This window comes from Cornus florida, unplaced genomic scaffold (genome assembly GCF_030987335.1).
Source record: "Cornus florida cultivar Cherokee Brave unplaced genomic scaffold, ASM3098733v1 CherokeeBrave_3.0.0_Hap2_Chr07, whole genome shotgun sequence".
Taxonomy (NCBI): Eukaryota; Viridiplantae; Streptophyta; class Magnoliopsida; order Cornales; family Cornaceae; genus Cornus; species Cornus florida.
The window spans coordinates 18,972,874-19,089,273 of record NW_026775577.1 but is presented as its reverse complement, the minus strand read 5'-3'; the positions used below and the strand labels follow the sequence as shown (position 1 = coordinate 19,089,273).

Below are 116,400 nucleotides of genomic sequence, written 5' to 3'. Positions count from 1 at the left end.
TGGATGAGAGGAATTGGGTAGAAAAGAAAGGATTTTGAGGAATAACTATCTCTCCAAATACATCATATTGTACCCCTTTAAAATTGACAAGATTTAGAGGAATTTGGACGGAAAGGAAGCTAATGACAAAAGTAGTCTTCACCATATTGTTCACCTTCTCTTCTGTTTTTCCTTACTCCACTTCTGTATATTCCATCACACCACAGCATCCACTACTGGGCTATGTTACGGTCTGGATGAGAAAAAGGTCGATCAAATAATCCCGATCCCGTGTCAGAGTTAGAATCATGTTCGTATTCATAATACACACACACACGTAAATTCATACATAAATACATACATACATACATATATATATATATGAAAGAAAATTTTGACCTTCTTCTTTAGTTTTCCATCGCCAGATTTGGCTTGCTTGGAAGACGGGCGAGGAGCTTTAAGATGATGAGCGAAAGGGTGGGTGTTCTACAGAGAGAAACTAACGCCACAAGAGGGGGGAGGTGGGTGTTAGAGAGAGAAACTAACCCAAAAAAAAAAAAAAAAAGGATAAGATGGTAATTTAATTATTATCTTTTATTTTCTTTTCTCTCATTTGTGTTATCCAAATAAGAATACTATCCATTTATTTATTTTCTCTCCAATCTATCAAAATATGAATATAAATTATAGTTATTATTTCCTTTCATTTATTTTCTTTTATAACTAATGCTATTATTCCCTTTCTTTTCTCTCCCGTATATCTAAACGAAGCCTAAAAGTTACCCAAACTTGATTTTTAGAATTATTTCTTTTCTTTTTCTCTCCAAATCACTCAATCAAAGCTTTAGATTTTCAATTGTTTAATTTGAAAAAAATTGGATGAAAGGAGTTATTCCTTTGGATGAAAGACAAAATAATAAGTTACAAATTAGTGTAATTGTTAAAGAGAGAATAAAAAAGAGTTTTAAAATTACCTACCACTATTTAGTAAAAATATTGTAATTTATAAGGTAAAGTACCCAAAAAAAAAAACCCATCGACTTGTAGTCTTTTCCATAAACCTTGTCTATTTTTTTACCAAAGAAACCCCTTGGACTTGTAGCCATTTCGAATACATCCCCCTTGTCTAATTTTTTTACCAAAGACCCCCCTTAATTATCTAAGGGGGTAAAAGAGTTAATATTTGGATCAAAATGTCATTTTATTTAAATCTTAGTCTTTCCAAACTTCAATAATATATGCATAGAAAGCTTATAAAATAAGGATTCCAGAAATATAAGATTTGTTTAACAAAATTCTATAACCAGAGAGAAATAGACAATCTAAAAATTTACTGCAATAATCTTATTTTATTTTTTATAAAATACTCGGGTTATTTGCAAGAAAATTTTTAGAATTATTCATTTTCATATGGAGTATAACATATAAAAAAATTAGCCCCAAAAGAGACCGAATATTCATTTTTATTTATTTATTGAATGGTGAGCCTATAAAAGAATGAAAATAATTTGACGCAAAATATGATATCTCATGAAATCGATCTTTATTGGGGCTAAATTTTTTATATATTCGGCTCCATATGTAAATGAATAATTCTAAATTTTTTTTAGCAAATGTCTCAAGTTTAAAAAAATAAAATAAGATTATTGGAGTAGATATTTAAATTACTTATTTCTCTCTGGTTATGAAGGTTTGTTGTACAAATTTTATATTTCTGAAATCCTTATTTCATAAGCTTTCCATGCATATATTATTTACAATTTTTAAATGTATGATTTGTGAGATATGAAATTTTGAAGTTCGGAAGAATTAAAATTTAAATAAAAGGGCATTTTGGTCCCAATAACAACTCTTTAACCCCTCCAAATAGTTGAGGGTTTTTTTTGGTAAAATATATAGGGGGATTTATTGGAAAAATGTTACAAGTCGAGGGTGTTCTTTAGTAAAAAAATATACAACTTTTTACTGAAAAATGTTACAAGTTGAGGGTTTTTTTTTTTTTTTTTTTTTTTTATAAATACTTTACCCTATTTTATATAAAAAATAGTATTGTAATTTAAATAGAATAGTATTGTAATTTAAAATTTATGTAATACTTAATTTTCTTGGCCTCTCTCGTTAGGATGAAAATTTATAAAAGATAATTCATCTTTTTATTATTCTTTGTTTCCTCTTTATCAAACGTCCTTTCTTGATATATTATTCCATCCACTCCTAACAAATCATAATTGGATAAAATTAAATATATTGATTTAGGATTTAAAATTTAATAATGTAATGTTGTTTGGTTGTTTGGAAACACTGGTGCTTTGGATTTAAAATTAGAACAAATTTAGTTCAAAAATTTAATTAATTTTTCTTTAATTACAAATTTAAGTGCTTCCAAACATGGTATAAATAAATTTGGTGATAGTTTATGTAAATAAATTTTAAATAAGAGATAAAAAATAAAAATAAAACAAACAAAAGAAGAAGAAGAAGCCTTAATTTTAGGAATATTATTTGTTAAAATCAACTTTTGAAGGGGAATGTATTCAAACCCATTCCATTAGGAGGGAGATTAAATTCACCCTCGTGTAAAATTGAAAGATTTATTTCTATTTTTTAATACTGGTTAAAAATTTTAATTCTATAATTCATTACAAATCTTAATAATTTGTTAAATTAACAAATTAAATCTAGTTTATTGTCATTTCAATCCAATTTTATATAATATAACATGCTATCATGTATCATTGGTGTGCATGTGATGAAAAAATTAATCAAAATGTTTGTCTAAATGGTCATTTGAAAGGTATGACATAAAGATACTCGTTGAGAAGGGAAAAAAAGAAAGAAAAAAAAAAGTTTTTGAAAAATCCAAATCCAAAACACACACAGATCGCCTATTTGGGGTTGTTTTTTTTTTTTTTTTTTTTTTTTTTTTTTTTTTTTGAAGAGAACTAAAAATTTGTTTGTTTGTTTCTTAAAATTTGAGTTAAATTTTTTGTTTTGTTTTCACAAAATTAATTATTTTTTATATTTCTCTAATACTAATACTTTTCTATTTTCTAAATTGTTTAGAAATATTTTCAAAAGCCCTGATTTGTCGATGGTCTAGAGCACCCAAAGGACTACAGAGACCCAGCCCGTTGAGTGATGGCATAAAAGTACATTGACTTCCAAACTAGTACACTTCTCTTCCCCATCAACAAAACGTGTACTCAGGTGTCAGAATCCCGATCGACATTGCCGAACAAACACCCAATTCCACCGCCACCACCGGAAAAACCCAACACGACCACCAGTCAGACCATCTATTTCGCATGGGTGAGCAAACTCCAATACAGACCCAAACCCAAACACCCTCTGAGCCCCTTCACTCCCAATCTCTTGAAGAACCCACTTCTCAGTCCCAAGAACCAACAGTTTCACAACCCCCCTCAACTGATTTTTCCCAAACCCCCTCTAGCTCCTCCAAAATCCCAATCCGACCCCAGAAAATCAGAAAGCTCTCCTCCAACGCCTCCGTCTCCGCCGCGGCAGCCGTCGACGACAAATCTCCGGTTGAATCCGCCGATGGAGAGTCCTCCAAATCTCTCTCAGTCTCCCAAGACACCAACGCCGCCGCGGCGAAGTCTAGGAGGAGAAATTCTTCAAGATCAGCTAGGGTTTTGCCGAGCATCATAAAGCCATTGTCATCTGAAGGTGAGATCGATCGTGCGATTCGGCATCTACGTGCCGCCGATCCATTACTCGCGAGCTTGATTGACTCTCACCCGCCTCCCATTTTTGAGTCCCACCACCAACCATTCCTTGCCCTAACCAGGAGCATTCTCTACCAGCAACTCGCGAACAAGGCCGGGACGTCGATCTACACTCGGTTTCTCGAGTTATGCGGCGGCGAGGACGGTGTTCGCCCCGACGTCGTGCTCGGGTTATCGACGCAACAGCTCCGGCAAATTGGAATCTCAGGCCGAAAAGCTATTTACTTGTACGACCTAGCGAATAAATACACCACTGGGATTTTGTCTGACAATTCAATTGTGGCAATGGATGATAAGTCACTGTTTACTATGCTTACAATGGTGAAGGGAATTGGGGCATGGTCAGTGCATATGTTCATGATTTTTTCGCTGCACAGGCCGGATGTGTTGCCGGTGGGTGATGTCGGTGTTCGTAAAGGCGTGCAGCTTCTTTATGGTTTGGATGAGCTGCCAAGGCCTTCACAGATGGAACAGCTCTGTGAGAAGTGGAAGCCCTATCGGTCTGTCGGGGCGTGGTATATGTGGAGGTTTGTTGAAGGGAAGGGGGCTCAACCTGTTGGAGGAGTGCCGGCTTTAGAGGGCATTGTCCCGTTGCAGCAACAAATGGCGGAGCAGCAGCAACAGCATCAGTTACAGCTTTTGGAGCCAATTAGTAGCATTGCAAATTTTGGGTATTTGCCTTTTTGCTCTAAATTCTAAAGTAGTACTTGTTAGTTGTTATTTGTTTGAGAAATTATTGTTTGCGAATTTTTTGCTGGTCACTGTGGTGTTGTGTGTTCCCCCGATTTATGTTTGGATTCTTTGCTTAAACAGAAGTTGGGATTCCTGCCACTCAGTGTTGTTACTTTCACAGTTTAACATTTCATGTAAATTATGTTAGGGTCTGATTCATTTGAAGTTTAGAGTTGCAGTTCAGTGCCATTGATTTTGGAATTGCGATTGAGCTAGAATTATGATTTTATTGTTTGGATGGATTAGAATTCCGCTCGGCTATGAAGTGTAAATGCACGAGGCAAGGAATAAAACGATTAGGATATGGAAGAAGAAATATGAAAAAGCATTGGATTCAGAGTGGCAAAGAATTTATAAATTAAGTCTTTAAATTTTTTGCAGCAAGCTTATGCTGGAAAACTCTTTTGAAAGATAAGAATGAAATCCTTCATCCAAAAACTCAGTAACTCATCAAAAAGCAACCATAGCTTTTCAATGTACTTGTCATTATTAGGATTAGTATGTGCCATAAGTTAATTGAAAAGAGGAATGACACCAAAAACAGGTTTTCTTAGTATGTTAATTCGAAAATCAGAAAAGAGAAGCTAAGCATGAGAAATCCACAAATTTTTTTTATTTTTTTTAAACAAAGAACAAAAATGGAAATTTGAAGAACCTTAGATAGAATTTGATGAATGAACAAAAGCCAAGAGAAGTTGATATCTTAGATACGAAAGATGGAGGGTCTGTTCCCTAGATAATCTAGCTGTTGTTTCTCCAGTCGAGATGGAAGGTGGAAGTAGATAGGAGTGAATTTGATCGACTTGCTGATAGGAGGTTCCTGCAATTTCAAACTCTTGGGCATGAATCGTGTGTTGCAATTTCCTATTCAAAATTTGGTTGTAGTGTGTCAAGTTCATAAGCCATTTGAGAATAGACATTGAAGACAATGTAGACAGCAATTCGCGAAGAACATGGTGCTGGTTCAGAATTCCTTATGCTTAATCACATATCTAGTGCACATGTAAATGACCTTAGAAAGACCTCCAATAACCTAGTTTTGATCTTGGCGAGGCTTAACATATTTGTTTAAATTTGCTTTTGTATAAGTGACTTTTCAAAACCCTAAGGGTTGGCTCAAGTGGATAAGAACTTGACCCTGGTACCTCAGGGAGCATCAGGTCTAAGGTTCGAATCCTCTTGGGTGTAAATAATTCCTTGAAGACAAGAGAAAGGAAGGGGGGGGGGGGGGGGGCGAGTGACTTTTCGAAGTATTGATTATTGTAGAGTTCTAAAATATTGTTTTTTTTATGGAAAACATTGCCCACTGATTAGTAGGTGAATCGATCAAAGGGCTCTCCTGTAGACTTCAATTGATAGGTGGAATCGTGGATGGATCAATTTTTTTATTTGTTATTTTTGTAAAACTTTTTATGGAACTCCAATAAGCCTCAACTGATGTCTTGATTGATCGAGACGTCTGTGTGCTAAGTTCATAAGCTATTTGAGTATAGACGCCGAAGACAATGTCGACAACGATTTGCGAAGAACACGGTGCTGGTTCAAAATCTGCATGCTCAATCACACATCTAGGGCACATGTAAATGACCTTAGAAAGACCTTCAATAACCTAGTTTTGATCTTGGTGAGTCTCAAAATATTTGTTTAAACTTGCTTTTGTAAAAGAGACTTTTCAAAGTATTGTTTATTGTACAGGTCCTAAAATTATGTTATTATTATTATTATTATTTTTTATTTATTTATTTTTATGGAAAACATTACCCTCTGATTAGTAGGTGAATCGATCAAAGGGCTCTCCTGTAAACTTCAATTGATAGGTGGAATCATGGATCGGTCATTTTTTTTAAGGAACTCCAATAAGCCATGACTGATGTCTCGATTGATTGAGATCTTTCCTGTAGGTGTCAATCTCGAACCCTGCAGAAGTTTGTTTTTGGAAAATCTCTGGAAACATACTTCTTCAGTGGTTCAACTTACCAAATCGTATTAGCTACCTATATTGGCTACACATATGGGTTTATAATCAGTCTTGGGTATGGTTACAAGCCTTTAATCATCCAGAGGGAGAAAATCCTTGAAAGATTTTCTCAATATAGGGTTTCCTTCATTATTTGTGATTGAGGGTTGAACAAGTAGAAGAAGTACATCAGATTATCGAGAGAAATCAATTCAAACGATCAAGGAATTGAACAAAGATTTAAACAACCATGAAGAAGCAGATTTTGTGGAGCAAAATCTGTTGAAGCGGATCAAGGATCTGGAGACTTTGAGTGTGAGTTTGGCTACATTTTATGTCAAGAGATAACTAGGAGTTTTGGGTTGTGGGAACTGTCAACCTATTTGCAACCTTTTTCTCATAATGGATTGTTTATGGCTTAATTAGATTCCGTGGTTTTTTCCTATTTAGGTTTTTCCACATAAAAGTCCATGTGCTTTGTTCCCTATTTAATTTCGTGTTTATGTGATTGTGTGATTGAATACAAACTATATGGATTAACTGAAACAGACTAAAATTAAAATTAAAATTAGCAAGAATCTAGCAAACAACTAAAATTTAAAATTAATTTCCATAAGACCTATTCCTCTTGGTCTAATTTACCAATTTCCATACAAACCATTTAGGTTACTATCTTAATACTCTGTCACAAATCTTAAAACTGCAAATTGTGAATTATCCAAAAAGAATTGTGGGCTGCACGCCCCTATGGACACACTTATTTTTTATTTATTTGGAATTGGGTTTAGTTTTCAATTCTATTGCAAAATAGATGACAATCAACTAATTTGAAATTAGTAAGGTCAATTCAAACTCCATGTCGTGTTTCTTGCCCCAACTTAAGATCTAATCATGACCTTTGTTTATTTATGTATTTATTTATTTGTGTGGGATTAAAATATCCATGTTTTATAACTCCATCGTTCTCAACAATGGATTCAAGTATGCTAGATTAATTACATGCGTGCAAATTAGTAAAGACAATTTGAAATTAAAGTCACCTTGCAACAGCATGCTGTATCTACCCATGCTAGTGATACATTCCTATTTGTCATATATTTCCAAAAAGGGGTAAAAAGAAAAGAAAAGAAAAGAAAAGAAACCTTTTATTTAACAAAACAGAAAGTCAAAATTTGAATCATAAGGCATTGTTTGGTAAAACTGAATTAGAAGCCTTGAAGACTAATTTGTAAATAACCAGATTAGTAGGACTCACATTTAATGACAAACATGTCAATTCTAATTTAGTTTTAAAATCACCTCTCATTTATCTTGTTTACACGCATTGGTAATGCACTTCTTTGAGCATTCAATCATAGTTCAGTAGGATATTGGATTTAAAATTGAGACCCCTTTAATGGAATGTATCTTCTTAAGTTGGTCAATCCAATAACACCCACCTCTCACTGGAGGATGACCTGAATCTTGAGTTCATGCTCAAAGAAAAAAGATTGTCATTGGTTATCCCAGCAAAGTTGGTCCTGTTTTCTCATGAACCTTTTAGGTTGCCTTCCTCACTTGGTTGGACAAACAATTCTCTCATGGTTGGCCACTTGTTTTGGATTATTTTGGATCATTTATAATAGATGCTTATACACAACATATTTGATGAGACAATTGATAATCTCTACATTGCTTGGCTCTTTGAGATGTTGGACAATCTTGCCTTCCTCTTTTCGTGGTTTTTAGGTGATGCATAGGACAATGTTGGATACTTTTTGTGGTTGACATATTGCTCTATGAACGGGGGTGGCAAGATTCTGTGCATCTTGGTGGTTAACTGCTTAATTTGGTGTATTTGGATGGAGAGAATGACAGGAAGTCTTGAGGGAAGGAGAGTGTTTTTTTTCAAGTCCTACACTCGTTAAATATCTTTGCTGTTCTGTTATGTTTCACTATGTGCATCCTTGCATCGCTCTTTTTCCCTATCAATAAATTTCTTAAGAAAAGTAACAATAACAATAACTGTGACTAGAAGATGATGGTCCTTTAATATCCGATTTGCTAATTTTGAAGGTGAAATATATGCTGGAAGCACAATTAGTGTTAATTATAAAATTCAGAAATAGTGTACTGGATTGGATGGCAATGAGAATGAAGAGTGGATCTATGACTTAGCAGCATTGGCTATCTCTTGGATTTGGGACATGCCCTTTTCCTTTTACATCTCTCGGGATTGGGCCCAGCCCTGCCCTTCCTTTTTTCATAAAATTCTTATCAATCAGAACAGAATTCAGGAAAGTAACAGCAGAAGTATGTTGTTCCCTTGTGTTAGACTTGCAAATTGTAAGCCTGGCACAAAATCTAAAATTTATAGCTAAGAAACAGTTCTTTTACAATAAAAATTTAAATAGATTGGAGGTTGAAAGAGGCTGATGAATAGTATTCTACTGTATCTAGGCTCTGATGCCCTGGCTATCCAATCCAAGTGGTGCATATTTCCCGCCTTTTTACTTGTGCTTTTGGGGCCTGTGGTGGTAGGCCTTGGTTGTTCTGTAATGATATAGAAACCTTAACATTTCTGCATCTCTGTCTTGGGATTTGCTAAATACAGGTGTTTTGCTCCCAAACTATCTTTCATGAATGGGATAGAGAGATGGCATGCACATCTTTCGCCATTGCCTGGTGCAGTGGTGGAACATATTTTTCCAAGAATACCAAAAAATAGGTTCATAGTCTGATTGTTTTGTTTGCTTCTCTCAGCACCCCAAACTATCTTTTCATGAATGGGCTAGACAGATGGCGTGCACATCTTTCACCATTGCCTGGTGCAGTGGTTGAACATAGTTTTTAAAGAATGCCGAAAATTAGGATCATAGTCTGATTGCTCTGTTTGTTTCTCTGAGCACCCCAATTAACAAGGATCAACACTGGCTAATGGCCTCTAAATGAACTTGAGTTCTTTTCCAACGAGACACTAACATCCAAATAGTAGTGAAAAAGTTTTACCAAGCCGAGTTGGGTTGAGTTGTAAGAAGTGTGGATTTCTTTTTAATAGGTATGAACTACATTTGGTGTGATGGGTAAGACTTGGAAGTTGCCTTGACTATGCTATTCCATATTAGCTACATCTTGCTCAATCATTCCTATTGTTCTTCTTTTGTTTTTTTTCTGGGATTGACCATAGAGACACAAATTTGGAGATAATTTAATCGCTCGATGCATGTGGGTAGCTTTTCAGTGCATTTATGTCATATAATCGCATCAGAAATTTTATAGTAGCTACACGGCTTGTCTGCCTTGGCTGCTGCTTAAATAGGACATTCTTGTTTGTTTGTGCTTTAAGCTTATTAGATGGATTTAGCGTGATATTAATATTTATAAAATATTTCATTAATCAGATCTACCTCCTTTACCTCAATTGTTCTTCACATTCTTTAACGTTATATAACTCGATCTTCTTTTGTTTGTTTTACAAGAGATGCTGATATATTATCGTTTCTTGCTACAATTCATTTTAGGCCTTGCATATGGGGACAATGATTGGGACGAAACTCGGAAGGACTGCCAACTTCTTCATCTTTACAGTGTTCTTACCATGCTCCTGGTTTTCAGTTAATCTGCAGAGGCAGACTATCAAAACTCTAAATATGATATAACTGCAGATTCTTGATTTGGCATAAAAAGCTTAGACATCCAAATCTGTTCTTTAGTATAAAGTTGCTTTCAAAATTTTAATAACGAGCGTTATTTTAGGACACAGAGAGGAAAAAAAAAAAAAAAAGGAAAAGGAAAAACAAGTGGTTGTGAAAGGATTCCATTTAGAGCTCCTTTTAAGTGTTTGTTAGAGCTCTATTTGATGGAATTAATACAGTGCTGATTATTTTAGAATTGCTTTCTTTTTTCTTTTTCTTTCTTTTTCTTTTTTTCTCTTTTTCCTCCTTTAATTTTGTATCCAAAAACTTTTGATTGTAGAGATTTAAAATCAATGGTGTTTTTTTTTTATTTTATTTTATTTTTATTTTATTTATTTTTATTTTTATAATTTTGTATCCAAAAACTTTTGATTGTAGAGATCTAAAATCAATTGTTTAGGTTTATTATTTCAATTTTAACTTCCATCATTGAAATCTAGTCTGATACACTACACAAGCACACAAACACACATTCATGTATCATTGACTCATTCTGTTATTTATGCACGTGTAGAATATCTCTTTGAACTTCTTGAACAACTGAAAGTTTCTGTAATTTAGTCAAGTTTATTTTGTAAATCTGCTTTGTTTACTTGTCGACATTAAATGGTTCATGTGCGAAACTTTTGATATTTGTTCGATTGGTTCCGACAAGTCACATAGAGCAAGTGCGAGAACGGGAACAAAATTTAATGGAGTGAGATTGGGGGTGGAAGTGAAATTTAAGTCAGAGAGTGATGGGGATAAAAGTCGCGGGGAGTGTGAGAGCAGAAGCATCTGTGTAGAAGAACTATGCGACTTCAGTTTTGATGCTTGAATATGATCCAATTCCCGGTTTAGAAGAATTATATGTGACATTGGTTGGTTTTGACACTTGAATATGATTCAATTTCTGGCCGGTTTAGAAGAATTATGTGACATTTGGTTTTGATGCTTGAATATGATTCAATTTTCGGTTTAGAAGAATTATGTGACATTGGTTGGTTTTGATTATGTGACTTCGGTTTTGATGCTTTAATATGATTCAATTATGTGACATTGGTTTAGAAGAATTACGTGACATTGGTTGGTTTTTGACGCTTGAATATGATTCAATTCCCAATTTAGAATAATTATGTGACATTCGGTTTTGACCCATGAATATGATTCCATTCACAGATTTAGAACAAAAGAGCTTAATACCATTAAAAAATATGAAAACAAATGTCAGAACAAGCAAGAATTAAACCCCAAAAATAAGCTGTTGACAGAGACCATGGATATAATTCCATATGACATTTTATAACCACCAGCAAAAAGTGGACTACTTAGTACAGCAAAATCAACTAAAATATGAAACTCTGTAACCTAAAAATTTTGAGACAAAAAGATTAAATCCAAGATGAGACGCATATATATACATATGTATATATACACACATACCCACAATTTCATTTTGAACTGTCCCAAAATGCCATCAGAGTTGCCTAATCATGAGAAGGAAAGGCAAAGATGTATGGCATGGCAGTCCCTTATTAATTACAAGAAAATGTTCTTGAAATATTACAGGTCTCAATTCAACCTATAGTAAACTTATTATAGAACAGCCATATATAGATATAGTGATATATGTATTTATAAATATAATTAGAGCAGCAACCTATCACTCAGTTGTGGTTGTTGTTCATGTCCCTGGCTTTAGTGGTCATGACATCCCTGAAGGAGACATAACCTCCATTGGCCTGGGCTTTGGCTTCTTCGTAGGCTTTCTTGACGTTCTCTTCTCCATAAGGCATTGCTGCTGACAGTGTGTCTTTGTAATCGGTGACCTTATCGTTAGCCATTTTCCGAGCTTGATTGGCCTTGTCACCAGCATTGTTCACGGCCTCACCGGCCTTGCCGGAAACGGTGTCCATGGCCGAATTTGCTTGCTCACTTGCGTAATTCTTTGCTTTATTGGTCATGTCTGCCGCCTCATTGGCCTTTGAAGAAGCGTACTTCATCGCGTCTGCCAAAATATCAAAAATGAAAATGTTGGAGAACGAATTGATTTGCATGGAATAACATCGCACGAGTCTGAAAAAAAAAAAACACACACACACACACACACAAACCTTCTGAAGCTTTTGATGCAGCTTGGCCTGCATTGCTAATCGACTGCTCAGGTGCAGATTTTGAATCTTGTCCTCCGATCCTAAAATGGGACATCAAAACATAAATTAATGATCCATAAAACAGTGGTATTTGAACATTTTCACTAAGCTTGGCCAAACAAATGTCAGTGGGCAAGCTTACAGAGCTTCACATAGTCACATAGTGCAACTATGTACATAACATTATAAGAGACGAAATTTGAAATCAAAAGCTTTTGGAGCTGCAGAAAAGTTGACAGGTGTGTGTAATTAGGGTTGCAACTATGTGTGACGCGTACAATTGTATCATAATACTTTGAGCCAACATTAATTGTATTAATCAAAGAATTTGTAGTCCAATAGTAAAATCTTTCCAGGGTGAAGGATTCGAGTCTGGACGTGAGCAAAAGTATGTGTAAAAACTTACGACATGAAAAAAACAAAAACACACACATTTACAAGGGGTGCAAAAAAAAAAAAGGGTCCAAAGGTTCAATGTGCGGCCCAATTAGGTTCAATATTCTCTCGAGTCGCAAGTAATGACATGCATATAGGTTTAATGCTTCCTATGTTGGGGAAAGCGGCCCAATCGGGTTACTACCTTGAGGTCTCAGGTCCAGATACTGATCTAAACGGTAGTCGGGGTTCTTGTTTTTGCCATTTGTCCAAAGAAACCCTGATTAGAATGGTTCAGGTCATTAACCCAAAAAAAAAAAATGAAAAAAAAAGAAAAAGCTTTATCTAGCTTGAATTTTTTTAATAATGCTCCTACTATTTTGTTTTTTGGGATAAAAACACCTGAACATACTCACTGCCCTCGCCAAAATTCTTTATTTATAATATACCTATTTACTTAAATATTAACTTAATAATAATCAAAATGGAAGCATTTACTCAAAAAAGAAATAAAAGTATAAGCAATTTTTAACTAAATTATCAAAATTTCTGATTCCCTCGCCTTTTGTATAACTATAATCACATTGAATTAATTCTATGCTATTTTTTATATTTCATAGCATATAACTGGTATTGAAATTAGAAAAAAATTACTTCAAACTTAAAACGATAGAAAATGAAATGTATGTATATGTGTATATGAACTTACTCAGTGAACTTTCCCTTAGCCCAATCAGTCCAAGATTCCTCACCCAAACACAAGGTCATCTCCACCGACACCACGGCCAGCCATAGCACCAACAACGCCGTCCTCATTGCCATGTCTATCTCTCTCTACACTTTATCTCTCTAGAAATTACTGTGGTAAATGTTAGATCAAATTTCAAAGAACCAAATAAATTATGAATGAATGAGTTGGGAGAGACAAAAAGTGTAAGATATATAGATACAACGGTTGGTTAATAACTCGCGTTACCGTTGGGTGACGTGGCGGTGCTTGGGGATTTCACTTTGCCACGTGGACATGAATTTAACCCAGTGTTGTGCGGGCTTTGCTCCTCACCAATAAGGAGTTTATTGGGCCATGTTCGAAGTCAGATGGGCCAAGAGATGGTCCACCAAGGCCTGGTTTATTGGGAGGTCAACGAACCTGGTTCTCTAACACCAGTCAGTGACAAACGGTGGAAAAAGTTTTGTAACTTTTGATTTTCCCGACACTTTTGAGTTATATATATATATATATGTTATATAACTTTTGGAATAATTTTTTTAAAACAAATATCTAATTTAAGGTCCTTTGATGTCCATAATTTTTTTTTTGGAACACTTAGATGGTGTAATTTTAGTATTTATAATCTGCATTCTGAGTCTATCTTCTTTTGATCGGGAAAAGAACTACACATAGTTAGAAGAAAAAGAGCCATGTTGTTGAACATTTATTTCAGCATTTATTTTAGCGAGGGTGACGGGTTTGAAAAAAAAAATATTATTAGCCGTGTTTGAAAAAGTAATCTCCCATCATAAACACATTCCGTCAACATCACATTTTAATTTGTTCGCTTAGAACTCGAACACCCCACCTCTTAAAAAGGGGAAGAAGAGGTCATACCAATTAGTTTAATAGCCCAATGGTGACTCAAATTTTCACAATTTTGGGCAGGCTTCGTCATTTGGATTTGAAGATTAATGGCTTGTTTGGTTTGTGGTTTAGAAAATAGCTATTAATTTTCTGAAAATAAAAAAATTGTATAAAAATTCTACTTAGTTCAAATTTATAAAAAATCAAATATAAAAAAATTTGTTTTTAAGTAGAACTGTTTTTTATAATTATCTAAAACAGTTTTCTGTTTTTGAATTTACGAGAACTACTCTTTTTAAAATACTGAACCAAACATATCCCAAGTATATTGAATTTTGTTGTTCCACTGATGAATTGGTTAATTGCTACTTATGTTGGACAAAAGGAAAAAAAAAAAATTGTCACTTATGATCATATATATATATATATATATTCATTTGTTATAGTAATTGTTTATCTGAGAAGATTTAATTCGTGTCCACATGTAGATGAGACAGCCTTGAATGACACAGAATTCAATACGGGGACACCACTGAATTATGAATATTACACTGATTACAATTACATAAAAAGATGAAAAGTTTATTAATTATTACACTGATTACAATTACATGATAAGATGAAAAGTTTTTTCATCAAGATTAGGAAAGCTAAATGAAAACTACAATACATAGCAGAGCTTCATTTTGAAATACTTCTTGTACTGATACTTTCTACTAGCTTTGTCTTGACCACCAGTGGAGCTTTTATTTAGTACTTCTTAATTAAGCCTGTTACAAATGTAGAGATTTGAGAGGAAAAGAAAAATCAGTCCTAAATCATTAAAGTGATAAAATAATATATTCAAAAATGGAAATTAAAAGTTAAAATAGAAATGCTGCCTGAAGTATCAGATAGGATGGAAAAGACAAAAGCCATAAATAAATAAAGGTTACAAATTGCAAAGTAATGGGAAAAGAAAGAAGTTAATTGAGTAGGGCATGCAAGAGTTTGATGTGTGTGTGTGTGTGTATATATGTATATAAATAAAAGAGGGGACCAGTATTTTGTATCTCAAATTTGAATTGTTTGAACTATTATTAAAATTTACATGCCTCTAGAGACGGCAACAGTCTCTCTGCACATTACGTATATCTTATTTTCTTTAGACTTCGCAATGATAAAAATTTCGTGCTGTGAACTAATCTTTGATCACCATTGTCATGTTATCCATGACAAAGAGTAGTATTAAGTCTTGTGTGGGATTTCTTTGTGCTTAGGTACAAGATAAGAAGTTGAATGATATATGCTCACCTTTTGTCCACTAAAAAAAAATGATAAGCAGGTTAGTGAAGGGAGCTTTGGTTTAATACTTGTTTGGATGTAAAATATTTTTTAAAAATTATATTTTTTATTTTTTAGTGTTCAATTGCCGTAAAATATTTATAAAGAAAAAAAATATTAAACTTAACAAAAATAACCATTAATTTTTGATAAATTATTTTAGGAAAATGATAAAGTTACCGAATGATTTCTCCGAATAAATATCGAATCTGATGTATTTTTGTCTACCTCATCTACTTAAACAGTTTCCAAAAAATAATTGTTTAACACGTGATAAGTATAGCTAACCACGTCAAATTCGGGACTTATTCGGGGATTCTTTTTCGATTCTCCTATCATTACTCATTATTTTAAGCTTCCTGATAGACTTAATCTCAACCTCGACTTAGACCTTTACCAAATACCGAAAAAGCAATATATAATAATAATAATAATAATTTACCTAAAAAACGAAAAAAATGAGAAAAATATTTTTTGTAGCAAAATCCTCTCCTATGAACAACACGGTGTTGTGCATAAGAGATGGTGGATTCACGGCGTTTGTAGTGACCACAGTTCGTATAGTGACGACGGTGTTGTGCAAGACACTTTTGTGACGGACCAGAACTGAGTAATGTCCAAGGGTCTCAAGGTAGACTATAGGTAGAGACTTGGTGGAACAATGAGGAAAGTGTTTGCATAAAAACCTAGCTGCAAAATGAGCATTTGGCTAGATACACTAGACAGATAGTACTACTTACTGCAGTGTCATCTGTGGTCAGGATGCTCCATTGCTTCAGCGATTGCCTCCGGTCGACCTGTACTTCGGGTACGGGACATTGCCTGATTCAATGTGCCTGAGGTCCTCTACGAGGACCTCATAGTGCCTCTTCACTTCCTCTGCAGATTTCTCTCCCACTGCTCTGGCAATGTTCTGCCAACGGTCCGGGGTCTCCTTGTCATACAAAGCCAACGCCTTCTCGAAGAGCTTATTCTGCTTTTGTGTCCAAGAGGAGAGGGAGTTTGATGCCATTAGTGGATTGCTAAGTTCTAAGTGCACTTAAAATTAACACAACTAAAGAAGGCAAATAGAGTTCAGTTTTTGTGTGGTGGTCAAAGAATGAAAATGGGAGTGAGTGAGTGAGTGAGTAAAGAAGTGACTAAAAATGAAGCATGTAACAAGCAAAAAGGAAGAGAAAAGAAATAATATTTTAAGTGAAGGAAGATGAGTTGATGGTATGGGAAAGAAGTTAGCAATGGAGCTCCTTATAAACAGGTGGGAAAAGGTGGTGGTGGTGGGGTTAAGCCAATTGGGCAATGGAATATATCCTGAAAAGGGGAAGAAGAATTAATAAATAGTGAGTCCTCCCATTAATAACCATTAGATGGAGCAGGACAAAAAACAAGTGAAAGGAGAATCAGTATCAAGAGACACTCTTGATATGGTTCTGTTAAATCATTCAAAATTTCAAATTCTCTTGGATACTTTTTTCACTAACAAAATTAGAAAAATTTGAAATTTTATATATTGATAATGGAATGAATTATTCTGCTATAAATGTATTTATAAATAAAAATTCTAACAGCATAAGAAACCCTAAAAACATAAGGAAACTAGAAGTTTAAGGAAACCTGCTCAAAATCAAACTTTTAAATTTTTTATGTAAAAATAAGATAAGAAACTTAATTGCTAAAAATTATTAAATACCAAAAAGGAAAGTAATTCGAATCTATTTGGACTTCTAACGAAAATTCCGAAACATTCAAAATTGGGAAAATGTAATTTTCGAACCCTAAACGATTGGATGTAGCCAAAAGACCTACTTCAGCGGTAAAGATGCTAATTTTTGCGAGTTAGGAGTCTTTTCAAATCAGGGTAATTTCAGGTCAAAATGAATTCGTCAAAATTATCCTGAAAAAAATGTGTCAGTCTGTCTGTTTGACCTTTTGACAGTCCAAACAGGTTCCAAAATCATCAGCAATCTGTTCTACATTATTTATTCTTCTCTTTCATATTTTAATTGAGACTTTGTCATCCTTTCCCATCTTTTCTTTTTGGTTAGTAATTTCATTCTTTTCCTATCCTCATTTTTGCCTTTTATTTTTTGTTTCAACTACAAAAATATACTCTCATTTTCTTCAATCATCATGAAGGCTGTGGTTGAGAAAACTTTAGGTTTGCCATATTACTGTGACAAAAGGCCTGTGTGTCTTATGTGCCACAAGTGGATGGAATTAGCTTCCAATATTATGCTGTTTTGAACGGCATAACAAATATTTGATTCCAGTTAGAGAACTTCATGTCAGTTCATTGGTGGTGGCGTCGACGCAGAACCAGTATACTCTGCTGCACTGATAAAAAAAGTACAGGATCCTTCAACTATGCAGCAGAGGATTCGGACTCGTCGACCACAGCATTCAACTAACGCATAGGGGGAAGGTGCTATATGGTTTGTTTCAACTTTTGACAAAAGTACGTGGTCACAAAAACTCCATGTTATAAGATTCATGAATATATATTCTCTTGGACACTTTTAAATTTTGGAAGATCTGCTGATAGTTAATATTAAAAATGGTGGCTATTGATTCTTCCCTTTGCAAAATTCCAACTGATATATGCTGAATTTCTTTCTAGAGAACAGAAAGTTGCTTGGCCTGAGTTATATCTAGCTCCAAGTTGATAAAATATCTACTCAAAACGCTCGCTTTTCTATTAAGTTGATCGCAGGTACCAACCTTTTGCAAGTGGACCAGTACGCTTATCTAATCATTTCGAATAGTCTTGGTAGACCATAAGTTTTTTATTCCTTCCTCTCTTTCGAAAGATCAAGCAAACACGCATTCACGTTATAATGTTGCTCCCATCGGGTCTCGAATACTCAATCTCTCTCTGAAGGAGAGAAGAGCTTATACCATTTAGGCTAAAGTTCATTGGTAAACGACCACGCGTTCTAAAAAAATAGGCTACTATGGCAGAGAAGGGGCTGTGGATGCAACCATCCTTGGCTGCAGCCTGCAATATCAATCCCTTCTATAATGCTGCCGTAGCTTCACACCATCCATACACATTCACATTCTTGTTTTGACCTTCTTAGTTTAAATTAATAGTCCATTCATTCCATATAAAAAAATGTTCTTTTTTGGAACCTAACTTTTTAAAAGTGTAGTTTTTATATATATTTTTGTTACAGTGGTAATGAAATTTCAAATATACCCTTCTGTAGTGAATCCATATAACTTGAATTGCTTTTATTATTTCAAGACAATGAGGGTAAATTAAGAACATTAAAAAAATAGTGCATTGGAAAGAGAAGCGAGACATATGAAAAGATTGACATTTTTTGTGGGTCAGAGTGAGTTATTTTATTTGTTGTTAAAAGCACATTGAGTGCTAGCGACACTCAATAAGGACAACTTGTCCAACTACTAACGTCCCGTTAATTGATTCGAATTTCTTTTAACCAATTACCAGGGCGTCATTAGCGACTTTCGGTAGCACTTCTCAAGTTTATAACATCCCTCCATGTGGAGCATGCCAATCCCCAATAACTTCCATTGATGAGTTGGTAGTTTAGAACCCTAAATGGTTGATATCACAAACTATTTCCTAGTTAATGATGCGTTGGAACGAAGGAAGAAGAGATGGGTAGGATTTTAATCATTAGATGAGAGTGACACATGGAATCCATATTGGGTTGGATTCTGTGTTTCATAATAAGTGGCGTTGTAGAAATTAGTTTCATTTTGATAGTATTTTGGAATCAGAACCAGGATCCTCTCCTGTACTACCTTTTTTTGGACAGTCCAGTTGAACCACCCATCACGGAGGATCCTCGCCCTTGGAATCCTTATCATGTCAAATCCACCTTTTCTAAAGAAATACTAATGCCCACGGATTCCACTACCTCTAAAGCCTGTCTTCTTTGTTTGTTTCTTGCTAACTTTATTGTCATTTAAATGCTGCATTTTTTTTTTCTTTTTTCTTTTTGGTATTTCTTATTTTCTTTTGTTTGTTTAGGAGTAATTTCAGGACCATGTAAAATTTATGTGCTTGCTCGATCCCCTCACCACCACCTCATTCACATTCACCACCTTTGCAGAATTTTTAGGAGCTTGCTTGGTTAATTTGCACCACCACCTCATTCCCATTCACCACATTTGTAGTTTTAGAGTCTTTGGGAATTTGCTTGGATTGTAATTCTAAAAACGGTTGTCAAAAATTCAAAGAATAGAAAGCAAGTTTCAGAGAACAAATATTTTTATAATGAGTTTTCATAAAACAGTTTTTAGAAAACTGAACTAAGTAGAGTTTTTTTGTACAATTTTCGATTTTCGATTTTTTAAGAACCGTTGTTACAAATCAAACAAGATCTAGATATTTTTATAAGATACTAAGGACAATACAACAAATTCTATTGATATACAATTGTTAGAGCTTCAAGCTCGCTGTGATATGAGTAAATACATCAATATGAATTGACAATACATTCAATAAGATAAATAATATATGAACAGTATAACCTCATCCACATTCACCGCATTTGCAATGTTAGAGTCCTCTTTGTGAGGGCATCAGTATAACCTCATCCACATTCACCGCATTTGCAGTTTTAGAGTCCTCTTTGTGAGGGAATTTTTAGATTTTTTTTTATACGATACTAAAAACAATAGTAATACATCAATATGAATTGACAATACATTCAAAAAGATGAATAATAGATCAATATGAATAATATGGCGATAACAATGAGTCATAAAATTTAAACCACACAAATAATCTCAACAATAAAATGAGTAGAAAAAATTGTCCTGGATAATGACAAAAATGTTAGGCATTGTCCTAAACTTACCTTCCTACGTGCAAGTAATAACAATCTAATAAATTTTCAGAATACAACTCATATTTGTCAGTGATCTACAAATTTGATATATAGAATAATATAAAATATATGTCTAAAAAAAAATAATGATATTTAACAATAATTAAGTTATCATAAGATCATATTTATTGATTTTAATTAAATATTCCTATCACTCTTATAATTTTCAGGAGCTAAAGGGATGTTGGATTAAAGAACAATAAGACCAAAAGTAAATTCAAGAGTTGGATCTAAATGTGAGGAGTGTTGAAGGATCTTTCAGTGATTTGGTTCCTGAGGATAGAAGCAGATCGGCTTAAGATGTTCATGTACCAGCCAATTTGTGTCAGTGTCTACATATGAAATAAAACTATTTACATATAAAAGAAATTCTAACTTGATAATAGGTCTGTGGCTTGAGTCCACTTGGATAAGATGTGATACAGTAATTGTGAGAAAAAAGTGAGACACATATGGTTTCAATTGTCAATAAGCATGACAAAGAGAAAAGAAATGAATGACTCTTTTGTTTTTTTCGGTAGCTAGGTTAGATAAACATCAAAGTCACACGCATAAATTTACTGTTTGTTTGAAAAGACCTATAATCTTACAAGTTAAGTTACACAATTTTTTTAAACGAACGTCACTATCAGATTCTTCGGACTTTCACTTCCTTTTCTACTCTACCTGACTTAGGTTTTGTCACTTTCTAATTCTGCTCTTACTTCATGTGATTTAGCTCATGATCAGTTATTTTATATTGCACGGCCTGCTATCCCCATACATTGAATATAAAGGCATCCTTTGCATCTTTTGTAAATTTTATAATTATTTCATAATTAAGGTTTGAGTAATGATATTTGTATCGAAAAATTAAGCATAATTATTAGCCCTACTATAATATAAGAAAATGAAACTCTCCAATTCCTTATCTCATTCATGAATGACCGATTAGTTATAAGTATGCCTAAACAAAAAAATTGGATTATTTATGTGTAAATTTGGATAATAAATTTTTATTATTTTATATTTTTTGTGTAAAAATATATCCCTTAATAATAACCCATCAGTGTTATGCCGGGACCCCACATAATTTTTACGTTAATGGAATGAGGAAGAGGAAGGAGAAAGGAAATATGTTGATGTAGTTATGTAAAAAGGTTGTGTAAAATACACAACAATTTTACACATTGGTGACGTGACAGTGTATCTTAACATTTTGAGTAAAATTTACACTGTTATTGTGTAATTTTTTTTTTTTTGTTTTTTTTTTTTTTTTTTCAGCAGTCTGTTAAGTTACACTGCCACGTTACCAATATGTAAAATTATTGTATATTTTACACAACCTTTTTATATAATCACATCAACATATATATTTTTTTTCCTTCCTATTACTCATTCCATTAATGAATCAACTCTATATTAAGTAAGTTTGAAAAAATTATGTGGAGTCAGTTGATTGTTATTGGGGAATATATTTTTACACATATAAAACAATCACTGGAACTAAAAATAAATAGTCCAAAATTTTTGTGTAACAAAATAGTGTTTTAGCAGTATTTACACATCAAACATGCTGTGTATATTACACAAAAGAGTGTTTTAACAGTATTTAATATATTGCTGGAGAAGCTCTTATTTTATACCTTTTATATAAAAATGTAAAAACCTACTTAATATATGTAAAATACATAATAATTTTACACATTTATATATCTTAATAGACTATACTAAAAATAAAAAAATAATAATAATTACACATTATATATTATAATGTATATTTTACACAAAATAATATTTTAACAGACGGGCTCCGACGATTCTCTAACAATATTGTCCAACTTTTGGGTTCAAATATCCGTTTTCAGTGCACTTTACATTGAATATAGGGAGATAATGCCAATGCTTCATGTAGACCATACATTAAAACCCTAGGTCATGGTTGATGTCATCTACATATCAACTTCACAGCCTTTCCTTGTCTAGGTTGAATATAATATGGAGCTACTTGTAGGATCTACTATATAATCTTGGGACTCAATCCGATGGATCTGATTTGTACATGCTCCATCAGAACATTGAAGAGAAAGTTAAAAACCTCATGAAATTCATCATTATAGGCAGACAATCCACTTTGTCATATGGCATTCCATTTTCTTGATCCTGAAATGTTGAAGATGCATCTTGTGGATGATTTCTTGGTTTATAGCTATTCTCACGACATTGGGATGAGGTTGGTTTTGGGCCTAACTCAGAGCAAAGTTTGCATCTCCTTTTTTGATCTGAACAAGCCCATATTTCCAAAAACATGGCAAATGACTATCTAAATCTATACTATTATTAAAAATAAAATTTCAAATCATCATTAAAAATAAATTACCAATTAAAATAAATCTATTATATCCTAAAAAGTTACCAATTAAAATAAATCTATTATACTCTAAAAAAATTACCAATTAAAATAAATCCTATTATACTTAGAATTCAGGGACTAAAATAACTAAAACAAGTTACCAATTAAAATATATATACTATTATTAAAAATTACCAATTAAAATAAATCCTATTATACTTGAAATTCACGACTAAAATAACTAAAACAAGTTACCAATTGTTACCAATTAAAATATTTATACTATTATTAAAAGTTACCAATTAAAATAAATCCTATTATACTTGTAATTCAGGACTAAAACAACTAAAACAAGTTATCAATAGAAATTCATCGGGAATAAAACAACTAAACAAATTATCAATTCCTTCTCTCTTTGTAATTGGTGTTCAGATTTTTCTCCCGGAAGGCGGCAATCGTATTTCATCTGGTAAGTTTATTAGGATTATGTTTTTCTTCTTTAATTTTAATTTTTATTTTCTCATAAGCACCATGAAAGTATTTTATTTTTTATTCTTTGTTTAATGTTTGATTGGTGACAATTGACAACAATGGTTGATCTTCTAAATTTAGTTTGCATATAGAAAAATAAATAATTGTAAATGCAAAGTTATGATTTTTAATTAGATTTCTGCTACCTTTTCTATTCCATACAAAATTGGATTTAAAAAAAAAAATCAATATGTTACCTTTTCTCTGTTATGAATTTTTTCAATTCATTTTCTCTATTTTTAATTTTTTTAATAATTGATTAGTACCCTTTTCTCTATTATAAGATTTTTTAATAATTGATTAGAAACTTGACAATAAATTAAAAATTTTAAGTAAATTGATTTTTTTTTAAAATTTTTTAATTTCTCTTATCTCTTTCCAATCTGGGTTGGGTAATTGATTAGCAACTTGATAAATTTGGCTTCTCTTCTACCAGTACAATTAATTTTGTCCAAGCATATAAAAACTATTTTATTTATGCTTGATTATTGTTTACTTTAGTTTTGGATTATAATTACTTTTTACATATTAATTTTATTAACACATAATTACATTATTTCTGTTTGATTATTGTTTTGTTTAGTTTTTGGATCACAGCTAATTTTACGTATAGAAGTTACATTATTTCTATTGATTATTGTTTATTTTACTTTTGGATCACAATTATTTTATTATTAATTCTGCTTGACTATTGTTTATAAAATTTATTAATAAAAGAAATAATAAAACTAAACTCTTACAAATATATATTTATAATGACTTTATAAATATTAAATATTAACTATTTAAAACGTGTGATTTTACTAGAAATATTAACATGGTAAAAAATTTCAGACTTTCATATTAATTGGCCAAAATAAAGTTGCTAATTACGTAGTAGTTATTTATAAAATAAAATTTTTATTATAAATTAACTTTTAAATTTTGACCACGTGTTTTTTACTAGTCTGTTGATATGCACATGTAATTTATTTCAAAGGGTAATTTACAGTGACTTTTCATTATTTTTGTGCAAATTATATTCGGAGAGATTGATTGTTTTAGCATTTATTACTTTAAATTCTCTTTAGATTTGGCACAGACCAAATTTTATAATAAAATGACAATTTTGCCATTCTATTGTATAAAATGCAATATAATATATTATTATAATATAGGGGTATTATTAATTTTTCACACTCAAAATCACTTTTGGACAACATGTGAATGGATTTAGGAGAGATCAAAGCAATAAATATTGAACGGTCTACCTGTAATGTGCCCAAATTCTAGAGGAAGTCAATATAATTTATCAATATTAAATAAATGTATAGGCTGGTTCCAATTATGACCAGCATTTTTCATGTTATTAACTTCTTTGAAGTATACATGATTAGGTCAACTCATAAAGCTAATGTTCCATTTGGTAAGGGAAGCAACTGGAGGGCATAAAAGGAAAATTAGGTATAAACTTTCCATTAGTTGGTCGGAAGGTTGAGAGAAGGAAGGATATAGAAGGAGAGCACTATATTGTTTCAAGCCCAAAAGTGGTCAAAAAAAGGATGAAATATACTCACCAAACTGCAAGAAACCAACATTCTCCGCGTCCGCCTCATAATTGATTTCTACCCTACCTCATCATTCACTTGATACAATGGTTGAAAATCAATCCCTATAGATCGTGCTTTAGGAGGTGAATTCAAAACACATCATTCACTTGATTGAAAATCAATCCCAATAGATCGTGTTTTAGGAAGGGAATTCAAAACACGAGCACAGCGATTTACTAAGTAATGTCTTGTAAATAAAGCACCATCAAAAAGGCTCTAAACCTTTCACTAGAAAGATAAAAAAGTAATAACCTTTTACAAAATTGTTGATAATTAATGTATGAGTTTAGGTGAAGAAATCTCTTTATTATTTCTTTTTTAAAATTTCTGTTCTAGACTTTTGTCATTTCTGTTTTTATTTTTATTTTTATTTATCATGACAAGAAATTCATACATTTATTTCTTTCACTTTTGTCCTTTTCTTAATTGAGAAAACGCTACAACAATTGATCTATATTTTCATTCTTCGAACTTTGACAAGTTATAGACGATAAACCAATCAACGTTTATTAATTTGAATAATTTAAATACTGTCACTTTGATAAGAAATTTAGTTTCCTCGTGCGTCGTCCCATAAGGAATTATTCAAATTTAGTTACCTTGTAGGTCCCATTATGGATTTGATAAGAAATTATTCAAATTTAGCTACCTGGGTCCATTGTGACTATGATAAGAAATATATAATTTTTTTAATCATTGAGTGTGAAATTTTGCCATATTTTTGTCTTTGATTACTCCACTTGACCAATGTCTTAAACTCTTGTATTGCTCTCCATAACGGACTAAGAAATATTGGAAGCAGCAAGATTCCTTGTGGTATGCTACTTTTGACCAGCTATGTGGATGTTCAGACCTGAAGGTGGCCGTCAAGAGAAACTACTTTTTGTTTTTGCTGTTGGTTGGTTGCTCGTTGATATGTCAGCTTTTTTCTGTGATGGCGTGTTTTCTACATACCAGAACCAAGATTGCACTCTTCAATATATAGTAATGGATTAGGTACCATCTCTCTCTCTAAAAATATATCTATATATATATGTGTGTGTGACGAATGTGTGTTTGTGTGTGTGACGACTCTGTCTTTTACTGTGTTGTGGTTTTACTTTTCTTAGTGGTGCCTTTTCTCAGTTAACTTGTGTGCTTCAGGGATTGTAAAAGCTTAGTAGTTGATTGGCGCTCTGTTTCTGTCTCTGTTAGTGTCTACAAATTCTGGGTTTGTCTTGTCTTTTTTTTTTTTTTTTTTTTTGGTTTGTTTCTCTCTCTTGATCATATTCTAATCTTATCTATGAAGAAACAGTGCTGAGGTTTGAATTGTTCCCATAATTGGGTTTTGTGCAAAAGAACTTTTAAGGGCTTGTAAAAGCTTAATAATTGGATTGGTGTTTTGTTTCTGGTTATTTTAGAGTCTACAAATTATGGGTTAGTCTTGCTTTTTGTGGGGTCTTGTTTCTCTGTCTTGGTGATATTCTATCTTATCTATGAAGAAACAGTACTGAGGTTTGAATTGTTCCCATAATTGGGTCTTGTGTGGAAGAACTATTATGTGTTCGGAATGTCAGTACTGTTCATCTACAGAGCTTCTAATGAACTATCATCTGCTGATTTACCGAAAAAGTCCGAAAAATTCGGTGAAAATTTGATTTTTTGGTCCAGAATTCAATAGATTTAAGGGAATTTTTATTGTTTGAGAAGTGGGTTTTGGCCATTTTGATTCTTGGAGAGCAGAGGAAAGGGCTTCTCTTCTTGTTCGGCTCTTCACATCGCGGTGTAAGGCTTTTTAATGCTTTATTCTTTATCCAAATGAACACCTACTGAAATCAGTTAATTTTGATATCAATTTTGTGTATTGCTAGTGATCAATTTGCTACCAATTATCTACTTTTGATGTCTTATATATCAATGCTATTATATTGAAAAACTTGTGATACAAAAGTGTTTTTCTTTTAATATCCAACTCGGACTATTTGCTCTTATCATAATTATCTGTAGGAATTGATGTGACTTAGGTTGGCTTTTATGTACATAAAATTATATTCCCGTTAACAATTTTAGGATTTGCTTTTATCTCTTTTTTGGCAAACGGTCTGACCTTTTGTGGTGGAAATTTTAGTCTTTAAAATTTGATAAGAAAAACTCGTAAATTCATCGAAATTTTGTAGAGATCAGTATGGATCGATCCTTGTGAGGTATAATCTATTCATTGAATTTCTATTGCGGTTTACCTGTTGTATATGTATGTCTCTAGGTATTCTTTGTCTAGCATCATGTTTGCAAATGTTTGGGTGCTGAGAATTGTTCAAATTGCTGCAACTGCATAAAGCAATACTGAAACATAATATTTAATGGTATATCTTGCTGTCGAGAAAGAAAGAAAACATGAGTTGTGTCTGGGGCACCCCGTATTATGCGGTGTGAGTGCGTTTTTAAGCATCGGATTTATCAAGTTGTGGAGCACAGCACTGGGGAGTATCGTTAAACGTTTTCAAATTTGATATTCTTCTTCTTTTAAGATAAAATAATGTATATAGTATTAGAGTATTCAGCATAAAATGTAACAAAATGATGATAATAAGGGAGATTTATGCACGATTATGTATATACTTGAATTATCGAATATGCTTGCCGGTATATGCTCAACCAGACACGTCGGACATGTATTCTGTACCTGTATACAGGTATCATGTGTTCAATGTAGGTACTTAAGACATTTAGAAGAGTCCATTTAACAAAAAAGGGGCATCCGTGTTTTACGAATAAAGCTGAATGTTTGGGTCATTCCCCGGTTCATCCCTCCTAGCAACTCAGATTGTTGAGGCTAGAAGCCTAGAACTGGATATTGTTAATCGCTATTAGCTTGCTTGCATAGGCCACTTACTTTCTTTCAATCTTTCTTTTTCTTCTCTCTCTCTGAACTTTTTTAGTAGATTACTCTACTTAGACTCGTGAGGGATTCTGAGTTAATATTCAAGCATCAATTGAGGGGTCAAATGAGTAAAGAGTAAGAGAAACGAGTCAATCAGATCAGATTACCTACAAGTAAAGAGTCAATCGGATCACTAGAAATTTGGATCTGAAACTAGTATTTTCTCTCCAGATGAAGGTCTAGAAGCCATTGTGCACCAGTGCACAACTTTTGGGAGTGTTTGCACCGTACAGGTTCATAATGCACTCGTCGACTACTCTTTGGTTTGCCCTGTAGCACTCTTTAGAAGACTGTATCCAAGATCTAACTTTTCAGGCTTAGTTGAGGGCAAACAAACTTGAATTATTGAGTCTAGTTTTTGGACATATAAAGATTATTTTGAAATTCTTAGTTCAAAAGACTTTATGACTCGAAAGGTTGAGGGTCATATTTCAACTACACTCAACACCCTATGTGGATATCGATTCTGGGCCAACTCCAGACATCTTGTAAGTTTTTCAAGTCCTAAAAAACACATTTTAGATTTGCAAACACTTTATAATTCATAAAAGCTATCCTGTCAATTAGGATCAACCAAGTTAATTATCCATTTTAATCCGAAGGTTCACTCAATCAAACTTAACTTGTCCTAATTTGCATGATATTTAGTTTATTAAGGCACTTAATTCCATATTACATTTCTATCTCCATGTATTCCTCGACAAATGTCTTAAACCACATCTCTTTCAAGCAAACTAGAAGGCAAGTCAACATGACTAATTGCCAACCTAAACAAAACAAAAACAATTCAACTCAACTCGACCCTACCAATACAACAGATGTTTTGATCAGGGAAATTACCAACACAATGACCTCTAATTCCTAACACTTATTACATGAGAATGTTCTGTGAAATGTATCTTGAGATGACACATTGGCATTGCCTAATACTCATAAAAATACATATATCAGACTATTTATAAAATTTCATGTAAACAAATGCATAAATTTAACCTTTTGATTGTTATTAACTGGCAGATTATTTTGGATGGGGACAGAACTTACTGAAGTTGTGGAAGAACTGCCATGTCCTGGTGCTATAAAGGTATAACATGTTGGGGTAGTTTCTTTCTTTTCCAGTTCTGCTTGAATGTTTTCCACTTTTATGTAATATAACAAGTGATTTTGATCCAGATGTGATAACACAATGATATCTGATAATTTAATGTTAACCAATATGGAAGATAAATCATTCATATATGTCCATGGGCAAAGCCATCTATATGCCTAAAATTTCTATTTTTTTTCTTCTTAAGAGCGAGATAGCTTAATGTTTTTTTTTCTTCTTAAGAGCGAGATAGCTTAATGTTTTAGAGCAATTGATTTGTAACAACCATAATGCTATTTGTCACTATCTCATTTGTTGTATTCCATGAATGCAGGTGCATTATGTGATGTGTATAGAACTATTGAAATTGGTCGAGAGAATCTTAAAGATATTTCCAGAAATAGAAGCAGCTCGTCCCCGATGCTCATCAGGAATAGAGGTGCTTTGCTTGTTGAACAATGCAATTGGAAAAGCCAAGGCATTGCTTCATCAATGCAGCGAGTCTAGTAAGCTCTACTTGGTTGGTATCTTAAACACTTCCACTAAAGTAGTTAGATATTTTAAAAGTTTTAACTGCATGTCACCCATGTGAAATTGAAATCATCATTTTGGACACACCTGGTATTTTATATTGGTTTCAGCTCCTAAAAGACTTAACTTATAATAAAAATTTTAGAATATTAATTTAAAAAGTTGAAATACTTTGGAGTTGCATTGTTGGCCAAATTTTGTAAATTTAGTGAGCAGACACAGTACCGAACCATAAAGGCTAATGACTATATCCTAGAGATGATTTTTAACACAATTTCAAAATTAAGAACTGCATGCAGTGATTATTTGGTTTGAGGAGATGTCAAAGGAGAGGTAAGGTTCGAAAGAGATATTGCAGTACTTTGTGGTTCCATGAGTTGTGGTGAAATCAGATTAGGTTTTTACAAAAGCTAGTGGTCTAGCGATGCTGCTTCTTTATGTTCTGCTTGTAGCTGAGCTGAGGAGATCCTACAGATGATTTTCTAAAATTGGTTTCCAGCAAAATTAATAAGAAGATGCAATGATTAGTTTGACCAATGGAAAGAGAGGGAATGCTGAAAAGAGATACTGCAGACCTATGTGGTTCCACAATTACCAATGAAATTAGAGTGGGATGTTGCAATACTAATGGTCTGCGTGATGCTTTTTGTTTTTAATCTCACTATAAGCCAGCAAAACCTTTGCTTAGGAGGTTCTTGGAAGGCTTTATGACCTCTTCTACTTAAATAGTTTCATTTGATGCCATAAGTTCATAACCTCAGTTTCTGATTTTTCTAAACAGAAAAAGCAAAAACTTGGAGGAAGAGAGTAAGAGGAATGATTGTCATTTGTTGTTCCCCCTTACAAAAGATTTAAGGGACAGAAAATAAATAAAAAAGAAGAAGTTAAAGAAAAATAAAATCAGAAAACACATAAAAAAAATAAAAATAAAATAGTAAAAAGGAAGTAATCAGACACCCGCCCAAGTAATGAGTCAGTACTTGGGGGGGGGGGGGGGGGGGGGGGGGGGCGAGCTTAGTGAATGGCTATGATATGATCTAACACGGTTGTTAAAGCCCAGGGTCTCGATGTGGACCTGAGGAACCAAATGACCTTCTCTGACATAGGAAGGGCCCATCTTTGTATGGTGAGCTCGCCAGACATTGCCACAAATGTCATAATGTAATTCAGCAATGGTGTATTAGGCATGGTCATTTCCCAAACCCCACCATACTAGGTATACATTGTGACACAATTATGATATGGATTCCAGTGGAATAAATCACTACACGTGGCCAACTGCTGAGGATTCCATATGAATTGGTGGCTTGGATCGAAGATTCATCAAAATGTAACTTGGAGGCAAGGGAATGTACAAAAAGGAAAAGATGTATTCTTGGAAGTCCTTACATACATGATGACTGAATACCAAGGGGGAGGACACGTGTAGCTCAGAGATAAAATCAAGGACAATATAAATTAATTGGGATGTGTGTAGGATGCTCCAAATGAGAAAATGGGTCTCTTAGCTCTGTTGGATGGCAGTTTTACTATTCTTGTGACATTACAATACCTCTCTCTCAAAGAAGGTCTAAGTTTACTGCCGAGGTCCTCCCCTAAGGTATCCAGCTTAGGTCTTCACCAATCCACAGGTCTTGACCTCCCTTTCTGCTGAAAGTTGGCCTTCAGTGTGACAAGTTTCTCCTCTCAATCATTTGGACACTCTACATGCCATTATGTGGAGGTTTTTCCTTTATGGAATATTTGATCGTTGCATAGACAATGATGTGACTAATAGTTTTTATCTCTCCATTATATACTTAATAATGTAATCAAATATTGATACTGCTTCACGCCATATTTTCAGGCAATAACAGGGAATGCAATACTGTCAAGATGTAAACGATCAAGGAATTTATTGGAGCAAAGTTTAAGCCAAATTCAAAGTATGGTTCCAGTAGTGTTAGCTGTGGAGGTTAGTCAAATTACATGTCCTTCTGAATTCTTTATTTCTTCTTTACTTTTTTTTTTTTTTTTTTCATTTTTCTTGGACAGGGTGGGTGGGTGAATGTACACGAAATAATGTGACAAGAAATATAAATTGCTGCTATTATGTGTTTGATGAGCATTGTCTTGGTAATGCTTAACATAAATATTAGGGTATCACTTCCCTTGTTTACCAATATGGAATTTTAATATAGTATATCTTGTTTTCTTTGTATTTCTACTATGTTACTTCTTTCTGTAGTCCTTTCTTTCTTTAAGCAATCACTTGAAATTGAATTCATTTTGGTCTAATTCTGTGATTGGTTAAATAACTTAAATGTGTTGACTTGGTTATAAGCTTCTTTATGTTGACGTGTCCTTATCCACATTGTCCCATTTCCCTGATCTATTTTTATCCCCTCATGTTTCATATCAAAGCACACTAAGAATTTGCTGCTGAATATTTAAAAGCACATTGAGATATTTTTGTTGAATGTGAAAATTTATGAACTTTGAAACTTTAAGTTGAATTTTCAGAACCAGAGAATAAAAATTGTATTGTGAAAATGGGAGCTTCTAGTGCAGCATGCAGTAAAAGATAAATAGCTGCAAGGCATAAGTATAGTCTTGTGGAACTATGTATTTTTCTTATTATTCCCAAAAGAAACTTGGGAACATTAAAAAATTCAACCAATCTTTTTAGGTTTATGCTCTACTGGTAAAGTCTGCCTCATTTTAATTTGCACATATAGGACAAATGTTCCCATTCTTTTTGCTCTGACTTTCTTTTTTCTTTTTCAATTCATTCCATGCTTTCCACCAAATATTTGATGCATTTATCTATATTTCATTTCCTATTTCGCAATTCCACTTTATTTAATTTTATAGCCTCAGTTAAACCTTATGCTATAATACGTTTTCTGAATATCTCAACTCATGTTAGTTCTGATTTTCCCTTTCCCCTAGCATTATCTTATATCATTTTTCCTAACTGGTGCAGTTATTTGTCGCTGGATATGTCCAAATCATTTTAATTGATTTTTTTCTCATTTTATCTCCAATAGTTTCTACTTTAACCATTTCATGACTTTAATCATTCGTAATTTATCCTTCATGTCTTGCACACATCCATCTTGATATTCGCATCTCCGCAACACTTAATTTGTGCATTTGTTGTTTCTTAGCCGCCCAATATTTTGTGCCGTAATAAATGGCTGGTTTAATAGCAGTTATATAGTTACACATTGGTCACACAATATGTTAGAAACACTCCTCTATTTAATCCATCCTGCTTCAATTCTATGATTAAAATCGCCGCTAATTTCTCCCCTCTTTGTGCATAATCAAGCCTGGATAAAGAAAATATTTGCCTTTAGTTTTTCTAAACAGTAATATTTGCCTTTAGTTGTTAACATTGTCCACACTTTATGAATCAAATCAGTAAAAGTCCTAATTTTTTGTAAACGTCTTCTTGAAGCTCAAATTTTCAGTCTTGAGATGAATAACAAGTCAACACATTTTCAAAGTTGAACAATTCCTGTGATATTCATTTAATCTTCTAGGAATTTGAAGAAAAAATCTTTATATGTAATTTTTTTTAATTCAATTTAATGCACATATTATCTAGGGGTGGCAAATGGGCAGGTTGGGTCGGGTTTGTGCAGGGTCAAATATGTGCGGGTCGAATATAGGTTGTGACCCATATTCAACCTGCTTGTAACGAGTTAAATATGGGTTGGGTGAACTGGGTCAGGTGAACCCGTCATGACCCGCCAACCCGTTTTAGGAAGAAAAAAAAGTTACTATTTTGGATAATATCATTATTATAGTTTTTTATTTTTATTTTAGATGGATAAAACTTGTAAAAATATGTATGGATAATTGTAATCCTCTAATTTATTTTGGAAATTCTTTAAATTTATATTATTTTATTTTTTGACTAGACATGCATGAAGGTAATCTGTTAAGATTTTTATAGAATAAATAATTAAATGAATAAATCAGGTCATCCTACTTTGAAATACATATGTAAATATAGGTTTCTTTCGAGCTGTAGGATTACATACACGGGGAGTCCATGATGCAGAGAGAATTTTAGAAAGGAAGAGGTGAATTTGAGTCAAATAGAGGTTGTGAAACTGGGTCTCTTATATAATGGGTGAAATATGGGTGACCCAACCATTTAACCCACTATAAAAATGGGTTGAATATGAGCCACCCATTTTGACCCATATTTTAAAATGGTTCACCCATATCCATTTAAAAGCGGGCGGATATGGGCGGGTTGGTGGGTTATGACCCATTTTGCCACCCCTAGTATTATCTGAAGACTTTGCTCCCCATGCAAAACCAGTGCACTGGCATTGGGTACCTGCATCATATGTGCCTCTTCTATTAGCCTCCAATGGTGAAGAGGTACCATAGATGGTCCATTTATCCTTCATTTCTTCAATAAGTATACTTTTCCCCCCTATTAGAATGCATTTGCTAATGTAGCTATCCTCTCAACCTATATGACGTTGAGATATATGTGTAATTTGAACCATGTAAAGTAGAGTGGCATGTTCTGGTTTTTGACTGCACAAAAATAAAAAAAGTAGAAATAAGGTCACAGAATCCCTAAGAATATTAGGTTCAGTGATGTGTTTAAATTTGTGATTAACTGTCATTTTCAGATCTCTCATATAATTGGTGACCTTAAAGCTGCAACGTTTACCTTGGACTCTTCTGAAGAAGAGGCTGGGAACGTTTTGCTAGCATTCTTCCAGCAGTATGCATCCTCAACAGACTCAATAGAAAAACTTGCAATTGAAGCTATTCAATTTGCAGCTTTGAGACTTCATATTACATCCCAAAAGGCTCTTTTGATAGAGAAAAGATCCATTAGGAAGATGCTCGAAAAAGTTGGCGATGGTGATCTGGGAAAGAAGCAGATCTTGTTATGCTTTATGAATCAGCTGAAGAAGTATGGACAACTAATTGTGAGAGCACAAACAGAGAATGCCAGTGTACATCATGAAGAATCTTTTCCATTTGCATCCTCTTGTGACCAATCTGGTGAAGTGGAATCTCGAGCAGAATATGGGTGTAATGTGGCTCAAGCTGACTTGTTGAGTACAGCCATACCTCCTGACGAATTTAAGTGCCCCATATCTTTTAGATTGATGTATGATCCCGTTGTCATTGCTTCTGGGCAAACCTTTGAAAGGATGTGGATACAGAAGTGGTTTGATGAAGGTAACGATACATGTCCAAAGACTGAAAGGAAGCTGTCCCAGTTGTCATTGACACCAAATACTAACATGAAGGACCTTATTTCAAAGTGGTGTATGATGCATGGAGTCACCATTCCTGATCCGTGTATACAATCAGCGGAGGTTCAGTCCTGGGAAACTTCTTTCACTTCCATTGCTAGTTTGAGCAGTTCTATGAATGATATACGGCTTCCAATGGATTTCAGCAATGTATCGCTCGGTTCCTCAGATACTAGTTACAATTCAGATTCCTCACGTGTTAGAATCACAAATGGTTTTAACTTGATTTCAGAGCAGACCAAGGATGATTCTCACAGTATTCAATCTTATGCAAATACATGCGAAACAATTATGGAGTTTTTATCCAAACTTGATGCACTTTCGTGGGAATCTCAATGCAAGGCTGTTGAAGATGTCAGACACTATTTGAACCATGATGATCAAGCTTGTCATTTGCTGTTGCTTGAGAATTCTGTCAAACCACTTATTAGGTTTCTAAAGGACGCACATGACCTGCATGATGTAAAAGCTCAGAGAACTGGATCTCAGTTGTTGTTAGCATTTGTAAACAAATGCAGGTAATTTCTTCTTTGTTGTTAGCAGGTTCCTTACAAATGCAAGTAATTTCTTCTTTGTTGTTGGTAGGTTCTAATTATACTGATGTCTGTAGTTGTAACCAATGGCATCCCTTGTTTTATGAGCATTTAAAATTTTAAATTCATAGTACATTGATTGCTTATATAAATATTTCAAAATGATGTTGAACATGTCCAAGTTCCTCCCAACTTGAGTTTTATTGGGTCGGGAATCACTTGAATTGACTTGCTAATTAGAGATGGAATGTAATTTAGCTCAAATTCTAGTGTGGTTAATACTTATGCCTGTACAAAATATAAATATGTTGTTGCTACGTTGCAACTGTATAACTGCTTCTTTGAACCATAAATTAGTTTTTAATTTACTGTGCTAACTGCTGTCCTTTTTTATTGATACAATTCATGCTATCTAAACTTCTATATGTGGTTTTTGTGTATTGTTTACCATTATGTGGGAAAACTATGAAACTTTTTCCAGTCCATATTAATCTACAATGGGTTACTTTATGCAGAAGCAGGATACCATACTTAAATGAAGATGCATATGGCCTATTGGCATCACTTCTTGATTCAGATCTAACTGAAGAAGCTCTTGCTATAATGGAGGTGTTATCTTGCCACCAATATTGTAGATCTAAAATTGCATCATCTGGAGCACTTACTTCCATTGTAAAGTTAATCGACACCCAGATCAGGGAATTCCAGGAACCAGCCGTTAAAATACTATATAATTTGTCCTCAGACAGTGATATTTGTCCCCTCATTGTTGCTTCAAAGTTCATCCCCAACCTGGTTCCTCTTTTTGAAGATACTGCTCTTGCAAGATACTGCATAACCATTTTGAAAAATTTGTGTCATAATGAAGATGCTAGGGTTTCTGTTGCTGAAACTGATGGATGCATTGCTTCTATTGCTAAAATACTCGAGACTGACAGTCGTGAGGACCAGGAGCACGCGGGGGCTGTTCTCCTTTCTTTGTGCTCTCAACGTGATCAATATTGTCAACTGGTCATGGATGAGGGTGTAATTCCTGCCCTTGTCAGTATGACTCTAAATGGGAATGACAAAGGGAAGACAATTGCAATGGAACTGCTTCGACTATTGAGAGATATCGAATATAGTTACCCACAAGAATTCTCTGGATCTGATCTTGTTTCCTATATTGATTCGAGCGACCACCGCAAAGAGAGGAAATCATCTTCCAAGACATCTGTTTTTTTTGGAATGAAACTATCACTATTCTCTAAATCCACTTCTTTGGCACCAAAGAAGAAAAAGTAAAACTTGGATCTATATCCCTTTTTTAAACCCTGCGGTGACCCCATCACTCATCAAGACAAATAGCGTAGAACATGCCCTGGTAAGATATTCTGCTTCTAACCCAATGGGCTTTTATGTTTATCTGGAAGAGAACATTGATATCATGGCAATGCTGATATACTTAGTGGGTGAGTGGTTATGTTTTCTTATAATACTAGTTCCCAACGTGCTTTATGTTTTAGCTTGATTAACCACTTAGGATATTTCTGCAGGAGTTTTGCATATTTACACTTGATTAGAATGTATAGTTTTTAGGTGGTTGATTTTTTAATCTGATGTTCTGAATAGAGTTTTATTCTTTAATGCATTATAAGTGCACTACTATTGGTGCATATTTTTGTAAAGTTATATACTGATCTCATTTGCACAAATTTTTCTGTTTTTTCCCTCTCTTTTCTATGTTTTTGGTCAATCATTCAGCCATATCATATACCAACATTTAGAGTTCAGCAGTATGAGTCATGCTTCATTGTTTTAGCCTGTCGAACTGATAATTTGTAGACTGCTGCTACTACACTAACTTGTTATTTGTATTTTTCTTTTTGGCAAACCGAGTTTAGTGAATGTTGTAGTGACCAACAGGCCAGTGGCCTAGCGGTACCAAGCCCCTACTTCTCAAAGAGAGGTTAGGAGTTCGAGCCTTAGTGGAGGCATGTGTGTGTGAGTACCAACTAGGAAAAAAAAAATGTTGTAGTGGAAACAACATGAACTGAGAGTCTCTTGAAGCAAATACAAGTAATATATTCTGTTGACACAATTCCTAACATTCATGCTATACATTTTGTCATAAGAAATCTAAGGTGACTTCTTTTTTTTTTTTTCTTCTTTGGGGAGGGGGTTTCTTGCAGCCAGAAACCAACCGAGGTGACAAAGAGCTAATATCACTTACTAAAATGCAACATATTCCCTCTCCTCTTTATTTCAAAACAGCTAATGCAAAGTGAACTGCTTGCTACAAAATGTATGAAAATATAAATTTGAGGCTTATGATTATTGGTGCTTTGATTTCCATAAAATGAGAAATTCATCTAAGTCATTGAATAAGGTTAACTAATGCGTTCTGGAAATGAGAAAGGATACTAATTTAATTCATTGTATATAGTCAGTTGTTTGACTTTTAAAATAATGAAAGATCATCGGCAAGACTCATTATTATTTATTTTCTGATTTGATTTTTATTTTTATGGTTTGGACATGTGCAAAGAAGACTTTTAAGTGCACCAGATAAGAAAAGTGACATAGTCCACATTGAGGGTATACTAGGGGAAGAGGAAGACAAAAGTTAACGTGTGTAGAGTTAGTAAGGAAGGATATGATAGCATGTGAATTAACTGAGGGTATGGCCTTAAATAGAGCGGAATAGAAACATAGGATTCTTGTAGTCGACGCCAAGTAGTTGGGAAAAAAGCTTGGTTGTTATTGTTATTTAAGTCACACATGTACCCATTTGTCCCATCCATTGGGAAGGAGGAAGAGACACCACTTGGGCTAAGCAGCGTAAGCCCTTGTGGTTTCTTTTCTAAATTTTTCTGGCAACTAAATGGATGGTATAATTGTTTAACCCGAACGAGACTTTGTTGTAACATTTTTAAAAATTAGACTTCAATATGATTTGGTTTAAGGTTTTTTTTTTTAGGATTCCTAGTCCACTCTCGTGGACAACAAAATGTGTTTCTTCACTTCATAATGAAAGAGATTGGAACAAAACTAGGCACATGCATACAAGACATGTACAATCTAACACTTAAATATACATACATTGTTGAAATCACTATATTTACTCATCCTTTACAAATTGAACATTTTAGGACTATATATTCGATCCGGTACTTTGTACGAACTAGCTGCCTAAAAAGATGCTGTCTTTTATTACTGACCCCAGCCAGCTTCGCGGTATCTTTACATGGAGTTGTTTCATCAGTGTTTTTATGCATTACAGTCTGGGGTCACTTTCAAACTTTTTTGTTTTATTGCTTGGCTCTTTGGGCATTGACCTTGGACTTGCCTTGAATTTTTTGTTTAGGTCATTACTACTGTAACAGTGGCACTGTTATCTTCTCTCTTTATGTAATTGCCACCGTTTTTACTCATTAATAATCTGATGGTAACCTGCGTGTCTTCAATTTTTAAAGTGCCTAGAAACTGTAAGAGTTGATAAGTTTTCCCCTCTCTAATTATGTTTTTCTACTGAATCTTGTATTTATATTTCTGAATGTCATCTTAATGTTACATTTGTTCTACTGTGTCTTGTTCTTGAGTCTCGTGTTAAAATTGAATAAAATATCTACCAACTTTTATCTTTATGACTATTGTATATGCATCTTTATGGTCATCTGTCTGTTTGTCACTTGTCTAGGTGATTAGATCAGAATCTTCACCTATAAATTTGAACTCTATTTTGAGTTGTTGCTGAAAATTGAAACTTCTTGAAAGAATTGAATCAGAAAAAGAAAGGACTAGTTTGGAGATTGTTATGTCTCTGATAGAGTAGGGAGATGCTTGTCAGCCATTTGAGTTGTCAATTCAAGATTGATGATGACTTGTTTTTAAAGGTTTTAGTATTGAAATGAAACTTCCCCTGTTCATGAAACTGATTGTGTAAAAAGATTCTATAGTAGACTACTTGCAAAATCTCAAATAGATTGTAGAGAAAATGAGCTATAGGGCTGAAACAGTGTCATGACCAGGTATTGGAATGGATATCATAGCTTCTTGTATGGTTATATACAACGTAGGGTGGAAGACGCACTGTTTAGGGGAGAGAGGATTGTTTGCCTAGAAGGTAAGCGACAAAGAGGGTAGCCAAAACTTACATAGGATGAAATAATTAGAAATTATTTTCAAAAACTAAATATTGGAAGAGACATGGTTTATAATATAGGAAAGAATGTAAAAGAGAATTCATGTGGCCGACACCATTCATAAGGCTTCTTGTAGTCGATCCCAAGTAGTTGATTAGTATACAAAAGCAACTGTACACCAAGGAAACTCCTCTATAATCATCACTTATCACTCTACCAAACTTGCAAAAAGTTGGTCTCTTAAAGCTCTACATTCAGCAACTGCTATTGGTGCTTTGCGTAGTTGTCCTGCAGGAGGTTCTCGATCTTTGATATTAGGAGATGCCATTTGATAAAACACCAAACTCATATATTGTTATAATTGTGTTGAATAGTAAGACTTCCTAGTTGCAAATCATTTTTTATACAAAAGATAACCATATAATAATATCAAATGTTAGGTTTTTCCTGTGTCCTTTTCTCCTGATGCCTCACTTAGCCGGACCGGGATTGGATAATGGCCTTTTATAGTGGAAGGGGGGTAGTTTATAGATTTTTCAAGATTTAGAAAAAGAGTTAGGTTTAGTACCACTAAAAGCAACTTGGTTTCAATGAATCTGATTACTGCAAATCAGGAAATGAAATATTTTCCACAACTTTACCATTCATTTTCAGGCCATCTTTTACCTCTTCGACTCTTTTAGTTTCAATGTGATTTAATTAACCACTTGTCTGTGGAATAAACTTTTAATTGCTGGTGTTATAGAATTGCACAAAATCAGTATTAGATTGCAGAATGAAATTATTTTGTTTCTGTTATTGTTTTATACTTTGAACGTGGACCGTCTGATGGATTGATGATCAGTGACTATGAAGAAAAAGACTGATGATGATCAACAAAAGGTCTGATATTGCTATTGTTATTTTAGATGTCAATATGAAGATGAATTGTAGTTCAGAAGCATAATTTTTTTTTCAGACTTGCTGTGGCTTTTGGTTTGTGAAGAGTTGCATATTAGTTTGAAACTAGAATATTATATATATATATATATATTGCCAAGTGTCAGGTCACCAGTAGATAGAGACCAATGGGTCGGTGGGAGACACTAGCCAATGGTGTGGGGTTGAGGAAAAATGGTGTTGAAGGGTAGTTAAGTGAGAGGTCTCTGCATGGCTTAAGAAAGCAGGAGACACCCCCATATGAAGATACTTCCAATTTTCCCCTACCCATGGTCTCCTACACCCCTCATCAACAAAGATCACTCAATTATTTCAAATATCCCTCAATCTCTCTTTATTCTCTCCACAAAATTATTATTTATTTATTTATACTTATTTTATTTTATTTTCTATTAAACTATGTTACATGGTCACTAGATCTTCATACTGCATCTATCTCCATCAAAGCCAGTGTGATCTTGTCCTTCTTGTACATACACACACACATTTTTTTCTTGGCAGGTTATGTGATCTCCAATATATATAGCAATCTCTAGTGGTTGATGTTTTTTATTTTCTTTTTTTCTTTTTTATTTTTTTAAAATTTTTAAAAAAATGGTTTGATGGTAAGTGGGTGAGATGAGAATGGGATTGGGTGGGGTTTGTTTTTTTGCTGCCTTGATTTGCAATATACCAACATAATCAATGCATATATTCCTCTTCATGTAAGCAAAATATTTTGATATATGAAATTCGTTCTTATACTTATCCCCAATACTCTTTCAAGATTTAATGTTTCTTGTTGAATGTTTAATCCCCTCTCTCTCTCTCTCTATCTCTCTTTCTCTCTCAACATTGCATGTGAAGTGAATGGTCTTCTCTCTTTTTTGTACTTGCCAAAATGATTGGTGTAACTGATGGTGATTGGATGATGTGAATTGTGATGGATTGGTAGATATTTCACAAAAATAACTACATGTGAATTGTGATGGATTGGTAGAGGACCCAGTTTGGTATCTGCTACTAAAACCTCAAAGTTATGTCTGGCTTGACCAATTATCAGGTCTTCCAAACAGAGGATTAGACTTCATTGGTTTGCTACCAAGTCCTTCACAGCCCCAAATATTAGTACTACCTCAGAACATCTTTTCCCCTTTCCCTTTTAGGGCTCCCAAATAATTTCTCACTTTTATCATAATCTTTCTAAACACAACTAAGTTACAATTGGGTTATAATGAAACCAAACAAACAATGTTAGAATTATATTCGTGCATGTCATGTAAATTACAGGAAAAATTAATATTAAACATAGTGCTACAATAGTTATTTATCAAAAAAAAAAAAACATAGCGCTACAATAGTAAACTAAGGCTTCAAAATAATCTAAGGATACAATGGAGGTGCAGCCATTTCTGGGTGCGTACCAGTTTTCACCTAACAAAAAAAAAAAGAGTAATACTAAAATTGATGGTTTAATTATGAAAAAAAATAATAATTGGTGGTTCGATTTTTTGTGCTACTTCGACAAGGACCCTTAATTAGTAATGGATAAAGATATAATAAATCAATTATAAACACATCAATCAATAATAATACTGAAATGGTATTAAACTTTCAATCATGCTCAATTTGATGGAATTATTTGGTCTTAAAGGAGATCTTCTATAATTTCACAAGTGGGGTTGTTTCTTGGTTTCGGCCTGTCATTAATAACTTGATTATTTTTAGATAATAGTAGATAGAAGCAACGCTTATAAGGAGTCCTATTGAAACCAAGAAATATCAATTATAAACACCTCAATTGATAATAATATTGATTGGGTCTTCTATTATTTTTTGGGTAAAGTGCAAAAAAAAAACCCTAACTATGTTTGAATTTGCAAATAATATATTTTGTGCATAATACTCCCTGAACTATCAAATTCTATTGCAAAATGTCTCAAAGTCTATTTTTCATTAAATGACCATAATGTCCTTTCTTTTTGAATTACACTTAATCTATTTTTCTTATTGAAATAAATTATATATAAAAAAACTCATACTATATTGATGACATATTCTCCATTAAATTTGCATAAATTTATCTTTAATTTTTTATATTAATTGTTTAAATAAAAATATTAAGTAGAAAACTTTAAAACAATTCAATTAATTTCTAATTTTTTTCATGAATATATTGCATGAACAACAAAAAGGTATTTTTTATTTAAGTAATTTATTAAATTTTCATGAATATTGTATCAAAAAGAAGGTATTTTTAATGGTAAAAAAAGTTTAAACTGAGTATAATAAGTTTTATTATAAATAGTAAAAATTTATTTATAAGTTAATCATATTAGAAAATATAATTACAAATCTTTTTTTTTTTTCATTTTTATGATTAATTGATACTAATAAGAAAATTATGGTAAATGGTATAATTAATATTTAGATAAGAGAAAACATAATAAAAATAATTTAATAAAAAAAGACATATTTAATGAGAAAGGGTAAAATAGTTTTTTTGTGATGGTTTTGTTCTTAATTGTAACAAATCAATAGTTCAGAGAGGTAATTTATAACAAGGTAGTAGTTTAGAGGGTTTTTTTTTTTTTTTTTTTTTTTTTGATAACCCAGTATATCCGTGGCTTCGCCCCAACTAATCTTCGAAGTGCCAGGAAGGGCTTCTCCCCACCCTGGGCCAGGTAAGTCACTAAGTATGGCAGCGGAGGTGTGGCCTCAAGTTGTCGTAAGCTCCTAGTGGGAATTAAACCCCTAGACTTTGGTGCTATAATCACCCAAGCGCAAGTAATTTTACCACTAAGCCACCCTTAGCGTTAATAGTTTTTAGGGTTGTTTGTAATAGTTTTTAGGGTTGTTCGCACTTTACCCTTATTTTGTGGGAAAGTTTTTTGTCATAAAGTTTTTCATAAATTAATTTTGAAGCTATTGATGCCTCCAACACAAGCAGCTGGAGTAGCTCAGCTGGTTAGAGCGTGTGGCTGTTAACCACAAGGTCGAAGGTTCAATCCCTTCCTCTAGCGTTTTTGTCACTACCCTCTTTTTTTTTTACTTCTCTCATATTGGGCCGGGCTGTTAAGAATCTAAAGCCCAAATCATTCCGTTTACGGGCCGGCCTTCTACCTAAAGCCCCAAAACTCCCAGTTTACGCACCTGAGACTCACTCACCACATGGTGGTGGTTACTTCACCGGTGAAGCGGGGACCACTATTCTCCGGGCCCACCTCTCTGGTTATGGATACATTCTCGATTTGATGGCCCTCTCGCACCTCCCTTTTCTCTCTTCTATCCACTCTCTCCCTCTTTCTCTATAAATCACTCCGGTTGTATACTCGTCTAGTGTGTCAGAAACCGGCCAACAACACTGAATAACACATTTTCGCCGGAAACTGTACGGACACGAGTGAGTAACTTCGGAGTTGTGAACCTACCAAACCTCAGTTCAACTAATCTCATCTAATGTCTCACTTTCACAGTTTGATCGACGACGAATTGGTGATTTCGGAGATCATCTCCGATCGCTCGATGAAGTCCGATCAGTGTTTCAGCCATGTCTTGTCGGATTTTGGCGATTTCCGACCAACCGGAACTGAATTCGTCGGAGATAGGACGAGTCATGCTCTTTCGGAGATTGCAACTAGTTCCACTGACATTGATCACTCCAATTCTTTGAATTCCGGCTATCCGGCGGCAGCGTCCAAAGCGACGGCCATGGAGGTGGAAGCAAAGCGACGACACTCCACTATGACAGAGAGACTGACCAGTAAAGATAGCTTCAAGAAGAGAAAAGCAGAGGTATGTGTAAATTGTTAGACTTGTAATTATTGTTTTGAAATTGAAATTCTAGGAATTAATGTATTGGGATTGAAATTCGAGAAAATTTAATTTTAATTTATTGAATTTGAAGTACAGCATGAAAAAATATCAATTCCATGTTACTTTTTTTTTTAAGCACCGATTTAGCATTTATTGTAATTTCTTAAGACACAAAGTTTTGACGAACTGAGACATAGATGCATGTTTAGTATATTAATTGAAATTCTGGAAAAAAATATCAATTCCATGTTACTTCTATGTTTTCAAAACCCAAATTTATTATCAAATTTGAATCTAGCTAGTCAAATTAGGGTGGTAGGGTATTGATTTGCCAAAAAAAACCTCAAAAAAAGGTTCAACTTGACCAAAAACCAATGAAAAGTATGATAATATTAGTAACAAGACTGTTGGTTTTATGCAGTTTGTTTTAGGAGAGGACTGTAAAGAAGAAATGGTTGAAGAAGAAGCAATGGAGGATGGTGAATCTGAGGTCACGGCTAAAAGTAACCGGGAAAATTCGGCTTCCGGGAACTCTTCCAAGGAGAACTCAAAGGTTTCTGAGGCTCCGAAGCATGATTTCATTCATGTCCGGGCACGTCGTGGCCAGGCCACAGATAGCCACAGCTTAGCAGAAAGAGTAGGTTTAATCATCTTTTAGGAAGAAAAAAAAGAAAGTATAATTTGACCATTTGTTGTTGAATTTAAAGTGATAAATATCCTTCTAACGTTGTTTGACCGCGCTCTAAGAGAGAGAAGATCAGAGACAGACCTAACATTTGACATTATTTTTGTTTACGATTACCAGGCCAGGAGGGAGAAAATCAGCAAGAAGATGAAATGCCTGCAAGATTTAGTACCAGGGTGCAATAAAGTTTCCGGCAAAGCTGGAATGCTCGACGAAATCATCAACTATGTTCAGTGTCTTCAAAGACAAGTTGAGGTATTATTGCCTAGCTTGTAGAATTTTTATTTTTTAATTTTTCCGAAAATTTAAGCAAACACACTAATGGTCCTCAATGTTCTTGTCATTTGTCAATTTCGTTTGTGAATACTAATATATATATATATATTTTCGTGGCAGTTCCTATCCATGAAACTTGCTACTTTCAATCCAAGTGTTGATTCCAACATGGATAATTTGTTCACTGAACAGGTGAGACTACAACATTCTGAAAATTACTGTGAAAAACATAAAATAAAATTAAAAAAAAAAAGGTTAAAACATTGAGATTTATTCTATAACTTACTGATGCTTAAACAATTATGCAATGAAGATTCCTGCTTACGCGGCCAGTTTTCCGACAACCTCTGCTGCACCTGAATTGGCTGCTCATCTAGCCTACATCCAGTTTGATCAAGCTCAACACGGAAATACTAGTTGTGGGATTGATATGCCCATAAATACAAATTCGAACTCTCAAATGACACCTCAAGGAACAGAACCATGTCCCGACTCCTCTTGTTTCCCTGTAATTTTTTATTTATTTATTTTGAACTCTTTTGGTGAAATTTTTCTTTCAACATACTCTCTGCTTTATATATATGATTTATTATCTTATTCCAATTTCTGTTACATTGCAGCAAGTTCAACCCCTGCCAAATTGGGGAGCTGATTTGCAAAGCCTCTACAGTGTGGAGTTCTATTAAGGGAAGCCCACTTCTTATTGATCTTCAATATTTACAGGTCAGGGTGGTACTAATTAAGATCATCTGTTACATTACTGTGTGTATGTGTGTGTCTATATATATATATAGTTCTTTCTTTCATCTTCTTCGTCAATAACATAAAGAGCATACCAATTTATCTTTTTGGCTTTTGTAAGACTTTGGCTTTGTTGTTTTTGTTTTACAGAAGAGTTTTTGTGACTTTGTCTTTCTTTGTTTCTCCTCTAATATATTCTATATCAAAATCGAAAATGGATGACAAAAACTCGCCATTTTGCAAAAAAATATGTTTGGAAGCTCATGCATAGGAATTTAAGCTGATGGACCGGAGAACTGGTTTTTGCAGGATGCTTACAATCTCAAGATGGAGAGCATAATTTTGGGCATTAATCATCAGCTGTTTCATAGAATTGTCACATAAGAACTTTTTCCACGAATCATGGGCTATGATTCTGTTTTCTTTTTAGTTAGCACATAATTAATTTATCTCCATGTATGGTCACAATGTTGTAACACTATGATATGTAAATATATATATATATATAATTACAAGTCTCTTTCTTTCCACTCTGTAATGAATGACTTTAGATATTTTTTCCTCTCCCCACTTTCTGTGTGTGTGTGTGTGAGTGTGTGAAGATATGATATGTGTGTGAGAGAGAAAGGGACCACAATGGGGGAAGGGTCATAAAAGGCAGATGGTGACAAAGAAGGGAGGAAGGTATTTTGGTTGGAAACTTTAACCAGTGTGGGGGCAAGGAAGATGCAGAGAGAGGTGAATGAAAGGGAAGGTGATGTATACTGAAGAGTGGTTAAGTGGGCCAACATGTAGCTCTGTTTTGATAGTAGTTTGATTGTAGCCATTCAATAGGATAAGTGATAACTAGTTAGAGAATGGCATCTTTGCTAATTATCCATAAATAGGTGTGTGAATCTCAATTAGGGAAAAAAAAATGGACCTTAGTTCAGGATTAGCAATGTTACATGGGGCTACAATCTGTATTGTTATATCGTGTTTATATCATAAGACAAAGTTAACCGAACGTAAAATTTTCAACCGAGTTGGCTCCAATGGTAAAATGGTGGGACTTAGTGCCTGATGAACATTAAATCTCAGGTTTAAATCATCTCGAGTGTGATCAATTCTTGAGGGCCACGATCATGGACATAGTTTAAATTTTATCCGATTCGTATAGAGTGATCGCTTTGCATAGGTCTCGTGAATTAGTCGAGGTGAGGTTTCGGACACCCTAGTTATCCAAAAATGTAAAATTTTTGTGGTGGTGTCAGATACATGGACACGTGTCGGTAGTGACGGACCCAGAAATATTTTTGAGGGAGGGGCGTTGTTGAAGAATAAAAAAGTTTGGAGAAAATATTTTTAGAATGAAATAACAAATATGATAATTTAATTTTTTGTGACTTGTCCAGCACATGTTGGGCCATCTCCAACTTGTGTGTCCATAAGAGAGTCGTTTTATTTTACTTTATTTTTTACTACAAATATTAATGGATGCATGAATATTTAGTGGATATTTTCAAAAATTGAGTGGGAATATGAGAGTGTGTAAATAAGAATTGATTATCACAAATGCGGGGGCTATAGAGAGTGAAAAGGGGAGACAATTATTTTTTGGATTAAAAAAACAGTGGGGGCAAGAATGTTAAGCATAAAATTGAGTGGGGCAAGAATGTCAAGCATAATGTTGAGTGGGGTATTTTTAAAATTGTAACAAAATATATAACTAATAATGTAAATAAAAAAATTTCCAGTGGGAGCATCCGCCCCCACTGGTCCTTAACTGGATCCGTGCCTGCCTATTGGACACGATTAGAAGTTGTTGTACCTATGTCTCATGTACGTATTCGTGCTTCTTAGGGCGCAATATATTATTATTATTATTATTATTTTAAGGTAAGCATATGCACCTATTATACCTCTAATAGCGTAATTTTTTTATTAAAAAAATAATTTAAAAAAAAGGTAAGCATATCACCACTATACCCCTATGGGAGTTGGACCAGCAACCGAAAAGAAATATCACTAGACTAAGCTTTTCGAGGTTGATTATCACTTATCTTATTTGCAACTTGCAAAACGTACAAGCAAAAGCATAAATAATGTCATTGAGCCGTCCTTTGAACACGTATGATTGTTGTGTATTGTACATTTTTTTTTAACACTTGTATTGTACATTTGAATCTCTTAAAATGCAACTTGAAAATAATAAATGAGCAATCGTACAAATAATGTTATTGAGCCGTACTATGGAACATGTATGATTGTAACGTATTGTACATTTGAATCTCTTTCAAGAGCTCATTTTTTAAATATCTACGATATTAAGGAGGCCGCTTTCAATCACAATCAAGTTGAAAGATCTTTCAAGAACTGATCTATGGGATTGAATAACGTACAAATAATGTCATCGAGCCGTCCTTTAAACATGTATATGATTTCTCTGTGAGGTACATTTCAATCTCTTCCATTAAATAGAGTGAATACTACGTACATACATATCTTAAATGAAGTTTTACATTGTCCAATGGAAAGGATTGAGATTGTGCATAAGTATGGTTTAATTTTAGATGTTGAGATGGAAGTACGAATGACAATTTAACCCTTCTCGACAAAGTTCATATTCTCTAATGGAACAAGTTTGGTTGTATTCTTAATATCCTATCAATGAATTAAAAAAAAAAAAAAAAAAAAAAACAGAGTCGAATGCCCAAATCCACCCCAAGTATATATATATGTGTGTGAGCGCGCAGATCCTTCTTTCTATTATTTCTTCACAAAACTCGAAATTTTTAGTTACAAATTTAAAAATAATAATAATAATAATAAAATAAGGGTTTTATTGGGCAAGTTGAATCTCCAGCGTGTTGATTGCTTGATTCATGAATAGATAAGGTGGCATGACCTTAGTGATATCTACAATATTTTAATAAGGTATACAATGTATATATATATACATATATTGTGTATTTAAAGAATCGTGTATTTAAAGAATCAAGGTTTAATAATTATGTACTCTGTATCTGTATGAAAACAGTATAAGCAATAATAAGCTAGGATGAACAAGATCACATTCTCTCCATACCTGCGTCAATGGACCAGGGGCGAACTTATACAATACTTGCGAGATAGAGTTCAACCCCTATTAGAGCAAGTGTGTGCGTCTGTTTGAAGTTTTATAAGAAAACAACAATTAAAATTAAAAAAGGAAAAAAAAAAAGAAAAAAAAAAAAAAAAAGTATAGATGGGCCAAGGAAAGGGTATTAGGTGGGAATAATTCTTGTAACATTTTCCTCACCCGAACTCGTGGTGGAGCCATCCAGCCTATTTAGGGTGTCCAAGTGAATGCTTTTAGGCCAAATATTTGGTGTGGCACCGAATTAATGATTGGGCTTAAATTTGATACCAATTGTAACAGGTCAGGTGCTTTATGATCTGGTCTAAAAATTTAAATTATTAAATTGGACTAATATCCAACTCATATATGCTCATTTCACTTTTTATCCGAATCCTACGTAGACAAGTCTTCCCTTGTAATACCAACTTATGTGCATGTTTCTTACCTAGAAAAAAAAAAAAAAAAAAAAAGGCAAAAATAAATAAGAAAATCAGTCCATGAAAGTACAGTCAATTTAACCTAATTTACCTTTTTCACTGTCTTGAAACTTAACGTTGAAGCAAGGAAATTTGGAGGGTGAGGTTGGGCCCAATACTTTTGTCTTTTTGTTAAATGCAGAATGCTCAACGGGATAAGTTATTGGGCCCACCAATACATTTGCCTTCTGCTTGGATTGGGGGACCTAACTTTTTTCCACCCTTATTTACAGGAAAAAAAAAAAACTTTTTCCTCCCTTTATTTTATAACTACAAAGATTTTTGATGTCCTATTACTTCTCTGTATTGGCTCGAAGTCAATTGAACTTCTAGTTGAAGATTTTCCCTTTTACTATTCACTAGCTTTTTCATACATTGGTGGGGTGAATTGTTAAAATAATTTCCTAAGCTATTGATTTCGTGTGTGTGTGTGTGTAAATGCCCTTATACAAAACAAAATAATAAAATTAGAAATGAAATTTTGAACCATAAAGTTTCAAACCAAAATACCCTTAATATTTTAACACTTAATTAATATAATATGTATATATAACCGAAATTATTATTATGATTTTTTTATCAAGCAAGCTTTTAAAGTTAAATTTTACGATCACATTATTTTATTTTTAAGGTAAAATTTGCAAAAAATTAATTAACAAACTTTGAAAACTAAATTAATATTTTATATACTAATAAAATATATATAAATAAGTATATACTAATAACTTATTTGTAAATAAGTTTATATACTAATAAAACTAAATTAATTAATAAATAAACTTTATATATATATATATATATATATTTTGCTCAAGGGCATTCTTGTACTTTCATTACCAAAGATAACAATTTTAACCTTGAAAGGGGGTGTCAAAGTAATTTTGTCAAAAATTTCATTACTAGGTAATATAGCTAAGTCTTAGAAGAGGTCGGAGTAATTTACCCTTTTTTTTTAATGAACATATTCGGAATTTCCCTTCTAATGTTAAATTGAAGGTTCTAAATTATTGTAATTTGATTTCTTAATTTAATGAATTTATCTCTTTATCAGAAATGAATATATATATATATATAACACAAATGTTAGTAAGTGAGGCTAAATTGTCTAACTCACTTATTAGTCATTTTAAACTCTTAAATGGTTTGCGAATTTCAAATATCCACAAATATGTGCATCAATTTTATTATTATTATTATTTTACCTTTGTAAGAAATATACTCATGAATTGTTCAGATTATCCCAAGCTTACATCCGCGCGCATACACACACACACAACACAAGTAGGAAATGCTTATTACTCCAGCTAGCAATCCATGATGGAGTGAGAGAGAGAGGAAGTCAGATTAAGGTAAAGGGTAAAATCAACCTATTTGCAAAGATCGCATGTCACACACTCTTTGCATTTGTCTTTTCCTAATAAAAATTGGTATCTGGATGACAATTTGTATTGTCATGTTACATGGGTGTGATGTCATCACATGGATAGATTATGCTATGTCCACATCAACACAATACAATTATTTTTGTGTCTAAAGAATTTCACATGAACACATAGTTATTAAACAGATAATAGGACATGCTTATCGCGTAACTGTTTAATAAACAGGTCAAAACTTTATATTACACAATAAAATGCGTTTAATTAAAATTTTATATATTAAAATCATTTTTAATATGAATATGACATTTTTATAATTTTAGTCATTTCTAACATGAACACGTACGACATGTGTAATTTACTGATCTAATCAAGTTAAATGAATTGACGGGTCAAACATAAACAAGACGCGTATAATTAACATGTCATGTCTAGCATAACACAAATTAAACGAAATCCAAACTCAATTATCTTATGTCATATTCGAGTCTCGTTAATATATCGTATCAAGTATACTATCTTTAAATGGTGAAGAGGCATATGCAACTTTTTAATAAATATAAAGGGAGATTTTTATGTTTAAAATAATCCTCCCTCCATCTCACAAAAAGTGTTCACCTTTCCATTTTATGCCGTCCCAAAATAATTGTCCCAATTCAAAATCCAATATATTAGTTTTTTTAATATTCCTAATTTACCCTCTTTGCCTTAAAGTATAAAAATATGTGGACTCGCTAAGAAAGAGTATATTTGAAAATTCATTTTATATCATTCTATTAAAAATAAAAAATTAGAAACCACACTCTTAAAAAGTTAGATTTTAAAAAAGAGATATCTTTTTGTAGGATATATGGAGTAATTAAGAAGATACTTTCAAAAAAGAAAAAAAGAAAAAGGTTACTTCACAATGTTTATTTCAAAATTTAACCATATTAATATAAGTGAAAGGTAAATTGCTTTGCTAATGAAGATTGATTTATTTTCATTACCTTATCAAAGCTTATATCCCTTTAGGAATCACTTTGTCTTTTCCTCTTCTTTCTTTTTCTTCTTCCTCTTTGTCTCTTTTGAACAAATTACACCTTCAAATAAAAAATTGCCAATGCTTCTTTCATACTTTTCAATCAACATACCACTTTATTTTATCCATATTAGTAGATAGAAAGCAAAGTTATCATTCTTTATTTCGTAGCCAATTATGAAATCGGATTTTCTTTGCCTTAAATTAAATTGTATTGTCACGTCTAAACTTTTTTTATTTTTTTATTTACTTTTTATTTACTTTTTAAGATAAGGCTTCTGACATTGTATACAGAGTCAAATATAAACAGTTTTAGATGAAAATGTTATTTTTAATTTTGAACTCGTAATCTCAAGATCACAATGAACCGTCATATTAACTATTTCACCTCCTTTACTTCTCATTCACATTTTTGTATTAATTATTATTATTATTATTTATTTATTTTCCTTATAGACTAGTTTATATTCACAATCACAGGTGACACACCACTTCGTACCAATACTTTTTCCCTTTGTAGACGGCAAAATGACTATGTAACCTCAAATGTACTTCTTTAACTATAGCATACACTTTCATGGACACTTTCATGGAGATTTCCTCCCTTTTGCCTATAGGCGTCCCTTAGCTGAGCTGCGCAATTGCTTATGAGTTGGTGTAGAGCTGTATGGTTGTCTGCTTTTAGAATGCCTCCTTCCGTACTTCTTTGAGAAGTCCTTTCCCCGACTATAAACGACAAGGAGAATGCAAAATAACGCATTTCATTTAAAGTTAGAGAAGTTGAAGATAACTCCTTGATCCGACACTTTTAATTAGTTATGTATGCAAAATATAAGCAAGTGTTTGATCAAGGAATTATGCTCAACTCTTCGCCTGAGTTGCACTACTCAACATTAATCTTGTCATCACATAATGTATGGCCACGGGTAATTCGAGATGATCAATTTTAAAAATCAATCAACAATTTTATCATCTTCTTTATCGGAAATATATTATGGTTCTGAATTTTTTATTTATTTATTTTATCCTGACAAATTAGGGAAGGGAGGATTCAAACACGGACATACCCATTCGAGGAACTGGGCGTTCTACCAACTAGGTCATTGGGTATTCCCCATCTCCACAGTATAGCTTACTCTAGCCAAATCTCCAACTTTTCGTGTTTGTTGTTGAGCCCATTAACCCAATGAGAAGCCCATAACTAACCGGTCTGTCAGCCCAGTATTTTTTCAGGGCCTACCCAATCCCATAACATTTGGACCGGACTACTGTCCAAAAGCCCCAACAAATTGATGGTATTGTTATCATCTTCCAACATTTCTTCTTGTTTAGAGAGTTTATTTTTAGCTTTTGCTACGTCATTTAGCTCTTGCATTCTCGTTCTTCTCTAATTTTCATCTTCCTAATAAACCAAGCATCCATGACACAAAACTTTTTTTTTATAAGTGAAATCATATCTCTAAGAATTGAAGTTAAGAAATTTTTAGAGTAGCCTTTTGTAATGAATTTCAATGGGCTCAAGCACTATAATTTTTATGTTTGTTTGTTTGTTTTTTTTTTTTTTTTGATAAGTATTGTCAAGACATCTAACCAAGATTTCAATTTTATATTATGTGATAATATTACAAATTTAGAACTCATGGTTACATAAGTTGCAAATTAAGGTGTTTTTGCAAAGTTAGTTGATGAGAGAAACATTGATATTCACAAGAGAAAAAAATACTCTCAACCCCCCTTTTTTTGGGAATTTTAAAAATGACACAATTATATCATAAAAATATTTTCTACCGACACACTTGTTTGGAGATGTAGGTAAGCTCTACCAACTACGTGTTACAAAGGGAGTCCTGTCCCACGATAGATTTGGATGAAGAAATAAAGGGGTATATATATAGGCCGAATGTTAGTCCCACTTAACATTTTTAAGCTTTTAAATGGATAAACTCTCTCTAAGATTAGTTACCTCACTTTTAAGATTATTCTCACGCTTCATTTTTTTTTTCTTCAATAAAAGACAACACAATTATCTCTCATATTCAAATTTGCTCCAGATTATTTCTTGTTTGATAAATTTAAAATTATGGGTAATTAATTTTCCTAGAAATAATTAAAATTGAGAATTTATTTTTATTTTTATTTATCTTTTTGAATCACAAGTCATAAGTTAAGCCACTGTCTTATCAAACATATACTTTAATTAGAGTGTTCACCTTTCTATTTTATGCGATTCCAAAATAATTGTCCTAGTTCAAAATTCAATTTATTAATTTTTTAATATTCCTGATTTACCCTCTTTGCCTTAAAGTTATAAAAATATGTGGACTCGCTAAAAAAGGATATATTTAAAAATTCATTTCATATCATTATATTAAAAAAAATAAAATAGAAACCACACTCTTAAAACGTTAGATTTTATAAAAGAGATATCTTTTTGTAGGATATATAGAGTAATTAAGAAGTTACTTTAGAAAGAAAAAAAAAAGGCTACTTCACAATATTTTTTTCAAAATTTAACCATATTATATATTTTAAGTGAAACGTGAAATGCTATGCTAATGAAGATTAATTTATTTTTTCATTACTTTATCGAAGCTTATACCCTTTTAGCAATCTCTCTGTCTTTTCCTCTTCTTTCTTCTTCCTCCTCCTCTTGGTCTCTTTTAAACAAATTACACCTTCAAATAAAAATTTGCCAATGCTTCTATCATACTTTTCAATCAACATACCACTTTATTTATACATATTAGTAGATAGAAAGCAAAATAATCATTCTTTATTTCGTCGCCAATTATAAAATCAGGTTTTCTTAGCCTTTCATAAATTAAATCGTATTGTCATGTTAATTTTTCCAAAAAAAAGCTTCAGACATTATATGCGGAATCAAATATAGACAATTTTACCTTTTTGATAGTAAATTTTTATTTGATATTGAACTCGAAACCTCAACATCACACTAAGCAATCATATTAACTATTTCATCTCCTTTACTTCTCATTCACATTTTTTATATTAATGAAAATAAAAAATTCACAGCTGATACACCATTTTGTTCCAACCTTAAATGTACTTCTTCTTTAACTATAGCACACACTTTCATGGAGCTTTCGTCCCTTTTGCCTATAGTCGTCCCTTAGCTGAGCTGCGCAATTGCTCATGATTTGGTGCAGAGCTGCATGGTTGTCTGCTTTTAGAATGCCTCCTTCCGTACTTTGAGAAGTCCTTTCCCCGACTATATAAGACAAGGAATACTAATATAATAGAAAATAATTGTGTTATGTATACTTTCTCCGGTTTTGTTGCGACCGCAAACTTTACGCAATTGATCGGATTATACAGATATTTCTTCAACACAACATAAGCAAGGCTGATATCTCTTCAACACAACATAAGCAGGGGCGGAGCCAGTATATGCCCGGAGGGCACTTGCCCCCTCTGGCCTGGCCCTGCCTACTATAGATATAGAAATTTTTTTGTATTTTATATGTGTATATATAGAATTTTTTAATACAATGCCCCCCCTCAAATTATTAGTTTTTAAAATTATTTCTTATTTTTCTAGTTTTTTTTCCTAATTTACTCTTCAAATTCCTTTAAAAAAAAATAAATTTTAATTATTTCCTTTTTAAGTTGTTATTTTTCTTTTCTTTTTTTTCCTTCGACTCCTTTAAATAATTTTTTTTCCCTTCTACTCTTTTAAATAATTTTTTTTTTCTTAACATTGTGTCCCCCTAAACTAAAATTCTAGCTCCGCCCCTGAACATAAGTCATTAAAAGAATATCGGGGACTCACCAAAGCATGAAAGTCAGGATCTTGCAGAAAATGAATCCTATGAGACTCACCAAAGCATGAAAGTCAGGATCTTGCAGAAAATGAATCCTATGATCAGATACTCTTAATTAGTCAAGTGTACGTACAAAATATAATTAAGTGTTTAATTAAGGAATAATACTCAACTCTTCGGCCTGATTTGCACTATAACATTTATCATGTAATCACATCTTGTATGGCCATTAGTAATTCCAAATGCTCTTGCTCCTTTTATGGCAACAAATATATCATTTTCTTTATGAGAAATATATTGGACGTGGTTTTGAATTTTTTTTCTTTTATTTTTTTAATCCTGGCAAACTAGGGAAAGAAAGGAGAACTCAAACTAGAACACACCCACTCGAGAAATTAAACCTATACTAATTAGGTCAATGAGTAAAGCCCACAACATAGCTCACTCTCGCCGAATCTCCATCTTTTCATGTTTGTAGTTGAGCCCATTAACCCAATGAGAAGCACATGACTAACCGGTCTTTCAGCCCAATATATTTTCAGGGCCCTAACCTTTGGACCGGACTACTGTCAAAAAGCCCCAACAAATTGTATGGGCCTATCTAACCTATTATTATCATCTTCCAACATTTCTTCTTGTTTACAGGGTTTTTTATTTCTAGCTTTTGCTACATCATTACTTCTTGCTTTCTCATTCTTCTAATTTTCATTTTACTAATAAACCAAGCATCAATGATGCAAAACTTCTTTTTATAAGTGAAATCATATCTCTAAGAATTGAAGTTAAGAAATTTTTAGAGTGCCCTTTTGTAGTGAATTTCAATGACTTACATTTTATTTTTATTTTTTTATTTTATTTTATAAGTATTGCCAAGAGATCTAATCAATATTTCAATTTTATATAATGTGAAAAATTTACAAATTTAGAACTCATGGTTACATTAGTTGCAAATTAAAGTGTTTTTGCAAGTTCGTTCGTTCGTTCGTTTTTTTTTTTTTTTTTTTTTTTTTTTTTTTTTTTTTTTTTAAGTTAGTTGACAAGAGATACATTGATATTCACAAGAGACAAAAATGCTCTCAACCCCATTTTTTTAAAATTTTAAATAATTGCACAATTTTGTCTTAAAAATAATTTTCAAAATCTTTTATAAATTAGAGGAGGAATTCAAACACGTGCACACTTGTTTGGGGGCTGAATGTTCTACTAAGTGTTATGGGGAGTCTTGTGTCACTTCGAATCTGAATAAAGAAATAAATGGATATATGATTTAGATGGTAGCCCACCTAAGAGTTTCACAATCAAATTATTTGTTTAAAAAATTTAAATTTTTGACTAATTAATTTTTTAAGTAAAAGTTGAAATAAAAAATTTATTTTTATTTTTATAAGGAGTACATCTTTTTTAATTACAAGTCATAATTAAAGTCACTGTCTTATCCAGCAAACACTTAATTCATTAAAAATTAAGTACTTACTAAATTGAGTTATCAAGCAACTAAATATTTTATTTATATATTTATTTATTTGTAGTATATATATTTTGCTCTAAGCAAATTATACCTTTCAAATTTAAAATATACATTGAAGTGTTGAAGGTTAGGGCTTTTGCTGCAGAGAGATACATATTGGGTGTAAAATCGAAGTCGATCCATAATCGGAAATGGCCACGGAGTCATCGGAGGGAGAAGAAGAAGGAAAGCTGATCGGAGGGAACCAGCACCTGGTTGTCGATGACGACCTCCGTGAAATGGCCAAGAAGGCCGCCTGGAGCGTCAGCTCTTGCAAGCCCGGCAATGGCGTCCTTTCCCTCCGCGATGACAACCTCGACACCTACTGGCAGTACATACCCTTTCTCTCTGTATATATATCACTTATACATACACACACAAATAGGTATATGTGCGTGCTCAAGCACTTTTACTATGGTTTATTTTTTATTCAGATCTGATGGTGCCCAGCCTCATCTTGTAAATATTCAGTTTCAGAAGAAAGTTAAGCTCCAAGTCTGTATTTAATTGTGTTTTTTGCTCTTAATTTCTCTAGCTTCTGTACTTCTTTTAATCTTTATTTAACTTCTGTACTTCTTTTAATCCTTATCTATGGAGGGTTTATGAATATGGAGTGGGATTTATTTATTTTAAAATTTTCAGCTAGTTGTTCTATATGTTGATTTCAAGCTTTGTTTGTCCCTGATTTCTCTAGCTTCTGCACTTCTTTTTTTCTTTAGTTATGGTGGGTTTGAGAATACGAAGTGGGATTTATTTATTTGTTTATTTTAAAATTTTCAGCTAGTTGTGCTATATGTTGATTTCAAGCTTGATGAGAGCTACACGCCTAGTAAGATCTCTATTCGCGCCGGCGATGGCTTCCACAATTTGAAGGTGAATTTAGAATTACTCAAGCTTGGATTCTGTGATTACCCTTTTTGAGTAGTTTACCTTGGTGTTTGCTACTAATATAATATATTTACACTCACATGTTCATGGATACACCTTATTGTATTATAATGTTAATGGTTAAACTCAATTTGCAAATGCTATCAGGAGATAAAAACTGTGGAACTTGTCAAGCCGACTGGTTGGGTATATATATCGTTATCTGGGAATGATCCTCGGTAAGGAATGAAAGCTTCAATTTTTGCTCTTTATGTGCCATTGCTTTTCCTAAATTCCTTGCAAATTGATCTTCTTATTATCTTCTTTGTTAGTTTGAATGTCGTAGCATAATCTTTTGAATATGGCGCCTTGTGCGTGATTAACTTAATGCTTTCGAGAATAGTCATTTCTGTGTAAAAGCATGGTGTATGACAAATGATTAACCAATAGGAATACAATTTAAAAAGCTTTTATACTGCAAAATTTGGTGGATATGGACTTTGAGAAGCCTGATGAAAATTGGCCATTATTTCCATCCTGTTGACTGTAATAGACTGAATTTTGCATTGTTAATTGACATTTAATTAAGAATTGAGAGTATTTTCATACTCATCCTAAAGTGGTATGAAAACTGAAATCTGGAAGGAAAAAAAAGTAAATTATGTAGTTTTTACTTCTCACCACCAATTATAAGTGGACATTTCTGAGCAACAATGGGCTTGAAACGGTACTGGAATTTCTCTCCTAGTGATTGAAGCCCAAGTGAACATAGCACTTTAAAAGAAGAGGTTTAAATCTACAAATTAAGCATTGCCTCCCCGCATTGAATTTTTTGTTGTGCAATTTGAAAATTCAAACATTTTCATACACATTTATTTCTAGGAAAGAAAATATATACAAAATTAATATCTTTTATGTTATTTACTTGCTAAACGTTGTAGTATTTCTAAGGCTTTGGTAACTAAGGTTTTGTAAAGGCATATTTCTGCTTCTTTTCTGATCTCTGCAGATGTATAATTTCCTCTGCTGGTTGCTCTTTTAGCCGATTCAATTTCGTTTTAGGAATTCAGGTTGCTTGTATTTTGATAAGCTGATTCTAACTTTCCTTTTCTCTGTTTTGTTTCTACCTTTTGGACCTTAACTGGCCCATTGTTTCTCTTGTTTGTATCTATTACAGGGGTATGCCCCCCTTGATGTCCTCTGTTTTCTTAATGAAATCTAAATTACCAAAACAAAGATGGCATTTTTATTTTATTTTTTATTCAAACCTCTGAAGATAATACTTGATTTATATCTCATGTGTCTTATAATTTTGAGTAGAAGATGACTTCTGTAGGTTTGTACCTTGATGATGGATTGATGAAAGCGTGCTGAACAATATAAATGTGTAGATGAGCATACCGCGGCGCCAACCCGCGTGGCATCATTTCTGAAATATTACAATTGGTCAATGCTGAATAGACCAATCCAGTACCTGCCTGGCATCTCTCTGAAGGAGACCAAGTAACCTCGAGCTACTTGTCCCGAAACTGCATATCCTGTACGAGGAAGGGGTTGCCACCCTTCTCTCTCCTATGGAGGGACCCCACTCCAGTAGGATGGGTCCCACCTCTCATGCTACCCTCGAAGCTCTTTCCTGCAGATGGGGCTTCAATTCTGGAAAAAGGATCTCATCTCGAGTTCACCTGCTTACGAAACTCAAGGTGCGGAGTAGGGATGGGGGTCTCATGACCCGCATTTAATGCAGTATATGACTTCCCCCTCGAACCAAGATACAAATTGCCTCGGGCCACCTACCGGTGTCCCATCCGTCAAAGGCATGACTATTAAACCTATAGGTAAAAGAGGGGTTTTCCTCGTGACCAGAGGTCCTTAACTGGAAGAAGTAGTATAAATAGGAGAGATAATTAGTCACTAAAAGACAGACCAACAACCCCCGAGCTCGAGTTACTTGGGTATTAATCTCTGCCTTCCTTCTCTTAACCTCACCAAAAAAGGAGAGTCTCTTGTGCTGCTTAGATTCCCCCTCGGACTCTGACTTCGGTATTCTTGATCTACGTGGAATAATCTCCTCACTTCAAAGAACTTTCATCAACAAAATGCACTATGAAGTAACAAAGAAATAGTATTAGAGGATTGCTTTTTTTTGGGTTTTCAAAATTATTGGAATATACTTCTTGAGAATGCTACTAGCAGCAAGCTTGGTCCCATTGGTCTTAAGTTGCAAAAGTAAATTTGATTAGCATGCAATTGGGGCCAAAAGTTGCTTATATTTCTGTTCTGAATTTTCGAGAAATATCATTGTGTTTGAGCTTGAGGAAATTAATTTACTAAGTTTGAAAATATCCATGAGTCTATCTTGTGCAGTTTTGTATTGATTTCTTGACGTAACTTTGTGTATCTCATGAACTACTTTTCACCAATGTCTTTGACAGGGAAACTTTTGTCAACACTTTCATGTTGCAAGTTGCCGTGCTGTCGAATCATCTTAATGGGAGGGATACCCACGTTCGCCAGATAAAAGTTTATGGGCCTCGACCGTGCGTCAAAATCCTTATAAATCTTCATGATCAGTCACCGATGACCTATTCTCTAACTAAACTATCTCATTGTATGCTCTGCAGGAACCCTATTCCGCACCAACCATTTCAATTCACTTCGAGGGAGTTTATTACTTACTCTACAGTAAGATGAGGAATTTGTGACCTTGTGTGCTTAAACTCAGGTAGGCAAAGCATGTGACTGAATTGGCAAACTGGATCATCAGTGTGTCATAAGGAGATTCTCAAAATTATATATAGTTGTTTATAAAAAGCTAGAACTGTTTACTTTCTGCTTTCCTAATCGTCTTGATGCATAAAATTGTTTGACTTTTAAAACCAACTCAACTTCACAAAGCTTTTTCCCAATTACTTTGCTTTTCAAATCAGTATGCTAAAATTACTTGAAACATTTCTCTGGATGCCTTAACTGGTGGTAACTAACTACATATTTATCTTATTAACCCGTTTAATTAATTGCCTTCCTGAACATTATTGCATTACATTGTTTGGGCAGCCATCAAAGTCTTTAGACCCATGCTAAATGATAGGGTGATTCAGTGATTCTGTTTTTCTTGTGCAGGTCATTTGTAAAGCTGGTGAAAAATTCCTTCAGTGTTGATTATTGTTGCTTTTGATCGGAGAAGAGCTAGGTACAAACTATACCCTGACCATGACACTACCTGAGTGGGTGTTAATATGGTGACTATGGTATGAGCAATTAAGTTCTGTAATTGGGGGTTTGTGGCTTTCTAGGGATATATTTTCACAGACAATGCTATTTAGAACGAAAATTCAAACCGAGAACATGTCCAATGTATCTATGGGATTCCCTCGGGTGGCATTCTCGTATAGACTGTTAGGTTTGAGAATCATTATCCTTTTCCAACTTATTTATTTGTTTAGTGTTTTAATAGCGAACGCACCAGTGCTACAAAAGACATGTTGCATTTAGGTTTGTGGACAAGCTGACTTCTTTGATTCAAAGGGACTGATCTAATGCTTGAACTCTGCTAAAAACGGGTCCCTTGTTTTTTTTTTTTTTTTTTTTGAAAAAAAAAAAATTAGAAACTATCAACCAGATTGATTTTTTGTATAGATTTCTGATTTTCAGTTCTCAAGAAATAGAAAACTACACCAAACAAACCCTTAATTAAGTTAATTTCTTAGATAAAGCTCATGTTACACAAGATTTTTGAAAGTGTTGAAAATGTGCATTCTGCTTAAACATCTTAAGCAGCAAAGAAAGTCATTTTAGCTCTGTTCTACTTTGCAAGAGAAAGTTGAAGAAAAAGCTTATTAAATTTTCAAAAATTCCTTTTTCTTATATAATAAACTGTCTTTCCCAAACATCTGTTTTCTTAATTAAGGTTACAAGATGAATCAAAAATTCAAAATTCTCTCTAGCAATTATTTTTACTAGTTGTTTTCCTCGGTTGGTGAATTTCGTAACTATAGTTATGAAGTCTCACTTGGTTTGTATATATATATATATTTTTTCAATGTGTGATATTTCACCATTATATAGTAGTGAAAGTCAACGGTATTCACTAACGGCAGAAAACAACAAAAATCGTTAAAAGATTTTAGTCCTCAAAAAACATACGCCTTGCAGTGTAATGACAAGAGATATGAGAAAAACTTTAATGTGTTGGGAGTAATAATATTAAAAGTTTTTTTTCTTTTTGTTAGGTCGGAAGAAAGAGAATGAAAAAAAAGTGATAATTTAATTTTATTGGTAGTAAAAAAGGAAAGATAAAATTTTAAGTTGTTTTTATCATTAAATTCTTTCCTTACTTTATTTATGAGATTTATTAAATATTTATGAAGGGTGATGTAGTAATTTAAATTTTTTATAATAGGCTCGGTTGTTTCTTTACCATCTTTCGCTCATATTTGGGCTGATGAAAATTTGTGAAAGAAGTCATCATTCCTATTATCTTTTCTTTCCTTATATTTCTCTACCGAACGAAGGAAATTGTTCTTTCCTTCTTATTTTCCTTCCACCCTTCTTCTTTCCTTCCTACTGAACATAGCATAAGTAATTAAATACAGAATATATGATTGATTGATGACACTAAATATGGGAAGAATTTCTCTCGAAGATAAAATGCCATTAGAATATATATTGGGCGTGCACTGGCAGTAAATGTTGTGTACATACACGGGCGCATGTTGTGAACGATGAGCCCGGTGCTTGGCCGATGAACCATAAATGTTGTCTGCGCGGCGCATGTTGTGAACGATGAGTCCAGTACACGATGCGCCAAGCGCACTCAATACCTTCCCCGACCTTTATTTGTGGTCGGCAGTATTTTATTGGGCCCATAGTAGGCCTGAACCTGAGATTGGGGAATCCAAAAGAGGCACCAGATACGAAGATAAAAGGGCAATCGTTATTTTCTGCCAGGACTTTGTTATTGGGCTCATAGTAGGTCTGAACCCGATATTGGGGCCAGTTGTTGGCATTTGGATGAACCACCACGGCCCATAATATCAGATTCTTATACCTGCTTTTGTCCCTAGTCCCTTACCAGGGACTTGAACCTCAAGGGCTTCAACTTAACAAAATATATTTTTTTTCTTTCTTTCTTTATTTATTTTTTAACTCGGAACTCCCCAGGGCCATTTAGACCCACCCCAAACTACAAATCAAGAGTGTGTAACCGGCCCCACAACGACAGCACCGTTAAATCAGGAGTCATAATGGGAGTGTTGGGGTTTAAAATCGGGACATATTAGAACACAGCCCCTTACCTTACCACCATCACCAACCCCCTGGGTATTCACAAAATATATGTTGCATGCATAAAATCTCAAGGGGAAAATAATATCCAGCACATAAAATTTGAGGCACTTTTATTGAATTGAATAAGTGAAATATTTTTAAAGTGTTTTTTGTAGTGTCAAATTGTCAATATTATCAACCTTACTTCTAATTCAAAATCATTTTCCCAATTCAGCAAAAATATAAAAATTGTTGAAAATGCTACACTTTTTTTTTTTTTTGAAAGTTCAAGCAAACACACATACTTGGCAAATATTTTTGCCCTCGCCGAGACTAGGACACTCAACTTCTCATATAGGCTAAAGCCCATTGGTGTCGAAAAGACCACGTTTGCTTAGGCCGAATCAACCCGAGAAGACTCAATAGCGTGGTGGATTCCACCTTTTTTGGTTGGCCCACCATGTTGCTATGGTTATTGGATTGAGCCAACTCGTCACAGCAAGCATTTTCCTCGTCAAATTTGTTGTAACACGATGATAAAAGTTAAAAGTACTGTGAACAAGAATGACTGGTATAATTTCATATAAATAGGGTCGATCACATAAATTATCTCTCCAAACTTTTTTTATTATATGTCAATTTACCACTACATTTAATTTTTGAAACTCATTTTTAATAACCTCATTTCATATTATTTTAGGTCATTATCTCGGTCTCTTATTTTCTACTAATTTTTCTCTTTTGTAAAAAAAAAAAAAGTAATTAAATGAAAGAAAAAAAAAAAAATAGTAGTTAGATACTTAGATGAGATGCTTATAAAAAGTTGATGTAGGTGACATTTGATCGATATCATCATCTCATTGAATTAGGTCTAATGAGTGCAACCAATGGAGTCAAAGACAAACAGAATATAACATAGAGAGCGAAATGAAAATGGAAGATTAATCTAACAAGAAGTGCCAAAGAGTGAAGGACAACATTGAGACAAATCAAGATTAATAAAATCTTTAAAAGATGGTTTTCTTTCTTATCAATCACTTTTTATCCATAATTATACTATTCTAGTTTATTAGACTAGTATAATTAAGGCACATGCACTGTGCATGATATGATTACCTTTTATTTCTCTCTCTCTAATGTTTGATTAGTTTTCTATAAAGAGAAGCTGAAATTAAAAAATGAAAAATAAAAATGAAAGGGTGCCTTTCAAAAATGACAGCTTGTCAATTTAAGAATAAAGTGAGCTACCACACACTTTTTTTCATTTATTTCTCCCTCTAAATACATCTCTCTTTTATGTACCATAAAACCAATGTCGTTTTATGAAATTGATGTTTTGGAATTGAAATTGAAAAAATTTTAATGTAAAATTAATTTAAATTATTTTTTTGTTTTAATTCTATTTCTAATGCACCAATTCTATGTAACCGAATATAGTACGAGTATTTCATTTTTTGAACATGTGACGAGTTGTATGTAATATCATGACCTAAAGTTTAGTTTGTGAAGTATCTTTGTGTGATTATTGTCGAGTAAACTTTATTTTGGATACAATTGATATTATTGGAAGTTATGTGTCATAAGTGCGAAATATGCGTATAGAAATTATGGGTTTGGGATAGTTTGGTACGTGTTTTGTTTTTGGTGTTTTTGTTTTTTTCGGGTATTATTATTTTGCACACTGTTGAAACATTTCATGAATAGTAGCCAAAAATCGAAACACCAATTTTAATGTTTTTTCATGTTTTCGCACTGCAGCGTTTGGTGGCATTGGTGCTATAGCGATAAACAGTAAATTTTTTTTAAAAAAAATATTAAATAACATTTTAAAACTAACCATTATATATTTCAAACTTGTAACAATTTTATACCAAATATGTTTTTATGTTTTTATTTCAAAAAATCTTGTAACAAAAGGACATTACCAAGCATGTTTTGAATTACTAACTATATATATATATATATATATATATATATATATGACGATTGTGTGTGGTATATATGACGATTGTGACCACACAGTCTCCTCTTTGTCTACAAGGATAATCAAGTAGTGTTGGGCAGCCAATTAATTAATCCCCACATATATTTATGCATGTGTACGTGTGTGTACACACACACAGAGACACACAGCGTCTCACACACATTATTGTTGCTATTGCTTTCTTGCCAGCTGATAATATTTGACATCCCCATGGTCATGGCCAAACCACCTCGGCCAGAGAGTTTTTCAGAATTCCATACTGGACATGTACACACACATACACATATTCCATACTATACTTCGATAAATTTAAAGAACAACTCAGAGAAGTTTTTAAGGTACAGCAACTAAAAAAACTGACAGAAATATAAACATGTGACCAGACACACAATATAAATAGTTCAAAGTGGAATATAAAGTTTACACTCTAAAATCGTTTTCAATGTTCTCTCATCTCACACAATAAACCCTAAACTAAACATCCTAATATATAGGGTTATAAGAGAATCAACAACTTGAGTCTACACGATTTGTAAGAGAAAACGGATCAAAGTTGAGATTCAAATCAAAACAAAATTCGAACCACAACTTCACAAACTGAGGGCGTGTTTGATATAGTATAATTTGTTTTTGGCGTTTTGTTTTAACCCAATATACAAAAACAAAACATGTGTTTTGTTATAGTGTTTTGAATTTAATATAGTTATATATATACCAAATGTGAGAGCGAGGGACCATAGGCAAGTGAGAGCGAGGGACCATAGGCAATGAAATTCCAGCTAATGTTAGTATTTAAATAATCTCAAAAATACAAGAAGACAACTAAGCAAGCATGGACAATTGGTCCTAGTTTCTAACGTGCAGATACCTAAAAATTAAATATGTTTTAGTAGGTGTTTTCTCCTTGGGGTCTCCATCTTTGAGGAAGGAATGATACTTTGTTTTGGACACGAAAAGTTGAATGTCGCTACTAACAATGTAAATATAAGAATCGAAAAAGAGTTTCATGTGAAATGAAGTTATTGTCTTTGATTCAATTTATGAAAATCAACTCGAAGGGGCATTTGTGTCATTTGCTTTTTTTTTTTTTTTTTTGAAAGTGTATTTATAAACAAACGTGAACTGTCCAATCTCATTTGTATTGAGAAGTGGATCCTCAACCTTTAGGTTAAACTAATTTAGGGAACTTGTGCTAATATGCGAAGGCCTATGATCCCTTTGATGCAGCGAGTAAGACGTTCACTTTGAGGCCATCCACAATATCAAAGAAACAAAAAGTCCTCGGATTACATTTATAGGGTCAAAAAACAGGTCCTAAATAGTAATTGTCCTTTCAAATCACGTTTTAAGGACCTCCTCGTGACTTCTTTAAGTAATGGAAAAAGATACTCTTAATGACAACCGAGTACCGATTGTGAGTGAGAATTACATGTGAAATGGTGTAGCGGTGGACAGGGGCGGAATCAAGATTTTGTTTCAGATGGGACATAATGCACTTGTTAAAAAAAAAAAAAAAATTAATAAATATAACAAATATGAAGTATAATTTTTTAAAATCAAAAAGGTAAATAGGAAAAAATAGTTGTAAAATAATATGTTAAATAAATACTGTAAAAAAAATATAGTTACAAATATAAGAATCAAAATATTAATTAATAATATTTTAATTAAATATAATCACAAATGCATCGATAAAAATAAATAAGTTTAAAAAATAAAAAAAAATACATAATTATACTGAAAGAGAAATTTTTTGAAAAAGGAAACAAAAAATAGAAAAGGAAAAATATATTGTATACTTGAAGAATGGATACATGTAATATTTTTTTTTTCAAAAGGAAATTAGAAGAATTTGAAAATTTGAGGGGGACATTGTTTAAAATTACCATGTAAGTATATGTATATACCAAAAATATGTACCTATGTATAGTAGGTTGGAGCAAAGTGAGAGGGGGGGCGGGCATGTGCCCCCTCTGGGCCGTAATTGGCTTCGCCCCTGGCGGTGGACTCTACACTCGACTGTCTCTCACAATCAGGATTTGATTGTTGGTAAGTGTAGGAGTACTCTTAAGTTTATATATAAATGGAAAATGATAGGTAGAAAGAAATGCCCAACTGAAATGTCTAGCCGAGTATCACGACGCCAAACATTTCGGTTGGGTATTTATGTCTGAATAGCATTGTTTTGCATCCATTGAATACAATGGTACCCGGCTGGACACTTTGGTTGGACATTTTGTGTTTGAATTACACTACCCTATATAAATAGACAGATAAATGAACATGTGAGTTTCTTGTTAAGATCGAAGAAAGAAAAAATAAATAAAAAAGAATAAGAAAAAAGAAAATCATAACTAATCAAATCTTTGCTACTTACATTATGTAATACAGTGAGATGACACCAAATGTTTAATAACAAGATTGTTCCAAAAAGGATATTCTTTTAAAAGGATCATTCCACAAGAAGAAATTGATAAGAACAGAAATGGGTCTCCCATCACCTCCCACACGTGGTCCATACAGTCCTGAAATGGAGCCCACACCACACCAGCACGTGTGGCTGTGTTTTTTCATTTTTGGGCTCTATCCTGGCGCGGTCCAGTCCACCACTAATTGTGGTTTTATTGGCGAAAACTTTGACCCACACTAGGCTCTCGTGGGCCTTATTATACTGTATACACACATTCACTTGAATTAATTATCCAGAATTTTAAATCTCTGAAAATTGTAATTACAAGTTGTCATGTTACTTTTTTACCCATTTCTAATTAATACAGCTTAATGTTAATTCGTTTCAATTTTTTTTTCCCCTTAGAACAGTGTATATACACGTATCATTTAAGTTAAGAGTGCGGTTCAAAAGCGAGACTTTAAAAACTTACTTTATGAATCTCTGCCAATGTTGCGGGCTATTAATTAGTTTCAAATGCTTATTACTTGATAGTTATAGCATGACTATGTAACATGTATTTTTTTTTTTTTTCTTTATAATTTTTGAAAGCATAACAATTTAAAGCCTGAAATTTTCATAATTCAAACTAATTTATGTGACTCGGGTTGAAGTCATGATAATCTCATTAATATTCCTAACAACATGATAATATTAATTCATACTTACAAAAAATTAGTTAAATTTTGAATTTTTTATTATTACTAAAAAAATTGCTTTTTAAGGAATAAACAATTTCAAGAATCATATCATTTTCTATACACTTGCCGGTGAAGAGCAATCCAATGCATTCATACGACAACAATATAACACTACTGCAATTTATTTTTGATAACACTAATGGGCAACAAATTATACCAATTTGCAATATTATAATACTAATAAATTGAAAAGAGTTGTAATATAAAGTTCAGAAACTAATTTTCAATCTAAGAATCCAATGTACCATGCCAATTTACTCCTACTCTGTATTAAATTGAGATATTGTGTGTAATCGGACGGTCTGGATGCACTCGTTGGGTGATATATGTGTGCATTTTGGATTTAGGTGGGGCCTACTGGATTAAGATTTTGACTTAAAAATTCCAGCCACGTGTACCATTGAGATGCATTTATATCTGTACGAGTGACGTATCCAACAAGACTACGTTTAAAAAATTTAGGAAAATTAAATAAAAGATAAAGTTTCGGATTGAGAGAGGAACTGAATAAGAGAGAGAGAGTGTCCCAATCCACAATCTGAGGGCGTAAAAATTGGGAGCTTTATTGAAGCTTTGAGTGCGCGTGAGCTCGTGACCTCTTTTCTTTCGGTGGAGGCGGTGTTCGTGGCGGCTACGGTGGTTGTTCCGGCGATGCGAGTCCGATATGGCATTCCGATCTAGGGTTTCGCGGCGGTCAATGGAGTCGGTGAACATGGTCGCCATTTTCGACTTTGGCCGTGTTTCTCCGATCTGACATCTTCCATCTCGGATCTGAGCGTTTCAGAGAGTTCTAGGTAATTCCTCCACTTCTCACTGCTCTCTAGTGTCGCTATTTTAAGCAAATTCTACAAATTCTGCATTCCGGTCTTCGTTAAAACAATTTTTTCTCTTTTACTTCTCAGTTTGATTTTTGATTTTTGTTTTTTTAATTCCATCGTTATTTGTTTACGATGTGATGTGTTGTCTACTTGTCGTTGCTAATTTTAGATCAGATCTTTTTATTTGTATTATTATTATTATTTTTTTTCCTGCTATAAGTCGTGGTGAGTTTGGTGGATCAAATTTCATATAATTGTTGGCATTGTTTGTGTTTTTATTTGAATTTTTAGAACAAATTGTTTGGAAATATTGCAATGACTTGACAAGAAGATACAATAAATTATATAGAATCAGTGAAGTTCTAATTTTTCTGTGGATGTGTTGAATCATTCTTTAACTAGGTATCATATTCATGCTTGCAAATGGTTCCTTCAAAAAATTGTTGTGCTTTGTTTTATTTATTCTAAACATTGGAATCTGCAACTCTTAGTCAGATCTGCTTTTGTAAAAGTAGATAATAGAAAGAGAAAAGGTAGGATTTTTATTTTGCTTTTGATGTGTTTGCAGTTGAATAGTTGAAAGAAAGGATTGATTTTTATGTTTAACTGAGATGTCCTTCAAAAGCATTATTCGTGAGCTGAAGGAGATGAAAGATGGGATTGGGAATATATCTAGGCGACGGGGAGAAGGCAAGCATTGGCGCAACAGAACCCGGTCGTATATTGCTCCTGATGTGGCCCCATCTGAACCTATTCAGCAGGGGCAATGGGCAAACTTACCGCCGGAGTTGCTTTTGGATATAATTCGGAGGGTTGAAGAAAGTGAGATGTCATGGCCTGCGAGGACCACTGTTGTTTACTGTGCATCAGTTTGCAAGTCATGGAGGGAGATCACTAAGGAGATTGTGAAGACGCCAGAGGAAAGTGGGAGACTCACTTTTCCCATTTCATTGAAGCAGGTAATGTTTTGTTTCTCTCTTTATTTAATAAATTGTTATTATTATCAGTTTTTGATTATAATGTTTGCCTCTTTCACCTCCTAAATAAAATAGCCTGGACCGCGTGATGCTCCAATTCAGTGCTTTATCAAAAGGAGCAGAGCAACTTCCATATTTCGTCTGTACTTTGGTCTGACCCCTTGTAAGTCTTTTTTATCCTTTCATGCTTAGTTTTTCATTAATTGATACTTTGGTGTTCCCTTCGATTGACTGAATGAAGATCCTCTGGAACTTGTAACTTGTGTATCACAGCATTGTTGCGTAAGATGATCACGTGGACTACTGTTTTTTATGTTCCTAAGCTTAATGACTATTTGAATCTTTTGCTGTGGAAATATTGGGTCTACATATATATCATGTTAAATTACATAACATTTTATTCAATGCATTGCTGGAAACCATTAACATATAGTTTGTTCAGTTTAGTGGCATTGTTTGAATGAATCATAGTTTAACCTAGTTTTGGAGTTTTGTTGCTTCTTATGTAAGTTAAGAACACAATCATGTTTAAGAGATGTGGTTTTATGCATTGATGGAATGGGAATTTATTAGCCGTTCGGAGGTTTACCATTAACCATTTTACTGAATTGACAGCTGCAGATGAGAATGATAAGTTGTTATTGGCGGCCAAAAAGATCAGAAGAGCAACAAAAACATACTTTGTGATATCTTTGGTTGCAGATGATTTTTCTCGAGCCAGCAACACATATGTTGGAATACTGAGGCAAGTCTTGGCCACCACATATGCTAATTATATTTGTTTGATGGGTCTCTTCCTCCGCTCTTTCTTTTACCATTTATTTTTTGTTTTATGACCCCAACCAATATTTTTAAAATAATATTCTTCCAGGTCTAATTTTCTGGGCACCAAGTTTACCATATGTGACAGCCAACCTCCAAACGATGCTGCAGTTCAATTGAATAGTCGGTCAAGTCGAAGATTCCATGCTAAGCAAGTGTCTCCAAGATTACCTGCATGTAACTATGATGCAGCTACCATTTCCTATGAGCTGAATGTCCTCCGCACAAGAGGGCCTAGAAGAATGCATTGTGTCATGCATTCAATTCCTGTCTCTTCAATTCAAGAGGGGGGCACCGCCCCAACACCGACATCGTTCCTCCATTCCTTTAATGAGAAGCATTCTCCCTCACCAGCCTCAAAAGAAAAGGAGTCAATCATAGACTTCAGCTCCTCAAGCCTTGCAGAGCCTCCGATATCTGTCCCAGTTGCTAAACAACCATTGATACTTAAAAACAAGTCTCCAAGATGGCATGAGCAGCTACAGTGCTGGTGCCTAAATTTCAAGGGTCGTGTTACAGTTGCTTCTGTTAAGAATTTCCAGCTTGTGGCAGCTGTTGATCCTTCTTACAACGTGTCAGCTGCAGAGCAAGAGAAAGTAATTTTACAGTTTGGAAAGATCGGAAAAGACATCTTCACCATGGATTATCGCTACCCACTTTCTGCCTTCCAAGCCTTTGCAATCTGCTTAAGCAGCTTTGACACTAAACCAGCCTGTGAATGACTTTCATGTGGGTTGTAAATTATGATAATCTTTTGTTAAAGTTGCTTCCGTAAAATCTGAAGTTTATCTATTCTCTGCATGGAAGCTCCTCATCATGCACTGCCACACATTGTAATCGAAAGTTTATCAGTGCAGTGACTATTTTATCTGCTAGCAATTTGGATCAAATATGCATTTTGTAAGTGCTTCTATATTTAGCTCTCTGAGGAAATTTTTGTAATGCTTTTCATGTTGTCCCATCACTTTTGCATTACGAGTAATGATATTCATGCCGAAGAACGGCCATTTCGTTCTAACCATGGTTCACGGTTGCGGTACAACGGATTCGGGCGAATATCGGGGTAAACCGACCGTGTAACGATATTGGACCTTTAAAAAAGGGTTACGAACCGGCCGATATGGCAAACCATGGTTCAAACTCTTTGGCTTTAAAATCATTATCCATCCTGATAATGGTTATTTGGATGCATGCCAGATGTACTTCTTTTGATCCAATTAATTTTTGAAGGTCTCCTTCACAGTTTTTTCCTCATATTGTCTCATCATAGGCTTTCCTCAACAGCCTGAGTTCGTGGTAACTTTGGCATTAATGTCCAGACTTAAGATGGAGATTGTTTTGTTGCCGTATCTTTTAGCTATTTAGTGAATGTAGAGGTGTCCTTTTGTAGTTCCTTGAGTTGGAAAGAAGTTTTCTAGAGGACATAGACTGTGTGTACTTTATATAGACTCTGAACTTTTGGCTAGAGGTGTGCCCTTCATTCACAAGTTTTGCTCTTGCTTCCCTTGTAGCACATGACATCCATATATCTTTTCTTGCAAGAACTGCTTGTCCTAGTATCCCAGTCTTTGTCCTCTGTTTGGTGCTCATTGGTTGGTATACAGTGCATTGTTTGGATAAGCATGAGGGAAAGGAAAGCATATCATCAGTTAGGAGATTTTTTTTTTTGTTTTTTGTTTGATACTGGTAACTTTTCCCCTCGTCAGGAAAGGAAAAGATAAAAATTCATTATGAAAGTAGAAATTAAGCAAATAGAAATTGTATTTTTTTTTTTTTGTTTTGTCTCTACCAGCCTTGAAACCTTGAGATGAGGCTTGGAAGTCGAGATCCAATGTTACCATGACAAAGGTAGACAGTATTACACAGTATAAATGCGCGCCAAAACGACACGGTTTTGGTGCATAGCATGGAGGCCAACAAAACGAGATCATTTTGGTGCACAGAACCCCTTCGCACAGGACATGGTAGTGCAAGTTTAAGCATATGGTAGGAGTACCGGACAAAATGGAACAAAGTGCTTACCAACGGGCTAACGGTACCAAGTTCCTACTTCTGAAAGGAAGGTTCAAATCTTAATGGAGACGTGGGTATGTGAGTACCATTAAGGAAAAAAAAAGAAAAAAAAACTTGGGTCCAATACCAAAAACTGGGTATCAATTGAAACTAATCCATATATTTTGAATGTTTGATTCCAATCAAACATTAGGATAGAAACATTAGGCCCTAAATCTTTGAAAACTCTAATGATTGGATTATTGAAACCAATTTACAATATTCAACCCTTAGAATACCTGATAGCGCCTAACAGTGGACTGAAAACAAATGTAGATGTGTAATTCAACATGACAAATAGACAACCCATTTGCTTCGTAGGTCCTAATACCAAATAGTTTTTTTTGATTGACTTTTATGTGGGCCAATTTCTTTTCCAATCCACGTCACGTTTATATGTTAATATCAATTGAATTTTGTGGTCTAAGCTTGCTTTAGACGGTCGTCACTGTTAAAAAAAAAAAAGTTTTTCATTAAAAGAATTTATTTTTTTCCATTACTTTTATAAGTCTGTATAAAACTGTCCCTCAGTCATAGGTCATGACACAAAGTTATATAATTTTAGGATAATATCTCGTATTTGATTAGGATTAGTTTGGTGTGATAGAATAAAATAAAATAAATGTGAAATGAAATAATTTTTATTTTTATTTTTATTTTTATATTTGGTGTCAATTTTAAAGAGAGTCGCTACACTTTTAGGTGGGATTCCAAACTTACTTGATAAAAAATTTCGTTACCTCATAACCCTTTTATAGTGATGGAATCGAGTGAAACACCGCTGAAGGGCCCACATTCAATAGACTTGGCAATAGCAAATACAATCATTTCTGAAGCATCCGAGTAAGGAAAAATATGTATTTTTAGTATATAAGCCTTTTGAGACACACACGCACGTATATATTGAGGTATGAATTGGTAAGTGGCTAGTCATGAATTTGAATACAAATGAAAGTCACAGAAGCTTAGAAGTAAGACTTTCTTTGAACTATTTATTTATTTATTTTTAAATACAAAACAGTAACAGCCACAAGTTTTCTTGCTTAATTATAAAAAAGCCTCCTGATTACAAAATTTCCCTTTGGACATCACTATCTAAATATTCTTCCTTCACCTTAACGGTAAAGCTCAGCAGAGCATAAAGGTTAGGTTGGTCTTATGTACCTCTCATACCCAAAATGGAAAATTGTTATATAATTCTAAACTTAACATACTATTTACAAAAATAAAAATAAAATAACTATATACAAAATTGCCAAAAAAAAATAATAATAAATAAATAATAATTTACTTTTTAATGGAATCCACTACTCTCAATTGGCATGATATGGTCCATCCACAGGAGGGATGAGAAATTATTATATGGACCTGACTATTGATCACGGCCAATCTTTAGTTGAAACATAAACAAAACAGTTGTTTACTTGGCGAATAATGATTGATCAGGAACCAATTGTTCCGGGACTATATAATAATTTGTCAAGAAGAGATTCCTCCTTGGACAAACATTGTTCATAAAAAATGTTGCTAAAATCTTGTTCTAGGTTAAAGCTGGTTACCTAAGCCTTGAAGTAAGTCAATGGCCTCTTTAAGTCCCAATCATTATGTTGCTTACAAGCTTGGTGACTCACAATATATCCCCTAAATCATTCTCTACCTAATGAGATACATCACAATTCACCTTAACAAACTGATAGCTTAACTTTGCCTCTTCACATTTTTCATATATATAAGTACCTTAGACTTCACCACCTTCCATGTAAATACTGCAACAATGGCAATCCGCGGCACCTTCTTCTCCGGTCTAACACTTCTTTTCATTGGTTTTCTCGGTTTCGTTTGCATCCCTGCCGAAGCTGCCACAAAGAAATACCAGTTTGACGTGAGTTGTTTAAGCTCATTGCCATTTTCATGATCTCATGCATGTTTCTTAAATTTGCTTATTCCTCTCTTTGCTCATATTCATTTTTTTATTATTATTATTTTTTATTTTTTATTTTTTCAGGTTCAAGTGAAGAATGTGAGTAGGTTGTGCCATGCGAAACCCATTGTAACTGTAAATGGTAGATTTCCAGGGCCAACTATTTTTGTTAAAGAGGGAGATAGAGTTCAGATCAACGTTACAAACCATGCACAATATAATATGTCCATTCATTGGTAAGGAATCGAATCGAAGACATATAAGAAGGAAATCTAAGAGAACACGGTCTGCTTGGTTCAGCTTTTTTCTTTTTTCCTTTTTTTTTTTTTTTTCGAAAACAGAAAACTGTTTGTATTAAATAAACCTTAAACTATATCTAACGATTTTTTTATGGCTTTTTGGTGATTTTTTGTAGGCATGGATTGAAGCAATATCGTAATGGTTGGGCCGATGGTCCGGCTTATATAACACAGTGTCCGGTTCAGACCGGGAGTAACTACGTCTATGACTTCAATGTAACAGGACAGAGAGGAACATTATGGTGGCATGCACATATTCTTTGGCTAAGAGCCACAGTTTATGGTGCAATTGTTATCCTGCCAAAACAAGGAGTCCCATTTCCATTCCCACAGCCAAACAGAGAACAAACTATTTTGCTAGGTGAATTTGAAATTTCATTTCTAAATTGCTAATTAGTTCTGATCATAAAAGAATTATAGGAGATTAACTTCTGCAATTTATTATTTTTGTTTAATTTTGGTGCAGGAGAATGGTGGAATACAGATGTTGAAGAGGTGGTCAAGGAAGGGACCAACTTGGGCGTGCCGCCAAATATGTCTGATGCGCACACAATCAATGGCAAACCAGGACCACTCTTTCCATGTTCTGAAAAATGTAAGAAATATAACCTTAAAACACTTTTTGTTGTGCCATGTTATGACTGAATAGGAGTGAAAAAAAAAAAAAAAGAAAAAAAAAAAAGCCCCTTTTATTAGACACTCTACCCAATATGGTATTGGTTTATTAGTTGTGAGTAGACTCGATACAACATAGGGCTTGTTTGGTTCATTTTTGTTTTTGTTTTTTTGAGAATTCTACAAAAAAATTAGTTGGTTACAAAAATTAGTTGTTTTTGTTCATTTTTGTTTTCTCATCGTTCATAGAATACCCATTTGAATCGGTTACAAGCTCACATGGAAATTCCTCTTCCTTTAAATGATTTAGATCATTAGCCATTTGTTTCTGAAAACTATTTTTTTAAAACTCACTTAAAAATGACTTGAATTTAAAGAATTGTTTGAAGTAGTTCTCTGAGAAAATATTTCCGTTTACTGAGTTATCCAGAACTGTTTTTAGGAAACCTAAGAAAAACATACCCTTAAGTTGTTACTTACATTCTAGAACTTGAGTTTACACACTTGGCAATTTGATCTTTTACTTGGAATATGAACAATCTGTGGTATTTATGTTGTTATTGATTGTTCTAATGACTATATATATGATCATTCCTTTTTCTTGTTTCAGACACCTTTGCCATGGAGGTTGAACTGGGGAAAACGTACCTCCTGAGGATAATCAATGCAGCTCTCAACGACGAGCTCTTCTTTGCCATTGCCGGTCACAACATGACAGTAGTGGAGATCGACGCAGTCTACACTAAGCCATTCACAACGCAAGCTCTGCTCATTGCCCCAGGACAGACAACAAACGTTTTGGTCCAAGCCAACCAAGTGCCAAACAGATACTTCATGGCTGCAAGGCCTTTCATAGATGTTCCAATCCCCATAGACAACAGAACCGCAACTGCCATACTGCAATACAAAGGCATCCCCAACACAATTCTCCCGAAACTCCCCATTTTGCCAGCATCAAACGACTCTTCATTTGTGATGAGCTACAATAAGAAGCTCAGGAGCCTCAACACTCCAACCTATCCAGCAAATGTGCCACTAAAAGTGGATAGAAAACTGTTCTACACAATTGGATTGGGGAGGAACGATTGTCCAACTTGCGTTAATGGCACGCGACTCACGGCTTCTCTGAACAATATCTCTTTTGTGATGCCTCAGATTGGGCTTCTTCAAGCTCATTACTTCAACACAAAAGGGGTTTTCAGAACTGATTTCCCGGACAAGCCTCCGACTCCTTTCAACTATACTGGAGCACCACTCACTGCCAATCTCGGCACCATCCAAGGGACTAGGCTTAGTAAGATTGCCTTCAACTCTACGGTTGAATTGGTTCTGCAAGACACTAGTCTCCTAACTGTTGAGTCACATCCATTCCATCTTCATGGCTACAACTTCTTTGTTGTTGGAACTGGTATTGGAAACTTTGATCCTGCTAAGGACCCTGCAAAGTATAACTTGGTTGATCCTCCTGAGAGAAACACAGTTGGAGTTCCCACTGGTGGGTGGACAGCAATTCGATTTCTAGCTGACAATCCAGGTAATTAACTTACGAATAATGATAGTAGTTCGAAAGTCAGGCATATCCGACTGATTTATATGAGTGAGAAATGACGTCATCAAATATAATGATGCCATGACGTCATTCCCTACCCACATAAATTTAGTCAGATGTGTCTGAATGTCGGACTCTCTATTTTTACTCTTAACTTAAATAAAGTATACCAAATATGAGAAGTATTATATTTTTTTAGCCATGCACTGAAGTTGAAATTTTGAATTTATAAAAGCAACCTTAGCGCAATAGTAAGATTACTCTATTGTGACTTAGACAAGTAGATAATAGGTTCGAAATAAGGAAACAATCTCTCTGCTTACTAAGGCTGTGTACATTTGACCCCTCCTCAGACACTGCAATGGCGGAAGTCTCGCGGACTAGGCTTGCTACTTATAAACTTTAAACTCTTTTGCTAGAAGTACTAATACTAAAAAAGGATGTAGGACTTCAACTTTTGCTATATATATCAGGCATATAAAAGGTTACCCTAGTGCATAAGGCTCTTGTCATTGCGAGGTCTGGGGAGTCCTAGATGTACACAGTCTTATCTCTGCATGCAGAGTGACTATTTTTCGTTTCAAGCTCGTGACCTCCAGCTCACAATGAAGTAACTTACTTTTGTTATATATATCAAGCTTCAAGCATGTATAGTCTTCAAACTTGTGTAATTAGATTGCATTACATATATATATAGGTGTAACTATATTGTGTATGAAATAATTAACTTGAGAGATTATGTAGGTGTTTGGTTTTTGCACTGTCATTTGGAGCTCCATACTGGTTGGGGACTGAAAACAGCATTTGTGGTAGAAGATGGACCTGGAAAAGATCAAACCATTCTGCCTCCACCAAAGGATCTTCCACAATGCTAGCCGTTTGATTAAACTTTGCTAAAACTCAAAAATTAAGGGCCTTGATTTGTTTGTACAAACACTTTATATATGTTTGACCTACAGTTTGTTTTATGCTTCCTGCAAAAGTTGTGGGAGATTTCTTGAGGATCATACGTAACTGAGAAGAAGTAACAGTTTGGGAAATTGTTTGAAGCCAGAAATGTAATAAAACCTCAAGCAAAGCTATAATGGATTGTTGTTTCCTTTTTTTAATATACTGCTTCTAATTGTAATTAAGCATTTATTGAAAGTAATTATATCATTAATTTACTTGGAGCATTCTTTTACCTCATTGGTTATTCTTTTTGAATCACACGCTCAAATAGTTGTCCGCTGTCAATCTACTTTTAATAAAATCTTTGTTTTCTGTAGGCCTCGTTTGGATGGGAAGGGTATAGGGAAAGAAAAGAAAAGAAAGGATAAGAAATGTTGTGTTTGAATGGAATGATTTGAGAAGAAGAAAGGATTTGGAATTGGGATAATTCCATAAAAATGGAGTTTTGAGGGTCAAAAGACAAAAGAATGAAGTCAAAATCCAGTTTTCCAAATTAATGGAATTTTATGAAATTCTGATGTATACATGGAAAATTACTATATATCATCTTTTTATTTCCAAAATACCTTTCTTTTATTGTTATGAAATTATACTACTACCCCTCTCATATCTAGAGAGAGAAGATTTATGTCAATCATCTCAAACTCTCATTATCCGGCAGCTCTTCTCTCCTCAAACGCCCGAAACACACTGTCAAAATCCCTGTAAAAAGAATGAAATCAAAATTCACTTTTCTGTTCATTTTCTTTATAAATCATCAGTTCTCAATGTAATTTCCTTTCTAACTTTGATTTCTCCCTCTATTTTACTTATTTATTTTTATATATCTATATACTGTGAAGATCTTGAATTTGGTAGTGGTAGTGAGAGAGAATAGAGAGAATCAAATACTGTAATATTTATTAGTGTCGGTTTAAATGGCAATTTTATTTGTTTAGTAAATTTATTTTAATAATTGTGAAACTTCATTATTTTAATATAAAAAAATTACATTAAAATAAATAAGTAAAATAGAAATAAATAGAGGGGAAAATCAAAGTTAGAAAGGAAGAGAACTTAGAAAGGAAATTAAAAATAAATAAGTAAAATAGAGGAAGAAATCAAAGTTAGAAAGAAAATTACATTGAAAACTGATGATTTATAAAGAAAATGAACAGAAAAGTGGATTTTGACTTCATTCTTTTTACAGTAATTTTAAAGGTGTGATTCGGGAGTTTGAGGAAAGAGAAGCTGTAGAGAAGGAGAGTTTGAGAGGATTGGCGTAGATGTGTTTCTCTGCTCTCTCTAGATTTGAAAGGTTATTTTGGGAATAAAAAGATAATGTATAGTAATTTTTCATATCCATGTCAGACTTACATAAAATTCCATTAATTTGGAAAACTTGATTTTGACTCCATTATTTTGTCATTCTTATGGAATTATCCCTTTGGAATATCCATCCAAATCCCTCATATTGTATCCCTCCAAAAATAAGAATATTTGGAGGGAAAGGAAAGTGAGTGATATTTTCATAATACTAAAATTAGCTTCCAAAATTATAGCATTGAATCACCTGCAAAATTATAGATAAAGGATAGGATAGTAATTCGATTGCTATCATTTCTTTTATTTTCATTCCTCTATCTTATCCAAACAAAAATACTAACATTTTTTTTTCTTTTTTTTCATATCTATCTAAACATGAATGTAAATTATTACTATCATTTCCTTTCTTTGCTTTATTTTCTCTTGTAACTATTATTATTATTTTTTCTGTCCTACGTATCCAAACGAAGCCAACAAAATGGTTGTTTCACAAAAATTTGAGTCTCGCTTTATTGCATCTTGAACGGAGGGTTTGACGATTTAAGTGTTTCACTCGCCATTCAAAAATTAAAGATGTGTTCAGGGCCGGCCCTGGCCCAAGGCGACCAAAGCGGTTGCCTAGGGCCTTAGAATATAAAGGGCCTCCAAATTTATAGGCCCATGTATGATGGGCCACCGAAAAAAAAAAAATTACAACCAAATGCAGCAAATCAAAATTTATAGGCCATGAATGTTGGGCCACCAAAAAAGAAATTTATAACTATAGCAAAGGGCCTCAAGAATGATGGGCTACCCAAAAAATAAAAAAAAATTAGGGCAAGCATATCACTTTTGTATAGAGGGCCTCACATTTAAAGTCCGCCTAGAAACTCTTGAAATTTTTTCAATCTCAGGGGCGGCCCTGGATGTGATATCCACCGTTAATAGACTGTTAATTCTGCAGTTATTAGACTGTTATTTATTTTTATTTTTATTTTTTGACAATTTTGAAGGAGGAAGGAGTGAAACACTAAGGGTCCGTTTGGATGGCGATAACGTTATATGTTATGGTTTGGTATGATATGAAAACAACCGTTTTGGTATTGGTATGTTTTTAGTAGCAATCGGATCCATATTTGGTAACGATTGTTTTGTTTTTGATAATTGTATATCAGAAATATGATAACGCGTTTGGTATTGTCATGCGTTTTAAGGAATCCGAAAACAAAACACGTTTGGGAATAGTGTTTTGTTATTAAAAATTCTGAATCAATAACAGAATACTTGTTTGGTAAAGACTGTATTGTTTTGTTTTGAAAAATTATATATATGAATACAATTATAAGTTTATATGTAAAATAGTTCATTTTTCTTTATGATTTGAGATAAGTTGTGGAAAAAAAAAAAAAAAAATTCTGCATTGGAGTTGGGAAATTTTTTTTTTGTTAAATTTACATGTATAATGGCAACCAAACTACTTTGTAATAATGAATAAATCTGCATAAACATGATTAATGGCAACCAAATTACAAATCTAACTTTGTAATAATCTTTCAATGAGAGTAGATCTTTGCACTCCATTTATCTTTTTCTTTTGGCTTGCATTCCATTTAACTTTGTTTTGTTTCATATATATATATATATATATATATATATATTCATGATGAATGTGAGAGACAGAGAGATCCTTGTAGTTGAAACAAACAAGAAACAAAGCCAAAACGTTAATCGTCTTGAATTGGTCAGAGTTGAAATTTGGTGAACATTGAAACTTGTGAATAGTTTTACTTCACTTAGATTAGTTTGAAATTTTGTAGTGGAGGTCCTTCAAATTGGTAATATTTTTTTTTTGTTTAGTCATAAGACCATTTCCCCTTTTGTTGAGTATTTATTTTGATAACGGACTTGTGAATATTTCATACAATATCCAACCATAAGCAGAATTGATAAATATGAATAAAGATTAAAAGCAAGCAATCAAGGAAGATCCCTCTTACAAGACTGAACAACATTCACATATATAATAATTGTATAGTTTTGCTTTATACATCACAATTTTAAGAACTTGAGTGTTGCACCATTCACATATATACTTCCATATATAAGGAGCTAGACATTCCTTTAAAATAGTATGTGTGTACACACACACTTCATTACACTTACATAAAATGTACACATAACTGGAGATCACTAATATTCATTCCATAAAATGTACACCCACTTTTTTATACTTGCATAGGCCTCCATTTGATTAACTTAGAGATCACTAGCTTTCTGGAGTTGCAGCAACTGGAGAATGCTTCCTATCAATCCCACTGGTGCCACTGCGTACAACTTACTGCCATGTCCTTCAATGTAGTAGGAAAAAATGAATTTAAATGTAAAACAAGACATTACCTATAGTAGCAAAATATAAAGCAGAGTTAAATTCAATTTTTATTATTTCTTTTAAAAAAAATCCGGCATGACTTCCCCTTAAAAATGGACATTTCCAAAATTTCAAAACACAATAAACCCAAGGGACACCGCCCACAAAATTAATTCAATAAGGGACACCGCCTACAAAATTCATTTAACAAGGGACACCGCCCACAAAATTATTTCAACAAGGGATACCGCCCACAAAATTCATTTAACAAGGGACACCGCCCACAAAATTATTTCAACAAGGGACACCGCCCACAAAATTCAATTAACAAGGGACACCGTCCACAAATTTAATTCAAGCAAGATATATCTAACCTTCTTTCAGGCTAAGCTGCAAATTTGGAGTGTAAATGACCTCATGCAAAACAAAACACATGAAAAACATTAGAGAAAAACAAAATAACACACGGTAGGAATGAAATAATTAGAAATAGTAAACAAGATATATCTAACCTTTTTTCAGGCTAAGCTACAAATTTGGAGTGTAAATGACCTCATGCAAAACAAAACACATGAACAACATTAGATAAAAACAAAATAACACACGGTAGGAATGAAATAATTAGAAGTAGTAAACAAGATATATCTAACCTTTTTTCAGGCTTAGTTGTAAATTTAAAGTGTAAATGACCTCATGCAAAACAAAAGACATGAACAACATTAGAGAAAAACAAAATAACACACGGTAGGAATGAAATAATTAGAAGTAGTAAATAAGATATATCTAACCTTTTTTCAAGCTTAGTTGTAAATTTAAAGTGTAAATGACCTCATGCAAAACAAAAGATATGAACAACATTAGAGAAAAACAAAATAACACACGGTAGGAATGAAATAATTAGAAGTAGTAAACAAGATATATCTAACCTTTTTTTTTTCTCTAATATTGCAAATAGAGTGTAAATGACCTCGATAGCAAATTTTACAAATACCCTAAAGCTCACTCCCAAAATGACAGAGAAGATAACACAACAGCAACTAATACGCAGTTCAAAATATACCATTTAAGTATATATTACATACCAAATGAAACACAGGAAATTAACTAAATACGTATTACATGTCATATATTACAAAAGATGGAAGTTTATCTAACTTCATCTTTCAATAACAACGATAATGAGCAACAAGAGGACAATCACAATAAACATGATTGTGATAGCAAGACATCCACAACCTAGGAAGAGCATGTACTTCTGTCTACATTGTTCATTTTGAATCATTGCAATGACTCTGTCCAAGTCAGATTGAACCTGTTCTTCAACTTGTGCACCTTGGTGCAACTCATCCACTCACATAAATGCATTCATATGTGACTACAAGAAATATAAATTATACAATTAGGAAACAGTAACAGAAATAGCACCTAAAAGTAATTGACCATACCTCCAGAGCTGGACACCTATAGAATTGTCGACCATCATTTTTTGGAGTTCGAGCCCTATACAGATGTATAGGACCTCTACCACATGCACATTGTGGTCGCTCACCTTCAAGCCTATACATAAGTGCACCTACAAGTACTAAAGCATTTAATATTTGATATCCTAATATAATTAGTTATTACAGTTATCCATAAATAAGGAGTATCTGAGTTTAATTTACGTAATATAATTAGTTATTACAGTCATCCATATTTTAATTCTACACACTATTAGACAGTTTTATAATTAGTGATTACAGTGCTCCCAAATTAGGTTGGCAATACCATCACGATAAATATCCATCTGTCGTATCTGTGTATTAGTAGCACTGACCACCTGAACATCGTCATCCACATCAGGTTCATTTTGTGAAGATTGAGGGGTTTCAGAATCAAAAATTTCATCAGATTCTCCTTGGGATCTTATGAAATTATGCAATGTACAACAAGCAATGACAATAAGAACTTGAGTGTCAAAGTGATAAGGGGGCATTTGCTTCAATATAGCGAATCTCATCTTTACTAACCCAAAACATCACCCTATGATATTCCTCAATGACGAGTGCCTAAAATTGTACACCTCTTCTCTACCATGTGGTCCTCTAGTATGTCTACGATATTCCTGCATATGGTAACGTTGACCTCGGTAAGGGGCCAAAAACCCCGGTTGATTGGCGTACCCAGAGTCGACTAAATAAAACTTACCTGTCATGTTAAGTATGTTAAGTATTAAAATTAACGTATTTGTAATGTTAAATGCACAAATATGGAAACTTAATATTTTTACCTTCAGGTGGTGATGGAAAATTGAAATCCTCATTTTGAATGCACTCATTTAAAATCTTCGAATCATTAGCAGACCCTTCCCACCCAGCTAGAATGTATGTGAATTTCATATCAAATGAACACACGGCAATGACATTTTGGGTCGTATCACCCTTTCTACTACGAAAGGGTATTTGTTGGTCAACTGGCACTACAGCATGTATATGAGTACCATCTATGGCTCCTATACAATTCTTAAAGTATGGGTAAAACTTTGGATTGTTCTTTATCTCTTTAGGAATTTCATTCAAATCCGGGGGAACAATAATCTTAGTCCCTAACTCACAAATTAACTTTAATACAGTATGAAAGTGATACGAAATTGTGGATGTAAAGTGTTGGAATCTTTCAGCAACGACACGATTCCTTTCATTGTGAGACACGGTAAGTAGGAAAATTGCAACTTGTTCTTCTACCGTTAGAAATTTTGAATCTTTCAATCCTAACAATTTCAACTCACGACACAATGCCCTAAAGGTGTTGGGGTACATCCGAAAATTTTCATAACACCTATCTTCATGTCCATTTAAGACCTCGAATATGTAATCTTCCCCTTGTAACATGGAATCCCTACAACGTTGTTTATCAAAATGTTTATAATAGTACTCATATACGGCTGCGATCAATACAAGAATTTCCTCCTCATCATCATCATCATAAATGGTTAATATTGTCCTTATATCCATAGCTACTATCCTATTTAAGAATAAACAGAAGCAGTTATTGTAACAAAAATTAAGCAAAATAGAAAAGACATACCAAATCATACAATTATCCAGCAACAATGTAAAAGTAATAAATGTAGACCATAAATAGTTTTCCAGCATTAATTTAAAAGCAGTAGATAGAGGAATTAAATACAATCTTCCAACAATAATGTAAAAGCAGTAGATAACAAAAATTCATTACAGTCATCTAACAGTAATGTAAAAACAGTTATAAAACAGTCATCCAAAAGCATATAAAAGTAAGATACCGAAGAAATCATAGAAGCTGATTCATCACCCACCCAACCTTCCTTTCATCAGGAATGCGAAGAAATATGTCCCTCTACACCTTGTCCTCACCAAACATCCTTATGATCTTAGCATAATGGGTATCATCAATCCCCACTAATGTGTTGACAATCTTAAAGCACTCTTCAAGCTGGGGATCCATTTCTTTTTCTTTTTTACTGGGAGATGTCACTTCAGGCATTTCGGTAAATCGAGATGGTTGACAACTAGAAGATGATTCTGCTATGGCTTTTGCAATTTTATCAGCTTTCGCGTTCCCAATAATAGTCAAACATTCCATCATTAAAGACATTGTTTCGGAAAAAGTTTCTTTTTTCTGTTTCTTAGCTACAGGTTTGGGAGTAGGACTGAGGTCAATAGGTTCTTCTACATTAGGTCGTTCTACATCAGTCATGCCCACATTGCCCTCAGTGTTATGAATTTGAGCTTCATGTGTTGCCACTTGAGGCATTGTTAGCACTTGGTGAGGTCTGGGTGGCTTTGTAGAAGGATGAACATGCTTGCCAGTAGCATGTGTATTCCCAAAAATCCTTACCATCTGCTCATAATTCTTACACCCCTGTTTTTTTATTTTTTTTCCATGCTTGAGAACCTACACGTTATCAGCTTACAATTATTGTTCATCAAACCCTTTTAATACTAAATCATTAATTACTTACTATATGTATGGTAAATAGACACGTATTGAAATACTAACCTTGCACAATCGAACCCATCTTTCAGCTTCCAACTTAATCATTCCAGTTTCACTGTTGTACCCTACACCAGTCTCAGATAATATTTGTTTGCAATCTTTGTACAATGCTCTTATATTATTGAATTTTTGTCTACATTGGTCCTTCGTGTACTTCTTTCCAGTTTCCAATAACATTGCGTCCACAATATGTGTCCACCCATTTGGATTAAAAGTCGTGCCTGTACGATTTCCTTTTCCAACCTCTTCCTCCATCAAGAGCATGAATTTCTCTTGATCGGCATCACACCAAACAGCGGCATCGGCCTGTTCAACAACTACAACATCCTTACCATTGTCACCATCAAGAAAATGAATGTCTCTTGATGGGTATTGCTCAACATTGTCATTGTTCATGTCCATCTGATTATTATTAAGTAATTGAACAGTTTAGTACATTGAATTGTGTTTTGACTCATAATTCAACACGTCAATGATAAGTAAAAAAGGCACTGTCTATAAAACACTTCAATAAGGGGCAAAAAAGAAGAAAAAATGAAGTAAAAATGTGATAAAAATTAGTCTCCTTCCATTTTCTTCAGTTCAAATTCTCACCATTTTCTTCATTTTCTTCAGTTCAAATTCCATTTGTCAAAATCAATTAAATCAACCACATGATTTTCTTAAAAATCAGTCTCCTTCCTCAATTTCAAAGGTAATTTCTATATAAGCTAGGTGATTCAAATTGGATAAGTTTCCATTTCTCTAGTTGATGTTCTCCTAAAGGTTGAGAAGAGCAGTAATCTCGAAGGCCCATATCTGTCAAAGTATATGATTTCAAATCTTAAAACTCTCAACGTATCAGATTCAAGGTAATGCAACTTATTCAAGGTAATGCAACTTATAATATCACATTTTATTGTGCCTGGTAATTGCATAAAATATGAGGATACAAAAATCTCACATCTAATTACAATATAATAAGGCCGGATAGGGATTGTATGACATAAAGTTAGGTATTTTATTTTTAATCTCATGCTTATTTCTAATTTATTAATTTAATTGAATCATACAATTTATATTTCTAAACATCTCATATGATCTCAGTTACTAATGAAGGCTAAATTTCCAAATAATTGGTTTGAATGATACTTTATAAATTTTCATAAGTTGCTGAAATAGGCTTTACTTTTTAGCTATAAAATTAAAATTGAGTTATGAAATTATGCACTCCCATTTCTATATACACAGAATTATTCATCACTTTGCAGAGAATAAAACTATATCTAAATCTGGATTATGCTACTGTATTTGTTATTGAAAGAATATGGAATTGTGGAACTATAGTTATGGAACTAAATCTGGAATTTTGTTAGTGTATATATATATATAGAGAGAGAGAGAGAAAGAGCACCTGAAAGAATCGCCCTTGACGAAATCGATACACAGAATGTATGACCTACCGACGCTTCGTTCCGCTTTGCTAACGCTTGGCTAAAAGTCTTGAACCTTAGCGCGTTCGCTTTCTCAGTAGCAAACAACAGAAATTTCCAGAGAAGAAGCGTCGATCTGTGGTTGCGAAGAACTCTAGGGTTTCAGATTCGGGTCACACTCCATTTAACAGAGAGACGATTGAGCTGAAAACCAAGTACGGGAGGATTGATCGATCTGTAGCCTAGCAACGAAGGTGTAACGAAAACGAAGAACAATCGCCCATGAAATCGCCTCCAAAGGAGCTGCGCGATGAGAGAGAAAATGACGATGAAAAATGGCTCGGTTCTGATATGCGATTTTTTATACTTGATATCACCGCTACATTTAAATGAGGATTGATATGGTTTTGGTTTGGGTTGGTATGGCCGCTACAGTAAACCATATCACCCAATATCACCAATTCTTTGATATGGGTTTTGGTCCAAATTTCATAATATTTTTACATTGTTCAATACCACATCAACCCACTCCAAACATGATATTGGCCCAAAAATGAAACCAAAACATGAAAACAATAACAGATATGGGCCTCCAAACAGGCCCTAAATAATACTTTAAAATGTCTGATCACAGTCACCTTAAGTGACCTTTAGTGATGAAGTGAAAATTACAGTATTATGATTATTTATTTATCCTATTTAATAATTGGTGTGATTGATGGCCCACCAAGGCCGATTGTGGATAGATAGTTGACCATATAGCTAGCACTCTTTCAAAAAACGATTTATTAACTTTCAGATTATTATGTTATTGAACAATAAAAACCATCGAGTTTTTAAATTTTTATTCTAAGATATTTTTTTTCATGGAAACAAATTATAAAGAAGATTAGATAAATAAAATAAAATAAAATAGGAACAAGAATATCCTAGTTTATACCAGGCATAACATAACCACATACGTGAATAACCCGGAGTGTAGTGTGAGACTTTCATTCTGAAAATTGGCCGTTGAGAATTGTGACCCCACAAAATGGCGACAGTTTCCATGGCGTGGTCTCTCTCTCTCCCCACATTTACATCTTCAACATCGGAACTTCGCCGAGTCAACCGGTGAGTCATGAACGATCCATCTCTCTCTCTCTGTTATTCAATTCCTAATTTCTTTAATTTTTCTCTAACACTGCAACATTATTTGTTCTAGTATCTTAATCGCTATTGCTCTAGGTCAGTTGATTCTATTGTGATCAAATTTAGAAGAATTTAAGCTAACTTTTCAGCTGAATTGTTCTGATTTATATCAGCATTTGAATAATTTTAGCTGTTGATTTAATTTTTAATTTGTTGGGTTTTTTTATTATTTATTTTTGTTAATAAAAATCACGCCCTTGTGATTTGTACAGATTCTCAGTTATGGCTTCTGCTAGTGTAAACAAAGAGAAGACTTGTTTGGGAGTGAAAGTTACTGATGGGGAAGGGAATTTACCAAAGGTCGTTTTGACTTCTTCTCATGGCAGGTACATGTGTGTGTGTGTGTGTGTGTGGAAATCCATGAATTTAGAGAATGGAAAGAAATTCTAATTGACATTTGAAGGAAATGCTGTTTTTTTTAATTCTTGTTAGCTCATTTTCCTTTTAAAATTGAGCTTGCTGTCAATCTTCTTGTTGAATGCCAAATCATTGAACATGTTTTCACTCATGGGTCCTATATTTAGCAACAAGAACATGTCAAGAATTTACTGTTGTTGTAATGAAAACTGCTAATGTTGTTGTACTAGTAGCTTCCAAGTTTCGAGAGGCCATTCCCGTGAATCATAATGATTCCGTATGTGCTCTTGATCTTGTGTTGGTATTTGGTAAGGTCCCAAATGGAAGAATGGTGATAATATCCTAAAGAGGAATTTTATTTCAAAGGGGAAAAAAGGGTGTCAAAGAGGAGTAACTTATGTTTATATACACAAATTTCTCGAACAATATGGTATAAATATGTACGATGCCTTTCCTCTTCCTTCGAAATGGAAGGTTGAGGGTTCAAGCCCCCAATGGGACGAAAATGGCTGTCTGTGGTTTACCTATTGAGGGAATTAAAAGAAAAGAAAAAGGGGGTGATGCCTGCATAACTGACTAACCGAATTACCCAACTTACTATTCGAAGTTGCATGGTATAAAAAAGGAGCCGTGGAACAAAGTATATGCACCCATACAACTTTAGTGACAAATTCTGGGACCTGTGGATAGAATATCTTCTTTCACAATGAGAGTATACCTAATGTTTTGAGATAATGAAACAGTAACTACTAACCAGACATCACTCTTAATGGTGCATCGGCCAGTTGTGGGCAGCAGTTCTGTTATAATTTCCTTATTTTTCTAGTCTACGCGTGTGGCGCTAAAGTGGTCAGTAGCAGTGTCCAGTCATGATTTAGGTTTATGAGGGTGCTTTTAGCAAAACCCAATGGTGATGTTGGTTGTAATTAGACTTTCTCACCATTTAAATGAGGATCCAGCCTTTTAGGAAACACCATTTGTCATGTCAAGTCATTTTTTGTTACCCCTTGGGTTAGGAAAGTGCCATGAGTTCTTAGAAAGTTTATTGATGTGATCTCAAGCCAGCCATGGTATGCAGGACGTTAAACAAACTATCCCAGGCAAGAAAGTAATTTGCTGGATGTCAAAAAAATTTAGTTTCCCTGGAAGAAAGTCGCTGAGAATAACACCATAATTGGTGAATCCAAATTGTGCCTGGAGCCCATATCCTGGTCCAACTTCCTGAGAATGTTTAGTATTATCATGCAAGGTTTTGGGATACCATTAAGAATACCGGGTTCAACTCTATTCTTAATCTGTCAATAAACGAGGATTAGTTAAAAAAAAAAAAGTTGGTCTTTGTTGTAATAAAGGCATTTGATATGGACATGACGATTAATTTGTAAAATCTTTATACTTGGTGTCGTTTAAAATACAAGCTGTAGTCTGATTGTATCTCTTTTTTGCAGTGAGGCTGAGATATACTTATTTGGAGGTTGCATTACATCATGGAAAGTTTCCAGCAAGGATCTCCTTTTTGTTCGGCCAGATGCTGTGTTTAATGGACAGAAACCTATCAGGTTATTTCCCTGCCACTTTCATTTTGACAAGTGGAGAACCCATATTATTCCATCCCCTTCTACTCTGCATCAAGTTGTAGAATTGTTTCAACAATGCATTGCAATTGTTATTATGTCTTGTCAATTTCTTTGACTGTCCATACTTAAGTTATAGACCCTACAAGCCTTTGGTAGATGAATGACCACATAAAAAGTAAATAAATAAATAATAATAATAGTAGTAATAATAATAATAATAATAAAAGGAAAGAAAGGAAAAGTTTCATGTTCTTACAACCGTTTTAGGATTTTCAATTTATCTTTCCTTCAATATAGAACATGTATTTTGAGTTCTCTTATTATCTAAAGTTTTGAAATTTATGTATCTTCTGTACTGACTGGATCTCTACTGGGATAGCGGAGGTGTTCCACATTGTTTTCCGCAATTTGGACCCGGCCAAATACAGCAGGTATGACTCTCTACCACTGACAACCATTCCTAGTCCGTCAATATTTTTTTGTTCTTTTACCGCATTTTATGAGTTATTAGACTTTCTCATGAATTAATGAATAAATCATTTTAGACACTAAAGTAAGGACCCTTAAATAAGCCTTTTAGTTATACTGCTAATAACACAGCCTTTGCTGAACATTTTCAAACCTAAATACTATATTTTGGAAAGTAACACTAATGTGTGACTGTTTGTTACTTCAGTTTTGAAAACACCACTACTTGTGCTGAGTTTGTTGCTTTAATCCAGAGACACCACAAAAACCTGATCTTTCTGAAATAACATTACAGCAGTGAAAATCAATGAAATTGTACTCTTCCCTTTTTAGTCGAGGCCTTTGAATGCATGAAAGGATTCTTTGAAAAAGCTACTAGCATTTTCTTCCTGTTATAGTATACTGATCTGAGCCTTGGAGATGTTTATCTGGTTTGCAGCATGGGTTTGCAAGGAACATGAATTGGTCACTTGTCGATTCTGAAAATGTGGATGGGAATCCTGTTATTACTCTAGAGTTAAAGGATGGTCCTTACAGTCGTTCTATGTGGGATTTCAGCTTTCAAGCTCTATACAAGGTTAGTCCATTATTTACTTTCTTGTGTACAGAATCACGGTTTTTCTAAATGACACTGATGATGCAATTGCATTAATGTATCCCACCTATAAGTTGATAAAGATTATATGGAACTTCATATTAAGAATGAATATTAAAATGTACCAAAGGGCATCTAGCCTAATGGTATAACCACTCCATCTTCAAAGAGGAGGGGAGTGGTTCAAGTCCTGGAGTGGGCAAAAGGGTGTGTGTGTTTGTTTTGCCATTCAAAAAAAAATGTCTAGGATACTTGTACCTTTGTTGCCACCTTGTTTATCTTCATGGAACATTCCATTTCCATTTAGTTAGTGGATAATATACAATTTTTGTTTCTTTCGCTTTTCTGCAGGTCATTCTTGATTCCAAAAGCCTTTCAACAGAGTTAAAGATCACAAATACTGACAAGAAGCCATTTTCATTTACTACTGCCCTGCATACATACTTCCGAGTAAGTATCACTATTCCATGCTTGTGAGATCCAATTACCCATTTGAATGAAGCCAATTTAAGTTTGTTTAATTCCAAACTAGGTTGTAGAAGTATTTGTTACAGTATTTTGTGTAGTAATAAATTCAAGGCAATTTTTAGTCAAATGAATGCGAATTCCCACGGGAAGGAGGAGGGGGGAGGGGGAACTCAAATCGATCTCTAAAGTGATTGCATGGTGGGTGGTGTGGAACAATTATAAAATCTAGCAAATTATTTGGACCTTATCCTCTCTATATTCACAGCATTTCCTGAACTCGTAAATTTTTGGGTTACATGAGTTCACGAAAATCTGGAGAATTTTATTGCCATGATTTTAGATTCTCTCATGCAGGCTTCCGTAACAGGGGCATCAGTGAAAGGTTTAAAAGGTTGCAAGACACTAAACAAAGATCCAGATCCGAAAAATCCACTAGAGGGCAAGGAGGAAAGGTCTGCATTATATATCTCATATAACTCTCATCCAGGAAAGAATAATTTTTTATACCAGAAAACTTTGATTATCAATAAATATAGTTAAAAGGGAAAATAAAGTTGAACTTGTACAAGTAAGTTGGATTTCTATACAGCTGATTGTGTTGACCCGTCACATGAAATGTACATTTTTGTTGAAAGAGTACATGTATATTGTTGTACCACATGATCTTCTTCATACATTAAAACATTGGAGACATTTATAGGAGGGACTATTTCAGCTGCTTTATGGCAGAAAAAAGCTGCAGAAATAGTACTTTCCAAATTTATTACATCTATGGATCGATGCACCGAAATGCACCTATATCCTAATTTTTTATTTTATATGTAAAGGGATGTTTTGTTTAGCCTTTTGTTTTTATAGAAATGATCATTTATTTTCTGTTCTTTATTTCATCGTATAATAGATACTTTGCATTTTCCTATTTCATTAATTTTGTCTTAGGAAAATGAAGCATGTCGACTTACATTACGTAACTATATGTGTCTTGTGTGTGCAAAATATCACTGTTCGATCCAACAAACTCTCACAGTTAGGAAGAATTTAAACGGTGCGGCCAACAGGTAGGGAACCTAGTGGTACATTACCTAATTATATGATGCACAAAACAGAAACTACAAAAGCCTATAAACAAGCTGTCCACAAAAAGCACATTGCTCTATTAGACAAAGAAACTTCTCATTTTCATGAGTTCTCATAACTTAAGACTGCCGAAATTATCTTACTGATTCTTGCAGCAGATAATTTTTGAGTCTTTTTAACTTCTATCTTCACACACAGGGATGTGATCACTTTTCCGGGATTTGTAGACTGTGTTTACCTTGAAGCCCCTAATGACGTGCTACTTGATAACGGTTTGGGTGATGTAATATCTATCCGGAGTAGAAAGTAAGTTGGAAACTTTCTGTGGTGCTTTGTTTTGTTTTAATCAATAGTTTTGCATTTCATCTATTTGGATTTGTCGTTGTCTTGATGCAGCTGGTCTGATGCTGTTCTGTGGAATCCACATCTGACAATGGAAGCATGCTACAAAGACTTCGTCTGCGTTGAAAATGCCAAGGTATTGATGCTACACGAATGTGTTGCCGATGCATCCATTGAATGAGTTACAGCCCCAATAAATCATATCGAACGCGTTCTTGATTGCTGGTTGAACAGTTCTTTTGATGCTACTCCTAATCCAACAGGTCTTCATGACTAACTGTTCATCATGAAAGTTAATTATGTTTTTTGTCTTGTTTACCTCAGATTGGAGAAGTTCATCTAGATCCTGAAGTTTCTTGGACTGCTACTCAACATCTAAGCACTGCATGAAGTGTTCATGTGAACAGTTCTTTTGATGCTATTCCTAATCCAACAGGTCTTCATGACTAACTGTTCATCATGAAAGTTAATTATGTTTTTTGTCTTGTTTACCTCAGATTGGAGAAGTTCATCTAGATCCTGAAGTGTTTCTTGGACTGCTACTCAACATCTAAGCACTGCATGAAGTGTTCATGTGCATCATTTTCCCTTCTTTCTTTCTTTTTTTATTTTTTTTATTTTATTTCCTCTTTACTTCTCTTTTTTTAACTCCTGTTTTGAAGAACTTTTGGGTAAAACAGAAGGTGTACTTCCTAATGCTAATAAAAATTATATCAGGTTGATGTATCTTTGATTGAATACGAGTCTATATAAGTATTCTTCTCTATTAGCTGGTAATAAAATTTCAAGCTCTCTCTCTCTCTCTCACACACACACACACCTGTCCTCTCACTACATAATTCTCATGAATCTAATTGTTCACTGCCCAATGTATGTCTTGCCTAGCAACATGCATCCTCACACTCGTCTACTCATGTTTTTACCCCTATCCAAATTGAGTTTTACATAGCCAGAAAAAAACCAAAATAAAAAAAAAAAAACAAAAAAATACAGGCACAAGGATATAAAAACACAAGCAAATAAACAAAAATGAAATCCACATTAAGATCCACTTAAGCTAACTAAAGGAACCAAATATAATTTTTGCTGAACATTTCCATAGAAATCCAAAAATGTATCCAGATATGGATCTCAATTGAAATGACACATGCAGAAAAAGTTTGCAGCCCACAAACAAGCAAAAACCCTAGAGAGATCAGAAAAGCTCTACTACAAAGGATTTACAGACTCAGAAACAACCTAAAATGAACTTCTAAGCTATGCCCCTTTTCACTTGAAACTCAAAATTCAAGAAGACAACATTGCAATGACGCATGCCAGCAATATCATCAGCCCCACAGCCCAAAGCCAATACACCCATTTCTTGGTCTTTTTCTTCATCTGCTTAGCATAGAAAAGACTGTTGGTTCCTCCACTGATAAACCCTCCTGCATTGGCCACATTCTGCTCAATATCCTCAATCTGTTCACCCTGTGTCTCCACCAAAACCGCCATGTCGAGAAACACCTGATGGAGCTTGTTCAAACTCCTCTGGATGTCCATCACAGCCTCATGCCTCTCCTTGTTCTCCAGATTCAACTCTGTCTTCCCTTCGAAGATATCGAGTTTCACACTCCCTGAAACCATCTTCTCAACCACTTCCTCACTGGGCGTTTCACCGGTGGCGTTGTAGTACTTCCTCCTCAGAGCTTCTTTATGGTCTGACAAAATTCTCTCTCTCAGTGACTGGAAATCATTCATCATGTCCCTAAGTTTGGCCCTCAAACCATTCGTGACCGATATCCTCGTTCGATCAACTGTGCTTCCTTCCTTATATGCTGCTGAGATCCTCCGATTGGTCACGTTCGATTTGTCGAGGGCTTCTAGCCTCTCCTTCATAGTCTTGGCCTTGCGGAGGACATCAACCATGTCCGAGTCCATCCGGTCCCTCAACCCTCGGAGTACTTTGGTGCTGTGAGTGGATTTGGTCTCTTCATTTAGGGATTGAAGATCAAACAGGAGATTAGTGATCTCTTCCATTTCATCCTTGATTTTTTCGACTCCTTCAAAGAACTTAGAGAGGTTCTCTTCATCTGTGGGGCAGAGTTGGCCTTTCTCCAAGTCAGTCTCTGCTTTGATATCAATCTCTGACTGTTTCTTCAATTCCACATAACTTAAAAATGACTTTGTCATTAAATCATTCATCTTGACTGCAATTCTTCGAGACCCACCAGCAAAGAGATCAAGAAAACGATATGATTCAATATATACAATCATATACATAAGAAAGCAAGAAAACGATATAATCCTATATAAACAATCATCATTTACATATGTATATGTACATATATATATATATATATATATACACACACGTATAACTACGCACATAAATAACACACAGCAAGCGTATTGTAAAAGAGGAAATGATGAGGAATTTTGATACCTTCTTTTCAGATGCGAAATTAAAAGATTAATTTCTTGGAATCAAAGGTTTGAGTTGAAACTTGAAACCCACCACCAATATAATCTGAATCATCAAAAGGATTTAAACTTTATGATGAAATGTCAAAAAAAAAGGAACGAGTACATGAAGAAAAGAAAAGAAAAGGGTTAGAAAAATCTCTGAGACTTCAAAAGTCCTGAATCTTTAATCAAATTCATTGAAAAACAGAAAGGAAATGAAGAAATTGAAAATGGGTTTGTTCGAACCTTTGAGAACTTCAATGGGTCTATCTGCTGTAAGTCTTCCGAATACCGATTCTCTCTCTCTCTCTCTAGGTTTTGGAAGTTATAAGAGAGCGAAAGATCGCGATCATTGGGGTTCAAATATTTGAAAACTTCCGTTGATTGGAAATAGCCGTTACGTTATATAATCCCGCTGAAGTGGGAGGGTACACAATTGCCAAACGGCAGCGTTTCACGAAGGCATTTTACAGATGCCGTTTCGTTTGGCAATTCTTATCTTTGGAATGATAATGTTGTGCCGTCATAATATTATGCAATTCTAGATATGATAATTTATCATGTTTATTAAAGCTCAAAAAGGGAAAACAATATGATAATTTATTTTAAAGTTATAATACAGAATTCGAAAATTAAACACATCCAACTACATTTATATAAAGCAGTGGATAACTGAGAGATAACATTACTCACATAAATATAGTGTGATATGTCTCATTTTCAGACCACTTATCATTTTCATTTATTCTATACATAGAGATATATCTAATTTTCAGATCACTTATTATTTTCCTTAATTCTATACCATCTTTTTCAAATCACCTATTATTTTCTTTAATTTTCTACTATCTTCCTTCAAATAATCTTGATTATCGTGTATCACGCTGGATAATGGTCATATGACATTTTAATTTGTTTTGAACTCTAAATTAGGTAGTTTTATGTGATGAATTTGGATCAAGATATTCACACAAGCCTAAAACTTTGAAAAAAATTTAGACAAAGTAATTCCATAAAAAAAAATTTAGACAATTTGACTCTCCATCCTCATAAGACCATTAATTATTAATATGCCAACAAATTTCAATAAATTTTATTCGTCACGTAATTTGGAAGGCAAAAAAGCATTAATCAACTCAAACAACAAATTTGTACTTTGGTATTTCCTTTTTACTCAAGAAGGGTATATTTTCTGTAGACTCAAACCCGAATAATTAAGCTCTCTAGGCTTGACAATTACACATTCAGAACACACACAAACACATAAAAGCTGAAATTTCAATAAAATAAAATCACCATTGACTTTCAATTGTAAGAACAGGAAATATAGATAATAGAGCTCTGAGATACCTCATTTGATCAAGTTGCACATGTTTCCTCATTTGATCCATCTCCAAGAATATTTAGAACCATACAACAAAAGAGAATACAAGTTCCAAACACAAATTAAAAGCTTCTGTTGCCAAATAATCTTTTCATTGCTTCATTTCTGAAACAGTTGACATTGTACTTTTTTTCTTTTAAAGGGATATTAATTTAAGTCTTGTATAAAAAGAGCCACAGAATAGGAGTGATCAAGGAAACTAAATCATATACAGATTTAATTCAAAACTCCATGAACATAAGCAAAGTGAACCTCAATTAAAATGCCGAAAAATAAACATCAAGAAGCCACCAAAAATAAAAATAAAACATCAAGCTGCATCTACTCTTATTCTCTAATTATAACAACTTCACTCTAGAATCTGTTTTTGGCATCAATCAGTCCAACAAAACATGTCTCCCAACAATACCACTCCAACCGAGATCAACAACACAGATCCTCCCCCTTCCAACACTCCAACTGAGGTCAACAACGCAGATCCTGTGGCCTCCAACATCACAGCTCCAACTGAAGGACGTGCGAGTGAAGGACCAAGTGGAGGACATGTGTCTCCAAAGCCATAGTGGAGTGGACTTCAAGGGGCTTGAAGCTAGTAAGGAAGCTCTTTTTTGAAACTCGAGAAGCAGTTTGATGCTATCCCGGTCGGGAACTGGGGTACAAAGAAGGCCATTTGGGAAGAAGCCTCGCAGGAGAAACCCTGATGATTAGTCTATTTGCGTTATTACTTAATAATTGAATTGGGTTAAAGCAATAACGCAAATAGACTAATCATCAGGGTTTTTCCTGCGAGGCTTCTTCCCAAATGGCCTTCAATATATCCCAGTTCCCAACAGGGATAGCATCAAACTGCTTCTCGAGTTCCAAAAAAGCTTCCTTACGAACTTCAAGCCCCTTGAAAGTCGAGTAATGCTTTGGGTCCTGCCCTATCAAGACAAGTTTTGTCCTCCACCCTATGAAAACTTGACACCTGTCCAAAATATAAAAAATGAATCATACTGAATCAAATTGGGTTATCCGGATCCACCCATCAAACAAACCCATTTTCTCTCTTCAGTTCTTCCTCTCTTCTTCTCTCCAAGCACCGCCGCAAGCCCACACCATCATCCAAAGCCGAGCCCTCCACTGGCAAGCTCACCGCCGACCGGCTCCATCACGGCCTAGCCCTCGATCTCAAAACCCTCTGCCGGATCTCTCTCGTATCCACCTCGATTCGCCGCCGCAAAACTCTCAGCTTCGGAGCCTTCGTTGCCGACGGATATATATTGGCCGCCGTTGAAGGAACCACCAGAAAACCACATAGTCTTCGGGATCCGGCTCCACCTTGGCCGGATTCAAGGGATTCAAAGCTTGTGCGGCCGTCGCGATCTATTGCCATCGCCAACGGCGATCTGTTCTCTCGCACCCTCACCGCTTCAACTCTCTGCTCAGTCGGCGACCCGCCATCCAATCACCAGATCTGTCTCAACCGCCATCTCCATCTTCGCTGGCTCCAGAGATCATCACAGTCGACCGAACCAGTGATCTCCGCCGGATCCGTCGCCGCTGCCGGATCTGTTACACTGTCTCCGTCTTCAACGGCGACATCACTGTCTCTGTCTTCAACGGCCACATCCCTGCCGTCGCCAAACTCAGGGGTCGGAGTCACAAGAGGGATCATCTTCACGCCGCTGATTAACTTCATCGCCGACCCACATTGTCGGCCTCCACCTCATCGCCGATCCGATCTTAGCCGCGGATCCTCTCAAAATCCGGGGATCTTGTCGCCGGCGCCGTCAACTCTAGCCCGTATATCGTCTGGGTGCTTCTCGCCGTCATCTGACCCACATGCCTTCTCTCTTGAATGATCTAAGCCCGAGAGAGAAGATGGGTTTCTGTGATAGAGAAGATGGGTTTCTGTGATGGATTTTATAGACAGAGGTTTATTATAGACACACGTGTTCTCTATAAAATCCATTCTCCTCTATTAATAATAATAATAAGTTTAGAAATTGTACAATTTATTATCGGTAAAGAATGTACAAAAAGTCTAAATCTCAAAAAGAAATTTAAAATCATATATTTCACTACCTCATAGAATGACTCCTGAATTGCTAATTTGCAAGTAAAGACTAAAGATCAAAACACAATTTTTCTAAGGCTACTCATCTGAGCTAAACAGAACAATCTCTAAAGTGATAACAACATTATTGTAAATATTTAAATAAATAAACTGCATTTGAGTTTAAAAATAATACCATTTCTAGTTTATTCTACAAATGTGACATATATTATCGCAAAATTTCATCTTATTCATTAACTTGCTACCAAAATTTTGATAATCATAAGCTTACCATCTATGTTCATAGAATCATATATACTTCACAGACAGAAATGATTTTCAATTGAAATCACCATTATCACAAATCGATCAGTCAGGAAAACATTCAATGGCTAGGAAGGTCCCGTTTAATACAGGTGCGATACATCAAGTAATATCCTTCTCACCAGCTGTTAGCACACGGAAATGCTCAACCCCCCCACCCACCCCAAAAAAAAAAAAAAAACCCACAGAATAGGAGTGATCAAGGAAACTAAATCATATACAGATTTAATTCAGAACTCCATGAACAGCAAGTTCAATCTCCTCCAAGTGATCCTTTCAAATGGACAAAATTTTGGGAAAAGAATGAAGCATTTCACATTCTGCAATCCTCATTCCTAAAATGGCGCTTTTAAGGCAAAAGACTACTGACTTCATCATCCATGTGGAGCAAGCAAAGCTTGAATACCACTCAGCTTGTTCAATCAATCTAGAGTCTCTATGGTGTCTTTCAAATTGTTGGAGGAGGAGGATCCATTTGTTCTAACACAAAACTGATGATGCCGGAAACTATGTTATGTTCCTCATATTTGCATACAACATCTACTCTTATTCTCTAATTATAACAACTTCACCACAGGATTGCATCAATGATACATCAATGTCGCTTTGAATCTAGATTCGCATGCTAAACTTGAAAGTAAAAAAAAAAAAGAGGCAATGTGAGTTCAATAGTCTAAGACAACATATCATTACTAGAAGGCTGTAGATAACACAATAACACTTCATAAAAATCTAATTCCATGAAAATTCATGGTCCGTGAGTGAAAGAGGAAGAGGCAGAACCATCCAACAATGCAACCTGTGGTTGCAGCCACCGGTGTGCTTTACCATAGCTAAGACTTAAAAGAGTATTTTCCAAGATAAATTGGCTTATATATAGATATATTCCCACAATTGACTAATATATTCCAGGAAGAGTAGTCATGTGGTGCTGACCAGACCCAATGAATATAATGGTGTTATATTAAATTCCTTTTACAAAGAGTTAACAAGATGTAAAATTGAAACCAGAGTAGTTTATTACGTGGAAACGCTAATTTTCTGTTTCCATCTATTATTTACATTTTCGTGAAAATTAAACAAAATGGATAAACAAACTTCATCAAAGAAAACCCTTTTGATTCTTCAATAGACTCCAAGCAGGAATACCTCTTATTCTAGCTGAAGTTTCCTGACCTTCTCAGCCTCAAGCCTCCTTAATGTTGTGGAGCTCACTTTATTTCCAGTAGATTCTTCAGGGACTAGATCTACAACTTCAACCTGCATAGGATCCTCAATATTGCAGCTTTATTTTTTACAACATGCTCAAGAAATTACTAGCAATGTAGTTCCACAAATCGCACTGAGAATTTCATGCAGTTGGGCAAATATATGCAAAACCAGAACTCAAACCTTTAGTTGTGAGAGGCTTCTCTCAGCTCTCTTCTTATTGACAGACAGTCCACCGGGTAATGTCTCCTTGCTGATGGACAAATAAATTCAATTAGCTAAATTTCATTGACAAAACACATACATTCAGGACAATGAAGGAAAAAACATTAATAGAAACAAATTGTCACGATGAATCTAAGATCTTAACCATATAATCAAACTCGAGAGTAAAGATAGGAAAGAAGGAGACAGAAGAAAATTCTTAATCAAGCAAAGGACCTGACAACAATAGCCTCCAAATTCTCGTCAACAATTGAAGGACCGTAAGGGTCTGTAATAGGTTCAACTTGCACTACCAGCTCTGGCTTCAGAGACTGAAAAATTGCAGGAAAAATGTCACATATCACCACCACAAGTATAAGAAGTGAAAATATGTTCAATACATGCAAGTGCAGCAAAAAGGACTTACACAGACCTTTTCATTTACTTTCTATTTTTTGAAAAACAAAGACTCATTAGAATGAATAAAAATAGGACATACTGCCTAATAAGGGCATCTTTAAGCATATATCTGACCTGTGTGGGGTCTGGAAGGGTTATCTACGGCACCAGGGTGCATTTCCCCAAGGATGTCCTAAAGTTCCTCCCCAATTGAGTCACCAAAGATCCTTATGTTTCCAGCCTTTCAATCCAGGGCCATTTTGCTTATTCGTCATTAATTGCAAATTGGGGCAAGTCATAGACATAACCTTTGATATTTTTTTCTTCCTTTTTTTTGTTTGTTTGTGTTTGTTTTTGTTTTTGTTTTTGTTTTTGTGTGCGTGTAGGTAAATAACCTTTCACATTACTTTGCACAAAGAGATTGCTCACAATCCTGAACCTACATCCTCACTCCTAAGGGGCTACATCTGAGGAAGTTGGTTTGATGGTCAATGCATTAAGCTACCTGTCTACTCATGCAGCAGATTTCAGCTCATTTTGCATTTGCCATGATAAAATACCGATATATTTGTATTCACTCTATTCCTTTTTTAAAATGGACACCTCAAGTTTGGGCATATAGCAGATCACAAAGGAGCTGAAAATTGAGACACATCAAAAGGATATTAGGGGACATATGAACCGCTTCAAACCCATCATCTCAACTACAATTGATAGTCTATGCAGCTGTAGTCACCGCAGATCTGGTGCAGAAACCAGTTTCCTTTGAAGTTTTCAATAATGGTTTACACTTGACACAAATTGAACTGAACAAAAAACATTGTTCTTTGCTTCACTACCTTTATATAATCTGCAACATTTTGCATTCTTCTCTCAATGGGCTCTATCAGATCAGAATACTGCAAAAACAAGAACAAAAAACATTTAATTAGACTAATCTCTACTGTAGAGACATAGCAAAGTCTGACTGTGAGGAGCGGAAACAACATGAGATGATAATTGGCAATAAATAAAGAGCATTTAGCAGACATGATAGAAGGAAACCCGTTTAACTTAGAACAGCACTGTCCTTCAAATGGTATTCTAAGAAATAAAAGAGCGGGTGGTAAGTTGTAACTGGTGATCAAACAATCACCTCAACAAATATTTACAAGAAATTTTAGTATTTTTTATTTTTTTTATATTATCATATTAGATATTGCTTCAGCAACAATCTTATGGTATCCACATTTTAAAGTTGAGCTGTATTGGAAGTCGGAACTTTTCTGAAGTTGGATTTTTTTTTTTTAACCACTGTTGGAAGAGAAGAGAAGTAGTTTAAATAAGAAGAATGCAATTTGCATAAGTACAGGTGCCATTTGTTAGAGAATAGTTTTTCTGAAAGGACCACCCTCTGGAAGATCATTAGAATCATCGTAATATTAATCAGAAGTCTGTAATCCTCGAGTGTGGCTCCCAATACATCTCAAATCAGTAAAATTAATTAAGTTTAATGCAATGCAGGTGCCATTTATTAGGGTAGATTTTTTTCTGAAAGAACTACCCTTTAAAAGGGCAAAAAATTGTTCTAATATTTATCATAAGTCTGTCTTCCTTGCACGTTGCTCCTAAACACACCACAAATTTGCTAATTAGGTAAAATTTGACTGATATGGCAAAGATATATGATTAGCACGTTTGAAGGCTAATCATAAGTCTGCCATTAACATTAAACAAAGAAGAGAACAACAATGAAAAATGACAATTAAAAAAAAAAAAACCAAAAATAGAGAGAAAAAAAAAAAAAAAAAAAAACAATGGCAGACCAACTATGATTCCACAATAAGATACAACCTAAATGATTATACATCACACACCAAAAGTGGTAACATGTACATGAATACCGATAATTAAATCATAAATCAAAGTGGATAATCTTGAACTAGGAAAATCATTTTAAAATGTGTGCCGTTATGTGCACAACTACATCATATGTAACCTAAATAAAATTACTAGTAAACATATACCTGTTTGTTGACCAACATAGGGCCGTCAGTCACTCCAACCACAATGCGATCCCTAGCCAGCTCCGCCGCTGCCTACAAAAAAAAACACAACCATGACGTCAGTGTTACACTAACAGAGGATGGTGGGGGTTTGTTTAAAAGAAGATAAAGTGAATGAAAACCTTGAGGAAACGACGGTGGCCATCATGTAGTCGGTCAAAGGTACCTCCAAGAACGACAGCTCCAAATGAATTTGGTGGTGACATTTTTGAATTTATGGCTAAGTCATCCGTGATCACCATTGTTCTTCTTCAAAGAAAAAGAGATTTTTTGAAAATCAAAACAAATGCATTAAAACTTTTTCATTTCATAATCCCTCCACCATGGGCAGTGTAGCTATACAAATGAAAACATAAAAAGGATGATGGGATTTCTTAAAGCGACTTCAATTCCCTTATTCTCTTATGCTATGTTTGGAAGCACCGAATCAGCCCTTTAGAATTGGAAAAAAATTAGTTCAAAATTTCAACTAATTTTTCTTCAATTCCAATTTCATATCCAAGGTGCTCCCCAAACACAACATTAATGTATTATTATTTTCAGAACATAGTCTGATGCATAGATTGATTTGATCTGAGAGTTTTACATGCATAGATTGATTTGAGAGTTTTATATGCACATATTTTCAAAACCTAATAATCAATTAAAACAAAAAGAAAAGTAGTAGAAGAAATTTGGGAGTTCCTCCAAATTGGGAAAAGAATTGATCCTAAGGTTCAACCAACTTTTAACTACTTGAACATTTTACCCTTTACCCAACAAAAGAATTCCATACAATTCTCCATAATTAATGTTGCTATTTGTTTCACAGATAAAAGATTATATAACTTCTCCGAAATGCTACAAATCTTAGAAGGAACAAGAGACGAGAATTGGAAGCTAGGGCTGAAGATAATTTCTTATTGGATGCTGAAAACGAAGAAAGAACACAGTGGTTTAGCAATCGTAGAGTATTAAAAAGAAAATTTTCGTCGAAATTTGGTGAAATTGAGTGAATTTTGGATTTAAAATTTATTTTATTTTATTTTATTATTATTATTTTTTTTTTGGTCTCTGCTATTTTCTGTTACATGGATATGGTGTTAAGCTTCATTCATTTGTTTCTTCAATCAAAGAAAATGAAAAAAAATAATAATAATAAAAGAAATGTTTTTTCGGTGCTTACCTTTTACGGAAGTCTGATTTGTGCCTCTCCCCCCTCTTTTTTCTCTCTTCTCAGGAACAAACAGAGTCTACAACACAAGGAGGTGTGTCTATGGAAAATCAGAGTATCGGCCTTTGAAGAATGAATAACATGTCGACATTAAGTCAATGGCTCGACCTTCGCCGGATTTTAAGGGTACATTTGTCCACAACTTTTCCAAGACGACCACGACAGGGTCTATGCCTCCATCTAAATTGTGTGTATTTGTAGGGATGCTTCTGTTCTTTTTTCATTCTTGAGAGCAGGTGCAAAGTACTCATAGGCCTATCAATGAATAGAATTCAGATTGGAATGTACACATTTATATTGAATTTATTAAGTTAACGAATTATCATATTCGAATGGCTACGGATTTATAGGATTAAAAATTGTGACACATATATTATTATATTGGATTTGGACCAAAACAAATTCAAACTCAGATTATTTTTTATTATTATGTTTTCGACAAAGAAAATATTAAAATGACATGCATTGCTACATGGTTAGATGGAGCAAAGAGTTTTTAATATATAAGATGATATAACTATGCAATCAAACGAGTATAGTGATAAATAATTATATTTATAAATTTAATATAGTAAATAACTAATATATATAATTATATTGTAATCTAATAATATTATATATATATATATATATATATATATATATATAATTTTTATCGGATTGGATTATTATCAAATCGGAGTAACTATGATCCATATCCGATTTGTTAAGAAAACAGATTGTCGGGAGCAACCTTTTCTAAGGGAGCCACTTCCGGACCAAGGAAAAAAAAATCGTTGTAGGAATACCCTTTTAGAAAAGTTTTCACGAGAGATCCAGACACTCGTAAAAGACGGGTTATTATCGAATTATCAAAAAAAAATTGCAATCCATATCCGAATAATCACATCATATTTGGATCGGATTCGAATCAAAATTCGATTTATTGATAGGTCTACCTGCCCACCCCGCCTATTAAAAATGGTTATAAAGGTGGTTAAATAATTTTGGGACATGGATGGGGGTTAAGATTGAGATCCCGTATGGTTATGGGACGGGGATGGGGAAAGGTCACCCCGCCCTGCTTCATTTATATTGATAAATTATAATTTTATCTCTATATTTTATTTTATATTCAATAATTAGGTAAATCAAATCTTAGTCTATTAGTTTCAGTTGAGAGGTTGAATCTTGTTTTTATTCGCATAAAAAGAAAAAAATTATGATCATAATTGAAAATTTGCTTTATTATTTACTTTCATTAAATTAGTATAACAATAACGAAAACAATTTACGAAAAATGCCTTCGCACCATCCTCGTCCAGCCTAGGCCGCCTCACCCTGCTCCGTTTAATAAACTATTTTGGGACGAAAATGGGGGTTGCTATTCTAAATGTGGATGGGGATGGGGATGTAGTTACCCGTCCCAAATCGCCCCATTGTCATCCCTAAACAGGTCCAATGATGGTAATTCAACAAGCCCAGATCAGTTTTTATGATCCAATCCAACGAGGGCCAGCAAAATTGGGCTGGGCAAATTGAATCATTATGTGGTCCGCTCTTTTTGGCGATCTGCAGGCCCGCATGCGGGGGCCAGCTGCTTTTTTTTTTTTTTTTTTTTTTTTTTTCTCTAAATGCTCATACTGTAGCAGTCCACCCTTTTTTTCTTTTTTTTTTAAGGACCTTTTTGGCTTAAAAAAATGCCAAGAATCATTTTTTTTTGGGCCTTTTTTTCCAACAAAGCTGAAGCAAATAGCCCAGTTGAGGCCATGTTTAGCTGACACAAACATTGCAATTCTTCTTTTTTTTTGCACAAGTACTGCAATTACAGCCGTTAAGCCTATTGCTTTTTATTTTGTTCCTAAAAAAAATTACCTTTGTTTCCACCTCTTTAATAAATACATCAACCTATAATGAATATCGTATTGTTTAATTTTTAAAAAAAATTAATCATTTTTTCCCAAAAAAAAATTACATAATAAATATTATGTTACATAAAATTTCATAACATATTAAAAACAAACAAATGCAACTTAAATTAAAATATTAATATTTTTGGAAAGCAAAAACATAACATCGGAACAAATGTAATAATTAAAATTTAGAGAGTCTAAAATATTGATGTGACTTTTAAAAAATGCTCATGTGGCAAACCTAAATTACAAAAATTTTGAAATGCAATTGGAGTTGTTTTTATAAGTTATAACACAGACTTTCCACGTGCATCAAGTAATTACCAAAATTTGTTTAAAAAAATTTAAAAAAAAAGTAATTACCAATGGAATTGGAACTCTCAACCTCCACAGATGATATTTGTCATTATACTATCTATTGAGATTGACACAAGTTGTTGACTCATGAGTCCCAGCGCTTTTGGCATAAGTTAAAAGCTTGAACCTAGGTAGTGTTACCACAAAGTTTTTATATATCACTTTTTAATTTAGATTCTATCCCTAGTAATATTTCCTTCCACCTGAATTTCATGCTTTTGTATGATTGGGCCACCTTACTTACCCTGTTGACCCAACATTTATGAGAAAGACGTTTGACGTGACATTAAATCAATAACTAATTCTAATTTTGGTACGAACTGTAATTGATTAGATGTTCCTCAATTCGACTTAAAAAATTAAATTATTATGTGGTGCTAATGGTTAACCCATAATACCCAATCATTTAGCCTTTTGTAACAATTTATATTTGTTTCACATTAAATCCAAATGAAAAGAGTTTTGAGTATTTATAGGTGAATGTGCAATACTACTAAATAGATTGAGTTTTTTTTGTCAACATGTACGTACCCAACCCGCTACAATTGGTATTAGTCAAACCCAATCTTTTCATTTAGTGTTGTGCGAAGAGCCCGATAGGTTCTTGTCGCACATAAAACTCAAATGGAAAAAATGTTTAAAAATTTTTATCATTAAAAAGTTACAAGGGAAAAAAATTATATAACTAACAATTTAGGAAGCACATGAGGTTCTTGTTACACATCAAATCGGAATAGAAAAAGTGTTGGAAGGATTATCATAAAAAAAAAAAAAAAAAAAAAAAAAAAAAAAAAAAAAACTAACAATTTAGGAAGCACGAACACTTCTCTTAAGGTGCCGTGATGATATCAGACACTACATGGATATACAGATATGGCCTGAACACGTATTGGATACGGTTATAAATATTCTAAATAGTAAATAAATTTTTTTTTTTGGTCGAATACGACAATGATATGTTTTGGATATTTTCATGACATGACCAAATGATTTTGTATTGTTTTTTTGAAAGTTAGAATTCAATGCAATTAAAAATATATTATGAGTTAATTAAAAATAATATAAATTTAATAAAATAAAATCAACAAACCATCTAGCTCTAAACTCTAAAATTATTTGTTTATTTATGATTATATGAATAAAATGACAAAAAAATATTTTTTATATATATATATATATATATAATAATACATATTATATTATCATTTTTTGTTATATTGTCATGTTTGTATTGTATTCATATCCTCCATTCCGTATTTGTAAATGTACTTCCTAGCTAACAATACATTATGCTGTTTTTTGTGGAATGAAATTTTAAATTTTCATTTATTTATCCCCCAAAATTTTAAATTTTCATTTAACTATGATAATATATGATTTTAGTAGCCAGTATTACGCTATAGCTAAACAGCCTAAACCCTAAAAAGGCAAATCACCGCTATAGTTTTCTGTTTTATAATATCCACCGCAAGATTAAAATCGACGGCCAGAATAGAACAATCGACCCTATAAATAACCGACTAACCATTATTCCCAATCACACTGCAGCTGAATTTTTAGGGTTTTTCTGCGCACGGCTTATGCGTAAGCCTCCTCTATATCTTTCCCTTTATCTCTCTTCGATTTCATCACTGATGTCGTCGGTCTATACTTATGATGGCGTGCTTAAGCATTCTGTATACTCTCTCTATCTTTTTCTATTTCATCACTGAAATCTTAGTTGTACTGTGTCTATGATGTATAGAAATATGTGTTTTATATATATATATATATATATATATATATATATATATCTGATATGGTTGTGACGATTAGATTATGAAAAATTGGGGCGAACAAATTCGATGTTCGTAAATTCTAAAGAAAAATCGTCACAGATCAAGCCCCTTTTGACCTAGCAGTCGAGACTCCCTGAGTTTCCTGCTTTCAAAGGGGGCCTTCTCATATCCTATCGCCTTGGGGAGCAGATCTGCCATTACCTCTTGGGATTGGCCATGAGAAGAACATTCCACAAACATATATACATATATACGTGTATACATGTAGGAATTTATATATATATGTGTGTGTATATACATATATGGTTGTGTTTTGGCCTGTGAGGAAATCAATTAAACATAACACCATCTTTCGGGACTGATTGGCCTTTATATGGCCTTGATGTTATATTCTGCAATTCTGAGGCCTTTTTTTAAATTTTTTTTTTTATCTACTTTTGATTCTTATAATATAGTAGGTTAAATTTTTATATTTTCATAAAAAAATCTAAAGCTAGGGCAAATTTATACTTTTCATGAGAAAGATCATTGTTATACACTTTTGGAACCAATTACTTTTGGGAATAGGGATATGTTGGAACAAATTGGATTTGAAAAATTAGATTTGGAATAAAAATAATGTTTGTACCATTTTTGTACCATTTTTCTCCAAAATGTTTATTTTATTATAAAATATATTTCAATAGATGAACGACTTAAATGACTAAATTATTTCTTAACACAGAAATTTCTTTGGGAAATAATGATCTTTTCGGTGTCAGCTGCAATCTCATCGAACAAAAAAACTGGATGCGAGTAGATAGATCAGACTCTTCCAAGGAAGACTCTTAACAATAAATTGACCATAAAGGTACAGTTATTATGGCCAGAAACAATTTGATCAGTAGGGAAAGGGAGAAAAATTTCGAAGCTTAAAAAGAAATAAAAAGAATTAAGAAAATAAATATAAAAGTATATAATTTTAATAAATAAAAATATAAAGTTTTGAAACTTAAAAAGAAATAAAAATATATTATTTAGAGAGAGATGATCTTAATTAGGAGAATTTTTAATTCTGGTCATATGTATATTTCTCAACGAAAACCTAAGAATTAGGAAATCTATATAATTTTTGTCAACGAAAAATAATTTTAGAGCTGAAAAATAATTTTAAAGGTTTATTTCTCTTATTGTACACATTTCTTTTTATATTTACACTCATTTGTTTTATTATTTTAAAATTTGCCTACATGCTATTCATACACCATTAATTTATTTTATTACACTCATTCTCATTTGTTTTATTATTTTAAAATTTACCAGGTTGCGCCGTATATATTTCTCAAATTCTCATCATTTTCTCTCTCAAATATTTGAATATGAAATTACTTTTGTAATTCTATTTTAACTTTTTCTCTCTCAAAATGTATGCATATGTCTCTCTCTCTCAAATTTTATTCGGTATCTTTCTAAAATTTGTGTTTGAATTATCTCCTCTAAAATTCTTTTGAACTTTTTCTGCCTAATATGTACAGATCTCGCTCTCAAATTCTCTTTGGGTTTGACTTTTTATTTCATCTTCATGTATTTGTTTTTCGCACCATTCATTTGTTTTTCATCTCACATTTGCCCCTAAAAACTTTCAAATTTGTCTCCGTGACTTTACCAGTTTTTCATCTCTTGTATCTCTCTTTCTTACATAAACGCTAATCTCCAAACTTTATTAAAATGGGTCTATTGTTGATTGGTGACTTATTAAGTTGGTAGGAAACAAAATTCTTCTAAAAATATCTTAGATATTTATCACTTTTTATAACGTTCTACCCCTATTCTATATATTATTTCAAATTTCTAGAATCCTCCAACACTCCTTAATTTTTTCTACATACTTTTGGAATTCTTTAGAATTCATTTTGCACACTTGATGTATAGTGGCTCAATGTTACAAAAATATTTATCTCACATTGAATTCGGATGAAAGTAAAATGGGTATAAATGAGTAAGTATATAACACTATCTAATAGGTTAAGTTTTTGAGTAAATGGGTAAGCACACACCCGTTACAGTTGATATCAGAATTAGATTCAGTCCTTAATCTGAGTGTCACGTCAACTGCCTAACCTGGAGGCTTCCGAATGAGCCCACGCGGGTAGGCAGGGTGGCCCAATCGCAACGAGGATGTAGTGAGTTCAAGTGAGAGATAATGTTACAAGAGATACTTGTCCCATATCGAATTCGGATGGAAAGTAAAATGTGCATAAATGAGGAAATATGCACTATTATCTAATAATTTAATCTTTTGAGTAAATGCAAAACGTTCATTCGTTGTGGAGTAGCCATTGATTTGAGTAATTTAAGTAGCGAATTAGTTGACGAGTAAATTGTATAATTGGCTGGTTAAGAGTTGACACCCACTTACAATCTGTTTAAACACAGTATAAATTAAGTCATCTAAACATAAACTTGCAATTTTCTTTTTCTTTTTAAAATGTTTCTTTTTCTCTTCTTTTTATCTCTGTGTGAAGTTTCTCTACATTAATGTTCATATCGTTTTCTACCTGATTCTAAGCTGCCATCCAAAATATTATTTCAGTTTCTACATGTTGTTTCTCTTTGTATTTTTCTCTCTGTCTTACCCTTATTTTAAGTTAGAGGTAGCCTATGTCAATAACCACATTGCCTTCACAAACAACTCCATTTTCTCAATTTCTTTCATTTTCTTGCTTTCTCCTCATTCCTTTCAAATTCAGATTTGAGTGTGTCCGTCTTGAACTCTCAGTGTTTCTCCCTCTATATATATGGGGTGAATATGAATCGAATTAGGCATCAAAATTAATTCGATTCGCTTCTATCGTATGTAAACTATAATTATTCGTGTAAATCATTAATCACAAATAAACATGAATCCTAAGATCTTAGAACTTCATTATCTTCACATCGTTATAATGCATAAATAAAGTAGTTAGATATAAATACCTCTATCTGTAATTGAGAATCTTGTTGAGATCAAGCCAAACATCGAGATCATCAAGCCAAACATCGAGATCTTTTTTGCGGAACGAAAAACGTAATAAACTGCAAGTCAAAGTGTGGAAACTGATATTCTCTCTTGACCTTTTGCACAAATAAACCTTATACGTGTTATTTTCATTAGTGTACATAATTGATGGGGAATATGCACTTTATAAATGTAAAGAAAAGACCAGTTTTCCTTTTTAGTAACCTTAATTCCACTTTCCATCAAAGTAAGGAATAAATAGGAAAACACTTCTCCAATAATTAATTACTAAAAAAGTAATTTATAAGTTGACCAAATAATATAATATTAATCTGATATTTATTTTATTTAATCACCAAATAATAGAAGTAAATCACTTGTCCAAATCATGTGAGCCACACAATTAATAAATAATCTTACAGTCTCCCACCTGGCCCATATGATAACTTCCATAGTGATTTAGTAAAATAGTCATTAGTGTGCATCATAAATTAGATTAACTCATTAAGTTGGTCATCATAAATATCATGGTAAATAAACTACCAATGCGAGTCATGGCGGTTATATGTCCCTAAATGACACAGTCTATTCCATATACCATAACACTAGTAACCTATTCAACATAGTCTATAAATGAGAAGTATCAATAATGATCTAACAATAATGTCTTTACCAAGACTATTCCTGTTACCATTTATTAAAGTAATACGTACATGAACATTAATTAATAGGAAATATAAGAAACATATTTAATCAGCGCAAACTGTCAAATATATATAAGCACTGTTAAGCAATCCACAATTAAAAAAATAATCATTATTGACTACATTCAAGACTCATTTTTTTAACATGTTTCATAAATGTCTTGGGTGGTAGTCCATTCGTTAATGGATTGCAATAATAAGTTGTGTCCTCATATATTTGATAGACATTCGTTATTTCTAAATATCTTCGTTAATGATAAAGTATTTCAACTTTAGAATATCGCATAAATTTTCAGCAATCTGGAAATGGTACCTGTAACTCTAAGTACTGAAATAAATTCTCCAACCATAAATTGTAACCTCAAAGCACGCTACAAATTAAAAATTCATAATAATCAAAGTAATAATAAATTACTTTGCACTTTTTCATAATATTGTTCCTCTAATCAAAAATAACAAATTAACTAATTTTGAATTAATAATTATCCACATATTTATAAAAATGTTTTTCTTAGTGTGAGCGTATAATCTTTTATCCCCTACCAACTAGTATATACATCAAACCCCACAATATATGCATAAGGAATATACTTTGTTTCTTTACCTTCTAGCTAACTCATTCTTTGGGATTGCATTAGGCTAAATTTATCTCCTTTTATGTATGGAACAATATTGGTTTAATAATGTTACATACCAAATCTTTCTATAACTCTTTTAATATATGCTTTCTGAGACAATTCTAAAAAATCCATGTGATCTATCATGAAATTTTTCTATTCCTATCACGTAGGATACCTCATCCATATATTTCATTTCAAAGTTCTTAGAGATAACTTTTAGTTTTATACAATAAACTAAGATCACTACTAGCAAATAAAATATCATTAATATATAGAATCAAAAATATAAACTTACTCCCACTAACCTTCTAGTATATACACTGATCAACAGTATTTTCCTTAAAACCAAAATAAATAATGGTATCATTAAACTTAATATACCATTGTTAGGAAACTTGTTTAAATCCATATATTGACATCTTAAGTTTACATACCATGAATTCTTTACCCTCTAATGTGAAGCCTTCAGGTTGTTCTATATGGATTTCCTCTTATAAACTCTTATTCATAAAAGTTGTATTCATATCAATTTGATATAACTCTACATCATAATAAGCTACTAATGCCATGATATTTTAAAAGATTCCTTCTTATATACTGGAGAGAATGTTTCTTTTCAATCTCTTCATTCATGGCACTAATCCATTTAGTAAAATCATTACTGTTAATGGCTTATGAATATGTAACTAGATATGTATATATCTCACTACATATTAAAATCAGATTCTTGTAGATATATCGCATAGTCATTCGGAATAGCAAATCTCCCTTCTCTTTGAGATCGTCTTAATATTATTCCTTATGATTCTTCTATAATCTATTCATTGGTGACAATCTCATTATAGAGTTGTTGATCATTCAATTATTCTTCGTTGTTAAACGGTTCAACAACTGAAGCAACAATTATTTCCTTAAAAGTTATAGATAAAGAGATTTGTACCATAACTTTTGGAATGATCACATTCTTATTTTTATCACTCCCACTAATTTCACAATTCTCAATGAATTTGACATTACCTGTTTCAATAATTATCGTACTATGTTTAGGATAGTAAAACTTGTACCCTTTAGATTACTTAACATCCACAACATTATGGGTAACGAGTAATTACTTAACATACTCCTAACCATATCCATAAGAGTACGATTACGTCTTTTAGCTACACGCTTCTGCTGTGGCATGCCTAGCATAGTGTATTGAGCACAAATGCTATGCATTCCAAGGAGTTTAACAAATGGTCCAAGGCATTGACCCGTTTCATCATACTTTCTATAATATTCACCACCTCTATATGACTTTATGATTTTCACTTTTCTATCTAGTTGTTCTACAACCTCATTTGTGTATACTTCAAGAGTACCCACTGTTAGAGATTTTTCATGCAACAAATAGATATATCCATAACATGAAAAATCAACTATAAAGACGATAAAATTTTTTTCTCCACCAAAAGATGGAACATCAGAAGGTCTATAAATGTTTGTATGAATAATTTCAAAAAACTCTATATTTCTTGTGACTCATTTCTTTGTGTGTTTGATTTGTTTACCCTTAATACAATCTACACACACCAAAATCAGTAAAATTCGATACAGAAAAATCATGATAAGTGCTTAAATGTTGCACATTTCAGCACCTAAGTTAGGGTATTTTAGTCTTTGCATCTATCTTAATTTCATATTTTAGTCCTAATTTATGTTTATGTGTATTTCAGGGCAATGAAGTTAAAATGAGTTAAGAACGGTCCATTAAAGCCTTTTTGGAGTCGAGCAAAGATATTCAGAAAAAGTTCAGAAAATGATAAAAAGAGGTCGTAGCTCATTGCTCGTATAGTGTGTTTATTCTTCGAAAGCGGTCAATCTTGGGCCTTTGATGATATTCCCAAAGATGAAGAAGCAAACTAATTAGCCCGGGGCTAAAATGGAGCTAAATAAGGTTTAAAGGAAATTTCCAACTCTGGGGGGATCGATCCCCCAGGGTGGGGGATCGATTCCCCATGACTTGGCAACATTACAGATTTTTCTTATTATTTGGGCTTATTTTGTGAACTATTGGACTTTAATAGGGTTATTACTTAAGGCCCAGTAAGCCATTAGTTTAGGATTAGTTTTTATTTTATTTAGGAGAGAGTTTTATTATTTTATTATTAAGTTTTCTTATTAAGGATTATTTTATTCTATACCGTGATATGACGTTCTCTCTGGGGGAAAGAGGAAAAGCTAGGGGTTTGAAGAATATTTTACAGAGGCTTTGTCTACAATTGAAGGAAGAAGAAGAAGGAGCCAAAAGATGGAGATGGAGCTTGTTGACACCATGATCATCTTCTCCATGAGCTAGTTCTTCACTTAGGGCTTGGATGAGCCCTAAGTTCATGTAACCTAAACCTTTGTTTTTCTTTTCTTAGGGAATTATTATGTTGTAATTAAATATATGGCCTTGTGATTTATTTATATATACATGTTTGATTTAACAAATTAGGGTTTGTATTGATTAATTCTTCCATTGAAATCTCCAAATTGATTGTATGTCTATATATGATTAATTATGGATTTTATTCTTCATTAGATGATTGAAAATTAATTCTTCCATTAATTCTATATGAAAATTGCATGTCTATGTGTGATTGATTTAGAATTATACTCTACACTAGATACTTCTTTTAGTTGTGTTTATTGATGGTCATAGCATGAGACTTAGTTGATACAATTGTCAATTAATTTGATGGATAAAGGCTTAATCTTGATGGGTTGTTCTGCAAATTAGCTTATTGTCATTAGGTAATTGTAGCAAAGTAGGCAATTTGTGCTTGATTATGTTAATCCATACTTCTAATTACAATTAGTATTATCCTCTTGATTGATGTGTGCTCTTATCGGATACATTTGTGAATGTGTATGGTGGATTATGACGTAGTCTTGAATGGGTTCTACACTTTAGTTTAATTGTCATTAGGTAGACAATTAATTCTTGATGTTGATAATCTATGCTTACAATTGTGATTTGTGATGATAATGTGACCACATTTATAATTACACTAATGAATTCCCCATTAATTGAAAGCATATGGTTAGTTGCATGGGCTTAGTGGTGAATCCTAACCGTAAGACTCTCTTCATATCTCTTTAATTCTTAGTTTAATTTAATTTAATTTACTTGCATTGTCATTTCTATTTCCATGCTTTTGATTTAACTCTAGTTTAATCACTTCACCAAAAATCTTTTTCTCTCTCTCTATCTCTCTCTCTTGTGCAATCTCATTGGCATTAAAATCAAGTTTAATCCCAACACGTGTTCAATCTCTTGGGTTCGATCCCTTCTCACTTCATACTACATAGTATAAGTGTCTAGCGATTTATAAATTATAAAATATGATGCCCACTTGACATTAATTCTAAACC

General features: G+C 33.6%; 10 protein-coding genes, 1 long non-coding RNA gene and 2 other non-coding genes across 20 annotated transcripts; 9 read left to right on the top strand and 4 right to left on the bottom strand.

The window, feature by feature from the left end:
• Positions 1-3,087: 3,087 nt before the first annotated feature.
• On the top strand, positions 3,088-10,400 carry LOC132266695 (alkylbase DNA glycosidase-like protein mag2). Its single transcript, XM_059767662.1, has 2 exons — positions 3,088-4,396; positions 9,915-10,400. The coding sequence occupies exons 1-2, from the start codon at positions 3,285-3,287 to the stop codon at positions 9,934-9,936; spliced, it is 1,134 nt and encodes a 377-aa protein (XP_059623645.1). The 5' UTR covers positions 3,088-3,284; the 3' UTR covers positions 9,937-10,400.
• An 894-nt stretch (positions 10,401-11,294) lies between these two features.
• Positions 11,295-13,493, bottom strand: LOC132266692 (embryonic protein DC-8-like). Its single transcript, XM_059767660.1, has 3 exons — positions 13,305-13,493; positions 12,182-12,261; positions 11,295-12,075 (listed from the first exon to the last, which is right to left on the bottom strand). The coding sequence occupies exons 1-3, from the start codon at positions 13,415-13,417 to the stop codon at positions 11,735-11,737; spliced, it is 534 nt and encodes a 177-aa protein (XP_059623643.1). The 5' UTR covers positions 13,418-13,493; the 3' UTR covers positions 11,295-11,734.
• A 1,242-nt stretch (positions 13,494-14,735) lies between these two features.
• LOC132266694 (protein RADIALIS-like 3) lies at positions 14,736-16,738 on the bottom strand. The gene is made up of 2 exons (XM_059767661.1): positions 16,238-16,738; positions 14,736-14,944 (listed from the first exon to the last, which is right to left on the bottom strand). The coding sequence occupies exon 1, from the start codon at positions 16,507-16,509 to the stop codon at positions 16,273-16,275; it is 237 nt and encodes a 78-aa protein (XP_059623644.1). The 5' UTR covers positions 16,510-16,738; the 3' UTR covers positions 14,736-14,944; positions 16,238-16,272.
• Positions 16,739-25,546: 8,808 nt separating this feature from the next.
• Positions 25,547-36,829, top strand: LOC132266691 (U-box domain-containing protein 5-like). Of its 4 annotated transcripts, XM_059767658.1 has the most exons (7): positions 25,547-25,804; positions 26,459-26,572; positions 28,746-28,812; positions 29,150-29,335; positions 31,193-31,300; positions 33,987-35,143; positions 35,674-36,829. In XM_059767658.1, the coding sequence occupies exons 3-7, from the start codon at positions 28,756-28,758 to the stop codon at positions 36,440-36,442; spliced, it is 2,277 nt and encodes a 758-aa protein (XP_059623641.1). In that variant the 5' UTR covers positions 25,547-25,804; positions 26,459-26,572; positions 28,746-28,755; the 3' UTR covers positions 36,443-36,829. The 4 variants fall into 4 exon arrangements, with proteins under 4 accessions (XP_059623641.1, XP_059623640.1, XP_059623639.1 ...); XM_059767657.1 differs by lacking the exon at positions 26,459-26,572; XM_059767656.1 differs by lacking the exon at positions 25,547-25,804 and having other exon boundaries at positions 25,811-26,572.
• Positions 36,830-43,149: 6,320 nt separating this feature from the next.
• Positions 43,150-43,223, top strand: TRNAN-GUU (transfer RNA asparagine (anticodon GUU)). The gene has a single exon. It is a non-coding gene; the product is annotated as a tRNA-Asn (tRNA).
• A 244-nt stretch (positions 43,224-43,467) lies between these two features.
• Positions 43,468-46,248, top strand: LOC132266690 (transcription factor bHLH63-like). Its single transcript, XM_059767655.1, has 7 exons — positions 43,468-43,995; positions 44,438-44,653; positions 44,822-44,956; positions 45,098-45,169; positions 45,291-45,485; positions 45,598-45,700; positions 46,028-46,248. The coding sequence occupies exons 1-6, from the start codon at positions 43,660-43,662 to the stop codon at positions 45,661-45,663; spliced, it is 1,020 nt and encodes a 339-aa protein (XP_059623638.1). The 5' UTR covers positions 43,468-43,659; the 3' UTR covers positions 45,664-45,700; positions 46,028-46,248.
• Positions 46,249-57,034: 10,786 nt separating this feature from the next.
• Positions 57,035-61,329, top strand: LOC132266689 (anaphase-promoting complex subunit 10). Of its 2 annotated transcripts, none has more exons than XM_059767654.1 (7): positions 57,035-57,314; positions 57,418-57,466; positions 57,764-57,856; positions 58,019-58,089; positions 60,286-60,390; positions 60,475-60,575; positions 60,974-61,329. In XM_059767654.1, the coding sequence occupies exons 1-6, from the start codon at positions 57,136-57,138 to the stop codon at positions 60,542-60,544; spliced, it is 567 nt and encodes a 188-aa protein (XP_059623637.1). In that variant the 5' UTR covers positions 57,035-57,135; the 3' UTR covers positions 60,545-60,575; positions 60,974-61,329. The 2 variants fall into 2 exon arrangements, with proteins under 2 accessions (XP_059623637.1, XP_059623636.1); XM_059767653.1 differs by having other exon boundaries at positions 57,418-57,478.
• Positions 61,330-68,728: 7,399 nt separating this feature from the next.
• Positions 68,729-71,773, top strand: LOC132266688 (tubby-like F-box protein 5). 2 transcript variants are annotated; one of them, XM_059767652.1, is made up of 5 exons: positions 68,729-69,046; positions 69,639-70,029; positions 70,123-70,210; positions 70,669-70,792; positions 70,919-71,773. In XM_059767652.1, the coding sequence occupies exons 2-5, from the start codon at positions 69,682-69,684 to the stop codon at positions 71,589-71,591; spliced, it is 1,233 nt and encodes a 410-aa protein (XP_059623635.1). In that variant the 5' UTR covers positions 68,729-69,046; positions 69,639-69,681; the 3' UTR covers positions 71,592-71,773. The 2 variants fall into 2 exon arrangements, with proteins under 2 accessions (XP_059623635.1, XP_059623634.1); XM_059767651.1 differs by having other exon boundaries at positions 68,730-69,046; positions 70,663-70,792.
• Positions 71,774-74,602: 2,829 nt separating this feature from the next.
• On the top strand, positions 74,603-78,480 carry LOC132266687 (laccase-11-like). Its single transcript, XM_059767650.1, has 6 exons — positions 74,603-74,803; positions 74,927-75,078; positions 75,258-75,502; positions 75,608-75,736; positions 76,367-77,290; positions 78,050-78,480. Exons 1-6 carry the CDS (start codon positions 74,696-74,698, stop codon positions 78,178-78,180), a joined length of 1,689 nt encoding a protein of 562 aa, XP_059623633.1. The 5' UTR covers positions 74,603-74,695; the 3' UTR covers positions 78,181-78,480.
• A 3,153-nt stretch (positions 78,481-81,633) lies between these two features.
• LOC132267537 (uncharacterized) lies at positions 81,634-82,583 on the bottom strand. Its single transcript, XR_009469020.1, has 2 exons — positions 82,283-82,583; positions 81,634-81,888 (listed from the first exon to the last, which is right to left on the bottom strand). It is a non-coding gene; the product is annotated as an uncharacterized LOC132267537 (long non-coding RNA).
• A 5,705-nt stretch (positions 82,584-88,288) lies between these two features.
• Positions 88,289-94,150, top strand: LOC132266685 (putative glucose-6-phosphate 1-epimerase). 3 transcript variants are annotated; one of them, XM_059767648.1, is made up of 11 exons: positions 88,289-88,450; positions 88,741-88,854; positions 90,334-90,444; positions 90,842-90,893; positions 91,370-91,507; positions 91,877-91,975; positions 92,348-92,445; positions 93,269-93,376; positions 93,467-93,548; positions 93,737-93,811; positions 93,910-94,150. In XM_059767648.1, exons 1-10 carry the CDS (start codon positions 88,371-88,373, stop codon positions 93,800-93,802), a joined length of 948 nt encoding a protein of 315 aa, XP_059623631.1. In that variant the 5' UTR covers positions 88,289-88,370; the 3' UTR covers positions 93,803-93,811; positions 93,910-94,150. The 3 variants fall into 3 exon arrangements, with proteins under 3 accessions (XP_059623631.1, XP_059623630.1, XP_059623632.1); XM_059767647.1 differs by having other exon boundaries at positions 88,290-88,450; positions 93,737-94,150; XM_059767649.1 differs by lacking the exon at positions 88,289-88,450 and adding an exon at positions 88,473-88,564 and having other exon boundaries at positions 93,737-94,150.
• Positions 94,151-94,291: 141 nt separating this feature from the next.
• LOC132316349 (uncharacterized) lies at positions 94,292-104,931 on the bottom strand. The gene is made up of 11 exons (XM_059814842.1): positions 104,626-104,931; positions 103,583-103,709; positions 103,422-103,493; positions 102,255-102,314; positions 101,254-101,348; positions 100,996-101,065; positions 100,757-100,863; positions 98,693-98,908; positions 98,120-98,208; positions 97,651-97,938; positions 94,292-95,772 (listed from the first exon to the last, which is right to left on the bottom strand). Exons 2-11 carry the CDS (start codon positions 103,700-103,702, stop codon positions 94,700-94,702), a joined length of 2,190 nt encoding a protein of 729 aa, XP_059670825.1. The 5' UTR covers positions 103,703-103,709; positions 104,626-104,931; the 3' UTR covers positions 94,292-94,699.
• Positions 104,932-109,014: 4,083 nt separating this feature from the next.
• LOC132267748 (small nucleolar RNA SNORD96 family) lies at positions 109,015-109,109 on the top strand. The gene has a single exon (XR_009469088.1). It is a non-coding gene; the product is annotated as a small nucleolar RNA SNORD96 family (small nucleolar RNA).
• Positions 109,110-116,400: the final 7,291 nt, after the last annotated feature.

Excerpts from the sequence above, each read along its gene's own strand:
- LOC132266695 (XM_059767662.1), top strand. The coding sequence starts at position 3,285 with ATGGGTGAGCAAACTCCAATACAGACCCAAACCCAAACACCCTCTGAG. Across the intron at positions 4,397-9,914 it reads AGTAGCATTGCAAATTTTGG|GCCTTGCATATGGGGACAAT; the intron begins GTATTTGCCTTT and ends AATTCATTTTAG.
- LOC132266692 (XM_059767660.1), bottom strand. The coding sequence starts at position 13,417 with ATGGCAATGAGGACGGCGTTGTTGGTGCTATGGCTGGCCGTGGTGTCG. Across the intron at positions 12,262-13,304 it reads GCTAAGGGAAAGTTCACTGA|GATCGGAGGACAAGATTCAA; the intron begins GTAAGTTCATAT and ends GTCCCATTTTAG. Across the intron at positions 12,076-12,181 it reads TGCATCAAAAGCTTCAGAAG|ACGCGATGAAGTACGCTTCT; the intron begins GTTTGTGTGTGT and ends ATATTTTGGCAG.
- LOC132266694 (XM_059767661.1), bottom strand. The coding sequence starts at position 16,509 with ATGGCATCAAACTCCCTCTCCTCTTGGACACAAAAGCAGAATAAGCTC.
- LOC132266691 (XM_059767657.1), top strand. The coding sequence starts at position 28,756 with ATGGGGACAGAACTTACTGAAGTTGTGGAAGAACTGCCATGTCCTGGT. Across the intron at positions 31,301-33,986 it reads CAGTAGTGTTAGCTGTGGAG|ATCTCTCATATAATTGGTGA; the intron begins GTTAGTCAAATT and ends TGTCATTTTCAG. Across the intron at positions 35,144-35,673 it reads GCATTTGTAAACAAATGCAG|AAGCAGGATACCATACTTAA; the intron begins GTAATTTCTTCT and ends TACTTTATGCAG.
- LOC132266690 (XM_059767655.1), top strand. The coding sequence starts at position 43,660 with ATGTCTCACTTTCACAGTTTGATCGACGACGAATTGGTGATTTCGGAG. Across the intron at positions 43,996-44,437 it reads TCAAGAAGAGAAAAGCAGAG|TTTGTTTTAGGAGAGGACTG; the intron begins GTATGTGTAAAT and ends GGTTTTATGCAG. Across the intron at positions 45,486-45,597 it reads CCGACTCCTCTTGTTTCCCT|CAAGTTCAACCCCTGCCAAA; the intron begins GTAATTTTTTAT and ends GTTACATTGCAG.
- LOC132266689 (XM_059767653.1), top strand. The coding sequence starts at position 57,136 with ATGGCCACGGAGTCATCGGAGGGAGAAGAAGAAGGAAAGCTGATCGGA. Across the intron at positions 57,479-57,763 it reads AGAAGAAAGTTAAGCTCCAA|CTAGTTGTGCTATATGTTGA; the intron begins GTCTGTATTTAA and ends TAAAATTTTCAG. Across the intron at positions 57,857-58,018 it reads ATGGCTTCCACAATTTGAAG|GAGATAAAAACTGTGGAACT; the intron begins GTGAATTTAGAA and ends AAATGCTATCAG.
- LOC132266688 (XM_059767651.1), top strand. The coding sequence starts at position 69,682 with ATGTCCTTCAAAAGCATTATTCGTGAGCTGAAGGAGATGAAAGATGGG. Across the intron at positions 70,030-70,122 it reads TTCCCATTTCATTGAAGCAG|CCTGGACCGCGTGATGCTCC; the intron begins GTAATGTTTTGT and ends TAAATAAAATAG. Across the intron at positions 70,793-70,918 it reads ACATATGTTGGAATACTGAG|GTCTAATTTTCTGGGCACCA; the intron begins GCAAGTCTTGGC and ends ATATTCTTCCAG.
- LOC132266687 (XM_059767650.1), top strand. The coding sequence starts at position 74,696 with ATGGCAATCCGCGGCACCTTCTTCTCCGGTCTAACACTTCTTTTCATT. Across the intron at positions 74,804-74,926 it reads CAAAGAAATACCAGTTTGAC|GTTCAAGTGAAGAATGTGAG; the intron begins GTGAGTTGTTTA and ends TTATTTTTTCAG. Across the intron at positions 75,079-75,257 it reads TATAATATGTCCATTCATTG|GCATGGATTGAAGCAATATC; the intron begins GTAAGGAATCGA and ends GATTTTTTGTAG.
- LOC132266685 (XM_059767648.1), top strand. The coding sequence starts at position 88,371 with ATGGCGACAGTTTCCATGGCGTGGTCTCTCTCTCTCCCCACATTTACA. Across the intron at positions 88,855-90,333 it reads TTGACTTCTTCTCATGGCAG|TGAGGCTGAGATATACTTAT; the intron begins GTACATGTGTGT and ends TCTTTTTTGCAG. Across the intron at positions 92,446-93,268 it reads CTAGAGGGCAAGGAGGAAAG|GGATGTGATCACTTTTCCGG; the intron begins GTCTGCATTATA and ends CTTCACACACAG.
- LOC132316349 (XM_059814842.1), bottom strand. The coding sequence starts at position 103,702 with ATGGTGATCACGGATGACTTAGCCATAAATTCAAAAATGTCACCACCA. Across the intron at positions 103,494-103,582 it reads GCCACCGTCGTTTCCTCAAG|GCAGCGGCGGAGCTGGCTAG; the intron begins GTTTTCATTCAC and ends TTTTTTTTGTAG. Across the intron at positions 98,209-98,692 it reads TGGCGGTTGAGACAGATCTG|GTGTCAAGTTTTCATAGGGT; the intron begins GTGATTGGATGG and ends TATTTTGGACAG.